At 38.4% G+C, this 144,179-nt stretch overlaps 1 protein-coding gene, 1 long non-coding RNA gene and 1 other non-coding gene across 15 annotated transcripts in view; 2 read left to right on the top strand and 1 right to left on the bottom strand.

Annotated features, from left to right (window-relative positions):
* The window catches only part of LOC116663886, an 11,395-nt gene extending 6,119 nt beyond the window's left edge, over positions 1–5,276 (top strand). Inside the window, exon 3 of the long non-coding RNA XR_004320247.1 lies at positions 5,267–5,276. This is a non-coding gene — a long non-coding RNA (uncharacterized LOC116663886). The remainder of the gene's footprint in view (positions 1–5,266) is intronic.
* A 66,892-nt stretch (positions 5,277–72,168) lies between these two features.
* On the bottom strand, positions 72,169–143,362 carry AGFG1 (ArfGAP with FG repeats 1). Of its 13 annotated transcripts, none has more exons than XM_032480402.1 (15): positions 142,035–142,524; positions 126,590–126,683; positions 103,064–103,179; positions 99,529–99,691; positions 98,364–98,517; positions 91,448–91,567; positions 90,718–90,789; positions 89,249–89,458; positions 87,983–88,163; positions 85,477–85,556; positions 85,175–85,267; positions 83,119–83,166; positions 81,121–81,279; positions 80,062–80,153; positions 72,169–79,492 (listed from the first exon to the last, which is right to left on the bottom strand). In XM_032480402.1, the coding sequence occupies exons 2-15, from the start codon at positions 126,641–126,643 to the stop codon at positions 79,433–79,435; spliced, it is 1,602 nt and encodes a 533-aa protein (XP_032336293.1). In that variant the 5' UTR covers positions 126,644–126,683; positions 142,035–142,524; the 3' UTR covers positions 72,169–79,432. The 13 variants fall into 13 exon arrangements, with proteins under 13 accessions (XP_032336293.1, XP_032336296.1, XP_032336285.1 ...); XM_032480394.1 differs by lacking the exon at positions 142,035–142,524 and adding an exon at positions 142,930–143,362 and having other exon boundaries at positions 72,172–79,492; positions 80,062–80,147; XM_032480392.1 differs by lacking the exon at positions 142,035–142,524 and adding an exon at positions 142,930–143,360 and having other exon boundaries at positions 72,172–79,492.
* On the top strand, positions 122,347–122,419 carry TRNAG-ACC. The gene has a single exon. It is a non-coding gene; the product is annotated as a tRNA-Gly (tRNA).
* Positions 143,363–144,179: the final 817 nt, after the last annotated feature.

Genomic DNA, 144,179 nt, shown 5'->3' with positions numbered 1-144,179 from the left:
TCAGTTTACAACGCTGTATCAGTTTCAGGTGCACAGCATAATGCTTCAATCGTACATGAACATACATGTATTCATTTTCAAGACAGGGGGAAGTTTTTAAGTGGCCGGTATTTGCCAAGGCAGTCGTCTATTTTTTTAAGAAAGCTGAACATTTACTGAAAATTTGGGTGCACATTGTCTTTTAGGACACCCATTAAGTCACAATAAGGTTCTTATCTTTGGCAATTTCTTTATTTTCTATTTTGTTCTTTTCTGCTTTGAATTATTTCCATCTGTACACTTTCCTTATGTTTATCCTGCTAGTTCTATTTTTTAATGTTCTTTTCTTTCCTTTTTATTGAGGTAACATTGGTTTATAACATTATATCTTAATTATAGTCAAACCCGGTGTAGACGTCTTTCTCAGAGAGGCCTTTGCACAAATATAAATACCCATTATTTTAATGATATTTAAATTCAAAATTCCTGAGGCCTGAAAGAGTATTCTCTACTATAACCAGAGTATATAAAAATAAAATACCATTAAACTTAATTACTGTAAATTGTCAGACATTGTACTTTTCACCTCAAAAATGCAAGCGGAAATTTTCCTATAAATTCAGAGTGTTCAGATTATCTGGATCCTGTTTAAACTATTTCATAAAGCACCCCAGTTTTTACCATTTTAACACATTTAACACATAATATATATAAAACCCCTACCGGTTCTCTTTCTTTGGAGAACCCTGACTGATTTAATAATCAATCTTCTGTTACATACTTGGATAGTATTAGTTAATTTATCCTACCTACTTAGTACTAGGAATAGAGCAGACACCAAGATGGATACAATCCCTTCTGGTAAACAACAAGGATTTACTGTGTAGCACAGGGAGCTATATTCAATATCTTGTAATTACTTATCACGGAAAAGAATCTGAAAAGAATACATATATTATATAAAACGGAATCACTTTTTTGTACACCTAAAACTAACACAATGTTGTAAATCAATTATAGTTTAATTTTAAAAAAATTTCCATTATGGCTCTTCTACTTTAGTGGGAAAAATTAAATTACAAAAACAATTGAGCATATTAATGTAGGGCCCCGCCTGAAGGCTCTAGAGAATAAGCCATGGGCTGAACTGATAAACAAGCTGTGAGGAATGCCACGTATCCAGGCTGGATAAGAGATGGCCTACTTAATGTATCCAGTATGGACGGCTGGCTAGCCAGTGACGGGTAAGATCCTCAGAGGAGGACAACCTAAGACAGGCTCAGCCGGCTGGGTGAGAGATGGCCTACTTAACGAAGTTTCGTGACGAACTTTCAAACAATCTGTCCTTGATGATGTAACATCCTGTGCTTACTGCAGGAGCCTGGGGACCTAAATAGCTTAAGATTATTAACATTGTCATAAGTTAGATGGTATGTGTGGGGCATCATGCATGTCCTATATAAAACCTTTTCTAAAAAAATCAATAAACAGAGAACTGCTTCGCTTCTCTCTGCACTGTGTTCGTGTGTACATGATGTCACGCCACCGACAATTAATATATATAACAGGTGGTGACAAAGCAAGATATTGATTAACATAAGAAAAGCCATACTGAACAGGGGGGTTCTGAGAAGTCCTCTCTGACGAGGGGCATCTGAGCACGCTCTGTACCAAGTGTTGGCGCACAGCCTATAGGCACCTGGAGGAAGAGTATTCCAGCAGGTGGAACAGGAAGACCCAAGGCCCCAGAGGGGCTGCATGGGACCGGCCTGGTACTGTCATTGCACACAGTCCTGTAGATGTTCTGATCCTGTGCAAAGTGCACTGGGCTGCAGTCAGGAAACAGGTCCTATCACTGCCCAGACATCATTTTATCCTCTGGTCTCTGACTCCTTATGGAAAAGCTGAAGCACTAGGACCAGATCGCTGTTTCCTGTGCAAAATACCCACCATCCTCCTGCCTCGTACATCCTCCTCCCAGCCCTTTCCAAGATACAAAGACAGCCTCTGAGGAACATTCCAGTGAAGACAGCCTCTGAGGAACATTCCAGTAAAGAAACCCATATAACTTTATTTAACCCAATGTTTCCAAACACACTTGGGCTCAAAACCACTAGCTTTAAAGAGCCAATTCATCTTTCAATTCTAAAGTTGTCTGAATAATGGGACATAAAGTCACACACGCTCCCAGAGCTCCAGCTCTCCAGCTAACAGGATCTATGACTTTAAAAAGAAGGGACTGGAGAGAAAGCGCAGCTTTTAAAGTTATTTTTAGCAGCAGAACCTTACTTACATATAAATTCCTGCGTGAAACATCACTAAGCAAAACAAATTAAATCAGAGATGCCTGGGCTGAAGCAAAGGTAGTTTACACTCTAGCTGGAAAACACTGGGCTCAGTTTAGTGTGTGTGCTACGGTTACACTGCCCTCTAGTGTCTAATTCTCAAAGAAAGTAAAAGTAAAACTACTACAGAAATTGCAAACTTTCAGGCTAAGAGGTGCCCAAGACCGCTATTTGCTACACAGCGACCCTCAAAGTGAGGTCTCCAACCAGCAGCAGACGCATCACCCGGGAACTTGTTAGAAATGAAAATTTTCAGTCTCAACCCGAATGCCCCTCCCCAAGACCTGCTGAATCAGTTCATGCGGGAGGGACTCAAAAGTGTTTAAACACACCTTCCAAATGAGGAGCAAAATCGCAAGCACATCACCCCCAGGTGGAGCAGCAATTTTTTGTACCAAGTTGCTTTCAATCAAGAAAAAATATATATATATGGACTTGGGAACAACCTGTTGAAAATCAAAAAGTTCACAAACAGAAGAGTTTCTGTCTTCTAGCATTTGTTAAGCAGTTTTCACTTTTTGCCATAACAGTTACATTCATTCCAACAAACCACTCGACCCAGTTTTTTTGTAGCATGACCATGAAGAACAAAAGAACAACAAAACAATGGACCTGATCGACTTTTTTCTGAAAGAAAATCTCTGTGGTGATTATACCCATTGTAAAAATCAGGGTTTACATTGTGAAATAGTGGTGAAACCCTAAAAAGCTGACTTGTATCAAGACGTTTACAGGATGGGATTTCCAGCATAAGTTTTTTTTTTCCTGGCCAGCCATTGTGAATTTATGTTCTGGTCATGACCAGCGAAACCAGATAAAGGTCCATGAATGGGTTAAAGCAATTTCATTGCAGCTACAAGAAAAAAATGGCTTTTTTCCTTCTTCCTTCCCCAGAGGCTGCCTGAGCACACAGGGTGGATGAGGGCTCTGTTGACTAAAAGCATGAACCCTACTGAGCTTGCCCTGGGACCACCAGCCTCCCAATAAAAGGTGTCTTCATTGTCTCCATGGCACACTTTTTTCCAAAACTTGGTAACTTGATAAAGAAGACTGAGCCAGTAAAAAAGGAGAGCAATGGTTATAAACATTAGTATCACCAGGGGAAAATCAGTATAAAATAAATTTACAAGTAGAGTAATGACTAAGCTATAAGGAAATTTATGAATTTTTTAATTTGAAAATTACAATTTGCTTAAAAAGACAGTTCACCTAAAAGGGTAAGGCAACCACTTATCATTTCTGTAATTCATACAACATTAAATTTAAAAAACTAATATTTCAGTCTTTTATGAGAACACTTAAGTTTTCAAACCACCACCATATGGGGTATAATCAATGTTCATTACCTAGCTAAAAATTATTTATGGGTAGCCGTGAAAACAAACTTGGAAATTTTACTCCATATGCAAATAAAGACTCATTTGTCCTACTTATGTTGAACAATAATGAAAATACGGATACATGGAAATCCAGGATAGAATATATTTAATGAAAATCTTTAAATGTGAAATGCATCATACACGTTGTCCAAATGATCAAAAGTGAAAATTAGGCATGTCAGAATCTATGTTGGTTTCCTAGGGCAGCTATCACAAACCTGTGTCACAAAACTGGTGGTTTAGAACATTTTATTGTCTCATAGTTCTGGAGACTATAAGCCCAAAACTGTGTCAGTAGGACCATTCTCTCTCTCTGAAACCTGTAGGGAAGATCTTTCCTTGCCTTTACCAGTTTCTGGTGTTTGCCGTCACTCCCTGGTGATCCCTGGTGATCCTCGGCTTGCAGATGCATTACTTCAATCTTGGCCACCTTCTCCCTCTGTGTCTTTGTGTTCTCCTTAAAAACATCTTAGTCTCATAATAGATTAAGGGACCACCCTACACTAGCATGACCTCATCTTAACTAATTCCACCTGCAACAACCCTATTTCCATATAAATCCCACTCTGAGGTACCAGGAGTTAAGACTCAACACATTTGGGGGGAGGGCACAGGTCACACCTTAACAGTTTACCCTCTGTCCCGCCTCCCAAAATTCATGTCCTTCCCACGTGCAAAACACATTCACCTCATTCCCAACATTTCCAACTGTCTTAACCATTCCAGCATCAACTCTAAGTCCCAAATCTCATGTAAATATCAATTCAAAGTCCCGGATTTCACTGTCTAAATCATCTAAATCTGTATGGGTGTGATTTATCCTGGAGTAAAATTCTTCTCCATCTGAGAACCTGTGAAACCACAGAACAAGTTATCTGCTTACTAAATACAATATTCAGGCATAGAATAGACACTCTCACTCCAAAGGGGAGAAATTGGGAGGGAAAAGGTGGTAATAGGTCCCAGGCAAGTCTTAAAAACTAACAGAGCAGGTTCCCTTGGATTTCAAGGTCCACGAATCATCCTCTATGGCTTGATGCTCCGCCCCTTGAGCCTGATGGGATGAGAGCCTCCTCTTCTTGATCTGAGGAGACTGCATCATTCCAAGCTTCTATATTATGGCTCTGCCCTTAGAGTCATTTTTCCTTCCTTAATGCTGTCTCAGTCCCTTTTAGCCCAGGCTGGTCATGTTTCTGCTGGTATAAAATTCTCAAAAACTTTGTCAGTCTCCCACGCAGTTCACAGAAGCCTAAGCCATCAGACAGGAGGGTCCCCCCTGCAGCTTGCTTGGGTAACCCCATCTCTATTCCTGGCTTCTCCTGAGATGGCTTATTAGATCCACTAGCTACACATCTAATCTCTAGCAAATGACTGTCCAGGCCGAGCCTCGGTCCTGTTTCCAAAGTACACTCTTTGGATAGGCTGAGAATCTTCCAAATCATCAAGTGCTGGTTTATTTTTGCTTTGCAGATCATTCCTCAATTTATCTTTCCTCTCACATTTTACTGTAAGCAGCAAAAAGAAGCCAAGCTCTGCCTTCCATACTGCTTGGAAATCTCCAAGCAAAATATCCAAGTTCATTGCTTACAAGTCCTACTTTCTTCCCAAAAAGAGAACATAATTCAAACACGCTCTCTACCATTTTATAATAAAGGCCACCTTTCCCCCAGGATCCATTAACATGTTCCTCCTTTCCATGTGAGACCTCCCCAGAAGCACCTTTACCATCCATATATCTAGCAAAATTCTGCTCATGATGATACATGTGTGCTGTGCTCTAAGACAACAGACACTTCCTCTATAGCTCCTCTCTCTTCTGAGCCTTCATCAGAAATGACTTTAAGGTCCATATTTCTACAAACAACCTCTTCAAGGCATTCTAAGGTTTTTCTATCAAGTATCTTAAAACTCTTCTAGCCTCTACCCTTTACCTAGTTCCAAAGCGACTTCTGCATTTGTAGGAATTTGTTGCTGCAGCACCCCGACTTCCCAGAACCAAAATTGGTATCAACAACTCATTAACCCTTGCGATATCCTGGGTGCAAGGGAAACATGCCATTGAAATGAGTCCCCAGTCCTAGCTCACAGCATCAAAACAGCAAGATGAGTTATGTGACCACTGAAAGTGAAGTAGGAAAAAAATCTGCCTAATCACCATTAAAAAATGACGAGGCTGCATCACCAGTGTGTATTAACCAACGCCGCTGGTTAAAAAGGGCAAGGCTGGGTCCAGATGGAGAAAGGTGGTGTGGAATGCTGATTTAAGTACTCTGGATAAAACTATTTTTAACACTGAGTCACAATGAGCTGGAATATAGAGGCCATTTCCTTTCAATTCTTTAAAAAGTACATACAGTAAATGTTCATCGATTTAGACTATTTAGAGAAAAATCTAAATGAATTAGTAAAACATCTGAATGGAGAAGTGTGTGTGTGGTAAACATGTATTTCGAGCAGAAACTGATTAAACTGACCAAGTGTTTCTTGTAGCAAAAGACCACAAAGATTTGATTAAAGGGCAATTAAGTATGATTTATGATTTTAAAGAGCAAATAAGTATGATTAAAGGGCAAATTAAGTGTGTAATTAAGTATTTATTAAGGGCTTTCAGACAAGATAATTCTTTCAAAAAATCGTTTTCCTCACAACCTTACTTAAACTGTTAATTTGCTTTTTTGGTATCTCCTTATTTTCTTAAAACAACCTTGAAATTAATTATACATTTTGAACTAATGATCAACAATTCAAGTTAGCTGGGTCTGATGTTATAAGCTTTTACTTGATTAGCTGTTCATTGGCCCTTGTGATTTCCTGGGTCACTGAGACTAGATCAGATCCTCTCGAAGAAAGGCAAGGGAAAGACACTGGGACTTACTGTGTCAGGCACTGCCCTGAGTCCTCTCCTGTTGACCTCAATTATTCCTCACAAACAGTAAAGTAGATAATTTTTATCTTCTTTTAATCAGTAGAACTCAGAAACACTAAGGAATTTGAGCACGCTCAGCCAACTATGATTACAACAGATACTCATGAATATGTATGACTGAGACATTATGCTGTACACCAGAAGTTAACACATTGAAACTCACTGTACTTCAATTTAAAAAAGATAAAAAGAATATTAGGGGCAAAAAGCAAAAAGTATGTATTTGATGGCCCACGTCACCTTATAGCTGGGACATTTATTTAGTGCCCATCCACTCATGGAGTGAGTCAGCTCTGCAAACAGCCAGGGCCCCGGGCTCCAGGACTCCAGAGCTGAAATGACAGTAGGATTCAGGACACTAGTGTCCAGAAACAGAAGCCCACTGCCTTCCATGCACCCACCTTCCCTGGGGAAGGCTAGAAGTTTGCACTTTAACATAATTAGGAGCAAATCAGGGCATTTGTTTGGGTACATTTTAACTGATTTCCAGTAACCTTTGAAGCAACGTGTTAAAAATTAACTAAAACTTATCTGCTTGAGATATTCAAAATTACACCACTAGGACAATCTAGGATTGTAAATTTGTTACTTGGCCTTTTTTAAAGTTATAACAAAGTTATTCAATTCAGAGGGGCTGCGAAGGCAGAAAAATTGACAGATAAAATGAAAAAACACCGTCTTTTTGCAATATATAAAGATAACAGCAGGGGGCAAATGTGGAGCCTGACCTAACTGGAGCAGTGGAATTCTCACATTCAAGAGGATGTGTTGTAGCTGTTTCCCTACGTGACCCCTTGTGATGTGAGTCTTTTCAGTGTGGTGGTGATGGATTCCATAATCTACTCAAACCAATCTACCCATATTAAGTTCAATACTCTGCTTTTACAGACTGGCTGCCAGCATTACGGGCAGAATCAAGTCATTTTCAACATATAAACCTGAAGACATGGTCTCTTCGAAACCAAAGTGCCTAGTGTCAGAAATGATATTTCATCCATGCCAACACCTGAGGTATGGATTCAGAAGGGGGATATGAGATTTCCTCAATTCAACTTCTATCAGAAACCTTCTGATTCCACTCTGCATTTTATTATTAGTATTCTGAGAATTCCTACTCTCTCAAAAACACTTTCACAAACTTTAATGGGTCTGACAGTGAGACATTATGAATTTGTATAAAGTATGCAATTATTTAATATGTCCCTCTCCAGGGAATTATTCCTTTTTCTTTCTTTTTTTTTTTTATTGAAGTACAGTCAGTTACAATGTGTCAATTTCTGGTGTACAGCACAGTGTCCCAGTCATGCATATACATACATATATTTGTTTTTATTCCAGCAGATTATTTCTGATGAAAAGAAATCTCCCCTGGCTGTTCCCCTTAACTACCAGGGGGACTGGTCTGTGTGAAAACAATCTCAGTTGCTAAACTCACTCACTAAAAGCCTAATTGTCCCAGGTTCTAGAACCTACCTGCAGATTAAGCTTTTCATACTCCAGCAGAAACCTGCCCAATGGTATCCAATCTTGCCACTGTTTATATAGATGGTATTTTCCTGATCCACAGCCACAGAAGCTGGATGTGAATTCTCCAGGTAGAGGCAGGCATCTAACTCTGCAGGAATGACAAGCATTATGCCAGGAAATTTCCCCACAACTACACTCATGTGATGGATATCACAACCCACTTGTGCAGGTGAAGAATGCTGAGACCCCGACACATGAAGAAACTTGTCCAGAATTACATGACTTGAAAGGTCAGATTAGAGATCTGAATTTGTTCAGCCACAAAGCCCATGTTCTTCCCACCAGGAAATCCTCTTCTCATTGTTCCAAATCTGCTCTAAGAGTAACCTACATCTTTAACAGTAAGCCTAAAAATCAAATAGCTTGTAGTTCCCACTCTAGAGAACATTACACAACTGAGCGCTTGGAAAACATCTTGTTCTTATTAGTTTGAGTTTGTCTGGTCAGTTAGAAAACCCCATCTGGCCAGTGGCTGTACCTTCAACAAGCATTTCCAGGAGACCTTCAATGTGTCAGACTCTGTGCTAGACTCTGGGTGACGCAGATGAATCCCTGCTCCCAAGGAGCTCCCAGGCCAAGGAGCAGCCATGCACATCCCCACATCAGTACCTTTCAAAGCCATCAGTACTACAGATTGCACAGCTCATGCTTACAGCATTATTCTAACATTACTGATGCTTGTAATCTTCGCAACATAAGGTAGGCATTATCATCCCCACTGTCCACATGAGAAATCTGCAGTACAAAGAGATCCAGTAACTTGCCGAAGGTCAAGTGACTGTATGCAGCAGAAGACTCCGACCTGATTGACTCCAGAGCCCTGCCCTTGACCACCATGCCATAAGGTCTTGCCAGGGCTGTAACTGAGATGAAGCACAGAGGAAGGAGGGAGAGAAGCTAGTGAGGGTCAGGAGGCTTCAGAGAGGAAATGGTCAAGGACTGAGGGAGTGAGATTTCTCCTGGAGCTGTCGATTGCCTTTTAAAGGATACCCTAGTCTTCCCTTTGGTCAGCCAACCTTAAGGCTTATCACCCCGCACCGAAGTTCCCACTTTTCAGTATTAGCAACATAAATGGGAAAAAATAGGAAAGGGATGCAGGCTAAATATCACCTTTGGAGGTAGGTGTAGTTTATCTTTGGGGGTAGGTATAGTTCTCTCTGGTTCTCGTGCATGTAATACTTTCATTCAGTTGTCATCAATAAGAACAAAGGACACAAATCACCCTGAACAAATAGTAATCCTTGATTTTGGTGAAAATGGCCGCAGAGGACAGAGAGCACTCTGGAAAGGGAAAGGCAAGGTGTGGCGGCGGGGGAGAGGCAGGCCCTCCAACAGGATGTGGAGGGTTTTACTGAGTATTTACGGCTTTCCTTCAGTTGGCTGGTACGTGCCTGCTTCATCCTTATTTACTCCGGACGGAGTTCTGGTGTTGCATCTTGTCCAACAGGACGAAGGCAGGGAGACTGAATGGCCTGGAGAAGCCCTGAGAAGGCCTTAGGGGAGGAGGGGTCACAGCCCCCGCTGCTGGAGTCGCCCTTCGACCCTCCTGGGCTTTCTGTTTTGGCAAAGCTTCCCTTCCAGCTGAGAAGCCACTGTCTTTGAGGTTTTTTTCAGGGACTTGTCCAAGTACTCTTCCTTTTTCCCCAGAACATACTTTGTGAAATTTGAAACACTTGTCCAGAAGGAGTAGCATGCACAGAGAGAGGGAAGGTGAGCTGATGTGAGCTCATACTCTGCGGCCAGAGTCCAGAGCCGTCTTTGAAGTGAGCCCAACAATGCACATGGATTGTCCGGACGTAACAAAGCCTCCACATCAAATAAGACTTTGAAGATTCTTATTTTTGAAGTTGGGGCGTTCCACACCCCACATATTTATTGAACATTTCACGGTCCATTGTTGAGCTAACATTCTTCTCATTTCCCTTTCTGGAAATTCTATTTTGACTCCTAGAAAACTGTTCTAGGATTTGGTCCCCCTTAACTTGTTTCCTCCTTAAGTACTTGGTCCTGGGGAGAAGCAGGCAAAAACCCTCTTCTCTTGATGCCATTGCCCTCACTCAGGGCGTGTGCAGAAAAGGTAAAATTTTCATTAAACGTAGTCTCTAGAAGCCCTTTAAACACAAATATTCTCTTGGCGAGAGGGAGGACCCTATTCAGTGTCAAGTTTTTAGGGAAAACCAGGAGAAGTAGGATTGGGTTACTGACCTAAGGCCTCACGTAAGTTAAACCATGTCTTTAAGAAAGAAAGCTGAGGGTAGTAAGACGTCTGAGAGTCGGCTACTTAGCTCACAGCACACCGTAGGAAGACGCTGGAAGTACGTCTATAAGATGCACGTTATACAACGGCTCTCCCTCTGGGACGTGTCCTGTGGCCGCATGTGCTCCCAAGCACTTGGTTAGTTAGGTTAGGGCTTGGGTCAGGGTTTCTTCTCCTCACATTGTTGACATTTTGGGAGGGGTAATTCTTTGCGGTGGAGTGGTGGGATGGGGGAGGGGAGGGGCAGTGGGGCGGGCAGGGTGCTGTCCAGTGCTTTGAGGATGCTCAGCCACATCTCCAGTCTCCAGCCCACTGGATCCCAGTAGCAACCACCTCCCCCAGTTATGACAACCAAAAATATCATCACATACTTGCCGTCTGTCCCCAGGAGGCAAAAACATCCCTGGTGAGAACCACTGGGTTAGAGTTAGGTTCGATTTGAGTTAAGGCCAGAACTTTTACAAGCTGTTTTACACTCTAGTAATACTACAAACTTCTGTGTCTAATTTCCCCAGTAGGCTGGACTGTTTTCAAGAGCAAGGAATTGTTTAGCACCGTCTACCACCATGTTTTCCCACAGAGAAGCTCATAAGCGCTTGGTGGTGAATAAGTGAATGTAGGAATGAGTGAACAACAGAAGAGGAGGGTGAATAAACACACAAATGGGGAAGAGTGCAGAGAGAGAATTCTGGAAGAGAAGTTTGGCATCTGTCAGGGATCTCAAGGAAATTTTTTGATGTTACAGAGAAGACAGAGGGAAACAGAGACAAGGGCAAAGAGAGAGGCCATCCTTGCTGGAGCATCGTGCCCAGTGTGGAGAAAATTGGATGGAAGAACTTGGCGCCTCACTCGGTCACCAAGTGTTCACAGCTGCCCATTTCTTACCCATTGCTTTGTCTTGACCAAACTTTAATCAGGCTCCTCTCTTTCCTACAGGCCTCTCCACTTTGCTCACCCCCAACTCTGAACAAGCACAAAAAAATGTGGACCATGCTCCCCCTACCCCACCCCGCCTTATCAGCTTCTCCTGGAAATTGGCTGAGCGCAGCGGGATGCTTTCCTGTCTGACTCTGCTGGTCATTTCCCCTAACTTGTCCAGCTTCCCCTCCAAAGATCCTGCTTACCTCTGCTTGCCCAATAGCAAAGGATTATTTTTTAAAAGAAAACCCCTTTTTTCTGTCTGATTTCAAGACACTTGCAGATTTGGGCAATTGCAGCATTCTCCCGACTCCAGTCGCCTTCCTTATAAACAAGCCTCTCCCTATTGAAGTCTGGATTTGCTTTGTTTGACACCAGGTTTTTGAGCCTGACTTTTATCTTCTGCAAAGGAAAGAGGAAAGAAACAAATGGCCTCTAGGGGTCCTTTCCAGCCTGTGATTTATGAAACCCCAAACTGAGTTGGTTCATTTCAAACTTTAAGAGAAAAAAGTTCATACATACAGTTTACAGAGCTGGCCCAAGTGATTATTCATTCAATTAAAGTTCACAATAAGTCAAACGTATTTACCGTAGCCTGGAAACGCCTCCATGTTTATATGATGCATATCTTAAGAAAACGGTGCGCTATTTTATCATGCCTAGAATGACAGTACGATTGTGGTTTCCTCTCTTTTCAGGGGCACATGGCAGTGGGGCATGTGAAAGTCAACTAGAATCTTCTGGGAGAGTTGGTTTTGAAAATCTCAGCAGCAGACGGAGGTTCTTCATTTCTCATGCGTCTCACAGCTAGCATTTGGGTGGGCTAGGTTGGTCTTTTGATATCCGAGTCAAGTTACATGTTTCTTTTCTAAGAATATAGGAGCAGAAGTATTTGTCATTTCTCTCTTTAACTATCTAAATCTGGAGCAGCCAAATATGTTGTTATATTTAAAGCTTCATATAAGAGGCAACAGAACTATATTCTTATTTTAACCAATTTTCACTTGAGACTTAAGATTATTAATCAGGCAAAAAAATTTAGAGTTCTTACAGTTGACAGTGATCTATCTTCAGGTTTTGATTTTTTTATCTTCAATATTCTATTTTTGTACTTAACAGAGTCATTTACTGAATTTTTTTTCTTTCATAGCCCTCTTTGTTGTTGTTAAGAACAGTTAACTTGAGATGTATTCTTTTAACAAAATTTTAAGTGTACGATACAGTTTGGCTATCTATAAGCACAATGTTGTACATCCGATCTCTAAAATTTATTTATGTTGCAAAACTGAAATATACATGTTTATGCACTTTGATCAGCAATTTCTGATTTTCCCCTCTTCTCAGTCCCTGGATCCACCGTTCTATTCTTTGCTTCTTTGAGTTTGATTATTTTTAGATACTTCATGTAAATAAAATCAGGCAGTATTTGTCCTTCAATCACTGGCTTATTTCATTTAGCGTAATGTCCTTAAGTTTCCTCCACGTTGTCCTGTAGTGCAGAGTTTCTTTCTTTTTAAAGACTAAATAATATCCCATTGTACATATATACCACATTTTCCCTATCCATTAATCCATCAGTGGACATTTAGGTTGCTCCCATATCTTGGCTATGTAGAACACTTGACCTCATAGATGTGTGAAGTTAGATGCTAAATAAAATTATCACTCACATATAAAATTCAGAATCCTGATAAAAGATCATTTCCTCTATAGGTGAATCCAATCTCTGTAACTTTATTCACATCTAACTACTACTATAACTTCCAGGCAGACTTTAAAACAAACTTAGCAAGTGTAGGATAAACATATCTCTAATGCAAAGGGCTAGTGTTTAGATTTGGAAGAAATTCTAAAATTATTGACCGTGGTTTAAACCATCATGTGATATAAGAAGTTTGCACAAAATAATTGTGATTCTTCTATAAGAATATGTTTACTTCCTTGCATGTCTTTTTTTATGATACAAGAAGTGATCAGTTTAATTAAATATCAGTCAAAGCAGTTACCTAGTACCAGTTAATTACTCCCCGATGGACTGCTATGAGGGTGGAGTCAGGCTGTTCATGATTACACACCTGCTGCTTACCGTGGTTCTTTTTCTATGGTAAGCACTTGGTTAGCATTTCTAAAGGAAGAAAAAAGAATGAATACACTATTTTTTAAAAACTTTGGGCTATTGAATTTTTTAAAAACTTAACCATTCTATTTTTTTTAATGGAAATACTGGGGACTGAACCCAGGACCTCGCACATGCTAAGTATGCACTCTACCACTGAGCTATACCCCACCCCCTAACTATTCTATTTTTACAGAGGCACAAATTAATGTCTTTTTAATGCTTTAGAATATGTTCTTTTTACTTTCCTCTGAGTTACAGAGTAAACTGGTAAATGCCAATCCCGTAATTCCATAACATATGGGACACAAATGATCAAATAAATCTCAAGATGGTTCTATTTTTAAATTATAGACTATCCCAAAAGCTCACCTGTATTTAGTGCTAAATGGTCAACAGAAAAACATGAACACAATTCTTTTTCCAAGAACTTACTAGACTGGGCCATGTAGTCTGTGTGGAAGATTTACGGCTCCACAGTCAACAAAAGGATGCCACTGAGAAATGATCCAGCAAGAATTTTGAAATAAGGTTTTAGATCGTATGATGACATGTAATTTCAGGTATCTGGGAAAGTAACTTCCGCATTTAGACTGAGAAATCTTAAAATTCAATGCCACTCTCAGCCTGCCTTCAGAATTATGTTTTCATCCAAATCCACCATGTGCGTAGGTCTTATCCAAAACCAAGTCATCACTGACAAGCTGTTTAAGCATCTGTACAAATTAAATCAAGATTCCAGCCTGGAATAATTTGCATACTAAAAGGGAATCTGCCATTTGATTTAATCTAGGTTTCAAAAGCACCAATCTAGTGCAGTGTTTATTCAAGGAAAAATTTTTAGTTTAAGAAGAAACACTTGAAATTATAAGACCCATTTGGACCACCTGTTCTGTTCACTTTGTTGGACCTACGATTATTTGTGGGTTTTGTTATATTTAGTTGGTAACTCTTTGCACTGAAGTTAACACATTTTCATTGAATCACATAATTTTTTAAATGCTTATTTTTATTTTTTCATGTAAGGATTTGGGGAGGGGATATAAAAATAGTTAAAACTTTTCATTTGGTTTTATGTTTTTAAATAGATTCAAGTTATAAATGTTTTAGCTAAATTACATAGAAGAATTCTGATGCGTATATGTCAGTCTTGCTTGACTAAATTTTAAAACCCCATGTAATTATTTAAAATACATTATTTTCCAGATTGAATCAACTGTGAAAGGAAATAGTTTGTGAGCTTCCTGGAGACAAATTCACCTATTAGACTCCGAAACTGCTAATTTAGACAATGATCCAGTGACCGATCTCCAAGTAAGTAAAATTTATCAAATTGACCTGTGTTTTCACTCTTTGACAAGACTCATTTAAAAAGTGACTGCTGAACATAAAAAAGAATGAAGTAATGCCATTTGCAGCAACATGGATGGACCTAGAGTTTATCAATATTAAGTGAAATCAGTCAGACAGAGAAAAACAAATGTCATATGATACCACTTATATGTGGAATCTAAAAAAAAAAAAAGTTAAAAATCTTATTTATAAACCAAAGGTAGACTCATGGACATAGAAAACAAGCTATGGGGGACAGGGCAGGGGAGAAATAAATTAAGAGTTTGGGATTAACAGATGCACATTACTATATATAAAATAGATAAACAACAAGGACCTACTGTACAGCACAGAGGACTATATTCAATTTTTTGTAATAACATATAATGGAAAAGAACCCAAAAATATATTTTTTTTACTTATTTATGTATATGTATAACTGAATTGCTTTGCTGTACACCTAAAAGTAACATTGTAAATCAACTACATTTCAATAAAAAACAAAATGTAAACAAATGTGGCTGCTGAGTCACAACCACACCAGATAATGGTCAATGTTCTCCAGCTGCAGAGCAGTTGGAATATTTGTCTTAATTTTAGAAACGGTTAACTAGTTTTAAATTCTTATCATGATCTATCACATCCCACGGAATGTTAAAATACAACATTTCACTGTTCCATCCACCGTTCTTTCCTTCTTCTCTGCAACATGACCTTTTCGCAAGAAACTATCAGCAAAAGCCTGGGCTTCCTGAGCAGGGCAACACGATTTATCACTCTGTATTTTAAAGCCCACATGTATGTTCTTTCAAGACTCTTTCCATTTGTACAATAGTAAATTTCGGATCACCATTAATTTCAGCATGGAACACTCCACCCTGATATGGGGAGTTAGTACTTCCACTGCCTTGGTGATCCAGACCATTGTGACTGTGGCCGTGGTTGACAACCAGGGACTGGAGCTTCCGTCAACATTCAGATAAGGGCATTGCTTCTGTGTCCGCATTGACACAGAGGCATATCTTTTTAAAATATATATATATATTTTTAGATCAGATTTATTGAGATATAATTGACATACAATAAATGTACACATAAATGAATGTATGTACAGTCCTATTAATTTGAGCAGAAATACAGCTGTGTAGCCACCACCACAATGAAAATCAAGAACAATTTCTTCCCCCTAGATGGTGCCCGATGCCCCTTTTAGTCAATCCCCTTTCTCCAACCCTACTGCCCAGCAACCACTGATCAGTTTTCTATCTCTGTAGCTTTATCATTTTAGAAAGTCATAGAAATGGAATCATAGGTATCTGTATCATGTGTAAAGCCTTTTGTTTCTGGCTTCTTTCATTTCTCATAGTGTCTTCAGAGGGAATAATTCTGTATTGAGAAACACAAATATGATGCAGTTAAGATGCATTCTATTTCTTAAGAAACGTTTTCATTAAAATAGGTAACCTTTTTATGAAACAGGTGAAAGAACAAAAGAACTACCTAAATAGAGCCGTCAAGTCATTCCAGGTTAAGTTGTCCTCATTACCTACAGCTAAGGCTCTTCCTTGCCTTGGCTAAAGTTTACTCTTGTTAAAGCTTAGTTCACAAAATTCCATAAACCTACTCAATCTCACGAACAAAATGGTCAATCTTACCTATCTCTATAAATATTCAATACAAAACATTTGTAACATTGAGCTATCTTCTTTTTAAAAAAAAAAGATCAAAAGAAATCATTTCACAAAATTAAATAACATTGAGATACTTTTTTAAAATCTATTTTAGTCTTCCACTTGTTCAATAGAAGGAAGGGGTATCTTTATTTATTAAATACTAAAACTGAGGTTCATGTAAATTCAATACTTTTTGAGATGATAAAACAAACAATTGTTACTTGCTAAAATAAAATTGAAACTTCTGATTTATTATCCAGTTTGTAATTTGCTCCCCTGTTTTTCAGAAATTTTTGTGTGTGATGGACAGAGAACAAATTTCAAATCAGAAAAACATAGATTTGAATCTTCAAGTTCATTAGTAAGTTTTTTAAAACTTCTCATTTTGGAAAATTTAAAATACATTTAAAAAAATAGAACAGTGTAATGAAACATCACCCATACTTTAAGATTCTCATTTTATGGCCAGTCTTGTTTCATCTGTATGAATTCCTCCCCACGCAATTCCTCACCTGTGCCCCAGAGATGTAACATTTTTTTAATGTCTCAGCTTTCTCATCAATACAATAGAAACTACACCACTTACTTCATGAGGTTTTACACGTATTAAATGCCAGCCTGTTAAACACATAATTCCTGGCCCATAGTGTAATTAATACATGGATGCATTTCTCTCTTTTTCTAATTGAATAAATAATGTCTATTCACATTAGTCACACCGTTTGGATGCACTTTGTCTTTCTAAGGACTTTTACATTAATCATCTCCAGATAGTTCCTTTAGTTTTCCATGAATCCATTAGGGCTTAATTTGAAATTAATGTACTCCTGTAACTGAAACAGGTACAACAGAACTTGATATGAAAATTACCCATCAAAGCATCTCTCCCCCTTCTGCCACTATTTTGTATAACCTGATTTTAATGCCTGCTTTGTCGGCAAATCAATACATTTTGACCTTTCTGGGGAGTTCACACAGACATCAAAGATGGGGAAATAATTAAATTTAGCCAAAAAAGTCAAGCTTCACTTTGTGTCCTCTGATAATTCAAGATTTTTAAACTTTTTAACTTCTCAGCCAAGGGAAATGTAGATTTAAGAAACTTTTCTAAAATCTCTTTGTATTCCTGTCATATTTTCTCTTCTGTCTTCTGCCAACACTCTTAATGCGAGAACAATTTTCATTGAGGTTCTTCCATGAAAAGTTATTTTAAAACTCAGCTCCCAAAGAAATGACTAGTTAACCCAGGTCCCAGAGCAGAGTAAGCAAAAACACACAACCCAAAGGCACAGCAGGAGACAAATTCTATTTCTATAAAACAGTTCCCTAGACAAAAATGTGTTATTGCAAATCCCTGGTTTTGAAAAGCAAACTTCTTAAACATTGATTTTTGGCTGGACTTCAATTAAATATGCTTGAATTAAACTTCTAAATGCCAAGAAGACAGAGACATATTGATGAGTAACTCCCAAATCTCCATCATAAATGCTCATTTATCATTGATTTTGCACTTAGGGGATCCCATGAGCTCTTTAATGGAATGCCATTTTAAAAGACTGGAATCTAAAAAAATTGAAAATACAGCCTGAGCCAGCATTTTTACACAACACAGAGATTCATCAGAGAGAAGACTGCACTGAGACTTCTTAAACTAATTCTTCTATTTTCTTAGCATTTCTCAAACTGTTATCACAACATAGGCTATTTACAAATATCCCAATTTAAAAAGGCCATGAAGAGCTTAAAAAGAGATTTCAAACACATCTTTCAAGATTACTGAATGGCTAAGGGGGGAAAAGGCCCATGAGAAAAGCTGAAAGAATCTTTTTACCTCGTCTAGAAAAAGCTAAGGAGTAATTTAGTAATAATCTTTAAATATATAGCTGGTTATGCAGGGAGTGGTAACCATAAAGTCTCTATCTTTCCTGAAAGTATACGAATATATTGTGGTATAAAGATGATACAATTTCCTGGGGGGAAATCTTGTTTTTAAAAAAAGTAGATGAAGAATAGACAGACAACAATGTCCTACTTTTATAGCACAGGGAACTACATTCAATACCTTGTAATAATCCATAATGGAAAAGAATCTGAAAAAGAATATATATGTATCTGTATAACTGAATCACTATGCTGTACATCAGAAACTAACACAACATTGTAAATCAACTAAATCAACCATACTTCAATTAACAAAAATAGATGAAATTCCTAAGTCTAAAATATGAGGGTGGGTGTTGAAAGGAGTGGGTGAATAACCACACACTCTCAGTAAAGGTTGATTTCTTGAAATAATCCTTTAGTTGTGTAAATGAGTAATAACGCCCCCTAGTTTCACACCAAACACCCAGCTATTGACAAACTGGTTTCCTATTACCATATTTCTCCATCCGTCACCCACCCCACCACACACACATATTTCCACTCTCCAATTTGTAACGATACTCTTTTGAATGGGGAACAGATTGGATGAACATTCGTTTCTTCTTGATTAAGGGAGCTGACAGCAAGAACCCCTCCCATTCATGAATCTCATTGCCTTCACCCTCCTCCTCTTTGGATGGCCTGAGGCTTAAGATGTGAAAAGCCACTCTGTAATTTTAGAAAAACATTTTTCCTCCTACCCTTTTTGGTTCTCAGCTGTCTCTGTAACAAAAGACCGATTAACAAGAGGAAAGCAGGCAAATTCATCTGACGTAAGTTTTATGTGACATGGGAGACTTCATAAGGAAATGAAGACCCAGAGAAATTGTTAAACCTGAGTGGTTTTACCCTAGATGTGATGAAGAGTGGAGAGTCACTATATTCAATTTCTTAAAATGAGCTGTAATGGAAAAGAAACTGAAAATATATATATATATATTTATGTATAATTGAATCACTTTGCTGTATACCTGAAACTAGCATTGTTAATCGACTACACTTCAATAAAAATATAAGAAATTTTTTAAAAATTAAAAAAAAAGAGTGGAGAGTCATGAAAAACTGTGATAGGCCAAAAGGATATGAGCTAAGAGTAGTAAACTGGGGGAAACTCAGCATGACCTATTCATTCAGATTATTCAGATTCATTCCTCTCGGTGTCCCTTATCTCTGGAGGTAAGGATGTTCCTTTCCTCTGGGTGGAGGGAGGGCACCTCTCACATGAGGGTCTTGTGACCTGCTTCAGGGGAAGATCAGAAAGTTCTTCCTGCACCCATGGTGTCTCAGATTCCTCCAGTTAAAAATACTTAGTATGCTAAGATGCCATATTTGAGGGTAGTGGGTCCTCAACCTCATCACCACCAAGTTTGGGAAGTATAGATGAAAAAGAAAAGAGAAAGGCCAGTGGCGCAAAGTGGCCCCTCGCTATCATGTAAACCACAGCTGCTTTCCCATCCTCGCTGGGAAATGCACAGAGATCCCCTCCAGCTCTCCTGGCAGGAAGCCATTGCCCTCAGCCACTCTAGGACCAGCCAGATGGACCCTGATTACACTCCATTAGGTTATCTAGCTGGGATAACTGGTGCTTTTGTCTACCCTAAATAAATAAAAATTAGAATCATGAAAAAATAGATTTCTAGTGGTAACTTCAAAGGGATGGGGCACTCTAAACAGAAAGTCAGGGATGGGGCACTCTAAACAGAAAGATTACCTAAACAGTGATGCTATTACTTTAAGTGCATGAAATGAGGATTTGTTCAAATTTGGGGCAGTCTCACATACATCAGAACTGAAAGATTTCAGATGTGTTTAAAACATGGAATATTTGCTAGCCCAGATAGCTCAGATGAGTGTTTTCACCTCACACTCACTAATTCAGATCTATGATGTGTGTGGTTTGTCAGCCTTAAGCTTCACTATTTTATAAACTATTTTGGAGTCTTGAAGAGTAACTGAAGTTGAAAGGTTTTCAACATCAAACAAAATGACACTTATATGGCTTTTCAATGAGTTTGGGTCCTGATCATTAAGATTTCTTCCTCTTTTTTTTTTTTTTTTTACTTTTCTATTTTCATGGAGATGGCCTCAAGACAGGCACCTTCAGGGGAACAGGACTGAGGGACCTAACTTGAAGAAGGAGAAGAGAGCAATGTTTGAAATGTAAACACATTTCAACACATGTTTTTAAAAATATTAAAATAAGAAGGGCTTATTTCTGTTAAAGCAACTGGCAGACTAGATATCAGAAAAATCTTTGCACTACACTACACCTAAAAGTCTTGGATATATAAATGTCTCAATTGGTAACAAGTAAGAAAAATCCTCAGAGGCCAAAGCAGGACAGGAAAGCAGATAGATAAGGAAGTACTGAGTCTGTCATGTGCTCAAGGCATCTGCTGATTCTCCCAGTGACCTGGAGTTTTGGACCTGGTGGCACTCCCAGCGGGCTACATCCTCAGTGAGCAGTGAAACAGAACAAAACAGCGGGGTGGGGGACAGAGGTGGAATCCCTAACAAAGAAGACTAATCGGGGTGGAGTTGGAGGAATTTACCCTAGGAATTTGTTTTCATAATCTAGCACTCACACAATTCTGGGGCCCAATTCCTACAAGCTATTTTTTTTTAAAGCTGAGAATTTAAAGTTGTCCTGATTGGTAATGGCCCCAGGCACATATGTGTATTGAAACCAAATGCTCTCTGAAAGACTGTCCCTCAATACAGGAATCAAAAAATTGCAAACAGATGAAATCACATCAAATATGAGTTTATGATAAAAAAAAATTCAAAATCACGTAAGGATATAAAATATTGTAAGCAAGTCAACTGAAGTAATAAACAGCAGAATCAGACCATCAAAGATCTGAGAGAGAGGAATTATCAGCATTGGAATATAAAATGAGATGTGTAGTATGTTTTTACACAGAAGAAAATAACATAAGAATGAAACAAGACTCAAAAAAGATCATGAAATTTGGGGGGAGGACATAGAACTAATCAGAACTGGAAACTTAATAAACATGTTAAGAGTGATTTAGACATATACAGAGGAAAATTATAGAACTGGAAAAAATCACCTAGAATGTGTCACTTTTCTATGAGAAATAGAAATGGGAAAATTGTTAACACACATGGAGATTAAAGTGAAAATGTTTAACAAAAAAATTTTGGAGTTCTTTGAGGAGATAATAGAGGTGATATAAGCAGATAAAAAAAATACTCACTGAGATTTTTTTCAGGAGTAATAAAAGGCATGTATTCTCAGAACTAGAAAGTCCCAAAAATTAAAAAAAAAAAAAAAGGTAAGTGAAGAGAAATTTATTTCTAAACACACTGGTGAAACTGCAGAAAACCAATAAAAAGAGAAACAAAAAGAACATCAGCTACAGAGAAATGGCAATTAGATTGACAACTGACTTCTCAGGAGCACACAATGGAAGCTAGAAAAACAATGGCTTCCAAGTGTTGCAGAAAAGAATTGCCAGCCTACAGTTACATACAAGGAGAAATTACGTTTCAGAAATAAGGGCAAAATGAAGATATATTCAAACAAAAAGAAATGGAGTGAGTGTGTTATCACCAACAGACCTTTTCTTGAAAGCAATTTCTAAAGGATATGCTTATGGAAGAAGAAAAATTATCCCAAAAAGGGATTCCCAAATGAAGGAATGTGAAAAAAGAGGTAAACATGTGAGTAAATCTAAACAAACGCTAACCATCTTTTTTGAAAGATGACTAAACACCAGACAACACTAGTACATAAGTCAGCAGAAGACTGTTCACAATGAGAGATTTTTTGTACGGTTCTGAAGGACAAAAATTACATTGATTAGGCTCTGCCAGGGCGGCATGCCAAGCAGGGTAGGGTAGCAGGCCATCTGCTGGGGAGGCGTCTGTTCCACCATCATTGTTTGGAATAGCTGGGGTATGGCAATAGTAAAACACGAGCAGACTTTTCATCAGTTTTATTATTGTTTTTAAACTCTCTATAGACAATTCTCCTCCTTATTGCCTTTACCCAGGGCAGACAACTCCCACCACCACCGCCACCATCGCCCTTATACACTCCTGCTTTGTTTATTTCAGAGTTAGTATGTCAAATGTAACTACTAGAAAATTAGAAATAGATTACACAATTTCTATGAAGAGGAGAAGAATAAAACATTGTATAAGGGAAAATGTTAACAGAAAAGAATTCAAGAAAGGCAGGGTGAAATTAAGGAGCATGAAAAAGAGGAAGAATATGATAGTAAGAAATAAATACAAATAATAAACAAGCTCCTAGATTGAGGAAGTAGGACTCATTAAATGACATCCAGGGATATCACACCAAAACACAGGAATCTGGAAAACTACAAGTTTTTTCAACAAGTAAAATTTGAACAGAAGAAGAAACAGGTTTATAGTATCTTAAGAGATAAATTAATAAATCAACTGCAATGTGTGAATCTTATTTGAATCCTGATTCACACCAAGAAATTAAAAATATGAGACAGGGAAATCTGAACACTGACAGATTAATTAGAATTAAGATTAGAAATAAGATTAATTAGAATTAGTATCTCTATTAGAATAATAATTAGAATAATAGAGGTATTAAAGAATTTTTAGTGTTTTTAGATGTGATAGTAGTTTGTGACTATGCTTTTGTGAGTCCTTATTTTTAAAAATACAAATTTAAATATTTATTAAGTTATATGATGCAGGATTTAAACTAATCTATGAAGGGAGAGGGTAAGTGGTTGAGGCATTGATGAAGCAAGATTGGCTATGAATTGGTAATTGATGATGGCAGGTGATGGATATATGAGCATTCGTATAATATTCTGCCTACTTTTGTGAATATTTTTAATCTTCAAAAAATAAAATTCAAACAATTCTAAGCTAAACTACCAGAAAAAAACAAAAATATTATAAAATATTGTCAGGCTGGATTTTAAAAGGATTGCAACCGTATTCCATTTATACAAAACACATCTAAAATACAAAGACAGCTAAAGCTTAGGGTGGGGGGGAAGGGAAAGTTTCCATGCAAATAAAAACTTTTTAAAGTTAATATAGTTAAATTTTTATAATGACAAAATATAATTAAGACCTCGATCTAGATGTATAGAGAGTCATTAGAATGATTAAGTGTTCAATTAATTCATTAGAAATATATATGAATTCTAAACTTTTATGCATCATTAATATAATTTTAATATTTCTAGACAGAAACATTGCAATTTTTTTCAAGTATATTACATTCTAGGAAAAAATAAACTCCCAATTTCATATACAAAATGTGATCTATAAAAGAAAAGCAGGAAGGAAGTTAGTATATGTGTACTATATATGTACTATATACTATAGTGCATACAGTATATAGCATGCAGTACATATAGTATATATACTATATAGCATATAGTGTACATAGTGTAGTAGCATATACTACTACACTACTGTATAGTTATACATATTATAACTACATATATTATGTATAATGATGTGGTTATGGCTTTAGAATGTATAAACATTTGGAGAGTTTCAAAAGCATACAAGTTAAAATTTACTCAATTCATAATATCTAGGCACTCTTCTATATGCCTTATATATAATAACTCATTTAATCCTCAAACATGTGTAAGTAGATGTTGTTATTATTCTAATTTTACAAGTGAGAAAACCAAGACAAAGAGAGAATCAGGTCTGCTAAAGATCTCTCAGCTAATAAGAAAGCATCATTATATATCCTCAGTGTCAGGTTTATGCAATTCACTAATGTCTTTTTCTTTTTCTTTTTCTTTTTCTTTTTTAGTTTTTAGTTTATGAAAGTTATTTTTCTGTCATTGCTGGAATGTTTCTAATGAGAAGCATTTAAATAATCTATTCAGCCAAATACAGAAGGGGAAAATATAGTTCTACTACTGGTCAGAATCTAAATGAATCAGAGGCTTCAACTTCTGGTGTGAGCACAGTAACAGTTTTAGTCTGGCCTCTCCTACTGTGGACTCAGAAGATGGGCTACCTGAAAATATATGGTGCTAAAATGTATGGTTTTTAATGTTTTGTCTTAGATTAAGATCCCATGAAAGACAGGCCCATCATAAACCTCATCAATACTACATTCAAAACTCAGCTATTGAGCAGTGGGTACAATTGAAAGATGGAGTTAACTAAACTGAAATAAGCCATTTATATGGCCTCAAATAATAACTGGGACCCCAAATACTATTTCAACACTTTCAAGTTCTCCCCCAAAACAATTGGAAACCAGACAACTGGGATCATCCAAGAGCAGAAACATGAAATATCCTGGAGCAAATTGTATACAATAGCTTTGTGTGACCTACCACATAAAAGCGTGAGTCTTTTGAATTGGATAATAGATAAAGAAATACACAGCACAGGTCTGATACCGATTAGCAATCAATGGGCAGTAACAATCATTATACTGGTACTGCAGGCTTGCCTTGGACATTGCAGGTTTAGTTCTACACCACCCCAGTAGAGTGAATATAATAATAAACCGAAACACACATTTTTTTGTTTCCCAGTTTACGTAAGTTATGTTTACACTATACTGTATTCTATTAAACGTGCAACAGCGATAGATCTTAAAAACAATGTACATACCTTAATTTTTTTATTGAAGTATAGTGAAGATACAATATTATATAGGTTACAGGCATATAGAGATTTACAATTTTTAAATGTTCTATTCCATATGTAGTTATTGTAAAATATTTGATATATTCCCCATATTGTACCATATATCTCCACACACCTTAATTAAAAAATATTTTATTGCTAAAAAATGCTAACCATCATCTGAGCCTTTAGTGAGTGGTAGTCTTTTGGCATTGAGGTTGATGGCTGCTAACTGACCAAGGTGGTGGCTGTTGAAGGCTGGGGTGGCTGTGGCAATTTCTTAAAATAAGACAACAATGATGTTTGCCATATCTATTAACTCTTCTTTTATGAACAATTTCTCTTAAACATGCGATGGTGTTTGATAGCATTTTACCCACCATAGAACATCTTTCAAAATTGGAGTTAATCTTAAACTCTACCACTACTTTATCAACTTAATTTATGGAATTTTCTAAATCTTTTGTTGTCATTTCAGCGATCTTCACAGCATCTTCACTGGGGGTAGATTCCATCTCAGGAAACCACATTCTTTGCTCATGCATAAGAAGCAACTCCTCATCCGTTAAAGTTTTATCATGAGATTGCAGCAATTCAGTCACATCTTTAGGCTCCACTTCTGATTCTAGTTCTCTTGCTGTTTCCACCACATCTGTCATTATCTCCTCCACTGACGTCTTGAACTCCTCCAAGTCATCCATGAGGGTTGGAGTCACTTTCTTTCAAATTTCTGTTAATGTTGCATGAATGTTCTTAATGGTATCTAATGATGAATCTTTTCTAGCATCTTTTTTTTTCTATTTATTTTGCCCAGATCTGTCAGAGAAATCACTATCTATGGCAGCTACAGCCTTATAAAATGTATTTCTTAGATAATAAGACTTGAAAGTCAAAATTGTTCCTTCATTTATGGGCTGCAGAATAGGTATTGTATTAGCAGGCATGAAAACAGCATTAATCTGATTGTACAGCTCCGTCAGAGCTCTTGGGTGGCCAGGTGCACTGTCGATAAACAGTCATATTTTGAAAGGAATCTTTCTTCCTGAGCAGTAGGTCTCAACAGTGGGTTTAAAATATTCAGTAAGCCATGGTGTAAACAGATGTCCTGTCACCCACACAGTGTTTTTTCATGGTAGAGCACAGGCAGAGTCAATTTAGCATAATTCTGGAGAGTCCTAGGGCTTTTGGCATGATAAAGGACCATTGGCTTCAACTTAAAGTCACCAGCTGCATTAGCCCCTAACAAGAGAGTCAGCCTGTCCTTTGTAGCTTTGAGGCCAGACATTGACTTCTTCTCTCTAGCTAGAAATGTCCCAGATGGCATCTTCTTCCAATAGAAGGCTGTTTTGTCTACATTGAAAATCTGTTGTTTAGTGTTTCCACCTTTACTCACTATCTTAGCTAGATCTTCTGGTCAGCTTTCTGCAGCCTCTACATTGGTACGCGCTGCTCACTTGTTCTTTTATATCATGAAGACAGCTTCTTTCCGTAAATCTCATGAACCAACCTCTGCTCTCTTCAAACTTGTCTTCTGTAGCTTCCTCACCTCTCTCAATCTTCAGAGAATTGAAGACAAGTTGGGACTTTGATCTGGATTAGGCTTGGCTTAAAGAGATGATGTGGCTGGATTGACCTTCTGTCCAGACCACTAAAACTGTCTCCACATCAACAGTAAGAAATGGATGCACAGGCTACTAAACTCTTACTTGATCTGTCTAAGCAGAGATGCTGTAGTTAATTGTAAGCAACTCAATATTAACTAACAGTTATAAGGGAAAACACTGATATCAATTGCTTTGTAATAATTTGGAGTCTGATGTTTACTTCTACTAAGAGTAAAAGCTTCTCCCAAATTAATCCACCCAAGGGTAAAAGATGCCTGAAACTTAATCCACCCAGGGTATCTCGAACTGAAGTCCAAGGTGAACAAATTTGAGGGTAATGGAAAGAAACGCTTGGCCACTGGAGGCAGCTCCATTGGGAATGTTTTCAAAACTTTTCTTCTCTGATTAGATAGTCTGTTGAGAAAAATGACTTCAGTCTCTCTCTGAGGCCTCTCTTCCTGAAGTCGGCTGAGTGAACACTTCATATCTATTTTACAATTCACAGATTTTCTCTTTGATGGTCCCCGCATTGTGAGGCAGCTGCTGAAGGGACGTGCAGTGTTGCATCAATAAATCAGGGAGGAGTCTACACACTGGGGTGTGAGGGAGGGAGGAGTCCCTGAGGCAAAGCCATGTTTCACTGAAGGAGAGGTTGCCCCCACCCCACCCCACCCCACCCCCTCAGACCTGGCAGAGCTTCTTACACGACCTTCCCTTGTGATGCTACCCCTGCGAGGGTTTTAAAAGGCTTTGTTCAGAGGTAAGTTCTCTCTTAAAGTTTCAGAACAGACAAACTAGGATTCTGTGTACTCAAACACAACAAAGACAGAAAGAATGTTTTCTTATGGGTATTTAGTTTTTGTTTTATTAGAAAATTTGGACAATATCATGTGACAACCAAGAACACAAAAGGAGAAAAAGGAAATCATGAATGCGGATGGGAGAAATGGCGCAAAGATGGAAGCAAACAGCAGCGAATTGGATGTACTGATATCCGTCAAACCAACCGTGAGGAATCATGATTTCGTCCAACCGAGTTTACTGATTTGCGCAATTCCCCGCGTCCTGGGCTACATACCTGTTTTTTCCATTAGATATTTCCTATTAGTCTGGAAACTTTCCAGATGGAAAGACTTGAGGTACCAAAGGAAGTCAGGAAGGGAGTCCAGGACCATAGAGGGGGGCCGAACCGGCAGAAAGGGAAGAAGGAAGTCTTACCAACAGAGCGGGAACCAGCAGCACCTGCGGACCGGCCCCCTAGTGGCAACACTGCTTCCTGCAGCAGCACTTCTGCTGACAGCAGCCCTTCCCGCAGCCGCAGCCGCAGCCGCAGTCACACGAGTGGCGGCGGCAGGTGCGGCGGTGGCAGCAGACCACGGGGGTGCTGCAGCAGCCCCCACAGCAGCCGGAGCAGCAGGGGCAGCAGCCGGAGCAGCAGCCCACCCGGTAGCACCTGTACGAGGTGCAGCTGCCACAGCCACCACAGCCACCGCCGCAGCCACCACTGCAGCCACCACCGCAGCCACCACTGCAGCCACCGCCGCAGCCACCGCCGCAGCCACCACAACCTCCACAACCACAGCAGCCCATGGTGTCAGTAGACAGGACTCAGGAAAGGTGAGGATGGAGACTCAGGAGGTGAGGGGGGTCTGATGCTGCCCTCTGCTGGGGGGGCCTTATATACCAACTTGGGGACAGGGAGAGGGAGTGACCCAGGACTCATGACCAGTAGTCACTTCCTCATTGCTGCCATAGCAGTTTCCACCTGGGGTCGTCTACGGTGATTCCTTGTTTACATCCTTATGGACTATATTTAACCCAATACACTTGCTAATTTTAGCTTCTCTCTTTAAAGCCATTTTAGAAACAAACCAAGAAATGCTAACATTTTGGAGGGAATCTTTATTTTTGCAGAAATGCGATGGAATCTGAGATTTTGAAATAAGAAGGCACTGGATTGCTACCAGCTCTGGTTCTGTTTCTCTTCAATGGTTTTTCTCTCCAAATACTCAGTTGAAGTCACTCTGCTTTAATGGAAACTTTGAGATGCAGATGAATAAATATGAATATCCAAATTGAACAAGTCACTCTTTTTCAAAATTTTCCCATCTGTTACTACTGTATACCCTCCTCCTCATTAAATTGGCCATTTTAGTTCTCGTGAAGTTACACGTTCACAGGTATATTTCCAAAATTATTTTTTACACTAAATGACCCTCTTTTTTTTTTAAACCTCCAAAGTTGTCTATTAAAAGCCTTGATCCAATGCTCCTCTCTCACTCCACACTATCTCTCTAAGCTCATGTCCACACCCCTGGTTTCAGTGTCTACATGTATATTCTTGGATTCATTCCTTGAATGCGCACCTCCAGCTTAGAATCTTCTTCATACTCCAAATCCACATTCAGCCAACTCACACTCCAGCTTCTCCCCGCAGGTATCTCAGGGGCCCCTCCAAGTCACTTGCCCCAGACTCAAGTCATAATCTTCCCTGCCCAGTCACCAGCTCTGCTAAAAAAAAGTAAATCTCCCCTCCACTCTTCCTCGCCTCTCAAGGTGGCAATCCATTAAAAAAAAGGCATCTCTGAATCCTTTCTGTAATTCCGCCCATAGCGAGGCATTCACCAAATTCTGTTGATTCTGCCTCTTTAGAAGCTCTCACCCCTATTCACACATCTCTGCTCCACTGCGCCCCTCACCCCGGTTCAAGCAGAAGTGTTCCCTGGTCCACATGCCACAGAAGCGGTTTGGGATCATTAATAACACCGTTAATCAGCCCTAGGGACATTACAGCATTTCCTCTCATTCAAATTCCTGGAGAACAATCTTACCAGATCAGTAAAACGGGCTCTGAGCCACAAGACTGTAACAATTGAAGCTTGGGGGAAAATCAGCCTCCAAATATCCCCACCAAAGTCTCTGAACTCTCAGTGATGGACAGAGACGCTCCCACATCACCTTGCGTGGTGAAGGAGTCCATTCGCACTATAATTTTTCCTGCCGTGTGTTTTTACAGCCTCCAAATTGGTCACCAACCCTCAAATCCCACCAGCATCCACAGCTACATGCGTCAGCTCATAGCCATGGTCTCCTTCTTCCCTACAACCCCTGCTTCCCTGGCCTCTGCACCTGCACTACTTGGGGTACCGCCCTGCTCTCAGAGTCCCCTGAGTCGGGCTTGGGGTGCTTCTCTCAGACATCAACTGATGTCATATAATCAAAGACTAAAATTAGTCCCTCATCCAAAGCTAAACACACCAAGAACTACATCTTTAAAATGCAGACACTTCAAAGGATTTATTTTAAAATAATCATTACATAGCGTATAATGAAAAAGAATGTGAAAAGGAATATACATATATTTGTATGTATAACTGAATCACTATGCTGTACACCAGAAATTAATACAACGTTGTAAACCGACCATACTTCAGTAAAAAAAAACAAAACAATAAGTCTTCCCATATGATCCAGCAATAGCACTCCTGGGTATGTATCCAGAGGAAGCTCTAATTGGAAAAGATTCATGCACCCCCAGTGTTCATAGCAGCACTATTCACAATAGCCAAGACATGGATACAACCTAAATGTCCATCAACAGAAGACTGGATAAAGAAGTTGTGATATATATATATACATATACACACATACACACACACACACACACACACACACACACACACACACACACACACACAATGGAATACTATTCAGCCATAAAAAAGAATAAAATAATGCCATTTGCAGCAACATAGATGGACCTGGAGATCATCATACTAAGTGAAGTAAGCCAGAAAGAGAAAGAAAAATACCATATGATATCACTTATAAGTGGAATCTTAAAAAAATGACATAAATGAACTTATTTACAAAGCAGAAATAGACTCACAGACAGAGAAAAACAAATGTATGATTACTGGGGGGAAAGGAAGTAGGGAGGGATAAATTGGAAGTTCAGGATTTGCAGATACTAACTGCTATATATAAAATAGATAAACAACAAGTTTATCTATTTTCTATGCTAGTTTCTATGATCTAGCACAAGGAACTATATTTAATGGCTTGTAGTAACTGGTAATGAAATAGAATAGGAAAAGGAATATGTGTATATACATGTATGACTAAAACATTGCATACACCAGAAATTGACACAATATTGTAAACTGACTATACTTTAATAAAAGATAATATAAAAAATTAAAGAAGTATAAAACAATGGGAATATAACTTTTAAATATATATGAATCTTAATTTTTAGGTAGGCCGATCTACGTATATTTTTCTCTGTAATTTCTTCCTCACTGTTGGGAAGCTTAGAAAGTTCTTCTTTATCCAGTAATTTAGTAAATATTCATTTTTATTCTCCAAAAATAAAATAAAATAAAATAATCATTACAACTCAGTGTGAGAAGACAAATCACAATGGTATGCTTAGAATGAAGAGGTAGGGAGTAAGTTTCCAGCCTCAGCAGTCCCCACTGGTTGAGATGCAAAAGGATGGCATCTGGCCTCGGCAGTGGCCTTTGAGTCTGTGGTTATTTTCACATCCTCAGCTCCCAAGGTCACTTGATTACAAACTCTTTGAGGTCAGGGATTGTACCTTAAACTTCACTTGTACCAACCCCCCTGGAAGCTCATGGATCACCCAGCCTAGGGGCTGCCCAGTGATGGGTCTGGTCTGCAAGCTCACACACATAGGAATGTTCCCTGGGCATCACGGGGAGACATCGGCCCCTTCCTGTTGACAGCCTGGTTCCCAGAATGTTTCCCTAGAAATTTTAGTCCTTTTCAGATTGCTTTGGAATATAGTTTTATGCAAAAATAAACAAAACTGAAATATCTTGAAAACAAAGAAGTCTAAAAGGGAAGTAAATAAGAGATGATGGATTCTTCCATGTAAATTAAGCCAAATAGCAACAGGGAAGTGGTCACGTGTCTGCCCCCCCGTCCCCAGAGTCAGTATATAAGGGCCCCCCCAATAGAAGGTGGCATTCAGACCCGCTTCACCTCCTAAAACTCTGTCCTCACCTCTCCTGAGTCCTCTCTACTGACACCATGGGCTGCTGTGGTTGTGGTGGCTGCGGCGGTGTCTGCGGCGGTGGCTGTGGCGACTGTGACAGCAGCACCGCGTGCAGGTGCTACCGGGTGGACTGCTCCGGCTGCTGTGGGGGCTGCTGCAGCACCCCCCATGGTCTGCTGCCACCGCCGCACCTGCCGCTGCCACTCGTGTGACTGCGGCTGCGGCTACGGGAAGGGCTGTTGTCAGCAGAAGCACTGTCAGCAGAAGTGCTGCTGCAGGAAGCAGTGCTGCCACTAGGGGGCCACCCGGCCTCTGGGCAGGTGCAGCCAGTGTGACAGGTAACCACACTTTAGGTCAGATTTCCCCCCTCCCTTTCTGTCTGCTCCACTTTGACTTCTAAGTCACAAGCATGATTGGATCCTTATTGCTAATCCATGGGAATCTCACATTTCTGGGATTCCTGTGATCCTGACTGCATTTAATAAACACGAACCAAAATAATAAATATTCTGTCTTCTTTGTCAATTACTGCTCAAATCATGTTCTCAAAAAAACTGAGTCAATAGCTGACGTTCCACATTCTCGAAATGCCTCGAAGTTTGTGTCTATTTGTGTCCTGTTTTACTATTGCCTGGGCATCTTTGTACACACAAAGCAACTATTATCTTAAAAAATTACATTAAGTCAGCCTCAAAGAGCCATCACTTTTCTCTTTCCAGTCTCTAAACTGTCTTTCTGGGGGGAGGGCATAGCTCAAGTGGTAGAGCACATGCTTAGCATGCATGAGGTCCTGGGTTCAATTCTCGGTACCTTCTCAAAGCTAGGTAAATTGTTTGTCATGGATGTAGGTAAACTAGTGAGTGATTAATCCCTTGTGAGTTTATCAAGAAGCAGGGGACTTAGGGGGCCATCCTCAGTCTTAGTATTTTAAGGTCATCCTTTCCCAAATCTCTCCTTTGATAGAGTCTGAGCAGCAGAAGTCTGAGTGTGTGAATATTCGTACAGACCCTGGGTGGCCATGTGGTCATGACCAAGGTCATAAGAGCATGGTCTCTTTTAGGCACATCATTTATGTTGGTCACTTTTTGTTTCCTCATTTTCCGTCTATTGCATGATGATCATGACTGTCCTGGCCCCATTGCTGAGAATTACCCAACAAGGCAATGTAAATGGAGGCCGTGGGTCCCATGCACTCCTCTGCCCACCAGCTCTATAGTTCACGTGTGCCTTCCACGCAGCCATGCCCCTCACTAGGCATCTGTGTCCTCCAGCCGAGCTCTCCCAGAGCCTGAGGATGAAGTTCAGCTCCAGCCATGACCAGCACCATGGAAGTCTGGTATCTGCTACTCCAGTGACAAATCAGCCTTCACTGATAACATGAGACTATGAGCATCAAAATCAAAAAAATCAAAATGGACAACTTCATAATCACCCCATTAGTGTTCTCCAAAGAAGTCCACAGACACGTTAAAATGTGTCCCCACACACGCCTGCGGTTAATTTCCTGTAGTTTCCCTGGCCCTTCTCTGTGGGCTCCAGTTTCTTGGTTGACTGTTGTTGGTTTAGCAGCAAGGCAAGGAGAGGAGGTGGGTGTTCCCAGCTGGGTCGGGCAGTGGAGCTGAGACTGAGGGACGCCAAGCCCCTTGGGACTGTCTCCCAGAAGAAGGACATTCTTGCACCAACCGCACAAGGCCCACTTGGGGTGCTATCTTGTCACTCTAAGCAGAGCTTGACATGATGCTTAAACAGGTTGAACTGATCAAATGGAATGAAATAACCAAAGGAGATGTGAGTTGAGTAACCATGTCCAATAAGACTCCCAAAAGGCCTCTTTCTTGCCCCCTACTTGGAATTCAGAAGATAGCTTTTGAGGAAGGGGTGTGAGATGAGTCTCCCCAAATTCTAAGTTGACAAGGTAGGTTTTGGCATCCATCTGTCCCTGTTTCAATTTCTTTTCCCACCTCCAAGAGCCCTGAGTCTCTAGTGCCCTCGGGCTACCTGGCACCCCTTAGTTACTCAGCATTGAGGATTAATCCTGGGGGCCCCACCTTCTGACTCATCCTTCCCCCCCAGACTCCACCCTTAAAATCATATTTTAGGTGCTGTTCTTGGCTGGGATGGAGTGATCAGGAGAGAAGTCCCGTTCATCTTTCTTACACAGCTTTTCCCCACAAAGTAAGGCTGACCAGCAGGATTCTGGACATGAGGCCCCTCCTAGCATGGAGGACAGAGCCCTTCCTAGGCTCTTGTTCCCCCGTCCCTCGCTCTAGGTATGTGTGCTTGTTTTCAGTCGCTGTAAGTAGAAGACCTGAGTCTGTCGAGATGAATGAGGTGTCCTACTCAGTGCTGACACCGATTGGCGAGGAAAGGATCCAGGTAGCGGGCGAATTAGTAACAGTAATTGAATGTTTATGTGTCAGGCATCATGCTAGGTCTTACAGGGGGACATTGAGACACAATGTCTTCAGTTAGATAGGTGACAATTTGATATAGAAAAGATTAGTGTAAATCCATAATGACCATTGAAAATAAAAGGCAAAGGGCATGTTATATTGAATATAGGTCATTAGTAAAAGCACATAAGTGTTACTCTTTTGTCATGGGCTGATTACTTCCCAGCAAATCCGTATGCTGAAGTCCTAACTCCCAGAACCCCGGAATGTGACTATATGTGGAGGCAGAATCGATCAAGAGGTGATTAAGTTAAAAGACGGTCATTAGGCGGGTCTTAAACAAATATAAGCGGTGTCCTTCTAAGAAGAGGAAATTAGGACACAGACAGACACAGAGGGAAGACCCTGTGAGGACGAGGCAAGAAGACAGCCACCAGCAAGCCAAGGAAATCGGCTGCAGAGGAAGCAGCCTGCTGGCTTCCTGACCTTGGGCTTCTAGTCGAGGAGCCTGGGCTTGATCTCGGACTTGTAGCCTCCAGAATTTTTTGTGAGAAAGTGAATCCCTGTTGCTTAAGCCACCCGGTCCGGGCTACTTGGTTATGGCAGCCTTCCCAAACAAACACACACTTAAGGCCATGAGTGATCAGTGTTGACCAAACACGTGTCTGCGTGAATGCTGAGCTGAGGGCCTAAGGAGACACTGTGACTTAGGTGCATCTGTGCCATGAATATTTGATGTTTCAGTGCAAGAAATATGCTGCTGTTTGTCCATGAGGTGGCCGGTGCGGTTCCTGGCTGTCCTCGACACATTCATCTCTCTCCCTCCTTCTGAGCACAGTCCACACTTCTCACCGCATGAAGCTACTGTGAAATTCACAAGGAAAGCAGACAGGCTCTGTGCATGGGGGGTTAGGATAGGGGCTGGAAGTACGGGGACAACACTCAGCGTGCTCACATTCTGCATCTCACCTTATATGGCGAGTGGTTGTACATTCCTCTCTGCAACCCAATTGTGAATTGGGGTCTTCACTAGTTATTTGAATAACTGGCATAAACGTGGTCTGCGTGCCTTACGGTGGGAAACGTACAGGCAAGACCTACAAGGGTTTGAGACCAAGTGAGAATAGTAGACTGACAGATGAAAATATTTGCTGAGCTCAACTGAATGACAGAAATATTTTCTTTAAATTGCGACCCATCTTTTTCTTTTCAGTACTTAGTCCCTCTGAGAAGCTCACGCCTGTGGCAAAGAGATGAGGAAACTTATTGCAAAAACAGTGATGCGATGTTTATTATGACCTTCCCATCCCAGTGACTACAGCCTCTGCCACCCTCTGGTGCAAAACAGACCAAGCGTGACAGAGAGAACTTACACTGAAAAGTCAGGGAACAGGAGCCGCAAGATTCAGTGCCGTGAAAGCATTCTGTGTATTTTCAAGACCTGTCTTCTCACCTCTGATGGAAACGCCCAGGGCAGGTATTACACTTGGCCTTGGATTATAGTTATTTGTGTACAATTCATCCCACCCGAACACTCCTAGGCAGGATCTGCTCTATCTCTGAACTGTCCTCAGCCCTTTAGACCTGTGTTTATAGCTAGGAGTTTCTCAGTGAACATTGTCAACAGAAGGCAAGCTCTTCTAAAATATTTAAATCCTTCTAAATACTGCTCATGGCCTGAATCATAAAATATCATTTGTATTTCAATTTGTATCTTCAAAGTGAATGACGGTTATCGAGGATTAACTGAGGACCAGTCTCCTCTAGGCACAAAAGGAACAGATCTGACCCACAGAATGGTTTTCCTATCAGGAAGGGACGCCCACAGATTGGATGGCTGCTGAAAGCTCCTCTAGGCTTATGATCTAAAAAATGGAAATAAGTAAACAAAAACATAAATCTCAGTCTAAGTTATTGAGTAAGATCTGAAATGAGTTCAAAAGAAACCTCAGTCTTAACAGTATGCCCCAATCGAGGTTAAATGAACAGAAACAGAAAAGCAAACAGCAATTTATTTGAAAAGAACCAGTGAGGACTAAGGCTGGTGCAAGAAAACTAAGACAAAGACGACATGCAACAACGCTGACTCATTTAGCACCGCCCAATGGCATTGCTCTGTGTAGTCAGGGGGAAGGAAAAGCTAAACCAACAATAGCAAAATTCTAAACGTGCCCTGCTGGCTGAGCATATGCAGGAAATACGAAAGGGCCTGGCTGCAGGGGTGGAAGCCTGCCCTCCCAGCGAAGAGTACATGGCCCCAGGAGCTGGAAATCTAAAGCAAATTTAATCATCTATATTTTGGTAGTAGATGTGTTTCTGAAATTTTGCTTGAATTGATTCTTTGTGAATAAAACAGGATTTTTAATGAATTAGGGAAATTGATCTATCTCTAAATGAAGCTGTCACCTCAAAGCAAAACTCAAATTGCAGATAAAGCCATGCATTCGAGTGCTCAGTTTGCATTGGTAACTGGAGTTCAGGGACAGTGACAGCAGGAAAGTTATTCTCATGGTCCTTCCTGGCCCCACTGTCACTGTCTCTCCACCAAGGGCCTTTTAAGAGACTGAGATCTTCCGGGAGGTGGAACATGGTCACACCACAATAAAGGCAAAGAGAAATTTTTACATGATAAATTTAATTATTTTATTAGGAAATTTAGAAAACAGCTGTTGATTAATAGGACTACGAGATAGAAAAGGGGCAGGGATCAAAGCACTTACATGGGAAGGAAAACAGTATACAGCACATCTAAAGAACACCAGGAGCCCAGGGACGGCAGCCCTTCGCCAGGAGCCGGGCTGTACTCGGGTTTCTGTTTCGGATGTTTGCTAATCGACTTCAAGGAAATACAGAGAGGAAAACTGAAAATACCCAAAGCAGAAATTACAGGAACCCAAATCCAGGAGCAAAGTTACAACCCAAGATGGTTACGTCTCAGAAAACCAGATGATGTCAGGTGGGGCAGGTGAACGAGGTAGAGAAAGGTCCAGGGACAGAGGCGGGAGCCGCCCCCTAGTGGCAGCACTGCCTCTTGCAGCACCTCTGCTGACAGCAGCACTTCGGCTGACAGCAGCCCTTCCCGCAGCCGCAGCCGCAGTCACACGAGTGGCGGCGGCACGTGCGGCGGTAGCAGCAGACCACGGGGGTGTTGCAGCAGCTCCCGCAGCAGCCACAGCAGGAGCCGCCCCGGTAGCACCTGTACGAGGTGCAGCTGTCACAGCCGCCACAGCCACCACCGCAGCCACCACAGCCACAGCCACCACCGCAGCCACCACCACCGCAGCCACCACCGCAGCCACCACAACCACAGCAGCCCATAGTGTCAGCAGAGAGGACTCAGGAGAGGGGAGGACGGAGACTCAGGAGGTGAGGGACGTCTGATGCCGCCTCCTGCTGGGGGGGGGGGGGGGCTTATATAGGAACTCTGGGCACAGGACTGACCTAAGGCTCAAGGCCACTTCCCCGTTGCTGATGCAAGTATCCACAGCAGAACCTCACATGGCCTTTGTGCACTTCCTTCATGGATCCTTCCCACTTAAAATATTTGCTAAATTTAGCTCTCACTTGTCTATTTAAAGCCCTCTTTAGAACAGAACAGGAAATGACTATTAACCCCCTTTTCTTTCTGGTGATTGTCGGCGTCTGAGCGGGTCAAAATTTCCCTTGCACTTTACATCTCTCAGCCGTCTCAGCCCAGGACAAGGATTTTTTCATTCCTACACCATTTATAACCTTTTACTAAGCTGTGAAACATCACTTTAGATAGAGGAGAGTATTCTGAAAGTCGAAGGGGAAAGTGTTATTTCGTCCTTGGGTAATTCCCCATCCTGTCACATCGGTCAGGGCTCTGACTCAGAGGAGAGAGGATACTGTGTTATCAGGGTTACTCTGGAGCATCCTCTGCGTTGAGCTGGATGATAGAAGCACATCCTGGACAGAACGTTCCCAAGCCACCTGCCAAATTCAAGGACACTTCTGCTGTCATCAGCCTCTTAAGAAAGGACAACCTAAAGACATATTTCCAACAGCCGTGTGTCTTTGGGGCGGTCAGGGACCAGTCCTCCGTGGAACGCTTACTTGAAATGGTTGCTCTTAATTGTCTGTCCCTGCACAGACCACCCTTTCCTGTTAGAGGTGAACAGTGAAGGCAGTCAGGTTCTCTTGACCTTTCTCAGAATATAAAAAAGCTCTTGGTAGGTCCCCTGAGCCTGCCCGAGCAGCACACAGCTGAGGAAAGCCAGGTGTCCGCCCAGGCCCCTGCAGGACCCTGAGTGGGAGGAGCTTGCAACTCCCCTGGAATAATCTTATGATCTGGCCTTTAGCCCTGGGCTCTCTTCAGGTAAGTTTTTAGTTACTGTTTAAAAAAAAAAAAAAAAAAAGTCTTGAAGATGACTTCCGTGTAATATTTATCAAACCAGAAAGTGAATAAAGTCGTTTAATGCTCTGGTTCCGCTGCACAGCTCTCTAAACCCCACCTGCACATACCTGGCATTAGCCATTACACGTCTAGGATAACCCCGGCGTAAAACAGCCAATTCATTTCTGTTGATACTTTTTGGCTGAAATTTTGGAATGTAATCATTTCCGTTGGTAGTTTTTCTGTCCTGTAACAGAGCACAGATAGACAGTAAATTTCCTTAAATGGCTGTTCTGGAGAATGCCATGGGCAAGATTTCTTTCATGCCTTCAGCCAGTATACGGTTCTTCCCAACACTCTCATCTTCAGGATTTGTCTGTTTTTATTAAAAGGGCACATGAACTTCTGCTTTCATGCACCTTAATACTTTCCCATCTTATAAACCGAGGAGGGGGGCAGTGTATTCAGCTTCATAAATAGTTCTTGAATTAGCCTTGTCTTATAAGGAAGTCACTCTGCAGGGCACTGTGAGAATAAAACAAGATGAATCCACAAGCTCTCAGTCTGATAAAAAATGCATGTTAAAACAAGTTCTAATACAATAGGACAAGAATCAGAATAACCCTATAAATTGACTTTCTTAGAGGTATGGGGGGAGAAAGGTTGATTTTGAGTTTAAGTGAGAGAAGGGGAATCGGGAAGACTAAGAGAAGGTCTTCTGTGTAAGAACTTCAGTAAAGACTGGAGACAGGAAAATGTGAGGTGTGGTCGGGCAGCACCTGCCATAGACCTATGGGGGGTACTACAGGATGGGACTTGGGGGAGGGCATGGGAGCCTAAGAACAGTCAGAGCAGAGCCTGGGAACACAGGTGGAATTAAAAGGTAGGAATCTTTGGGCACCACGTTGAAGATGCATTGGCAGTTTGGAAATCAGTGGGAATGCTACCAAAGCTGTTGCCCCAGAATCATACCTCCTGCCCCTGCCTTGAATGGAAAGTAACTGCTCTTATCTGGGTTTCAGGCTCAATTATGGAAGGAGGAAAATGCAAAGAGAAAAAACAAGAACTGGTCAGAACAGACCAAGATAGCGGAAGACCTGACCTCCAGTAGACCTTGAGCCTCGTTACACGCTTACTGTAACACTAACATACTAAATGACACACCCACCGGTGCCATGGCAGTTGACGGTTGCCTTGACAACAACCGGAAAAGCCCATACAAGAACTAAAAAATGCGTTGCCTCAGTTCCCAGTCAAAACCACACCCTATTCTCAGGTAAGTCATGATATTTCTCCCTCTTTTTACTCAGTTTCCTCCCTTTCACCTTTATCTTCCTACGTATGATGTCTCAGCCCAAATAATACTGAGAAGTTGATTTGTGGACTAAGTTCCCACTTCGTTCTTTGGCCGTGGACTGAAGCTTGTGCTGTTCCAGCCTCGGCATCGGCTTCATTTGTGCCTGTGCGAATCCAAGCAGAAAAGCCTCGCCAGCTGAGACAAGGAGTCTCAGCCCTGGCTAGGACCCTGGCACGGGTCCGGGTGACTGTGGATCTAGGTACCAAACTTGGTAACAGGAACTGGGATTCATGCTTCAGGAAGGTAAGTGACAGCAGAACCAGGACTTGGGAAGGTAAGACTGAAGATGAGGGCGAGTTACAAGGTGTCTGCAACAGTCTTGGCCAGATCGAGTACGGGTCCCAGTGGGCAAAGGCTGGGGAAGCAAGGGAGGGAAACAGTGATAAGCCAGGCATAGAGCATTCCCCAGGGAGCATCCCTGCAGGAGAGGAAACGGGGTCACATTAAGGTAGCAGTCTTTTACTAGATCTGTTATTTAGCCACTTAGTAAGGGGTCAGTAAGCAGTTGTTGATGTGCTGATCAGTTGGCTGAAATGAATCCACCATTATGTTCCATGTGGGTCCTCTCACCCTCTTCAAAGCCCTCCTGCCCCAACAACCATCACTCCACGAGGCTCCCGGGGGAACCGCGTGCTCAGGAACACAGAATGCTCAGCTGCCCTATGGAGTGACCCTTCCATTTGCTTCACTGTCTACCCCAGGCAGTCTTCCTGGCCAGTGGTGATGCAACTCCAAAGGTTTATAAGCAGGAAAAACCACGAAAGCACATGGTGGGTGCTACCACCTACAGGTACTGGTTAAAGGTCCTAAGCCAAAGCTGTACCACAGCGGAGCCCACCACTGTCACCAGCTACCATGCTACATTGTAGTTTCTGCCAGTGCCAACATCCTGGCCACATCTGTACGCATGTCACCCTACCCTGATGTCACTCTGCTGCAATGGAGAGAATGTCCTCCCCCCACCTTATGCCACATTCTGTTACACAGTCCCTAAATACTGCCCCGGACTCTCCATGACTCACAAGGCATTTTTCTCATTGCCTCTTCTCTGCATGACTCAGGCACGAGTCCATAGCAGGAAACAATTATTATAGGTCCGCGGCTTGGAATACTCAAAAGATGGCTAGTAACCGGGCATTGTCACAGAGCCAAACTTCATTGCCTGACCCATTTCCTTTAAAATGACTTTACTGGCTTTTGTTTTTGTTAGAATGCTCCTCAGTCTTCATCTCAAGGGACCCCTGGCAATCCCACTTCAGCATTTCTCTAAGCCTCACCAGACAAGTCAGCATCTCCTGATCGGCAGAATCAAAGTTCAAGTTGGGACAGTCACTGCCTAAGTGTAAATGACATCATGGGAGTAGAATTGATTAAAAGTTGTGGTTACCCAAATGGCTTTCCAATTACTTTTTCTGGCTTAATAAGCTATTCAACTTTATAACTTCTCCTCGCATACTTGTTACTACTCGCTGTTTTTGTACCAGTCCTCCATACCATTAGGTTAAAATGCAAATTCCTGTATGTATACATGTACTCAAAGGTTGTTTGTGGAAAGTCAAGTTGAAAAAAGTATGGAGAAATGCTTTATTATGTTCCCTCATCCTCGCAGCCACCTTCCACACCAGGTATTCAGAAAATGAAAGAGACATTAACACGCCTTCATTCAGAAGATCTGCTCTGAGTAGACCTGATATAGAATGCATTAGTGACAAATAAAGGTTTCTTTTTGTCTAAAAGGAAATTGAATTATTTCTCTTCATCTTGAACATTATAACTGAATTTTCCCCTGTATCTTGTGAGTGAAAAAAATGAGAGAACACTTACATGAAAAAAAAAGAGTAATCTGTCTCTCTTTCCTTCACACAGGAAAGGGCAAATAGGTTCTGTACACCGCCCTAGAAGAAACACCAGAAGTTGAGGGACGTGGTGAAAAAACAGGTGTCTGTTAGGGACATGTCACAGAGCCAAAGAGGTGATGGAAAGGATTGGTTACACTGTGAAAAGGCAGCTAGAGTTTAAAGAGATAAAGACACAGCAAACTGAGATCATCCATAGATTCTGAACCATCATATTTAATCCTGACAACACTTTCCATTGCAAAAGAATGAAGGAATCCCAGTAATTACCCAAAGACTACGCTAACCCCCAAACAGATACTGTCTAACGAGTTATTTGCTTTTCTTGAACTTTTTAACCAAAATTAGAAGGAAAAAAAAAGAACATTGGGCAATGATCAAAACTCATTCAAAGTTTATCTGTGTTCAGATTCATCCACCTACGGGGCCATCAGCTCAGCTCCACTCCATGGGCATGGACCATAATCCCAAACCCCCACCAGCCGACTTGTACAACGAAGGTCACTGGGACCCCCCACAGGGGGTTCACATGTGCAACCCATTAGACAGTAAATTCCTGCATAAAGCATGGCTCCGACACATAAGCATCCCAGTTAAAAATAACCAGGTGTTGCTGACCTAAATATAGGAGACTACATAGCACATCTATCAATTAACTTCCTGCTTCCAGTTCTGTTTCCAGAGGTAAACACTTGAGCAAAAGCAAAGCAATTCAACAAACATTTGTCGAGCCCATGTTACGTGCCAGGCAACATGGGTGATACAAAGAAATGTACTTCACTGTGTCCCAGAAATTAACACAGCATTGTAAATCGACTGTACTTCAATTTAAAAAAAAAAAAGAAATGTACTTCTAAGTAATTCCAAACTAATAAGGGAGATGAGCAAAAATAATTGGGCAAATTAGGAAGAAAAAAAGATTTAACTGATAGTCCAATAAAAGAAGAGTTGACTCGAAGTACAGGCTGATTAAGTTCCAAGTGAATATTAAGACTTAGAAAAGTTCCAAGAGTTACAAATGACTTCCACTTACATAGCGAAGAAAGAAAAGGCTTTGTGAAGAAGGCTGAGCTCGGGCTGGGACCTGAACGGAAAGCTGGACGTGAACAGGTGAGAGGACGCTGTCTGGAGTCATCCTACCTGAGATGCCTCCTGCCTCCACCTCCAGTGTGTGACTGATCCTGCTCTACTTCAGTTTCCTGATGAAAATAATAACACCCTGGCACCCAGAAACCCTAAATCATAAGGTTATGGTGAAACATAAACGTGGTAACACATATAAAACACTTAGAATAGGGCTTGGGACATAATAAATGTTCAATACATGTTAGCCATCGTTAGTATTTCGAGGTTGGCTACACATTGTAAGGAAAAATACAGGACTTATTCAGGAAAGAGTAGTGACAGGACCCAGTTTCCAGAGGGAGACGAGACCTGAGCTAAAACCCTGAACTCTATTCAATTTCTTGTAATAACATGTAATGGAAAAGAATCTGAAAAGAAAATATGCATATGTATGTGTATGTATATGTATAACTGAATTGCTTTGTTGTACACCTGAAACTAACATTGTAAATTAACTACACTTCAAAAAAACAAGAACAAACCCTGAGGAACTCCCTGAGGGAACTCAGGGTTCCTGCATGGTCTTGCCAAGATCAGCCCTCCCAGCACATTCAAGCACAAAGAATGTGCTTTTCCCAACCGCAAAGAAAGTCAAGTCTGTATTACAAGTACTTCCTTCATAATGCTTAACCCTTTTTTGGATCTCTGCACCAATATTTTTGAGCTCTCATAAAGCTCCAGGTATAATTCTAAATATTTCACATGTATCATTTGACTCAATTCTTGAGAAAAACCTTCCAAAGTATATACTGGTAATACTGCCATTGTACAGTTGAAGAAAATGATACTGGAACGTTAATTGTCTAAGATCCCAAAGAAGCTGGAGAATCAAGAAATAAGTCCAGCAACCTGACCTCGGAGGCGACCCTCCCAACCCCAGTGCGACACTACACTTTGTGTCTTCAAAGTTCAATGTCCAAATCAGGGGTCAGCAAACTAAGGCCCGCTTTCAGCCTGCCACCTGTTTTCATAAATAAGGTTTTACTGGAACAAAGCCACTCATACATTTAAGTGTGGTCTCTGGTCGTCTCTAGTTACAATGGCTGAGCTGAGTAGCTGCAATGGAGACCACATGGGATGCGAAGTCAAAAACATTTACCATCTGGTCCTTTACAGAAATATGGGCCAAACACTGGTCCGGATGGTGCAGAATGATTAGTCAGAAAGGGATTTTTGAGTGCAAGCACATTTCTTTTGACCTGATACAATGTGATGAGGTGTAACACAACGCAAGTTTGTCAGTTTCCTTCTCTGCCCACCTCTAACAAGCCACACGCTGCTCTGAGCGTTTGCCATTAGAATCTGTTTGTTCTTACAGCCAATGTTAGGGTGAATTTCCTATTTATTTACCAGTCTTTAGACCCATGCCTGGTCATGGTCTGAGCATAACCAATTTGAACTAGTCATTTTTTCCAACAAATGAATAATATTCCATGTATAGAATCTGTTTAAACCTGCAGAGAAATAACAATGGTGGGATGGGTGGGGAATATTTGGATCCATGTAATACTTCTTTCCAGAGCCAGGAATGGGGTGAGGTAAAGGAGGCACTTGCCTGGGGAGCAAAATTTAAGGTGGCACTAAAACCCTCAAGTCATCAAGGTAAATAATTGTAATGCAATTTTTTTAAAAAAAAATCAAAATCAGTGCAAAAACAATCTATGATGAACAAAGTATCAGAATTTTACAGAAAGGTAGAAGTGGACCCCGCACTTGCCTGATTCAGCCTCCCCTAGTCCCAGCCCTGCTTCTCACTTACAAGAATTTGACACAGTTTAGGACCGACTGGATATTTCAATAGTACCATGGTTTATTTCACTTAGCATAATGTCCTCCAAGTCCATCCACATTGCTGCGAGTGGCAAAATTTCATTCTTTTTTTATGCCTGAGCAGTATTCCATTGTATATTTATACCACATCTTCTTTATCCATTCATCTGTTGATGGACACTTCGGTTGCTTCCAGATAAGTCAGACAGAGGAAGATAAATATTGTATGATATCACTTACACGTGGAATCTAAAAAATACAACAAACTAGTGAATATAACAAAAAAGAAGCAGACTCACAGATACAGAGAACAAACTAGTGGCTACCACTGGAGACGGACCGGACAGGGGTAGGGGATTAAGAGGTACAAACTATCAGGTATAAAATAAGCTACAAGGATATATTATACAACATGGGGAATATAGTCAATATTTTACAATAACTATAAATAGAGGGATAACCTTTAAAAATTGGGAATCACTATGTTGTACACCTATAACAAATATAATATTGTATAGCAACTATGCTTCAATTAAAAATTAAAAATAAATAAGTGAATAAATAAATAAAACAAACCATGATTCTACAGATATAAGCATGGCCCTACCTCCACCCTGTTAAAGGCTATGGCAGGAGGGAAGATAAATGCAGTTAAACCAGAATCCAAAAAATTTAAGTCCCATTTCCCGCAGAGCAGACTTTCAACTACACTTCAATTATAACCAAGAAAAATTTTGGGGAGGCCTCCACCATGAATACTGAATACATGAATACTGTCACGTACTGAAAGGCCGCAGAGGCAAGTTTCCCTCCAGCCCCACCCGTCCTCTACAGCCTGCAAGTCTGGGAGTGAAGAAAGTGAGCTTTGGGGTCCAGCAGAGTGGATTTGAATCCTGGCGCCACCGTGTGATGCCCAAGAGTCTTCCTCTCACAGCCTTGATCTCCTAAATTAAACAGTGGGATGATGATATTAGCACCTCCTCCCAGACGGCTGAGGACCAAACAGGATGCTGCTCGCTGGCAACGTCAGCCGCTGCACTCATCATCAGCGTCTCGGTGGGTGACCCAGTGACCCATTCGCCCTGTTCCCCACGTGTCCAGGTAAGATCACCCATGGTCTAATATCCACCCACGGGTCAAAGCTGGTCGCGACATTCCTGAGTTCTGCTCGAGACCACTTGCTTCGTGATTAGTTCCCACTCTGCATTCAGACACTCCTCACATCTCTTCATTGCACCGTACTTCAAGCCCAGATCCCTACAGCAGCTTCTTGTCTGTTTTTCTGCCTCAAGACTCACCTCCCTCCAGTCCATTCTCCATGTGCTGCCAGACTGATATTTTCTACAAAGTATGGCAGCACCTTCCCCATCAAGTCCTTCAAAGAATCCATCATAGTGTGGAGTACAGCGTCCAAACACTGGAGCGAGGTCCTTCCCAGTCGGGACTTTGCTCACCTCTCCAGCCTCTTCTCACACAGGTTACACACACACTCAACTCTCCAGTCACTCTGAACCCCGCTGTTCCCCACTGGTCACACTGCCTCTCACCTCTGCTCTTTGCACACACAGTTGCCTCTGCCTGAAAGAGATCCCCTCGGCCAGGTCTCCTGACACACCTTTATCCCAGAGGTTCCCTTCATCCTTTGTGACTTGGTCCAAGTCTCACTATCTCCAGGAGATTTCTATGACCCTCTCTCCCCACCCAAAGCCTGAGTTAGGTACCTTCTTACATCTCCCTAAAACCCGGGCTGCTCTCAGCCATAACACTCTCACCTTGTATAGTACTGATCATTCACTTGTGTGCCTCGCCCATCAGACTGTGAGCACCACAGAGCCAGGAGCCATCACTTACCATCTTCCATCCTCAGTGCCCAGCACAGTACAGGGCTCAGTGAGATAAGATTCATTCTAGAGTCTGAACAGACAGGTACATCAGTGGACCAGAACAGGAGATCGATGTATCTATCTAACTATCTACCTATCTATCTATTAATAGATAGATTTATGTCTATATATAAAGATTTGTATATATATATATATACACATAACAATAGTAAAATGCAGGTATGTTATCTGATTCTAAAGAAACAGTTAAGAGCACAGAGAGAGAACGCCCTGGGGTAGAGGTGTGGGACATTAGTGGGGAGATGGGATTCAAGCTGAAACCATGCCACCTCTAAAAGCAGCCTAAGCAAATAGACTTTAAAAATAGCCGAATTCCACCAGCCCAAGACTCAGATCTCCTAGGTAGAGATGGTGCAGGGACACCTCCTCCACATGCAGTATGGAACCCAGAACGAAGACCACTTCTGGAGACAGTTAAGAGACTCATCTTCCTTCCAATGTCAAGCATCAGGAGACAACTGCATCCCATCAGTAAGGAGCTGATAAAGTAGCCATCACCAGGGTAGGTAACCAGAGAGCATGCCCTTGCCCAGCCCAGCAGTCTCCCTGAGGAAGGCTGAGGAGGAACCAGCTGCAGTGAGGCTCTCATCCAGGAAGCAGGCTTCAAGGACCACCTGGCCTTGTGAGGAACAACCAGATAACAGCCTTGTATGCATGAACTTAGGGAGATTATAAAAAGGGAAAAGAGGAAATGAATGAGGAAACGAGTCCAGACTTCCAGAATCAATATGGTGTTGGAAAAGGAATGTCAGGTTTGGTGTCAACCTGGGATTAAATCAGGATTTACCAGTTGGATTTCTTTGGGTGAGTTTCTTAACTGCCCTCTCCTCAGTCTCTTCACCTGTGAAATGGGTCTAATACAGCTCCCCTGGAAGAGCTGGCACCGAAGTAGCCATGTGTGGAAGGAGGGGTCCAGGCGAGCTCACCACTCACCCCTTCTTTTCTGAATGGACTGGGTAGTGGAGCAGTGGGCAAAGGAGAGGAGCCCCTGCTGCCTGCTGGGGGGGCTGGGCTGGAAACTAGGGCTTGGACCAGACATCACAGTGGAGCTCCCATTCCTGCCTGCCGAATTGAACAAAGCCCCCCATCAGCAGCCGGGCAGCATAGGTCTCCCCTCCCCAAGGGTCTGCTCAGTGGGTTTACTGAACAAAATTGACAGAAGCAGAGAGAAAATACACAGCCGTGGGAGGCAAGGCCAAGGACTCCAGCAAAAACGAGAGCCTCGTAGAATCATCCACAGCGCTCAGGCTCGCCGCCCTGGCCAGTGCTTCCCGGTCTCCTTGGAAACCACCAGGCACCACAGGGCAGGGGCTGCAGGCGTTCTGCTTTCCTGTAGGGCCCATTTTTCATTTCTTAGGTTTTACAAAAGAAACAAAGACCCACCACCATCACCAATCCCTCCCCCGGAAGATCCTTGGGAGAGTCTGAGTACGGAGACCCCCCAGGGCAGCAGCAAAGGGGGCTGTGCACCCCTCTGATAAAGGGCTCTGGAAGAGGGTCCCACCCCGGGGTCGGCTGCAGGAGGATGGGGGAGGCGAGGGCCAAAACTGGATTCGCAGTGCCGAGGTCACCCTGCTAACAAAGGAACTGACAAAACACGCAGCTAATGAAGAGATGTGACTGTGGATTAAGTCATTTCATTGAGCAATGGGAAGTAGCAAACGTAGACAGAGCAGTAGGAAGGACTGTGCGCAGGCAGAAAACTCCAAAACGACCAAAATCCAGGCCTGAATCTTTAAAAAAGAGTAAGCCAAACAGCATATAAACTAGGGTTAATTCATAAATTAGGGCTCTCGTGCGCGCTGGCTTTGCCCCGTGATCTTTTAGCATCAGTCTCTTGGTGCGTATTTGTTGCACACGGTGTTGCGTGGTTTGGGTGAATCTGCACTGAGGTTGGGCAAAGGAAGATCTCTGAAGGACAAAGCACAAGACCCAGGAGGCCCGAGAGGAAAAGCCTGTGACAAGAGGGTTAGGGGAAAGGAGCAGATGGAAGGGGGCAAAGCAGTCTTACCAGCAGAAGAGAGTGTGGCCTCCCGGCTCCTGGGCAGGACGGGGCCGGGCCAGCGACCTAGTGACAACACTGCCTCTTGCAGCACCTCTGCTGACAGCAGCCCTTCCCGCAGCCGCAGTCACACAAGTGGCGGCGGCAGGTGCGGTGGTAGCAGCAGACCACGGGGGTGTTGCAGCAGCTGCCACAGCAGCCCCCACAGCAGCCGCAGCAGCCGGAGCAGGAGCCACCCCGGTAGCACCTGTACAAGGTGCAGCTGTCACAGCCGCCACAGCCACCACCGCAGCCACCGCAGCCACCACAGCCACCACCGCAGCCGCCGCAGCCACCACAGCCACAGCCACCACCGCAGCCACCACAACCACAGCAGCCCATGGTGTCAGTAGAGAGGACCCAGGAGAGCGGAGGTCGGAGACTTAGGAGGTGGAGGGGGGGGGGGAGTCTGATGCCGCCCTCTGCTGGGGGTGCCCTTATATAGCAACTCTGGGGACAGGGGAGGGCAGACACATGACCACTTCCCTGTAATTGTTTGTTTCAGTGTCTCTAGGAAGTCCTTAGCCTCCTTCTACTCACTTGCCTGCTAGACACCTTCATCTCATTATGTCAGGACTTTCCGGTTGAGCTAAATTTACCTTTGTTTCACCCAACAGGATTATTTAGCAAAGGACCTATCCCTATTTTCAGATACAGCCAGTCTTGGAGTAGGTGAGCTGGGGACACCCACCTGGCCATTGGCATTTTCCTTGCTCAGTAATATTTCCCTTGACACCTCTCCAGGGAAATTCCCTGGGGTCCTCTCAGTGGGAGAAAGAGAACCTAGAACCTTAAATAAAGGAGGTAACTTTCAACATCACTGTATTGCCATCATTGATCTGAATGTCCCAGATCAAAGAAGCTATATATATACTGTCTGTTTCCTTCCCCTGGGATAGATGCCCTGATTGCAAACGGTGAACTCAGCAAATTATAAAAATTACCCTCACGGCAGGGGAAGTCCCCGTTTTCCAGATCCATCTTCAGGACCCCTTCACCCTCGAATTGCTGCCTTTTAGTTAATTCTTCTTTCATGAGTCATGTTTGTAGGTCGTGATTAAGACAGAGCAGGTGACAAGGCAACCGTGAAGTGAGGCTTCCAAAGCCCCAGGAAGCGCATCTGTCCGCCCCAAGGACTCCCGCCTCTGTCGGCTGACTTCCGCAGCACCGCACAGGGCACACATCAGATCGTTGGCTGCAGAAGTGATAGTCAACACTGGGCCTCCCCAAATGTGTTTGGTGAAACACTGGTTCCACAGGGTGTTAAAACCCACAACACAGAGCAATGCAAATACATTTGAAATTAATACATTTAAACAGAGCTAGGCAGGCGTTTTGACTACAGAGCCCCTCAGAGCTTTAAGCAGTCATGTGACTCTCAACGCAGAAAACCTGTTAGACCACTGAGCACACTTTCACAGAAAGCACTGCTTTCCCTCATCCCTCAGGTGGGAGAGCTCCCAGGACTGCCCTCAGTTCAGATTTTGGCGGTGGGTTTAGAAAAGCACATTGACCGCAGAGAATAGAAAGGGTGGAGCAGTGGTTCTCAAACTTCATAGTCTCGGGACCCCTTACACTCTTAAAATGCACTGAGGACCCAAGGGTTCTTGTTGCGCTCCTCGTATCGACTGCTGTTCATTGTGTTAGAGATTAACACTGAGACATCTTTTCAAACATTTGTTTATTAATTTATTTAAAAATAACAGTGCAATCCCATTACAGGATCACATATATAACACATTTGGGGGACAAATACATTTTCTAAAACAAACAAAAAACAGTGAGTGAGCATGGTGACATTGTTTTACATTTTTTGCAAATCTCTTTAGTGTCTGGCTTAAATGGTGGCTTAGAGATGGCTGGGAGCTCCCATCCACCCCTGCCCTGAATCCACCGTGCTTTGTTACTCTGGTTGAAGCAAATAAAAAAAACCCAGTCTCGTGCAGACAGGCAGTTGAAAAAGGAGAGTTATCCCACTAGGGTAATCCAGGCAGCCTTCGAGGACTGCTCTGGGCAGAGGTTCAGAGAATTTGGGTCCCTGAGGAAACAGACTACTTAAAAATGTTCCCAACTATCAACATTCACTTTATCAAGCATAAATCCCTACACCACTTTACAGAAATTAAATGCTTCGATATTAAAAGAGCTACCTGTGTCTTCAACTGACCCTACAGCCTAGTCCTCTGTCCCAGGCTCTAGCGGAGCGCAAGACGTTATGAGAAGGCAGAGCTGAGTAACGAGCACCACCTTCACTGTAATGGTGGTTAATCGTCATGGTGCGAGTACTAGGCACTGACCATGTCACTAGACACATAGACATGGAACTGAGCAGGATCCTAAGGGTCTTCCTGAGACGGACTCCCCACCCACTATGTCCTCTCCCTTCTTCTTGTTTGTAGAAAAGCTTTAGTGCCCTAGACCGCCACAAGTTTATGATTGGAAGACTATGAACATGTAGTAACACAAGATAGCAGTTGGGCCAGGAGAACTGGTGATAATTTAAACAATGGATCAGCCTTATAGTAGAGTCACAGAATCTTCAGTTCCTCCCTGAAGGACATAGATCTGATGCACATTCCTGAGTTGTTCTGCAGATACTAAAAGCGCCACCAGAGGGAAAAAGCTAACTGCATGATGACCAGACTGTAACCACGACATAAGCTGTCCATCCTGAGCAGTACTGAATCTGTGGCTTGCACGATTCTAAGAACTGGCCTCAAGGGAATGAAAATAGGCTGTCCCTGGAGTTAAAGATTAACTGCACTTAAAACAATCAGGATGACACTGACCAGACCACTGCATGACCAGTTTCAAGATGATCGCTCGAGGTGACTGTGCTGTTCTGCATGTAGCTCCCACCTGCACTCCCCTGAAGCCTCCCCATTTTCCCTTTTTCCTCTAAGTGGCAACTCGGAGATGGTTTTGAGGACACTAGTCTGGCATCTCCGTTGGTTGCTAGCTTCCTGAATAAAGCATCTTTCTTTTTCTACCAACACTTGTCTCTCAAACATTGCCTTTTGAGCAATGAGTGGCTGAGCCTGAGACCGGTTCAGGCTCCAGCCAGTAGCAGAAAGGAGCTGGAGACAAAAGCAGTGAAACGGGCAGGACTCAGGAAGGAGCAGGCAGGAGGGAACTGTGTCAACAGAGCAAGAGTGGCGAATGCAGAGCAGCACTAGGTCACGCCAGTAAAGCAGACCTTATTGATTTCATAGAGGAAACACACCAGCCACATGGCGACACCTTGAACTTTTATCCTCCCCAACCTCCCTTGTGGCTGTGCTTTTAGCTGAAAATGCCCTCTTCTAGCATCCAAATGCTACTCATTTTTAAAGGTGCCTTTGTCATCCCTTCTGTTTTGGCTGTATCTCTGTCACATTATAATAAAAGAAGGGAAGAGCCAGGGCAGGGGAAATAGGAGGGAATGGTGGTGTAGCAGGAGAATACAGGAGGAGCAGGAGCTGAGACCTGTCAGCACCACCACCACCACCACTGCGAATGGCTTTCAGCAACATGGCTGCACCCCCGATCACTCCGTTTCTCTCCTCTGCTGGCCCTCCTCCCTGCAATGACCACTTCCCAGCTTGCCCCCTTTCTTCAGATGTCGGATGCCTCCTCCAGCCCCTTCACTCTGAGAAGGCACTTTCGACCACCAAATCTATAAATCTGCCTGACTCTGCACCCTCCCCGTCTCTTTCTTGCCTCCGTTACCACCTAGGAGGAGGGCCACCCACCTCCTCTCATCAAAGGCCAGCGCCTCCAGCTGCGCTCTCCAAACTGCACCCCCCCTCAAATCTCCTTCCTCAAGCCTCTTCTTCCTCTCAGTCCTCCATTCCTCAGGTCTTTGTTGAGCACCTACTAAGTGTTTCCCTGTCGTAGGCACTGCAGACACAGTGGGGAATTCCTGCACCTTCTGGATCCTTCTCATCGGCATCATAACCGTTAGGGTGGCATTTCTCCCATCTTCGAACAAGAAAGCACCTCCCCGGGCCTGTCTGCCTCCCCCTGCTGCTACTGCCTCTTGTCTCTCCCCGCCTTGACAGAGACACTTGGAAAAAGTGTTGTCACAAACCCAGCTCCCTCTAGATAACGGGCATGAGAATGATGACGGTTCATAGTGGGTGCATCACCAGACCATCATGATGTACACTTAAATGTCTTACAATTTATTCATCAGTTGTACCTTAATAAAGCTGGAGGTGGGGGGGTAAAATAAAATAAAATAAAACAAACAAAATAAAAACAGGGATTGAGGAGGGGGATCATGAATTTTATTGCTTCTATTTTTGTTAATAAATCACTAATGAGGTTTTTGAGTGCACCCCCCCCTCCCCCATAGCCCTGTGGTTTTTAATCTCACAGTTTGGTAAAGGGCCATGATGTTTAAGAACACCTGTGTTGTGTGACGGCAGAACTGTCCATAGATTCAGAAAATAATCCCAGCAATGGGCACTCCGAGCACCTCGAGCTTGGATTCTAAATACCACTGCCCAGTAAAAGAACCAGATTCCCTGGAGAAAAGCCTGATTCCAGCCTGGGGCTGGGAAAGATTGAAATAAACATCTTGTGCCAGACTTCAAGTCAATGCTCAAAAAATGATGGAGGAATTTTTAAAAGCTACAGAAGTCAGCTTGAAGTTGTGGCCCCAGGTAAAATCTGGGACAACTTGGGCATCAAAATAATGATAGTAACAAGATTATAACTCATTCAATAGAATAGGATTATTCTCCCCATTAACCCACACTGATCTAAATGAGTAAATGGCAGAATGCACAGCTTCCACCTGACCAGATGCTGCTGAATTGCTCTGCAAAGTGATCATAATAATTTACACCCTCACCCAACAGTGCATGAAAATTCCATTCACACAGCACCCTCATCAGTATTTGATATCATTGGTCTTGAACATTTTGATAATCAGCTGGGTATAAAAATGTGCCACACTGTGGTTTTAGTTAGTAACTCTCTGATTACTAATGGGCTTGCATTTCTTATCATATGCCAAATTTTGCTCTCCATGACTCCTCAATTTACCTCCTCCTTATACTTTTCCTATCTATCTATCTATCTATCTATCTATCTATCTATCTATCTATCTACCTGTCTGTCTATCCATCTGTCTATCTACTGATTCCCCTGACATATCTATATATTTATCTATCTTTCTCTCTCTCTTTCTGTGTAGATGTATATGAAAATAGATCTTCTTTACTCAGTCTACTGATTCAAATGCAATTCTGTTCTGGAAATACCCTCACAAACACACCCAGAAATAATGTTTTACCAGATATCTGTGCATGCACGCCTTGGCCCAGGCAAGAGGTTTACAACATCTTTAGCTATTGCGACTTTCTACATATTTCTCCCTTTCTTCCTGTCTTTATTTCTTTTTTATGTCCCTTCACAAAATTTAATAATAGTCTCCATAAAGGTCTTGCAGACCATTAGATTTATTCATTGTTTTATTACAAATTTTGTTGCTCTTTTGAAGGTGTTCTTTTTAAAATTACATTTTCTACTTGATGAGTAAGAAATTTCTTTATTGCTGAGTACTGATGCTTTTAAGGGTTTTTTTCCCCTCCAGGATTTCTTATTACTTCTAGGATGTTAGTACCAATTTCCCAAATGGAGACATAATGTTCAGCATTTCCTAGGCTTATTTGACTATAAAATCCATTTTAATAAAGACTCTATAGATCTAATTTACTGTTTTTTTAAGGGTGATTAGATGAGGTAATGTACATAAAATGTATCTGAGTAGACTAAAATACAGATAAAATTAAAGTCAGATCTCCTTCCTCCAGGAGGCTACTACTGATCTGTGAGAGAGGAGGGGAAGCTGGTCTCCCTCGGCTTCGACCATCTCACACTGATCGAAAGAACTGCACTCAGGCAGACGTGCTGGGAAAACGCAGGGTTTTATTAAATATTTCCATCAGTTCTGATTCCATTTTTGCAACAGAAGTGAGTTTTGCTAAAACAGAAAAAAAATCAAGTTATGTGCATGAATAAGGGTGTTAATAAACAGGAAGGAAGCATCTGCCACGGAAACTGATCAAAACAGCAACAAGGAAGTGATGACACACCATGTGCCAAGCCCCTTAGTTGGGTATTTAAGGGCTCCCAGGGCAGAGGGCGGCATCAGACCCCCCTCACCTCCTAAGTCTCCATCCTCCCCTCTCCTGAGTCCTCTCTACTGACACCATGGGCTGCTGTGGTTGTGGAGGTTGTGGTGGCTACGGCGGTGGCTGCAGTGGTGGCTGTGGTGGCTGCGGTGGTGGCTGTGGTTGTGGTGGCGGCGGTGGCTGCGGTGGTGGCTGTGGTGGCTGCGGTGGCTGTGGCGGCTGTGACAGCTGCACCACGTGCAGGTGCTACCGGGTGGGCTGCTGCTCCGGCTGCTGCCCCTGCTGCTCCGGCTGCTGTGGGGGCTGCTGCAGCACCCCCGTGGTCTGCTGCCACCGCCGCACCTGCCGCCGCCACTCGTGTGACTGCGGCTGCGGGAAGGGCTGCTGTCAGCAGACGTGCTGTCAGCAGAAGTGCTGCTGCAGGAAGCAGTGCTGCCACTAGGGGGCCGGTCCAGCATCAGGTAGAGTTGGCCGGAATGGGTTTGTTGGTAAGACTTTCCTCCAACCCTCCTCATCCCTTTCCCTGACCTGGAAGTCACTGGTGTGGACTCAAGGTCTGCACCTGGATGTCATCCCCTCTTGCGTCATAAGTTGTTAATTTCAGGAGACCCTGCTACGGATGTGAGCAACGAGAACTGTGAAAAGACAGCCCAGCTGCTGGAGGCAATTCACACAATGAACAAACTGAAAATTGAATCACAGTTACTAACTCTTTTGCTTTCCTGAAATTCTTTCACACAACTTCAGTGCCTCCACTTCTTTTCACGGTGCCCCTAAATTACATGCCCTTTCTTCTGTAATCTTCTGCCCAGCAGTTCTGGACTGCTGAAAAGTAAATCATAAATAGAATAATGTACCATACATTGATGGCTAAAGATCTGGGTTTTTTAGTTTTATTTATTGTCTTACTATGAAAGGACTTTCTGTGTTCTGTAAATTCAGGCAAGCTAAATAAAGAAACCCTTGTTGGGAAGAATCGCCCTAGTTGTCAGATTCATTTCTCTCAAGACCACCTCACACTGAGATGCATTATGACACCATCACAAGCAGGTCTCAGAGCAGCCTCATTTACCCACGTTCCATTTCCTCGTCTCCCTGTTTGCGACACTCATTTATTTGAAGTCAATGGGAATGTTATTATTCTTTCCCAAAATGCCTACATCTCACCTTGGTTTGAAGGAACATGAACCCAGTTTGAGTTGCTGTCACTCCAGAGGAACAGCACGTGTTTTACCCCAAATCGGCCTCACAATATCCCTGAGAAGGATATTCTAAGACAAATGTAATGCATTTTCAAATCTGCCTTAAATCTTTCCTCTTCAAATCTCAGTTGGGAGTATGTGGCCTTTAAGACAAAATGCTTATCACAGAGAGTGACTTTTGGAAGAGGTCATGACCAGGTCAGGCAAGCAGGCACTTGGCTCTTCTGCAGAAGTGGCTCCATGCCAGGATGCGTGGAGATGGATTGGAAGCAGGTGTTCGTGCAGGTGCCGTCACGTTCCCTGGCCCCAGGTTAGGCCTGTGCCTGAAGACTGAGGTTCCAATCTCTTTGCTTTCAGTCTAGTATTGTTAGAGCGAGCAGATAGCTAGATACAAGCAGGGAAAGGGGTCATTGGCCAAAGGGCAGGAGACCATGTATCATGTGAACAAGACAGAGAAAAGCAGGAACCTCAGGACTGATAAGAAATCACACATTTTGGGGTGACAAGTGGCCTGGAGGCAGGCAAAGAAAGATGAGGAAAGGCAGGAATCTCTAGAGTCTGAATGTAACCTTTTGCTCATTATGGTCTCATTACAATAGAATTAGCCTTGCAGATTTGAAGTACGTATCATGCACTGACGCCATGATACTTCTGATTCAGATAAAATAAGGACAAAAATCCCTCCTCCCCTTGGGAAGGTGGAGTTGGGATGGAAATCAGGGAATATGACCTCAAACCCTTCCCTTCCCAATGAATATTCCACCCATTCATTTTTACACCCTGTGTAACCAACTTGCCAAAGAAACTCAGCACAGCTGCTCACCTGAGTCTGCCTGCTCTCCCCTTGAGAGTGGACTATCTCTCCCTTAACATATCCTCACTTTACTTTCTTAACCTCTGCGTCTTGTCTCTGAATTCGTTCTGCAGTGAGACAAGAACATAGACAGCAACAGCATCATTCTTAGAAATGGTGAAAATGTTTTAATTTTGTATTTGTCAGTTTCTGAGAGTGATTCTCCACTCATATGAGAAGAAAAAACAAAGTAAATGGGCAAAATGGATTTAAGATGTTGCTCTAGGACCTTCCCCATACTATTTATGCACATAAATGTGCAAGAAGTTGACGTTTGTGAGATCTCTGTGTGATACGGGAATCAGGACTGCAATGACTCTTAGCCAAGCCAGACTGAGAGCATGCCATGAGAACCTGATTGCCAACACCCAGGAAATCTCTCCTTATGTGTAACTAAGTGAATATGAGTCTAACATAGATCTATAAAACTATATAACATCTATAAAACTGAAGAATTCAATGAATACACTTAGTAGGTTTAAAAACTGGGAAGAACAAATCTACAGTGATTTGTGGCACTTTTAGAAAAGTCATCAGTTACCTTCAGACAGGAGACTTTCTAAATAATTCAGGGCAAAGATGTCCTTTCACCCATTTTCTTTAGAACAGCTCTGGGTATAGAAAATCCATGACTTCCATTGTTGGTCCATCTTATTGCTCCATTACCCTGATACTTAACATCTTCCAGATGTACAACTGAAATCTTCCCTGCTCTCATGTTTCTCTGGTCCACGGTAGACCTAAGAGGAACATCTAGGGGTCTGTTCATCAAAACTCTTAGTAGACGTGAGGACAGTCTTCAGTCTTTGTGTGTGTGTGTGTGTGTGTGTACAATATCCAACAACCTCAATTTTTCTAGCCTTCAGTGGAGATAGAATACATTAGTCAATCTCAAAGTGTAGCCCTTGGGGCCAGCAGCACTGGCAACACCTGGGAACCAGCTAGAAATACTAATTCTCAGAGAGTTGGGGGATGAGCCCAGTAATGTGTGTTCCAACAAGGTGACTCTGACGCATGCTCGAGTTTGGGACCTTTGGACTGTATCAGTCTAGGGGAAGAAACTTTTTCCATCTGGACTTGGAGTACCATCTCATTATAATAGGCATCTAGTTCACTATTGTTATCTCATTTTTCCAGTGAAGATTTCTTTAAATAGAGAAGATAATCTTTGGAACCTAAGGCTAGATGAAGCGTTCCTTAGACTTGACACCAAAAGCACAAACAATAAAATAAAAATTGACAAATTGAACCTCATCAAAATTAAAAATGTTTTGCTCTGTTAAAGAATTTGTTGAGAGGATGAGAAAACAAGCTATAGAGTTGGAGAAAATATTTATAAACCACATATCCAGCAAAGGACTTATATCTAGAATACATAAAGAACTCTCAAAACTCCACAGTCAGAAAACAACCAACCAGTTAGAAGATGGGTAAAAGACACGAACAGACAATTCACTGAAGAGGATATACAGACAGCAAGTAGGCATATGGAAAGGTGTTCAACATCATTAGCCATCAGAGAAATGCAAATTAAAACCTCAATGAGATATCACAGTATATCTACCAGAATGGCCAAAATAAAAAATAGTGAGAACCCCAAAGCTGGCAGGGATGCAGAGAAACTGAGTCACTCATACACTGTGAGCAAGAATGTAAAATGGTAGAGCCATTCTGGAAAAGTATATGGCAGTTTCTTACAAAGGCAAATATGTGTTCACAGTATAATTCAGCAATTGTACTCTCAGACATTTATCTGAAAGAAATGAAAATTTAATGGTCATTTTAAAAAAAAAACCTATACATAAATATTTATGGCAGCTTTGGTCATCATAGACTCAAATAGGAAACAGCTCAGAAGTCCTTCAACAGGTGAAGGTTTAAACAAGCTATGGTACCTCCATCCCTGGAGTACCACTCAGCCATGAAAAGGAATGAATTTTTTTTCTAGTATATATATTTTTATTGAAGTATATTCAGTTTACAATGTTGTGTCAATTTCTGGAGTACAACACAATGCTTCAGTCATACATGAACATACACATACTCATTTTCATGTTCTTTTTCACCATAAGTTACTACAAGACATTGAATATAGTTCCCTGTACTGCATAGCATGAACTTGTTGCTAGGAATGAACTACTGATATATGCAAAACTTGGATGATTTTAGTGGAATGATGCTTAGTGAAAAAACCTAGCTCAAAAGGAAACACATTGTGTAATTCCATTTATATCACATTCTCGAGATAAAAGTGCAGAGATGGAGAACAGATCAGTGGTTACTAGGGGTTAGAAAAGGAGAGACGGAAGGGGGTGAGTGTGACTGTAAAAGGGTGATAGGGTCCCGGTGATGGAACAGTAGTGTCTTCACCGCGGTGTCCACACGAATCTACACATGCCACAAAATTGCATGGAAGTAAGTACACACAGATGAGTGCCTGTAAGACTGGTGAAATCTGAACACCATCAGTGTACCGTCAGTTTCTCAGCTGTGATTTTGTACTATCGTTATGCAAGATGTTACTGCTGCAGGAAAATGGGTGAAGGGTGCGCAGGACCTCTCTGCCTTATTTCTTACAAGTGCATGTGATCTACAACTCTCTCTAAATAATATGTTTAAAGCAAAAATACAAAATAAAGCTGCAAGGAACACGTCTAGATTAACGTGGTGGCACCTGGGCTGAGTGAGACCCCCAAAGCCCTCCTTCCCAGCTCCTCTCTCATCCCAGACTATGAAGAACTGACAAGGACCCTCCCATTCTTATTTCTCTGTCTGATTGTTCTACCTTCACCTTGTAGACTTGGCGAATTCCTTTCCTCTTTCGAAAACATCCACTTCTTTCTCCAGGACCATCAGCCCCAGTACCAGCCGCCATCTCTTTTCTGAGCTGCTGGTGGAATCTCCCCACTACTGTCCGTACTTCACCCTTACTCCACTAAATTTCAATTCCCACACAGTGGTTGGGGTTTGGACCATATCACGCCCCAGCTGACAACCCCCCAGTGGTTTCCCTTCACACTCTGGGTTTGTTTTCATCGCTTAGCCCAACTCACAAGGCTCTACATGATCCAACCCTTGCCCTCTCTCCGTCAGCCTCACCCACCAGCCCTCCTGCCTTCTTTCCATTTCTCAGACACATAAGCTTGTGCCAGCTTGGATAGCCGTCTTCTCTGTCTGGGAAAATGGTTTCCTAATCTTTGCAGAATAGATTCCCGCTCAACTTTTGGGTCTAAAATTAAATCTCACCCCTGAAAGTGATCTTTTCTGATCATTCGATCTGAAGTAGCCCTTTAGGTTACATTGTTTGTAAACATTGGATTTTTACTTCTCCGTTGGTTCTTATTTATTGTTTTTCTCTCTCCCTCCAGGAGAGCTGAGTCCTAACTACCTACCTGCTCACCCTGCTGTGTGCCTGGTGCCTGCCACAGTGCCGGCAGGCGCTCAGCAAACACCCACTTAAAGAAAGCAAGGAGGCTCTGTGAGGCTTTCCCCGACCAGCTGTCCTCCCCATCATAGACGGAGTCAGTTACTCCCTTACCTGTGTTGAGCAGCTGCCTTTTATACGACCTTACTGGAACCTCAACACATGCCTGTTTACCTGGAGGTTCTAGAGGGCAGGAACCATATATTTTGGTTTTGAATTCCCAGGTCCTTTCAAAGTATAAGGCATCAATTAATATTTGATGAATGAATGACTTCACCCTCTTTCCAGGGGATGACACCAGATGGCCACGTCACCCAGAATCCGCTTACGGCCATTGACAAGGCCAGCGATGATGGGTATCGAACGGTGTCTCACGTGAGGCATGGGGAGCAGACACAGAAGACCTCACACTTCCCTTCTCATTAAAGTCTGCAAAGCAGCCGTGTCCTTAAGACATTCTTCACAGAAAACCCACAAAGTGGAGGAGCAAAGATGAAAAGCAAAAGCACAACTGTGTCTTCTAGAGAGACTTTAAATGGGAACACTTTTTAAAAAGACACATTATCTAAAACAGCAGGGAAAGGAAAGCCCCATAATAAGAACAAATTTCATTCAAAATTAAATCAGTGATTTTCATAAGGGATGCCCAAGTGACTGTGCCTCTGGGAGGTCACTAGAGCGGATGATGGAAACTCGGAATGAAGTCACCTGGAAAGCAAGAATTCCCTTTTTTAATCCATGCTAATATAAGATCATGCTGACGCTGTTTTAAAAAGACATTAAAATAATCTCCCTAGTCATCTAGAGTGTTTGTTGTTATTGTGGTTTTTATTGCTTATTACCAAAAAAATTATAGTAATCAGATACAAGCAGAATTGGGCTACCAAAAAACCCCACAGGCCCAATAGTTGGACAATAAGAAGAAAACCTTTGGATTAAGGAACCTAAAATGTCTAATCTGTGTGGTTAATTCTAACACCCTTCATCTGAGAGTCTCAACAGGTTCTCAACAGGCCAGAAACTCAGCTTCCAGACAGAAGACCTGCCCCCAGCTGGTGCCCCCCACTAGCCCCACACCTGCAAATGGTGCTGCTCCCAGCCCCGCTATCCCCTGGGAACAGGGTCTTTGCTCAGTTGAGTCACCAGCATCTTGATCCTGGAGTAAAAAAGATTTGCCAGCAGAACCAAGGTACGAACAAAGAGATAAACCTAATTCTCCGGGAACTAAGAGCTTCAAAGTGGCTTTTGAATATTTTTCAAGGAGGGTGTTAGTGGATATTCTTTTCCCTTTGAACTATTGTGACCCAGAACAGAATAAAAAATTAGAAATTAAGAGCCACTAAAGGGAACATAAAAGAGGTGTCTGGGACACATTGCTAACCCACCAGGAGCCAGCAGGTAGGGCCAAAATCTTCATCAAACACTTCTCAGTGAGAACCATAGGATATGGGGCCAAGTATTTTTACCCAGAAATAACCAGCTCTGTAATTGTTCCTAAGACTCTGGGAATACAGCGTGGGAGGCTGTAATTACCACTGGCAGCTCTAGGAAGACCTCTGAACTTGAGGTCAGAAAAGAGCCTGAGTGTTGTAAGGTTGCTGGGCTAGGATGGGTCAGGAGGATGTGAGAAGATGTACACTGGAGAGTTCAGATAATTGAAGGGGTAACAAAAGGTAAGCCCTTAAGGGCAACTGATCAGTATCATCATTTGTCTTTTTCTTATCAAAGGAATTGATGCTGTGGAACAATGCTGGAAACGGGGGTCAGTGGGACCTGGTTTTGTCCATATCACTGTGCAGCTGTCTGTCTGTCGATAAGTCACTAACCCTCTCTAAACAGCCACTTCTTCCCTCATAAACATTGGGCTCAGACGCTCCTAAAAGTCCTTCCAGCTCTTAAATTTTCCAGTGAGTTCAGTGATAATACAGAATGATCCATTTTAACTACAAAGTAGCCTCTAGATATATGGTCATTAAAGGAATTACTGGTTTATCTAAAGAGGGCAGGAGTTACTTTTATTTGATCTGGATTGAAGATTTCATTTTTATTAACTTGATGTATATAATTAATGTGCAAAGTGATTTCAAATTTATTTTTAGGAGAGGTCAAGCAGATAATGCTAGACTTACTCACATTAATGAAAGTATATAGACCCAAATTTTATTCTTAAAAATCAGGCCAGATCTAAAAGAAATTTTGACCCTGAGCAAGATAAAACTTAGGCATAAAACCCATGATGACAATAAGGAAGATACAGTTAACAGTCACCACTTACGGACGGCATGTATACAGCAAGCTAACTCAGGTGATAATCCTGGATAGTCAGTATCAAAATCTGCACTGTACAAAGGAAAAAATTAAGTTCAGGGAAATTAAATGCTGCCAAAGGATCAAGGCTTTCTGAGGTGTGGAGCTGGGATGTGAATCCATATATGTTCTTAGTTACTGCGCTGCAAACACCAGCAGGGTCACGGGAACTGGGCTGTTGGGTAAACGAGGGCAAATGGTGGGGTGGGGATGACTCGATGCCTTCGTGTATTTTAGCAGGAACCACTAGCCCCGTTGCTTCTCTCTGGATAAGGACAATCAATTTGTGAGGAAATATCTGAAGGACAATGAAATTCTTCCTTGATTTGAGCAGTGTCATTGCTCAATCACTTTTGAAGCAGCAGAAAAACATAGATACCAGGGTCTCCCTAAGCTCCCATTTGTACCTGCGCTCGTCCACCCCTTGCTTTGCTCACTGCCACTCCTATCTTCTCTTTCGCCTCCAGGCCACATCAGCCCGTATGTGATGCCCAGCTGGTTTCTTCATCCACGTTATCTTGGCATCTTATATGACATTTTAGGATACTCGTCAATAAAGGGCTGGAACAAAACCAGTTATTACTCTTCTGCTCATCACACATGACCTGAGCAAGTGGATAATATTTGGTGAGTGGCTGGAGGCAAAAGCCACTCCGGGAAGGGAAGCGGTTGGAACCGCCAGCAAGGAGGGCAACCACATCGTCATCAGGAAATGAGTCACAGGGACCCACTTCATCACTCCTGGGAAATGAGTCAAAGGAATTCAGTTTAGGATGACATGTGTACTTAGTTCACTTGTTTAATTGCTCCAAAAAGAAAAAAGTGCCTCCTACTTGCTAGCACTGGTTTGGTTCCAGGGATCAGATAAAGTCCCCATAGTCCAGTTAGGTGACATTAAATATTTGAATGACTTACCCATGTACATTGTTCTTCTTCTGTTTGTTCATTTTTAATTGAGATGTAATTCACATACCATAAATATTTCCTTTTTAAAGTGTAAAATTCAATGGGTTTTCATAGATTCACAAAATTCATTATTTAATTTTGGAACATTTTTATCAGCCCCAAAAGAAACCCTGTACCCATTAGCAGTCATTCCCTATTCCATACTCCCCGCAAGTCCTGGAAACGACTAGTTTACTTTCTGTCTTAAGGGGTTTGCCTGTTTTGAACACCCCAAATAAATGGAATCAGAAATATGTGGGCTTTGTATCTAGCTTCTTTCCCTTAGCATGTTGTCAAGGTTCATTCATGTTACAGCATGAATTAGTACTTCATTCCTTTGTACAGCTGAAAATTATTCCATTGTGTGGTCATACGACATTTTATTTCCATATACCAGTTGATGGACATTTGGGTTGTTTCCACTTTTTGTCTATGATGAACAACGCTGCAATGAATATTCATGTACAAGATTTTGTGCAGACGTATGTTTTTACTTCTCTTGGGTCTATACCTAGCAGTGGAATTGCTGGGTCATATGGTAACTCTATGCTGAACTTTTTGAGGAACTGCCAAACTGTTTTCCAAATCTGTTTTCCAAACGAAGAGCTTGTCAAGTGACTAAATATCACTTAATTAGCCTAAAAAGTAGAGAAATTGTTTATTTTCTTATAATAAAATCTTAATGTATTTGGCCCTTTTTTGTTACTGTCTATTTAAGAGTTGGTAGAGCTTTTAGCACTTCTTATATTTTCCCTTTTTATTATAACCATGGATAGAACTTAATTTTCTAAATATTCATAAAACTATTTAAATTGCAAGACAAAATATTATGCCTATATATGAGTTTTCAATATGTATTTCAAACCCGGGGTAAGTGTAATACATTCCATTTTGTACTGTTAACAGTTTGGAGCAACTCTTAACTAAAACAATAAAAAGGCAAATGACCCAACTAAAAAATGTGCAAAGGATCTAAATAGAAATTTTTCCAAAGAAGATATACAAATGGCCAATAAGCACATGAAAAAATGTTCAGCATCATTAGTCACTGGGGACATACAAATCAAAACCAGAGTGAGATATCACATCACACCTACTTGGATGGCTGTAATAAAAAAGGCTGTGTAATAAAAAAATTACAAGTGTTAGCAAGGATGCAGAGAAATTGAAATCCTCATACATTGCTGGTGCAGCAATGGACATGTGCCATCCTGTGACGTCATGTGGTTGGAAAGAGATGAGCGAGCTCTCTGGGGTCCCTTTTAAAAGGGCACTAATCCCTTTCATGAGGGCTCCACCCTCATGACCTAATTACCTTCCAAAAGCCCAACTCCAAATACCTTGAGGGCTAGGATTTCATACATGCATTTGCAGGTGATGCAAACATTCAGTCCACTGCATAACTACACAAAACCATTTTACGTTTGGGGTGTAAAAACAACAAATCCATATACAAATTACATACAATTTGTAATAAGATCCAATCATATTACAAACTGTGATCTTTGGAAGGTGAAATTGTGGACAATTTAAAATTTTTATATCTCCTGCATTTACCAAATTATCTAGAGCAGAGGTTGGCAAAATTTTTCTGTAAATAAGATTTTAGGTTTCAGGGGCCATAGGTTTCTGTCACAACTACACAACTCCCATTGTTATAGGGAAAGAGCAACGTAGACAACCACATAGACAATATATAAACAAATAACACCTCCTTACAGAAACAGGTGCCTCGCCAGCTGCAGCAGTCTGCTGACCTCTGACCTAGCACGAATGTGTATTTCTATAGTAAAACATGTAATTATTCCTTTTAATGATTCTAGAAGACTAAGGGAAAATGGGAAAAAATGGAATTTTTTATTCTTGATTATCTTTTCATGTTTCTGTGTTCTCTTTTTAAGTGAATTGTAATCTCTTTCATGCATCCCTTTAATCCTTACACTCTTTATGAGCTGGCTATTCTCAAGAAGTATTTGCTGCTTTTAAAAAATAAATGCTGATTATTTTCCACTTTCATTCTGAAGAACCTACCATGAATCTAGAGTCATGCTCCTGTAGCGAAGATGACTTTACCTATGGGGTGCACACGATTCCTTGAGGATTTTCTAAAGCAGCTAAGTGGGCAACCTTGCCCTGCTCTTCCTAATGTAAACGTCCCACTACATTGTCAACCTTTCCCAGCGAATCACCATTTTAACCCCTGAAGTTCCCTTACATTAATGGCTAAATGCCTCCAAGATTATCGATAACAAAGTGCTTTTCTAGGCTTTGGTGGACAGCATAAGCATTTTAGAACACTGGCACTTTTGGTGTCTTGTCTGCCCACAAAGATAACACATTCTCTTAATACAATGAAGAAAACTGGCTACTCTCAGCCTATTCCTTCTCCCCTATACTCAGTCTTCTATCTTCCACTCATCCTACTACCTCTCTGACCTGCCCTTCATTTTAAGAGCTCCCCCATCCCTTTCAAGATATATCCATTTAATTTCCTTCCAGTGTGCTTCACTTCTCTTCTGTACTTGAAAACTTCAAAACTGAACTCATGCTGCAGGAGATCACAGCTTTACAGTTGTTTGGGCTTTTGATATAAACTTCAGATCCTTGACCTCTAAATCCACGAGAACTGTATGACACTATCTGATCAACACAGAACTTTCTAGTATCACTCCTAATTACCTTCACCCAAAGTTCAAAAATGTTATCAACCTTGGATATCTACACATAAAAACTAAATCACAGAAACCCTATGCGAATATGCAGGTGATTATTTATACAACATTGGTTTGGTAAGGATTTGAGCATGAATTCAAAATTAGAAATTACAGAAAAGATAGACAGATTTGACTTCATAAAAACATAAAACTTAGGAGAAATATTTGCAAAAATACCTAAGTGATTTTACTCAATATCAATATACAAAAAGGTCTAACAAAACAATCTTTTAAAAGATGCACTCACTAGAAAAGAGAGGGAAACTTCATGAAACAGTAATTCACAAAGCATGAAAAGATATCAACCTCACCAGTAATCCAAGAAAAAAATGAAATATTGATAACATCTTTGGCTTACCAAATTGACAGATCTGAAAAAAATAACCAGTGTTATCAATATTCCAGAGGAATAAACACTCAAAAACTTGTGGGAACCCAAAGTTGGAGAACTCTAACAGGACGAGTTAAAGTTTTGCAAACCCTTTGGCCCAGAAATATCCATGCCAAGGGTTAACTGATGGAACTACAATTGTGCAAAGATGCTGACAGTGTGGTTCATGATCACGCAGCAGAGAAGGCAGGCAACCTCAAGGCTCAGTGAGAGCAGGTGGGCAAACTGCAGCCTGCAGGCCTGGCTTCATAAGTCCAGTTTCACTGGGACAGAACTTAGTCCACTCGTTCACGTATTGCTTAGGGCTGCTCTCGCCACACCAAGGCGGTGTCCAGCACTGGGGACAGAGACCTCACGGCCTGCAGTCTTAAATACATACTAACTGCCATTTAAAGAAACAGTTTGCAGACTCCTAATCTTAGGACTAGTGTAGAAATATATCGTCTGACCAAAAAGAGACAGACATCGATTACAGCCATTAGAAATGACTTCATACATCCTTTGAAAGATACTCGTCAATTGTGAAAAATTAAAAGCAGACGATAGACTAGTTGCATAAATTATATACATGAACAGTTATAGTTAGGAAGAATTCTACACCGAAAGTTTGATATTGGCCATCTAATTTTTCCCGAGGGTGGGGGACTCTTGAAAAGTTTTCCTTGACGGAAAAATTTTTTTTTCCTTCAGTAAATATATCTTTACTTTTTTAAAAATGCGAGACAATAAGCTGTGAAGTACCTGCTTTTAAAGAAAAACAATTCTAAACACCATTTCTTTAAAATCAATATAGGAACCACCGACCCGCTTCAGCCAGTTTCCAGTGCTTGGGCCAGACCTGGGCCAGCAGGGGATGTGATACACATGTATCTTCGTCTCCTGAGCCACCAGTCTTCTGAGCCAGCTACTCCACTGTGGACTGCCATGGTTCCACTACCGCCACCAAGGGACACTGGGGTGTCCTCAGGTGCTTCTGCTCTGTTTGCAGAGCCTCCTTCCCGTTCCCAGGGACTGGCTTCATGGTGATAGTGAAACCCGTGCTTTTCAAATTCACCTCTTCACACAGAACCTCATCTTAACAGCATCACCTTGATGCATTAACGGGCTCCATACTGGCATATTTCTATACTAATTCTTTTTAATAAATAAAATAGCCAGCGCAGTGACTCCTAGTAACATTTAAAACTGAACATTCTTAAGAGGGAACTTAATTAAAATGTGCTTTTATATAATTTCTTTTGAAGAGTTTTTCTTAATCTAACTTTTAAGATTCTCTAGAACAATTTTTGCATAACAAACTGACTTTCATAAAAATTTTAAAAGCTAAACACAAAAATGATTTATCTAACATAAATAGCACCTAAATCGGTGCTTCTTGATCTTGAATATGCATACAAGTCACCTAAGATTTATTAAAATGCAGATTCTGATCACTATCCCGGGATGAGAATTTGTGGGGCTAACAAGCTCCCAGGCCACGTCCGGGCTGTAGGTCCTCAGACCAGTGTGAGCAGCAAGTGACCAGAATCATCTTTAATGTAACAGGTGCAATGTACATGCTTCAGAGAATTCCAAACTAAAACTGTTTTACACTAACTTCAGGTACAATTACTATTACTGACTCTTACACTGCTTTCCGTGTTCTTCGTGCCCGAGGAACTTGGAAGTATTTGCCACAAGTACTCCCCTTCAACACACACCCCATCCTTCAACCAGATGCTGTGGGTGCTTCAAATAGCTGCTTCTCCATCAATATGGAGAACCCGCAAGGTACAAACGCCTCTCCCTCCTGCTTCCTTTGACTTCTGCTCACCCTCAGCCCTCAGTCTTTAAATTCTGCTATTCCTTCAAGGCTGCTCCTCCTTTAGGCATGCCTGAGATCTCTCCTACCTCCGGAACCCTCTCTCCCTGCCCTTGATTTGCACTTGTGTACCCATCAGCCTTCCCCCGTCTAGACACTCAGCTCCTCCAGGGCACTGTGGTAGAGCGGTTCTGAACACCCGCTTCAAGAGCTGGGTTCAGAGCTCGGTTCTGCCACTTATTACTTGAACAAGAAAATCACCATCTTAGCCTGTTTCGCCCGGTAAAACAGAAGTCATTCCTACATAGAAGGCTGTGAGGAATCTAGGAAGTAATGTTTAAAAAAGACTAAGCAAAGTGGCACCAAATTAACACCAACTACATGGAAGCTACCGTGACAACGACATCAGCATTTAGTGTAATTTCCTTCTCGCGGGCAATTCTCAAATATTCCTGGAAAAGTCAAAATTGTTCTACATTTTAAAAAATATTTTAAATAGGAGAAGCTCAAAATATTGGAAGTCTGAATGGCCCACTAGGATTTGCAAGTTCCTGTAATCTAAAATTCCCACAGCTAAGGATGTTGGACATTTGATCTGAAAGGCCTGAGTAATTCCTCTCCTCTCTCTTGAAGGAGTGACCCAGAAATACTTAATAACTGAAAAGAACAATGAGGCTTGAAGGAAATGTACTATTCCAAAATCGTAGTGTATTTTACAAATTTACAATACTCTTCTGTGGTAACTTTATGGAAATGTATTCTGAATTGTTATTTATAATCATAAACATTTCAATGTTTAAAATTCTATGATTCCATGACATTTTATTTAGCTCCTTCATCAAAACTTTTCTCTCTTAAAAACCTTAAATTTTACTGCAGAAGGGAAGACTGCAGAGATAACAGACGAGAAACTTGCAGAACTGGTAAAAGAGAGCAATCCAGAGTCCAGAAGCCCATCAAATTCCAAGCACAACATAAAAATAAACACCCACATCCAGACACATTGTAGTGAAATTAATACCCTACCCCGCTCCCCATTAGCCATTTCTACGTGTAGCAAATCCAGGGTAGGGAGAAAAGATAAGCCTGTGAGCCTGAATAATGATCAGTTCAGCTGGAGGATCTGAATACGTAGTCCTTCTCTAACTGATTTAAAGAAAAAAATAATTACAGAACCAAAAGGAAAATTGTAGTCCCACTACTAATGAGGTTATTGAGCCTTAAAGTTAAATGCCATCATTAGCAACAGAAAAGTCTCCCACAAATGAACTCATCTACAAAACAGAAGCTGAGTCACAGCCACAGAGAACAAACTTGTAACGGGGCAGTTAGGGGATATAAATAGGGAATTTGAAATTTGCATCTCTTGGGGAGTGACGGAAACGTTAGCTAACTTGATTGTGGTGTTGGTTTCACTGGTGTATACACCTGTTTATGTACATCTGAAATATATGTAGTTTACTGTACAGGAATCATACCATAATAAAGTATTAAAAGAAAAAAAAACAGCAAAGCCGACAAAAAAAATTTGGAAAGTCCTCCATTGTGCCTCTGTAATTCCAAAACAAAATAGAATGTAATAAATAAAAATACAAATTTAGGTGACTGAATTAATATTTGTAAGTTAACTTTTTAAACAACTCATAAATGAGAAAATCTAACTAGTAAGTCATAGGGAAATTAGCCCCGCCAATAAAAAAAGATGAGGTCTTATTTCATATGCCTTAAACTAGCAAGCGTTAAAAAGAACTCCCTCTGACAGCTGGAGGTTGGCCCACATCTCTTTTTGGTATTTGTGAAAAATAAAATAATCCCTTTAAATAGTAATTTAGTTGAAAGAATAAAATGTTAAGCGTTACAAGCCATTAGTGTGATTTTAGAATTTATTCCAAGAATTGGTAGAAGAGGATATTTTCTGGATGGTACAAACCACCACACATTTAATAAAGGGAATTTCTATGAAAAAAAAAATAATTTACTCCAAGAAATAATACAAATGAAGGTTATACACAGCAAGATATTCAGTTAACATTGGACTATGAAAAATGATAACCATGAAGACTACATAGCAATCAATATAAAAGATGTTTGAGATGTACCAGGTTCTTAAGATGTACATTCTTCACTCAGCAATTCCATTTCTAAGAAACGTGATGCCAAATCCCAAGTGTGCAGAAGTACAGGTAAAGCTTCTGATGCTGAAAAATTGGAAACAATCTCAATGTTTATCGTAAGGATGAACTTCATTGGAAGAGAATGAGGATCTATATTTAAAATTGAAAGGAATCCATGATATATTGAGGGAAATGTTACAAAATAGTTAAGCATAGCATGACTCCATTCTGAAAGAGGTCTTTGTATTTACTTACACATGGAACAAAATCCAGAAGTACTTGCTTTCACAATCAGGAAAAACAGTATGTAGTTCCAGTGTGGATGAAAATTATGTGGGAGAAGTACAGTATTAAAAATTAACTGGTTATAATCACAATGCAAAATTTTATATGGGTAAGTAAAGAAAAAAATATTGGATCATTGGGGGATAAGTTTTGAGTTTTAATTCCGTTCATGTTTGTGAAAGTGTTTTGTTTTGCTTTGTTTTAAACTCACACTCTTCTTATTAAAACTGCTGGAACCAAGAGCTTCAAGGTAGAAATCTAACAGGAGAGGATAAATCTTAAAGTCAGGCAGAATTCTACTCCTGCCACTTACTAAATAGCTGTGTAATCTTGGCCAAGTAAATACCTAAAAGCCAATTTTCTTGTGACAAATTCTGCCTGGAAGCAGCTGTGGCCATTAACTGCTATTATATGTGTAGCTCACAAAGTTGGTAATTAACAAATAGTGGCCATACTATTAAACTGTATGTTGCTGATACTTGATATTTTCAACTTACGAATACACCAGTTCAACCTAACAGTTGTTACCCTAAAATGGTTAATTCCAATTTCCAAAGCTAATTATTCTCTAAACATGTATTCTAAATGGCTGATGGGAATCATGTCTGACCCTCTGGAAGAGATCTCACTTTACAGCTGAGTAACTGGAAGCATCTAAATTACTTGCTTGAATGCCAGCTAATGGCAGAATTACAAGACCAAAACACAGGAAACTCAACTCTGGGTTAGTACTTTTCTGAGCCCTAATCCTTAAGTTCAGTAAAAATTATCAGCATACTGTTTAAGGAAAAAAAAAAAAAAGAGCTTGAATATTTCCTCATTAAATAAGTGAGACTAAAATAAAACTCGTTTTCCCCCAGGGGGAGGGGAGGGGACAGTTGTGGTGGTGATGGTGGAAATACTGATTCTAAGGAAAGTACATTTCCTTCCAGGTTCTGGTGATTAATGAAAATAATTTAAACAACAAAAATGTAAAGAATAATTGGGATAGATACACAAAAAATAATAGGGACTACTACCAGGAAATAAGATGAGGGGTGTGAAGGACTAAAGATAGTTCCCTGTTTGTCTTTTAAATTTCAGTAGGTAGTAGAGTAACTAAAATCCAATTACAAAAAAAAAAAAAGACGTAAAACCAAGCTAGACCAACACGTACTTCAAGAAAAAAGTCATCCTCTGTGGGAGAAAAAAAACTTAATATTGAAAGTTCAGTAATGAACATGTGCTTTAAAATTTTTTTTTGTTGGGGGGGGGAGGTAATTAGGATTGATTGGTTTTAATGGAGGTGCTGGGGATTGAACCCAGGACCTCTTGCATGCGTAAGCACACACTCTACTACTGAGCTATGCCCTCCTCCCAGTAAATACGTGCATTTAACAAATGGACGTTTTGTAACTTAAAATGCAAAAAAGTAACAAAAGCTGTTATCAATGTGTAACTATGGAACGGAAAAAGTCAGAAGCAGGTGCATGAGCTGCCTGGCAGCAATAGCAATGATGTGCATTACAAAAGTAAAGGTTATTCTTCCAATTTTCCAGATGTCATCGTATTCTGTGACAAAGGAAAGAGGCTACTTTCAAATGGTACACAAATTCAGGAGTCTTTATTTTGAAAAATTTCTTCCAACGGTATTTCACAATGAACAAGAACTTAACCAAATTTATCTACCATAAACTTGAAACGAAAATTGCAATCAACCTGTTTTTGTCCAATACCCAAGGCCACCTCCTTCATTTAAGACCGGTCTTCATAAATCTTGGCATATTAACACATCTTCCAAGACATGCCCTGCTGATTAAAAAGGGCCTCATTCTTTCTTTCAGATTTCTCAGTAAGTTCTCTCTATTCCTAGCCTTAAGTGCTAAGATACTTTATCAGTTATCAGGGCTGATGTTATTTCTCATAAATTATTTTAGAAAGCAAGTCCTATCCTTGACGAATGGTAAATACATGTTAAATTCTATGGACTCTAACCTTGTGAGGAATGAGAATCTGAACTTTCAGTTATTACCCAAATCTTTTCTAAGGCAAAGGGAGCTAATTTTGAAGGAATAATGAGTAAAACATGTGGTTGTGCCCAAATGCAGATTTTGCCAAGCTAAATTTTATGTTCTCACCTCAAAAATAAAGCATATCCTAAACTAATGGAGACAAGGAAAGGCACGATACCAAGTAGTAATAGAAAACAGTCCCAAAATGCACTTTTAGAAGCTCCAACGGTCATGAAAAATTAAGGTGCAAAATAGATGGGAACTTGTGCAATCTTTCAATGAACTAACTGAATGCCTTCACAGTTCAGTTAAAAAGCACAGGATTTTTCAAATATCTTATTTTAAGACAGTCAATCTGAGGGATATTTTTCCTTCCTTAAATGGAAGAATTTCCTAATGGGAGCATAAGATCATACTGAATCAGCAGGTGAGAGTCAAAATTCAATGATGTCTATTTTATTGAGTTTACAGTCAAGCAGAATCAAGACTAACCTTCATATATGCAAAAGGATATTCTCATTTTAACAATGTTTTTAGTAGAAAAAATCTATAAACATATTCTTTAAAAGGGAGATCCATATAATGAAATCTTGGAGCCATTAAGATAATGAGTTAGAGCTGGATGTGGTAATATGGAAAGATAAACCACGTTAAACAAAGAGAACCAAGTTACAAAACCATACATTTAAAATAAGGGAGGACAGCGAGAGGCGTACATATATATATAGAGAGAGGTATATAAAATAAATGCTAACATTTCTGAAAGATGATACAAGAATACAAGAAACTACATTTCCCTGGGATGTGGGAATCAAGTCACAGGAAAGAGACATACTTTTTCACTTTATACCCTTTGTATATTGCATGATTTTAAAAATCATAAACATGTTATTATCTTATGGTAACATATAAAAAAACCTTTAAAGTCTTTAAAAAACCTGATTGTACCCACAGCATTCGATGAAACACTGTATAACATCAATTCACAACCCTTTGCTACCTTCTACTTCATGGTCATTTAGTCAAAATTAGAAGGCTCCTGGGGTGTCTGCTGCTTCTGTCCCTCCAACTCAAGAATGAGGGGAAATGTTGAGAATTCAGTTTAAAATTAACTCTCATTGTTTAAAACTAACTTGGATAACATCTATTCAAAATTCCAAAGAACCAATTAAGAAATTAATCAATGGGCATCTGAATCACCAATTAAAATAATTCATCCAAGATCACTTTTCCTTGTTACAGAAGCCTCAACCACTGCCCTCTGTTTTCAGTAAACTCCAGAGCTGTGTGAGTTGAACAAGCACAGATTTCAAAAATACAGCTAAACATATGAATTCTTATCCACTGGCATAAAATATGCAGACCGCACAGAGGCTATCAGGAAAGGAAATACATTTTTGGCAAAAGTCTTCACCAGAAAATATCATCATAAATTTAAGTCCTTACAGGACTCCAAAATCAGAACAGGTAAAAGTGGCGTAAGAGCCCTTCTGTGCCTACTCAGATTGGCCAAGGCCAATTCAAAGAACTTAGAACGCATCTGAACACTTGAGGCTCATACAATTGGGAATGGTAAGCTAGTGGCTACCTTGAGAGTATGGACACCCTTCAAACTACACAAAATTCAAGTTTTTAAAACACTGCAATGGTCAAACAAAACACAACTGCAGATAGAATTCAGAGTATATGCCATGAATGTGCAACCTCTACATTAGCACAAGCAATAACTGGACTTTTTAAAACCAGGGTTCACAATATTTGGGTCTTTCCAAATTAAATACCTCGGTGCCCAGAACACTTCTAGAAATAAACTAGTGTCCCAATTCTGGCTGAGTTAACAGCAAAAACCAAAAGGTTCTTCAAATACTGGATACAATCACCAAATAACCAATAAATTCAATGAACTGGGTTGTGGAATTACATCATCAGTGCTGTGCTGGAGTTAGCCTGCAAAGAGACCGGTGACTCGCTCTTTCTAACTTCAAGTTTAATAACATCAGACTGGTAGGTGAAATCAGCCATGGTGAGAGTATTTATACTACAAATGTCCGTAAACACTACAAAACAGGGCACTTTTTCATGAGAGAAAAACATTCACCAGCACAACACTGGATTACATCTCGGTCATATATTCATTTGTTCAAATACATAACAAGAACTTTACTAAATGACATACTATGTGTTAAAATAGACAAAGAAAAACTAATGAGGATAAATTCAATACAACAGGCTAATTTAAAAGTTGGACCGTTTCACAAAACAGAAGTCACTGTGATACGTCAGCTGTCTCTTTAGTTTAAAACCTGATTCACTAATTACCCCACTGATTTACTAGTAAAGCTTAAATCCTAGAGAATACTTACTGATTCCATCAAATTATGAATGGAACCCAAATTAAAAATGGTTACATTATGGAATATAAGATATAGAAGAAAGCAACTTTCTTGGAATTTCTTAAGATTTTAAAATTATCTTGCACATAAATGGCACATTTTAATCCAACAATAAAATATGTGCTCCCCAGAGCAAAAGCTCTGTCGTTGGCCTACACCTTGCTTCTTTCATCCTTAAAGTCTGAGTCCACTTGAAGGGCTATATAACACATGGAAAGCACGTAGCAAGCTTCTGACATACTGAAAGAGTTAAATAAACCCACATCCCATAATACCACCATGTTACTGTGAAGTCATTACTTTTAAAAAAAACCCCTTCATAAGGTCCCCTAGAGGGTAATTTCTGATACAAGTCTGACACTGCAAGAGGAGGCCAAAGACAAGGTAAGCGCCGCTGAACACAAGTTAGGGACAGGAGCGCAAACGTATGGACAAACAGGCCCAAGCAGCAAGGCCCACGCCTAACTGGGGATGGCACCGTTTCAGTGTGCCAAAGTAACAGTGACAAAGCCACAGCTTGTGGTGCCTACTTACTGTAAACTACTTTTCAAATACTCACTATGTCTTCAAGAGAATTTTAAAACATTTTGTTTAAAAGAGAAGCAACAAGAAGTGCTCCCCTAAAAATGGACAAGGCATTAAAAGCCATGTGGGGAGAGAGGGGAGGCTTGCAAACCTCTTTCTTAAGTAAACACAGTCCTATAATTATAGCTGACTTCCTGGAGGATAGTGATTTTTGTTAGAGAAATCCAACTTTTATTTTTAAAAATGTATGTGTGTGTGTGTGGGTATACATACACAAACAGAGCTAAAATTCTTTAACTATAAACATGGGAGAAATAAACAATTCTTCATTTCAAACTTTTCTTCAGCAAGGTGGTTTTTTAAAAATAGCTATTTGATAGTTCCCACAAAACAATTACACCATTTCTAAGTGGTCAGAATAGTAAATGATTCCAAAATAAACACCAAGTCAGAACTCGCAATATCCTTTTTTAAAAAAAAGGAGATATTCACCAATTTCATCATTATTGAAAAGCTTTCAAATAAAAATAGAAGGAGGAAAACCCAGAAAACAATGTTGAAATTAAGTTTGCAATTTCAACTGGAATTTTCCCCACTAAGCCAACAAAAACACTTAGAAGTTTAGGGAGTAGGATGTTTGCCCTACAACTAAACATTGTTGTTCCAGAAACACAGAAATTTAAAGTGTAATGCAGTGGTTCTCAGTGTGTGGTCTGAAGACCCTTAAGGGTCCCCCGAACCCAAGGTCAAAACTATTTTCATACTACTACTGAAATGTTGTATGTCTGCTTCACTCATGGTTTCACAAGTGCACAGTGGGCTTTTCCAGTGCCCACAGGCCATATGATACAAAAAGAACTGCAATGTGAAAACAGTATGAGAATCCCACTGCTTCTATTAAGCCAGGCACTAAAGAGATGTGCAAAATGTACAATAACGGCATTCTAAGTAACTGTTTTTGGAAAACAGTTGTCATCCAAAATGGTATTTATGTTAACATATAATGAGTTTATTACTGTTATATTTAAATGAATAAGCATGTTTTATAAATATGTCTTATTAATTTCCAACATAGCAAGTTCTGATAAATATAAGTTACATAAACAAAAGCTCCTTAGGGATCCTCAATAATTTAAGAGTTGATGGTCCTGAGACCAGAATGTTTCAGAACCCCGGGTACTGTGACAGGGTGAAAGCAGCCACTATCTCTCCATTTTTCCAACGGACAGGCACTGCGCCAGCCAGGGGAGGAGGGGCACCTCACAAGTAAAGGGAGCACTGAGACGCTTTTTCAAATTTACAGAAAGAATTATTTTATGGAAGAAAATGATTACCTAATCTCTATTTTCACAAAAACGAGAGTAAAACATGCCTTTAAACTATATCAGTAAAGTCTGCCACCCTAAAAGAAAAGACAATTTTCTTTCCTGAGCAAACACAGGAGAGAAGATCAGATTCAGCCAGTACGTCAGGAACTTGAGTCTTCATTCTTGTCACCTTTGAGTATTTTCTCCTCTTCAGCACTCAACACAATTCTGATGGTCTATATAAGACCAGAAGCAAATCTGATACAAAAGTCTAACAGAAGATTTAAATCCACATTAAAGCTGAATCACTTTTTACGCTAAACATTTTGATTTTATAAGCACTCATTTAAAGTCAATAAGAGTTCCCACTTAATTACAAACTTCAAGATTTACCCAGAAAAAAATAGTCTTTAAAATTATTTTAATAATAACCATTTAATTTACTTATTTCTTAGATGGAAAGCCTGGTAGGTTGATTGGGTAACAGCCTACAACTGTATAGCATAACTTTGTACATGAGTTAATTGGGACCCAATACAATCTAAAACATAAAAATTCAAAGACATTTCTTAAGTATTCCCTCTATGAGAAGGGGTCTGAAAGGAGACCCCAAAATGCAGAGACAATTCAAGTATACATCAACACACACCCAAACCTTTGCAGCATTCATTTAATTCTAACAGAAGAGACATACTGCTCAGAAAAGGGGCAGAAATTTCCCAGTCTTCTTGCTTATCAGAACAGTTCAGACAACCATACATTCAGCCAGATATGCAATGAACAATGTTTTAACAAGTCTAAAACTCGACACAGATTTTAATATAGTATGAAAATAACTCATGTAGTCACCACTGGAAAAGGTACTCAACATGAATGCATGATGTTTGAGGAAACTCATGTTCACCTCTTTTAATACCGAAGCTTTAAACACAGTTTTCGTCATTCTAACAAAACTTTCCAAACATGTATCACATATTTATATATGTGATTTCACCTTTTCTTGATGACACAGAGTTACAGTAATAGACAACTATCAGAAGATGATGTAATAGTGATGTCCTCTAGGCTGGGCGGGCTGTGCCTACACTAACTGGTCTTCAACAGTGTATGCTCTTCACAGATTTTTCTAACTCCCTCCTTTCAAGCCATCATTTCTGAACTGCTAATCAGCTATGGGCTGGGAAACCTATTCATCAGAATTTCACATAAGAACAAATGCATGAGCTCTAACATACAAACTTTGTGACTTAATGTGGGCTGCTCAAAGGCATTTTTTTAAAGACTATTACAAGTTTCTCAGTTGTGTTCTGTTTTGATAAGATTGCTAGATTATCACTGGATGAATGAGGCATCATATAAATATTTAAACAAATTCATTTGAATATTAACATAAAGATATAACTAAACATTAGTATCACTGCCTTTTCAAAGTATACTATAAGATAACACTGGGTTCCAGTTTCTTTCCCCCCAGAAATGAACATAAACAAATGTCCTATTAACATCAGCTTGTCCAAAGGAAAAAAAATTGAGGTGCAATCATGTCACAGTTAACGCATGTCTGCTTCCAATACATTCAAAGACAATATTTAAAAAAAAAAAAATCAAGTTAAAATAAGCCTTTTGCAGTCTGAGAATTCAAGATACTTAAAAAAAATTTGTAAATACACATACATGCAAATTCTTCATATATACAAATTTTCACAAAATTAAGAAGTTGCAAAGAAATTAGAAGGATTATGGTGAATCTAACAAGCTACATTTAAATGCTTTACCACTGACATATTCCTGAATATAGCAGTCATAGTAGTTTTAATAAATTTTCTACATGGCCTTTTTATAAAATTTTCTCTTTTAGACATAAAAGTTAGTCACTAGAAGTCTTCTGAAATTCTAATTTAAGAATTCAAGATGTTCTCAATTCACTACTCATATTTAAGGCCACTTTGGTAAAGGCATTGCAGCAAGAACACAAAAACAATAGCATATTTTCTAATATTTATTTTTTTCACCTGCAAACTGTAGCAAAACATGATCAGCTTCATTATGCAGACAGGTATCCCTCTACATTTTTAAAGAATTTAGGCATGTATAAATAGAAGAGCTCTTTAGAAAGGAAAAATTCAAGAATGAATAAAACCTTCCAATTTTGACTTTGTAACTTTCCAGTAGCAATGGTTAAAGTGATTTTAGGTCATTCATTCCAAGATATATGACAGCACCTTAAAAGTGGCTGATCTATTTCCCCAGTAACATTTCTCACATAACAATGTGTTAAAGTTACAAATACTGATATGCACAAATAGCTAATTTCTAAGAAAAATATGTACAGTACTGCAGCATAATGAATGTGGTATCTGCAATAACTTAATATTAGCCAATTTGTAATATACATGATACCGCTACTTTCTTCTTCTTCTTTTTTTTTTTGCCAATTCACAGGTTAAAAGTTGTTACTGGAGCCCTCTGTTCTGCACATATTACCTGGTGTTTAATGCACAATGCAGGCTTTTTAAAGACTTCTCTTGTGTTTAAAGCTAAGATCAGTGAAACAAGACAACAGTGCAAGAGGCGGAGAGATGTAATGTGACCACGTAAAAGTTCGTCCCATTTAAGTGTCTGTATAAGGCTATAAGAAAGGATTGGTTGATGAGCTTCCTGTTGGAAATTGTCCTGTTGGTGCACCAGTCTAAAGGAAAACATAAGACAAAATAAACAAACAGACAAATAAGAGCAGTGTGGGGGGGAAATATGATATTAAATGTCATTTAATTAAATTTTATTTAATACTTAAAGATTCTATGATTATTGACAATGATATTTATTCATTATTGTCATTAGCAACATACTGTAATAAAGCTATAGGTATCAGGCACTGTGCTGTGCCTTTTAGAGCCATTATTTTACATGCTCCTAATAGATTCTAAGAATGGACTTGGCCCTAAAAAATGCATTTATGATTCAAACCAAACCTGACTTAACATCCCTTTTTCACATTGTTCACTAAATCTACAGCCTTTCATAAAGCATTATTTCAACAAGAAAGCAGATACATTTCATGTATAAAATAGCTTATTTACTATCAATGCTTTGATCTGCAACTGATTAACGTGTGTTTCCGTAAGTCAAAAAGGGACCATGCACAATGGCTACCTCAGTTTGTACGATCCATCACTCGACTACCAAAGAGCATCTAGGAGGAATCATATCCTGCTCCTCCCAATCTGAAAACGATGCAACAGCTTACACCTCACTTACCATAAAAGGATTACTAGACACTCCAGCAGCTGCAACTTGACCAAAAGGGGTTACCACTGGCTTGCTTTGTCCAAATGCTGCAAAACCTGCACCTTATTAAAACAGAACCACCAATTATAACCCATACCTTTAAGAGACGATCTGCTGCTTATAAAGCTTCATAATGAGTTTCAGAGAAATTCCTACCAGGGTAACAATAATAAAACATCACTCTTAGCTTGTTGGGTCTCATGCCCTTTCAAATAGCAACCTTCCAGTGGCACGTCTTAAAAGAGCTTACAGTAACTCTCCAGAAATGATTCATTCCAGTTTGTCTCAGCTACGTAAACTGCTGACAAAGGATTTAACTAAGAGATGAGCTTGTGACTGAGAGGGGCTGTGAAGACAACACAATGGTTTCTATACGAACATCACAGTACTCCTTAGGAAATGTTTTGTCATTATGGCTCTGTCGTGGACCATATTTCCAAACATTTTTAAATCACTTTTAAAAAGAAAATGTGTTAACTGTAATTCAAGAATAATGTTCAAATCCAGGGACTTCAAACTTTGGCAAATGAGCAAAATGGGCAAAAACAAACAAAATAACAAAAACTGGTCTCTAGTGAATCTTCCTAAAAACAAGTAATAAACTAACCACAACAGTTACCTATTCAGAAAATTAGTCTGTCACTTAAAAAAAAAAACTTTTACAAAATAGCAGAAACAATAGATTCTCTGATGTAAAACACACACTCTATAAAGTTTCCTTTTAACATCAAGAGGCATATTACAACACAGAAGATAAATTAGTAAGAAAGACACTGGAGATTCTGAGAAAGAAGGTGCTATTTAGTCTCTGATTTCGCCTAAATCTGTAATCTAGTCACAAAAGCTTACTATATCACTCAATTTTCTGAGGCCCAAATAATCAAAAGCTTCTGTGTGTGTGTGGTAATAAACATTCAACACGTAATGCTACAGCATTCTTTAGATAAGCCTTTCAGCCCAAACAGGTAACTTAATGATACATAAAGGATACCTAAAGTTCACTTACAGATAGCCAATGTTAGGTCTTACCATTGGGCTGTTGAGAAAAAGCTGTCTGCTGAGGGAAAGCCGCCTGGGCTGGGAAGGCAGGCTGCTGGAAGCTGCCGCTAAAGCTGGTGGGAAGACTATAGGGAGCGGGAGTACCGAACCCTGCCGGCATGCTCATTGACGCAGTGCCAAAGGTCGCTGCTGACAGGAGAAAAGAAAGGCTGGTCACTTACATACAGAAGGGTAGGTTTTATTGCTCATACTCAACATTATACAATAGGTATCATCTACCTTGAAAAACAGTTGAGATGTATTTTATATTCCAAAACTCCAACAAACTTTGTAGTAAGTTTTAGCACCATACATTTAAACATAATTTATAAAATTTGTTCTCCTTAAACCCAATGATCAGAATGAAACTATTTGAAATCACAAGGAAATTTCTCTAAGTAATTAAAGTTTGTGTCAAAGCAGCAGTCTACTCTTCAAGCCCATCATCAGGCAATTCACATGTATACTAGCGTATGCATTTTTACGTTTTGTTCTACTGCCCACAGTAAATAGTCAAATATTTCATTGTATCTAGTGAACTGTCTGCTATAATGTAATATATGTGTTCCTGGAAAAAAATGTAAAACCTCTGCAAAACAGTTCACTAAAAATAACAATACTTATAGGAGAAATAGGGTTAGAGGCAGGCCACAGAAAACCTATGCAGCTTTGTAACCAAATTAAAAAAAGGGGTAAGGATCCTAAGGAAAACAGTAGTACAATTTATAATATATGAACTACTATTACTTTTTTGGAAAGTAAATGAAGACTGCTTTGGATTAGGGGTAAAAAGAAGGTTAGGACTGATGAGTTACAGAAATTGGGGCAAGCTACTCAAAGATTGTAAAGGAAGTGAAATAAGCATTCTTAGAAAAGACAAAGAATGCAGGGTAAACGACACTGTGTCCAATGTAGTACTGCTCCATGGCTCACTATGTCCAGCCACTACTGATGGAATAAAGCATTGACTCACAAGTTGGGGAAATTCATGTGTGAACTAGAGCTACATATACAGTATGCTGCTGTCACTCCCCCATTTACGAATTACTTTATGAACTAATTCACATTATATAAAACATAAAGTAGAACAACGTATTACTTATTGCTAGTAAAGATACAAAACAGAACCTTCCAACGGTATGTTCCAGGAAAGGCCTCAGTGAACTAAGAGCCAATAATGTTGCTTTTAATACAGAGTACTAGTAATTACAAAGTGAGACATTTTCAGCATGATGCTATCAAAAAACATAATTCACTGAATTTCCTGATTTAAAAAAATTTACCAATTTGATCACTGATTAAAGGCACAGAAATTAATACTAAAAAAGCTACAAAGAATTATCTTTTATTAAAAAAAATCATGTTATAGATGTTGCCCAAAGTAATCTTCATAATCTTAATTTTTAAAACAGTGCAATTTTCCTCAAAGGACCTAGTTAAACTGTCAAGTTTTAAATACTACTTTTTATTATTGATAAGAGAAAAGGGGAAATAAGCCACTGGGAAGCAAGTGAATTAGACTAATAAGCACACTGCAAAGGAACAGGAGGGCTTCGTAACAGACAACAGGCACTGACATGGCTGACAAACAGCTTTTTAAGAAAGCACTAAAAAGCAAAAGTTGGATACAGTTAAGCAAAACCAAACTCCATGGAATAATGTGGTCAAATGGTTTGGTACATTGAAAAGGTGTCACTCAAAGTACTATGAATTCAAACTTAAGAAAAATAATCGAAAAAGCTATTAACATTCTAATGTGACCATGTGTAAGCAATACAATAGCTTTTCAGCATTAAAACATAAATCACCACAAGATTTTCATGTAACTTTAATACAATGTATTCCCAATGCCACATATCCATGCCCACTCCATTTTAAAACATGGAAAAACTTAATTCCACATGCAGGGATCCAGAACACTAGCAGAAGCTTCCACAAGCAGGTAGACAAATCGCCACACAAATCTAGGGATCAGCTGTGGCCACCTACCAAAATGAGCGTGAGGAAACACTTGAGAATGCATTGCTCCAGAAAGGCCTTACGGAAAGCCACAGAGAGACCAATGTCAATTAACTTATGAATAACCATTGTCAAAATAAAAGTAGATTTGTTTCATTGAAAAGTTCTAAAATTAAAATGTACTATTACAAAGTGGGTAGCATAAAAATATGTAATAAAAACACATCCACAGTCTTTTTATTTCGACTATATTCATGACACTAATATTTACACTGTTTGAAATAAACGGGAGATTAGAGTAATACCAGAAAAACAAGCATCAAATGAAGAAACATTTATGAAGTCTACCTGTTAAATAAATGTCACCTTTTTTTCATGTGAAGATACAACTGTATCAATAAAAAGACTTTTCTAGGTCTCACGAGTTACATTCAAAAATTCAGAGGATCATCTAAAATGATCTAGTATCTACCTTGAACGTCTAAAAAGCCAAATCCTGGAGGAAGTACCTAAACAGTGTTTGTTTTATTTACAACTCCATACATTAACCAGAAATGCGTAACGATAACTCAAGTGAACTAATTACGTATCACGAAGGGGAGATTATTCAGTGTAGCTCACCAGAAACGTGAGCAGCACTGTCAGTTTAAAACATTACGGCTGAGAAGAGAGAGAGAAGAAAAATACATCTTGTGCAGATCTTACCTGGCATGCCTGGGGTCAGACAGGTTACATATAAATGAATGTAATTAATAGAAAGCAAACTTAGGTTGTTAAGTACTAGAACTGTCTTATGTCTGTTTTAGCGATCTGCAGTGCGACTGTTTCTAAATTATGCCTATGCATTTTAAATTAGCAAAATTAACCAACTGAATTTGTAGAAATAAAGCAATTGAGACACTAGAGCAGTTGAGTCTTAGTTCTGTCATTTTCTAATTACAGGATATTATTTAACTCTGTAATAAGCCTGTTTCCTCATTCACAAACAGGGAGTGAAGGGACAGGGATAATAAACACCTACTTGGCAAAGCTGCTATGATTAAACATGCTACAGAGTAAATATCCAATGAATATATTTTTTTCTTGCTAACTTAGAAAGATTTTTTCAATAGCATGTTCTAAATTCAATAAAAGGTTATTAATTGAGGGGAAAGGGTTCTGTGATAAACAAGTCTGGTCACTGTGTTTATCGCCTTTCTTAGAGAGCAGTAAAGGCTCAGAAATTCTGCATTAACGATACCAGTTTTGTCTAACCCAGCATTTACCATGTATTTGGGTACAGAACCCCTTCCATGGAGTACTGATAACAGCATCTCAGGACACATATTCTACAAAACACACTGGCAAAAACTGACTTTTAGTCAACAGTGATTGTTAACCCAATATAATTACTGCACCTCAATCTGCAACAGTGATGCCCTGGCTAAGGTCCAGTTCTAGGCTGCTGTAACAATATTTTAGACTTGCTTAAACAAGCTTTTTTGAGATATAATTCGCATATCATACAGTTTGTCCACTTAAAATAGAATTCAGTGTTTTTCAACATATTCACTTGGTGTACAACCACCATCACAATCTAACTTTAGAACATCCTCCCCACCCCCAACTAAAAGAAACTCCAAACCTACATTCCCCTCCCGATTTCTGTCTATAGATTGGCCCCTCCTGGACAGAGCATATGAATGGAACCATACACTAAGTGGTATTCTGCCACTAACTTCCCTTACTGAGCCTAATGTCTTCAAGGTTCATCCATGTTGTGCCATGGATCAGTACATCGTTACTTTTTATTATCAAATTCCACTCTCATCTCCATGCTTGGGCTTCCTCACCTGAAAAAAAATGAAAGCTCTGACTGGGAAGTGGCCGGCACTAGATAACTTCTAGGGTCCCTTTTCAAATACTAAAATTCAAGGATTTTGTAAACTTTCAGCTAGTATATGTCTTTATGGACAAACTATTTCATCTACTTTATATTCACTTCAGTAATAAAGAAACCTTATTTTCTGATGTTCTTCACATGGTGTCTTTATAATATATACCTTTTCCAAAGCTTATTGTTCTGTAATTTATATTTATTTCTTACCTGTCGCTCCTCTGGCATTGGTCTGAAATGGATTTGTAGAAGATGCCACAGAAGGACCAGCAGCAGCAACAAATGGATTTGTGGAAGGTGTAGCTTTAAAAAATTATAAAATACACTATAAAATCCTAATACATTTGTGTTCAATTATTGAAAGTATTTGTTTACATATTTATGAAGACAGAAAACTAGAGCTTTCTGATAATAAATTGTTGCTTTAATTGTCTTCCGTTATCCCTAAGAAAGACCTATACTACATATATTTGGACTCTGTAAAAACCGGTGTATGGACCAGAAACACATACCTCCAAACGGAGCAGGCACACTTGAAGAAGCAGGCTGGGTCTGTGCAGAAGCACCCACTGGCACTGTTCCAAAAACATTACTGAAAATAAATATTGAAAGAGTTCATATTTTAAGGAAAAATAAATACAGCAAGGGTAATCTAAAGGTTGTCACAGAATGTGGAAACAAGTAATATTCAACATACTATGTATCACACATCAGTTCCTAAGTCTCAGGACTCATTTACGTTCTGAAAAATCACTGAGAACCCCAAAGAACCTTAAGTTGCTATATTTACCAATATATATAATACATCAATTAAAATATAAATTAAAAGATTTTATTCATTTAAAAATAACAATAAAGCCGTTATATGCTAACGTAAGTAGCACTTTTATAAGTAACTATATTTTCTAAAACAAAAGGAACTTAATGAGACTGATACTGTTGCAAATCTCTTTAATGGCTGGCTTCACATAAGATCAATCTGCTGTGATACATTGTTTACATAAAGAAAAACTGGCCTCACATAGTTTCATAGTTGAATAAAACGGAAGAATTTTAATAGCTTTTTCAGATAACTATGGATATTTTCCTTGATACCATACCAAAAATGACAGTGACAGTTTCCTAAAGGATAGTTGCATTATGGAATTTTAAACTATATTCATGAAATTTTATGTACCCTCTCAAAGGACTATCCACTAGTCTACCTTGCACTTTAAATGAATCTTTTATTAATATTATATCATTTGGAAAAAACCTGACACCAATCTTCAAAATGTCAAAACATTTCCTTATGCAAAATAAAAAAAAATTATAATCACTAATAGTATCACCCATCTCATCAGAAAAGTAATGGGAAGCTTTTAAACTCATGATGGCCAATTAATTTTCTCAAAATTCTAGTATTTGCTTGAGAGTGTGTATTTCATCAGTTATTTTCCTTAAAATGACAAAACTTAAAATTTCATTTCTGAGAAACTGTGTACCAAATATCCGTATCTGAATAACCATGGTTGTCTATAGTCACACTTTCAAGGAGAAAGTGTTCCATAAGACAAGTGGCTGGTTCATTCCACAACTCAAACAACCACACAAACTGATTTTCCTCAAGACAGTTTCATACTTCAATATGCAGCAAAGCTACTTGATGAGTATCTTACTTCAACACACAGAAAATTAAGAAGATATATTTAAGGGTCAAGATTTAATAAACTAATTCCTTCACTGCTTCATTAAGTATATTTATAATAAAAACTACATCCAAAGAACTCCTAGGTAAAACTGAATGTGTGACGGTGAGGAATGCAACGACTACTAGATGTCTACTTGTACAGCTTGGTGCTACAGCCATAATTCATGCTAAGGCACCACCAAGTTTTACCTGCCATTGTTTTTGCACCATCATACCAATGTCAATTATTGAAAACACAAATAACCTCTCAGAATTATTATGAATTTAGTTTTAACCTCAAAGACCCCTTGAATGGGTCTCAGGTACTTCAAACATTCCAAGGATCACACTCTGTGGACCACTTACGTAGTATACTGTGGTCCCAAATAAACCATTCTGTTATGTATACCTGTCTATGTTTCCAGATTTTATCGCCACCGCGCTACAGTTCACTATTACACATGCCTAGTGCAGACAACATTAATAAGGCAAAAAATACATAAATACTCTAAATTTTATTCTTTGGGTTCAACTATTCCCATCTGCCACACAGAAAATTTATTACTGGAGGGTGGGCTCAAGTAGTTACTGTTAGAATCCTATTATTTCTCTCTGGAAAAGGTGCTAAAGGGAAATAAAAAGCTACTCGGATAACAAAAAAAAAAAAGGAGACAATATGAAGGAATGGAAAACTCAGAGATGGTTAACATTGGATAAGTCACCTGTACCTCTGGGCCTGCTTCCTCAACTCAAAAACGAAGAACTCAAAACTAGAAGTTTTTAAAGATCTAATGTTGTTAAAATGTGACAGACTTCCTGCTGCTAAGAATTCCTTACACCAGATACATATGAACACAGTAACAAATAAGTCTATTTATAAATACCAGTATGACAAAAGAGATATAGAATTAGTCTTGGGTTCTGGTGCAAACACTTCTAAAAACCCAGGCTACAAGACATTACCTTCAGTGTTTAGTCTTCATGACTGAAAACTATACCTTAAAAGTAAGTAATTTTATAAATGGATTCTTTGCTGAGTTATATACAGTTAAATATGTATATAACTGTCCATTTCGAGATGTGTACATACTCTTAATTACATTTTAGTGTTCAAGGAAGAAACGTAACAAAACCTTCAATTAACTAAAAAGATAAAATTATGGCAACTACTCAAGGATTATATTCTAATTAAAAAATTTAAACTCAGTTTCCTCAAACTTACAAAAATATTTAAGTATCTTTAAATTAGGCCCCAAATAGTCTAGTCATTATTTAACATTATTATTCAGAGTTGAAAAAAAGCTCAAAAGATAACACACAAAGCAGGAACACAGACTAAGACAAGGTACCTGCTAGCATTACTTGTCGAAGTGTATGCGTTACTGGAGGTGGCTGCAGAGCTGAAAACACTGTCCAGTTCTGCCAGGGCTGCGTACTTGTCTGAAGATGCACTTGACTGACTGGGAACTGAAACCACAGAACCAACAGGAGCTTTGCCTGTGGTCCCAAAGCCACTACCCTGATCACCACCTGCAAACAAACAAAAACAAATTACATCAAAAATTTTAACTTATGCTTTCAACTTAGCAAATACATCTGCAGTGAAACACGTGTAAATTTAAAACTGATTTGGAGCTAAGCAAATAAATGGACATGATTTTAAGAGTCTTACCTAATAAATAATCTAGAAAATACTGGACAAGATTTGTTGCTATACATACCGCTCTGATAAAGACAAAATACTGTTTCTGAAACAAAAACTAATACCCAGTACCAATAACATGTCTAGATTACACATGAAGAAGAAATTCTCTGGAGTGCTACGTTAACATCTGCAAGATGGGACATCTCATTCAAGTGAACATATATATGTATCATAAAGTGCTGGACCTATGTGAACAACCTATTAATGACCTCATTTTCCCAGAGTTGTTAATGAAAGAATTAGAGATAGTAGTAAGAGGAAATATTTACAGAACACTTACTATGTGCCAGCCACTGTTCTAAATGCCTTAAGTGCAATAACACATATAATACAACTCTGTAAGTTCAACGCTGTTTCTATCACCCTCATATTGGAGGGTAAATGAGAAAGCAAGCTCTGAAATCAGGAAGCAAAATCTAGTCTGAAAGTAGACCCTTGCTGTTCCCCACTGCACTATGCACTATGCAAAATACCAGTCTTACACCAAAACTGAGTATCAAAATACACTGTAAATGTCATGTTTTGTTTTGTCTTTTAATAAATACCAAAATAGTAACAGAAAATAGTTGTAAATTAATATATCATAGAAATCACCAAATAATCCTCCAATCAGCTCTATTAATAAGATTTCTTGGCCCTTTATGACCTTAGAACAATAAAGCTTTCTAAGACAAAAATTAAATTTTTGTCAATTATCTTCTTTTAAAACTAGGAAGTTTACAAATTAGTTTCTAGGCCTTCCATTGGGTATTCAGATCCAAAATGTGCCAAATAGCCATGAATATTTAGTGCAGACAAAATTTCTACACAACTAAGAAAAGTGTAAGATCCTCAGATTTAACTAAATACAATCAAATTTAGAGAACTATTTAATATGTATATTCAAATTCATTTGTTTAAAGCTCGATACCTTGCCCAGCACTGAAGATATTGTCTAAATTAGCGAGTGCAGCGTATTTGTCTGTAGTCTGTAGACCAGCTTTGCTTGCTGGAACTTTACTAACAGCTGATGCTGTTTGATGACTCTGGGAAGTACTGAAGGTTCCAAAATCAGCACTGGAGGATTTGGGGAAGTTATCAAAATGAGCAAAATTAGCATTTACTGATCCAGCACTTCCACCTGTAACAGAATAAACAGAAAACTTGAAATTGCTAGACTTTTTCCAATATCCTTTGATAGAGTATATGATATTTTTTTCCTAATTTAAGTGTTCTATAAGCAATTCTATGTTCTTAAAATTAAAATCTGGCAAATGGCATTCAACTATAATCATCTACACATGACTTTTTAGAATTTGCAAAACCAGATTTTCAAAGGCCCTGGCAGCACGCAGGGCAACAAGTCTCCAGTGTGTGACTCACAGGGGAGCGTCTTCCCACAACCTCGCTGGGAGCTGTTACTCTACAGGACATTAGCTATATACCACAACCTTTTATTAGTTTTCCCTAAAAAAAAAAAAACTAGGTAAGATGTAAAATATTTTACACTACAAAAGCTTTTTTAGCTCCAATGAAGACCTGGTTGAAACAAATCTCAGGGCAGAGATTTAAAATATGTAAGAAGCACTATTTTGATCCAAAATTTCTTAAAAGGTGGTCTTTGAGCTTTAGACTTATTTCACTTGAAGAGCTATTATTTAATTGCACACAGTAATTTAATGTAAACATAATACCACAATCTTCAGTAAAATTATGCCCTGCTATATAGTTCAAGGAAAAAATTACAGCACACAATACATAATTTAATTACTACATCAACTTTATCCTGCGAAGATTTTAAAGACTGTTCTGTATTTTAGAGTCTTCCCTAACGTATCACCAAAATACTAAAATTAGTACATATTCAGTCTACGCTTTTGATCCTATACTTCTGATGTTGGTTCTTTATGCCTAAACATTAGTTTCAGTAATCAAGATAGTATATACATATAGTTATATATTAAAGTGACAGTAAAGCACATTTCAAGGTTATTTCAGAAACAGAAAGATTACATCCTATTTAAAACAAAAATATACTGATAAAATTTCTTTCAGGAATTAAACTTCAGTTGCTTTCAAGTAAAACCAAGTAATGTTTGTATTTAAAAGACTGATCTGTTACAAGGAGCTGATGAACAAAGTATATACTAAGCTTTCAAAATCTAAATGAAATTTACTTCAAAGTATTAAAAATTGAATTATTAGATCAACTAACTTAACTCTCTTATCGCACACTACTGTGTTCTCCTAAGTTTAGCGATAGTGGAGAGAAAGTAAAAGTGAGAACGTATGAAGGATCATCATTAAAAGATGATTAACATCCTATAATTGAAAAGCCTGAGAAATATAGCATAAAGCACACAAATTAGTAAAAGATGCCTACTAGACAACAGAACTTACTGTTGGTAGCCTGGAGAGGAAAAGCTGAAGTAAATTCACCAAAACTGCAGCTAGATGAAAGCATTCTAAATGCTGGACAGCCAGAAATTATGCATATGATGAAATTTAAAGAAAAAAAAAAGAAAACTGAAAGAAAAGGCTTTAAGACAATACACAGAGTTAAAAGTTGAACAAAAAGTAATCAGCCAAAGATTCTAAACAAGGGTTCAATGAGTTTCTGAAAACAATAGTTTATGGGAGAGTATTCAATGCTTTAAGAACAATTCCTGCACAGAAAAGTATGTTCAAGTTTATTACAGTGATCTTTAAACAATCTACTAACCTAATATCACTTATTTTCTAAAGCTTGTTGCCCTGAAAATTACTTACATTTTTAGTTCTCTGGAAGCAATCAATTAGCTTCCTTTATTCAGAAGCTAAATCATAATGTGTTTTGTGAACCTAAGAAACTTTAGTACTGTAATGCCTCTGTGCATCGGAAATTTAAGGAAGATTCACGTGCAGGAAAAGGAGAACAGATGTGACTTAGACAAAAATAACCAGTATTCAGAAAAACAAACAAACAAACAAAAATAGAAAGATATCAGGTTTCCCCAGAGCTTTGTAAGATAGAACCATTTTAAAACCAGATAATCATAGAATTTAAGTTTAGAGTAATTTTCCAAAACTGTATCTAGCAAGTTTTATTTTATAAAGTAAACATTTAAGCATAATGCTGGAGAAGCTCTACCTGTAGTTTGGGGCTGAAAAGAAGAGTGACTTGCTGTGGGGAAACCTCCAAAATTACTCGAACCACTAGACTGTCCAAATGCATCAAAGTTTGCAAAATCTGCATTTGCAGAATTCTGAGCTGTAAATGGCAAGGAACAACACATGTTAATGAATATGAAAATTATAAATGAAAAATATGATAGATGAATTTAAGAATTTTATGAAAGTTTCTATGTCTCACAACTTACTCCAAAGAGAATTCATTTAGAAATCAGATTTTAAATTTTACCAGTGTTTATTTCACCCAATTTCAAGCAATTTACTAAAGGATATTCAGAAATTTCCCAAAACAATTCACGCAATAAATTTGTACACAATACTCTTTTAAGTGACCTCAGAAATAGTACTATAAAGTGACTCTATTAGAGGAAAATCTGAATTAAGAGCACTAAACATATGAGTTATAATAAATCAGACAGAGATGCAGGATACAGGATACACTTAGAAAATTCAGATTTAAAATGGTGATGAGTGATTTATCAGCTATGTGAATCTAAAATAATGATACAAAGATAGTTTAATTACATTAATATTCTTCTTGGTATTTTTTTAAAGTTTACAACTATGTCACACCACAGCATGTTAAAAAAAAACTTGAAATGTGTAACAAGAAAGACATGATCACCAAATAAACTGCAGATACTCGTATTTTATTAGAAGCCTCTCATTTTAAAACACATATTAAAATTTGAGAAACAATGAAAGCTAGTAAAAATTACAGCATAAATGCACCTCTTATCTAGCAAAAAAGACCAACTGGCATTTCCCAACTGGTTACCAACCTAAATATCTAAGTAAGATAAAATGATTGAAAAGATTTTTTTAAGGCCAAAACAGATGCTGGACAGGATTTTTATAGAGGATAAGATAAGAGTAAGTAAGAAGTGGTTAGTATACAGGTAAGGGAATGCTAAGTGGTAAGAATGAAAAGCATGTCCAGAAGATGGGAGAAAGATTAAATGTCATCAACAAAGTGAGTTAGCCACTTCAAATCCTTTGCAGGCAATTCTACTTCTGGGTAGTTTTTGTACAGACAATTTTGCAAATGAGCATGGCTGAATCTAACAGCTAAACAATTTTTTTTAATAGTGCTGAAAAAATCAGAATGGTTACCAATAAGGGATCACTTAAATATATTACAGAACATCATAAGATGGAATACAATGCAGCCATTTTAAAAACTTGTATAAAAGAATATTTAGTCCTATACAAAAATGCTTATAGCAAAGTTAGTCAGATAAATTGGTTAATAAATTCCAGATACATTTTCATCTCCCAATTTCATTAAACATAGTACTACGTGCATAGAAAAAAAAAAAGGCCCATTAACAAGGTAAAACATTATTCTAGGAAGAAAATCAAGAGAACTTAACAGCATTGTATGTACTTGCTGTTCTGGATATATCTGAATGGGTAGGACAGTAGGGGAGGAAATGTACCTAAAGTAGACCCTGCCTTTTACTCCCCATCTGTGCCACTTCCCTTCTTGTGTCTTCACACCGACCACTTCTGACGTGTGGAGTGCTATCCCACATGTCACTGCTCACACTCTTCTTGAAAACCTTTTTAAAACACTTTTGTCCTAGCTCTCAAGCACTACACAGAAGTACCTAAATTAAAAGGCTGCTTATTGCTTAACATAGAAATTCTGTATTTTCTGGACTCCTTGCAATATTTTAGCTGTTTTTACTTAATATGGTAAAATTCAAAATTCAATTTCTTTACAGGCTGAAATTTTACTGTCCCCAAAATAAATAAAACGGAAGAAATACTAGTACATAATAAAAATTTAATTTTTAAAAAAATATTTTGGAAGAAGTATCTATACCAGTTAAAATAATGAAGTTTAAACACAGTTACCATATAGCATTGCTGAGAACACCAGTAAGCAAGGACAGTTTGGTGAAAAGGGAATCTAAGATAAGAATCAGAGGAATCCATCCTAGCATAAGTAACTGCAAACCCTTAGAGGAGTCCCTCAATTGTTCTGGCTCTACCAGTTTTCTCACTAACAAAACGCGAAGGTTCACTAGATGGTCTCTACTTTCAAATCCAACACCCTGACTACTATGATTCTGTAACTTATGAAACACTAGGAAAAAATTCTTTAAGAGTTTTGAAATACTAAGTGACAGAGAAGAAAATTCTACTAAGAGACAAAATAAGTTTATAAGGCCAAATTTAGAGTGCGTTATACTCCAAAAGGCAAGTTTCCAAGTTTTTTAACACTTCAGGTGTACATCTGAGAACAACAAATGAAATACATCTGTCCCCTGTAGAAACAGGAATTGGGTCCCTAAGCTAGTTTATGGCTTATAGCCTTGAACATATATGACTATGTAGTCTATAATAATAATAGTGATGATAATAACATTCTACATTTATATTTAGAACATCATCTGAGGAAAAAATTACACTTAACATGTTTTAAACATCATCAAGAAAAAACAACAGTTAACATAATCCATTTTGTTGTCAAGTCTATTTTATCACATTCATATTTTCCCAATGTTTTCCAACCAAAGCACAAAGTACATTAATCAAATTCCTATTCGTTATAGCAAGGCAGGGTTTTGTAATATTCCTATCACTTTTTATTCGTAAACACTGAATCTACTCACTGTCTTCAACAACTGGATATAGTAACTTTAAAAATTTAAGTGTTGTGGAATGAAACTTTGATAAACACAACTTTGGAAATTAAACACTAATAAATTCAATAAATAAAACTTATTATCTGGAACCTCAAGCAATCTCTATGCAAAAAAAATCCAAACTAAAAAGAATGTGACAAAAACAATAAAGATGCTTCTTAAATAATCTTATTTCAAAAAGCACAAAGGAGTCAACTCAGTTTAGAATTTAAGGTACCAAGTTAACAAGCCTGAATCTTGCCCAGAGTTGTCCTTTCTCTTCAATGAGAAACAGATACTTATGAGAAAAGGGTGAAAAGAAATGTCTGGAGACCAGAGGATGGAAACTGGCTGCCCACATCAAATTCAACTAACAAATATACTTTCTTAACCCACACAATATTTTAGATTATTTTCATCAATTCCTAACACTTAAAAAGAGTACTTCACATTATACAATAATATTTCTTGCTTCTCTTAAAAGAAAATCAATATATTTAATAATTCTGAGCCTGTATTTCCATGTGGCAACAGGGAATTATGGAACATTCCTCCTTTGAAAGGGTCACCATGGTTCCTTCCACAGTTCATTATAATACTCATTTGTGTTAACTGGATGGCAAGGCAACTGAGTTTGACATTCCCTATATAAGGTGTGGCAAAAATCAATTACAGTTTACAGTTTATAGGTTCTGTGATATGTTTATTACCAGGCAAAATAACTATTACATCCTGTAGTTAATTATGTGTCTAACTGCATGCATGTTTCTGTAGAAGATGACTTTTCCTGAACACAACAATGACCCCACCACTGACACACATCCACACACACCATCTCAGCCAGAATGTTCAAATAAAGAAGGGTAAAGACTTTTGGCTTTTGAGTCATTAAACTATCTGCAAAAGAACAGGTTTTCCTATAAAACAATGCTAACGAGATCGACATATCTGAATAATTATCATTTGCTACTAAAGATTCCATTTGTCACATCAATCTGCTCAAGAGAAAATTTTCACCTAATATATTTTTTTTAAAATGAGAACTTCAGGGTGAGAACTCACCTATCAATGACTTTACATCTGTGAACCATTTATGGAAAAATAAAAATTCAGAGTGCTTGCAAAGGCTCTGGAAAAAGTCATTTCAGACTGAACCATGATACTGATTTACACTTAAAAACTACTTAAGGTAAAATGTAACTCTACTAGATGGGGAAAAAAATGAGTAGTTTTATTAGCTTGTTCTTGCAATATCCATATATATTTTATTCTCCTGGCATCAAATGAAGTAAGAAAAGAGTGATCTGAGTGGTGATTCATAAGTAAGAAAGAACGTTAGGCTAAAAAACTACTGCTCTCAGACAACCTGACCTAATCTGCATGGTTATTAAACCATTTCCTCGCAGACTCATCTGTCCTACCATTTCTGCTGTATGGGGAAAGCAGACAAATGGTTAACATCTACAACCATCTATCAATCTGATAAAAAAAAAAATCTATAATTTTAACATTTTCTACAATTAAATAATGGCAATTATTTTCAAAAAGCATTTTAAGGAAGTTATTAAAAATATGAGTATAATCATGGTTCAAATTAGTCTGTGGAGTTGCAGTGAGTTGTCCATTTTTGGCTAATACAGCTACAAAGAAAAGTATAACATTAATACCCTGATCTGCAAATATTCACAAAGTGCCTTAAAAAAAAAAATCCACAAGAGAAACATGAACTAAGCTGAAATTTTACAAAAAAAAGTTTGGCAGTTACTTACCCATCATTTCAAATTGTATTTCAATAAATCTAAAATTGAGATAAACGCAGACTACATTACACAAGGTTTACTCTCTATCTGCTGATTCTTCCACCAACTCTCTTGGCCACCATTCGAAAAGCAAGAGGTGGGAACAGAGAGCTGGGGCTCTCGTCTGGTCAGAGGGAACTGACTTCCCAGCTGGAGTGGAAGGAAAGAGAGTCTCCTCTGTCTCTTTCTGGACTTTTGCTGCTTAGTTAACGTAGGCAGAGGGAAAAAACCTACCACAGTCCCAACTTAAGGTTCCTGATTTTCTACCCTTCTCAGTATAATCTCTCCTGAAAGAAATCTTTATCCTAGGATCCCTTTTTAAAGCAAGCACACATACAAACATACATAAATTACACCATAATTTCCTTCTGTAGCATCTTATCCTTAGGAAATGCTTTTAGTAGTTAAAATAAAAAGTTCCATGTTTGATAGAAAGAAATGTGGATGAAAAGTAGCTTCTCTACAATTTTCCAAACTATCTCAGTGCATTTTTGGGTACATATATACATGATACACTTTGTACCATTATCATCTAGGACATCAAATTGAAAGGAAAGGAAAAAAGGGATAGCATCACAATTTCACAGGTGAGTAAAAGTAAAATAAATCCTTAAATTCAAGTAGGAAATCAATTCTGTAAGCACTGGTTTTTGTTATGCTTATAAAATAGTGAAATATATACATGCAAAAGTATATGGCAAAGTTTCAAATTATCAAATAAAACTGCTTCAAAATGACCAGATCAGTTCTTAAATTAGTGCTCTTCATTTTATTTGATGCTCATTCAATCACTCACACATGTAGATGAGTCAACCTTCTACAACATACACATCAAAACTTACTGGCATTCAAAATAGATTTCATGCATATCTCTCTTATAAACACAGTGTATGCTTCTAGATTGTTTACATCAGACCTTCTAAAACAGACAGTAAGGGACAAAGTCAGCATTTGAACTCAGGTCACTCTGACTTCAAAGCTCATTTCTTTGCACTACATTATGCGGCTTCACTGTCTCATAGACCGTTACTATTATCACTAGAGAGGCACAAATGACTACATCTAAACTACTTCACTAATCAACTGTTAAATATTACCTAGGTAACGCTATAAAGTTTGTATATTCTTAACAAAAGAATCCTGTAATTTCTAATTTCTGGTGAAGTGCATTAAACTCTTTGTAACAAACATGTTAAATCTGGGAATAAAGAAGGAGTTGTATCTTCAGACGCCAACCTGAAGATATTCCTACTCCAAAGGCAGGCTAATCCGAGCATTAATAAAGGTAACAATGACAACAAACTTAAGATGCACCAAATGTTTAAACCTAGGAATTCATAATGAAACTAAAGAAAAATCAGATCACCATTAAAAAATGCTAGGGAATCAATTCAGTCTAAAATCTTTATTGGAATCAATCATACACTGACTTTCCTATATTAAGTATACCACTAGTTAACCAAAATTTTTTAAAGAAGTATTTCAGCTGATAAATGAAGGGATGATAAATTTAGAGTATCATCATTTTGCATGATAGATCTAGGCAGAGTATCAATAGCTAACATTACAAAAACGATCAGTATTCTGCACTTCTTAAACTCTGAGTTGCAGGCCTGCCCCTCCACCATCGCTGCCTATTCAATAAAAAGAGCCTGTAACTAACCAAATCTCTAAATCCAACTGGCAATTTATAGACAATACAGGGAAGAGAGGAACCTGTTAAAGGATCCCACAGTGGTGCAATCGATAAATTTAGATTGCCGAAAATTCTAAAGGACAAATAACCTGGTTTCATCAGTATATAAATTGCAGAGGAGAAAGAGGGATGGAGAAAGAAACTAGACTGAGAAATATCTCACAATCGCAAAGTGTAGACCTTATTTAAAACCCAATTTGAATAAACTGTGTGTGTCTGAACTGAAATGAAAAGTTGAAATCTGACTACTTATTACTACTATTAATTAGGGAGCAGTAAAATACTACTGTGGTTATGTTTAACAACGTACTTCTGTTCTACATATATAAAAAATTTAAGGATAAACTAGTATGTCTAAAATTTGCTACAAAATAATATGAGAGGAGGAAATGAGTAGAATACTACATGAAACCATATAAGCCATGAATGATTGGTACATGAAGTTTATATTATCTGGTCACTTTTGAATATTTGCAATGTTCCATAATAAAAGGATAAAAAAATATTTAAGTCTTTCCCCATTTTTCTTTGGAAAGGGGTCATACCAGTATCTAACATTAAGTACAATCTCTTCTGTGATTAAAAAGCATCAGAATTACATGATTACATATCACACATCAACAGCTATGGGTAATCAAATGTTCTCAAAAGAACTAGCTTACTGATACTTAAGTTTAAAAACGAATGGATGTCTCTTGGTACTACATATGTATCTCTGGCAAAAGCTGTTTGGAAAAAAACACTTACCTGCATGACTGTTGAAATGTGCAAAGTTAGCAAAATTGGCTGTAGCTGTTGACTGAGGTGCTGGAGCAGCAAAGATGTCTGAGCCAAGATCACTTAAAAGGTCAAACTGCTTCTTTTCCTGCTGCTGCCCTTGAGAGCGACCTACGACAGGGGACTATAAACCACATATTAACTATGAAGAGCTTCCAGTCAGATCTAAATTTTTATAAAACTAGTTCCAATTCATCAAGCTTAAAACACAATTTAAATATTACATAATCTCTTATTTGTAGTTTTGAGTTCTTTGCTGTTTTTTGAAAGCACAAATTTTCAACATCTATTCCCAAATTATCTTTCAATTGTAAGTATAGAGTCAAAAATCAATGAAATATAATTATTAACAATTGGTACATCTCATGATGCAAGAGAGACTTACTGCTAAGACAGCATGACAAGGCTTTTACAGAACACATCTTTTATCCATGGGAAAAGTTACAGTATACTGACTTTACCCTTCTCTCCATTGTTTACTCAAACCTTTGGTGAAAACAGCAATTTATCAGATGCCCTTGTATATACATTATTAAAAAGAGTGGAATTTAATTCAAATAGCGCCATGTCTCTGAACCATTCATGTGCAGGACAAATGTTTTAATGCCAGGGCCACACAGTAACAGATCTGTCACAGCTCAGTCAACTGTCATGAAGTACACAAGCATAAACTCTAGACATCAACTTCTGAAAAGACTTCAGGTCTATTCAGTTTTTTAGAATAAGGTATGTAATGCAAAGCCACCTGCATTTCAGTGACAAACATGCTTCACAATCAGGATGGGAAAAAATTCTACTGCTTGAGAAATCCTTTCCTGTAAAAATGTACCAGAGGCTACACTGTTCTAACTTTGATGGTCATGACAGATTTATGTTTTACCATTATATGTTATATGACAGATAGCTATAACAATGGTCCTGTGAATCTTTATGAAGAAGAAACTCGTATTTGCAATAGCAAAAACAAAAAAACACATTCCAACCACTTAACCAAAAATCTTTAATGTATTAAAAACCATTAAGACACAATGCTACTGGTATACAAGGTTATGCTACTGTCTTAAAAAATTCCCAAATTCATGGCACTCAATTCTCCTTAGGTAGAAGCCTCTACAAAGCCTTAAAGACTACTCACCTGACTAGGTGTGCCCTTATTTAGGTGCAGTGCTGGTGCTGAATCTCCTAAAAGAGATTTCAGTGGTTTGACCTCAGGTGTGCTGCTTGTGCTACTGGCAGAGGACCCTGAAATAGATGCATGAACTGATGCCACCACTTTGGCTTGTTCTGGTGGGACATACCTAAAATACATGAAAAGTTGAACAGGCAGTTAACTAAGAAAGATGTAGGAAAGCTCAAATATGATAAGCTTAATTCTAATTCTATACAATACTAATTCTAATTCTAATTCTATAGAATATTTTGATATTAATCATATTTCAAAAGCCTCTTAGAATTGATAGCTTAAGACTAAACTTAATTGAAATACTCAGAGAAAGGGTAATGAAGACTAACCACAAAACTTGTTTCAATTATTTACTTACAGTTTTTCTAAGAAAATAAATAAAATCTATTAAATAGTTGTTCTTTTTAAAAACAGAGGACCTGCAGTTAATCACGATGATAGTTAATAATTCTAATTTTTAAAAACTAAAGTAAGATCACAAGTAATAGTAAGATTACAAATAATATTTGAAAACAGAGCAAAAGGAAAAACATTTATTATATTATAGTTAATAGCCTAATATAAAGGCTTATTATCAATCTATAAGAATAAGATTAACAACCCAATTTTTAAATGGACAGAAGCAATTCACAAAGGGAGACAAAAATCAAAATACTTATAACCTAATAAAAATACAAATTAAAATACCATTCACATTTGATCTGAGTATAAACTTTATAAATTCTGCTACTATCTATTAAAATACATAAATAGGTACACTCTGTGCCCCAGAAGTACCACTTCCAGAAACTTATCCTTAGGAAATAACTGGGTAAGTGCACACAGATACATGTGTTATGTATATTACCACAGCATTCTTCAAAATTTCAAAAAACTGGACAACAAACCAAAATCCACCAGGAGAAAAAACACTTAAAGGGATTATGCTAACACCTATATAATATAACACTATATAACAACTCTGTCTTGATGTGGAAAAACGTCCACAAGACTTTACAGGTCTTCCAGGTTTGATCCCAGTCATGTAAGGATTCACAGGATAAAAGGAGGAAGGAAGGAAGGGAGGTAGCAAGAACATAATGCCCAAATATTGGTAATGCTGACTTCCAGGACTGGACCACGTGAGAGCTTTGCTCTCTGTATTTCTGGGGTTTGTTCTACCTACCCTTCCTGCACCCCCCATATCACGCAAGTGGGAGAAGTAGAAAAACTCTGCTTTTCTATGCTATTCCAGAGTCAGAGTTCAAATCCCAGCTCTATCACTCAATAGCTATGAAATCTAGGGCAAACTACTTCAACTTCCGTGAAGTCCAAATTTTCATCTATAAAGCTGAAATATGGTTGCTGTGAGTTATAAACAAGTTAACATTTATAAAGTACTTACAACAGTTTTCTGATACGGGTGTTAGCTATGTATGTGTAAGCTATTATCAAATTATGTAATAATCACAAACAATGAAACTGCTTTGTTTTTTTCCACTAAATAGGAGAGATGACGGATATGATAAAGAAAACAGGAAGTCACACTTTCCCATAATTTGATCTATCAATGATGATGCCAATTTTTGAGTACAGCCAAGTCTTACTAAAGGATAAAACCAGATAGTAGTCTTTGGCTCAAACACTTGCTTAATCAAAAGTGAAAAAGCTAAGCCTGTATAGCACAGGAAGTGAGTTTGAAAACTGGTCATAAGAACAATTTCAAAATCCCTTTAGATGACAGCAACAACCTCAGTGCTTTAAGTGTAGTTGCCTATGGTGAGGATTTTTAGGGGGACTGCATTTGGACAGTGCTTATGCCATGTTAAAAACCCACCGCACCACTCTCTAGTTACATGTCACAGGTATGCAGGAGTGTGAGTTTCAAATGCACAGGCCTGGCCTACCTTAATATTGGTCACTCCCTCTCCCCCACCCACCAATTAAAGTTTGTATTTGTATTACTCTTGTTATTACTATCTTGTTTTTCACGACAGAAAAGATAACAAGAAACATAACTATTTGAAGTTTACAATTATTTGAAGTTTATAATTATTTGGTTATGGTTTGAATGAATAATTTTTATTACTGCTGATTATTACTACTATTAATGGCAGGGTTGCCGGTTTTAATTGTATCAACTCTTACACACACTTTTCTTTTGCTAGTTGAAGCTAAACTATCTGAAATCCCAGTTAAGTCCTACTCAACTTTGAGTTGGTAAAACTGTTGGGAAAATCAAAAATTAGACCAGGGCTACGTAAGGAGAAAGATCTTAACTACGAGATAAAAGGTCTAGTAAATTAAGAACTAAAGTGATAAAAAGATAATTATATACTTCCTTTTAAGAGAATCATTTATGGCACCATGTTTTTACTATCACCCTACCTTCTAAGTTTTTTTCTTTTTTCCTGAACTAAAATCTTACTAGTATGTTTTCTTCTACACTCACACCTAATGTTTCTAGTAATGCTGAATACAGCCCTGGCAAAAAGAGTCTCCTCCAGAGAGCAGTAAGAATACAAAGTTCACAGAACTTACAAATCAGGGCCACTTCTTTCTAATATGCTCACGGTGGATGAAAGTAGAGGTATCTCACTCACAGCAGTACTCCCTCAACCAAAACAGGCTTTTGAAGGTATTATTCTCTGCGTTAAAATACAGCTCCTCAGGGAAACAAGAGGCTATTTATTTCTCATTATTTGTTCCCTCTATTTGTAACTCTCTCTCTGATCTTCTTAACCCAAGAAGGAAATACACATTATTGAATATTGATAAACAACCAAGAATTCATCATTAATGAGTCTTAGTAAACTGACTTAAATTGTGCTCACAGCTAAAAACGAAGAGCTCAAAGTAGCTGAGCACTACTAGTTCTACGAATACATTCCCTGCTCTGCTTTAAAAGGCTTACGAGCCATTATGTCCAGCCTCTTTTAACTTAAAAAAAATTTAACATCTGACAGATTTAGTTAGAGAAGTATACACACTTCCTTCTTAATCAAGTGGTAAAATGATTTCCTGGGGGGGCAGTGAGGGGTATTTTGAGCAAAGAATCATCGCAACACGCAATTAAGGGAAAAGACTACTACACGACTGCTCTAGCACAGTGTCTACTATACAAAAGATACTAAACAAACACTTGTTAAATGAAGGAAGATTTTAAGAAAGGAGGCTTTATAAGACTAAGATGTCTAGAGAAGCTAACAGGGCTAGATAAGGTTTAGAAGGAAGAATTTTTAACTTCCGAAAAAAGGGTAGGAAGCCTGCTGACAAGGAACAGGCTACTGCTAGGCACTGATGAGTTAACATAAAGCAGAAGTAAAGGTTTTTGGAAACCAAATCCAATAAAAGGCTGAAGTACAATGAGTATCCACCTATTTCCTTATTTCCTACCTACCTACCTACCTACCTACCTATTTCCTTCCTTCCTTCCTGTCATACTATTCTTACCCACAATTCATGTGATTTGTGGAATCTTTGCTCTAAATACAAACTATTGACTCACCATCTTTTCTTTTCATATTTTTCTTGTAGGAACTCTTTCACTTTTTGTGGATCCCTGAAGTCTGGAATTGCTGAAGATCTATCATCAAACAATCCTAGCCAAATCTGTTTACAGACCTTTGGAAAGAATTAAAAAAAAAGTGTTAAATTCAACATCTTAATGAAATTCTAAGGGAAAATTAAGATTCTTTCAGAAAACTAACCTACTTAATTTTAATAACATTGCTTTCAATGGATACTTATCACACTGAGCAATGAAGAAAAAAACGAAGAAACTAAATTTACTTGAATATGTTACAGTATGCAATAAAATCTTGTCAACAGCATCACAAAGAACTGCACCTCACAGGGAAACAAATAGTGAAATGGGATTTAGGAGGACCTGGGATTGTTTAGTCTTGGAATAATCATAAACTGTAAACCATTAGCAAAGTCACGTAACCTTTATGAACCCCAGTCCCCTCACCCCCTAAAACTGAGCAATCAGACCAGTATCAATTTCCTTGATAGGTTTAAAAATCAACCAAAAAGAACAAATAAAAAGTACTAAAATCATAAATAATTTGCTATTAAACTGTAACAATAACAAATATACAAGGCAAAGACAACTCTAGCTTTATAGCTACCTCCTATGCTTTTTTCCTAATGGCTAAAAAATGAGAATCTGAGATATTTAACTTTTTAGTAAAATCAAAGAAATGAAGTGATGTGGAACTCATATAGGACACAAAGACTAAAGAGAACTATAAAGAAAAAAACTGATAAAGTGGGCTTTATCAAAATTAAAAACTGTTGCTCTTCAAAAGACATAAAAGAAAAAACGAAAAGGCAAGGCACCAACTGATAAAAAGTAGTTGCAAAGTGTATAAGACCTTGAATTCTTTAAACTCAACAATGAAAAAAAGACCAAAAAACCAATGTATTCTTTTAAACAGTGAGCAGAAAATCTGAACAGACACTTCACTAAAGATACACAGATGGCAAACAAGCAGCCCAGCATCATTAGTCATGGAGAAAATGCAAATTAAAACAACACTGAGACCCCCTGCATAGACACCCATATAAGACCACCAGAATGGCCAAAATTAAAAAGACGGAACATACCATGTGTTGGTGAGAGAATGTGGAACAACCGGAACTCTCAAGAATGTAAAATGGTACAACCAGTTTGGAAGACAACTGGCAGTTTCTTAGAAGTTAAACATATACCTACCATATGACCTGGCCACGCCCTTTTGAATAAACACTTCTAAGTATTTACTCAAGCACATGTCTATACTCAGATTTGTACACAAATGTTCACAGCAGCTTTACTGATAACTCCAAGCTGGAAACAACCCAAATATCCATCAACAAGTGAATGGATTAATTCTGGAATATGCAAATAGGATACTATTCAGCAATAAAAAGGAACAAGTTACTGACAGAAGCAACTACGCAAATAAACCTCAAGATAATTATGCTGATTGAGAGACGTCAGAACCACCCCCCAACAAAGCACATACTGCGTAATTCATTTAAAATTTTAATATAAAATAAACAAGTTCATACTGTATAGCACAAGGAACTATATTCATTATCTTGTAGTAACTTACGGTGAAAAAAGATATGAAAGCAAACATATGTATGTATATGTATGACTGAAGCATTATGCTGTACACCAGAAATTGACACAACATTCAAACTGACTATACTTTAATAAAATATATATAGAAAGGTAAAAATAAATTAAATTTTATAAAATGTAAATTTATCTATAGTGATGGAAAGCAGATCAGGAGGTCCATTACAAAGGGGTACAAAAAAACTCCTGGAAATGATGAAAATGCATGTTAGCTTGTTACTGTAATGATGGTTTCACATATGCCAAAAACTCATCAGACTGTACACCTTAAACATATGCAAGTTTTTATAATTAATTATTCCTCAGTAAAGCTACAAAAAACAAGTCCACAAAGTTCCAAATTTATATTATTTTAAAGAATAACCAATTGTAACACTGTGAAAAGAATACAATATCTAACTTCAAAAGCCTGACAAAGATTTGAGAAAGCAGAGAAGGAAAAGCAGCATCCTTCTCAAGCTTACCTGCTCAATACTCTTTTCCTCTCCTAGCATGTACCCAAAGTATGTTTCAAAGGAACACTGCTTGCAGTTCTCTCCTACTCTGGGCTCAGTACAGACACTATAAAATCATTAAGGCAGTACAGCTGACGCAAGTGAGGCCCAGGCGAAGGCACAATCTCATTATGAAAAAGCCCAAGTGCAGACACCCAGGAATGGTAATGCAGCTCTGCCAGAAATACTATATAAACCCTGTAGACGGCCAGCTTCTCCAATAAATATTAACTATTAAAACACACACACACACACACACACACACACACACACACACACACACACACACGGCAGAAACCTGACTAATGATTCTCCTAAAATGTAATTTTGAAGGATTCTGTGGCTTTACAATTACACTCATAAAGAGAGAACTGTAAGTTTCCAATTTTTCTATTTTAAAAATTCCCAAGAGAGAAAACAAGAGGCATGCTCAAAGAAACATTAACTGTATTAATGGGGAGATGGGCTGAAAGACAGATCGTAAGTTACTGTTTTGGCACTCATCATAATGCAAAGCAAAGACGAAGTGTTTGATGGTAAATTTCACAGATATTTCACATTAGCAGCTTGTAAGTCCCTTAAAATTCTGTACTAACTGCTGCTAAAATTCTACTCCTCTCTGACAGGCCAAACTGCTAGGGAAAATTACTTAAACTGGCGGTTGGAGTCCACTACAAATTCGTGCTACCTCACTATCCAAGTTCCATGATACTAGCTCTATTTCTGACTATGTTACCCCACAATAACTATTTTCTATACTGCTCAAAATCCTAACTCTACCCATCACTCTTGGCAGTTGAATATTTAGTCAAGTGAAGTGGCTCCCAAAATGTGATTTCCCAATTTCCTGAACTGGAAGCATCAGCGTCACCTAAAAACTTGTCGTAAATGCAAATTTTCAGGGGCCACCCAAATCTGTGAAATGAGCAGCTCTGGAGGTGGTACCTAGCAATCTGTATTTTAGCAAGCCCTTCAAGTGATTGTGAAATAGGCCAAAGTTTGAAAACCAACGCCTTAGCAAAATCTAGGCCAGCAGATGGAAACTTCCTTTCCATATATATACTATATATAGTTTTTAGCATTTCAAATTTACTTAGCCACTAAACCTGTTATAGGGCAAGATTCATTTAACAAAGATAGTGTTCCAGGAATACATCTGGGAAAATGTTATGGTCTCTATCTCCTTGTGATCCATTCACATTTTAGTCCCTGGAAACTTGGCTCTTGCTCCCATCATTCTACTGAAATTACTCTTTCACGTTTGTAGATCTTCTGATAGGAAAGCATAAAGTTCTCTTTTCTCCATGTTTGTTTTATTTTTTAAGTAAAATAATAAACACCATCAACTAAAAAGGGAAGGTTTTTCAGAGACGAAGGAAAATGAGAGAGTGAATCAACTAAAACTGCAGGCAGCACCACCATTCTGGGATCATGAGTATTTAAAGTGAAACTAGTCAAACAGTTGAGTTTTCCTCCAGACTCATCCGGCTGTTTAAGTACAAAGTAGGTAGAGTGTTGGTTTTAATCAGGCAAAATACAACAGGAGTTAAAAGGGAGCGGTTTTAACAACAGACTATGGAATCAAAGCTAGGTTAAGAAAACATGATAAGGCTGTTGCACAACAAAGAAATTCAGCATCAGTGGACTGGAGGCCTTAAATGGTTGTCCCCAAATTGTTGGAGTTAGAAATTAGAAGGAATGAGCTGAAAGAAGGAAGCAGTGGTGGTCAGAGAACAGGGTGCTTGAACTTGAAATCTGAGAAGTAATATAGTTACCAATAAATAAAAAGGTTAAACTACAACAAAGGATTATTGGAAATAAGAAGTCAAGGAATTCAGGAGGACAGATTATCTATGTGGACACTGAGATTGGCAGAAATTATTAACAATGGTGAAAAAAGGACACTTATTATGTAAGGTTTTAAAATCTACAACAAATGAGGGGGGCTGACTAGTATGACTATAACACGATGAGACAGCAGGTGCTAAAATCTATTGACAAGAGGACCATGGGGCCGCTGTCTACAACCACCACTGAGGAACCAGAAGGATATCCCAAAGCCATCAGTTTGAAAGGGCTGCACTCGTGAGCAAATTAGTTTGGATGGTCTCTTTGGGGCAGGGGGCGGGGGGGAGATGGATAATCAGGTTTAATTATAGAATAACATGGCAGTTATGGTAGTTATTAGCCTGGACTAGAGAATCAGACTGCCTTCACTTGACTTCCAACTCAGTTTAGTAACAGAACCTGTATCATTGCAATGTTTAAAGGGTTAAATGAGTTTTCCACTCAGAATAGGGATATACAGTCAATTTTAAATAGTACTAGTTATTATTACTTTGGAGCCTGGTCTCTTACGTGGTTTGCAGTGGTGGGTTAGAGAGTGATAAAGTAAGCAAGGACTGGGAAGTAGAGGCCTCACCAGAAACACAGGAAACTGCGGGTTTCTCTTCATTCCTGCTGCAGACAGAATCAAAATTGTCCTAATGGAATAATCTCCCTCTCTGAACTTCTATATCACTCTGTACCTCTCACGTGAAACTCATAACAAACTGACTTTCATTAGAATTATGAGCATGTGTCTCATCTACTTTTGAACTCTCCACAATGCTTAAAACAATGGGTTGTCCCATATTAAGTGTTCAGCAAACACACTTTTCTGAAAATACTTAAAACCAGATCTTATGGAAGAATTAAAAATAAAATCACATATCAACCAATGGAATAAATTAGTGAAACTGTCAGAATAACTTTTCCCTTATTCTAGTGCTAATCTACTTTAGACTTGCAATCACAATAACCACTGACAGAATCTAAAATATTTTAAAGTGTATTTATCAATCAGCGTTGCCTCAGGAAACAGATGGCACACTCAATTTGGGCAATTTGAGAAATTTAAGAGAGACTGTTTAACGCGTAGGTAGGCTGTAAGGAAATCACAGTGAGAGTATCGTGTCCCAGGGTTAGCAACAGTAACTCTCCAGAGAGCTTCTAATGTTACTTCCTGTTAATATTTATTTCTGTTAAACTTTTCTCTCTGCTCCCAAAAAGTAAATACTAGGTTACTTGTTCATGAATTTTTCAATTCTTTAAGTTTCCTATTATTTGTTCCTGTATTTTATGGGTGGTATTGTTAACTGCTGTAATTATGTCTCATATACAGAAGAAAGCAGTAATCCTTCGTCTCCATAGAGAAAAGATAAAAAAGAGGCTGAACCCTAGTTGATGGCTAATTGGAAACATTTCTCTAATTCCAGAGCACCTTTTCCTTTCATTATTTTTATATCTTTGGACCTAGAGGTGGCAAGCAGAGTAGTGTTCCATTTATTCTTCGTATCTTTTTTTTTTTAATAAGGGGTTGTCTAAATGAAAGTAAAAGTCCATTCTAGCAAGTTTCCACTCTATTTTTTGTCCCTGAGAGGATTACAAAACTGTAACATCTTACCTCTACCCATATGTATTTGCCTGATGCAACACTGTTTGCTTACTCTTCCTTTAATATGTGAGTAACTGAGAATTAGTAAGGATGTTCCCTACTTTCGGTGTTTATAGCCGAGTTTGTTAAACTGCTTGCACTGCGCGTATTTATTATCACTTTCAGGTGCAGTGCTGGGGAGCTGTCATCTGCCCTTCCAGCTCTAGTTCTTACCCTACTCTCTCTCCAGGCACCTGACTTGTCTGGATACACAACTGGACTTTCTTGCCTCCTAGCTTCTGGTGGAGTTCAGCTGATCCAGCTGATCAGAAACTTTGTCAGCACGTCAAAGAAAAGAAGGTGGGAAAGGTTAGGATATTTATTTTCTTAATGTCTTCAATGTGGCATTTATGTAGCCTGGCTGCGTCTTTTCACTGAAAGTGAAAACTCCCATCCAGTAGCCTTCTTTAAGGTTGCTAACCACTTCCTCTCCTCCCACCTCCACTGCCAGCGGGTGGTGGTAGGCCCTACAGGATCTAACCCCTGACTGACTCTCCAACCTCATCTTACATCATCACTCCAGCCACACAGGCCCCCTTAGAGAGTCTTCCCTGATCATCTAATTCAAAGGGGCAGCATTCCCCACACCAAAACTCAGATACACATTATCACGATGTATTATTTATTTTCATGCCCTTTATCTCACAACTTCTAGATGTAAATTTTATGTGCCGGCAGTCTCCCCATAAGTAAATTTTATGTGCCGGGACCCTTCTCTCTGATTCACCACTATCCATATTCTAGTGCCTGCCTGACACTAAATAAATATCTGGTGTATGAGTGAAAGTAACTTCCTAACAGCCCTGAAATACATGAACTGTAGAAATTATCTTTTTTTCCCTTTGTTCCATCTAAAATATACATGCTGACCTAGAACATTTAACTTACCAACTTACTCATGCAAAAGTAAAAAAAATTCACTGATCCAAATTCTTACACCATATTTAGGCCAGAGGTTAGCAAATTATACCGACCAGACTAAATGTGGCCTACAGCTTGTGTTTGCAGCTGAAGTTTCACTGGAACACAGCCATGTCCGCTTGTTTATCCATTGTCTACGTCTGCTTTGCTGGGTAGTCGCAACAGACACTGATCCAAAAGCCTAATATTTACTATCTGACCCTTTAGAGAAAAAGTCTATCAACCCCTGACTTAGCTGCAACATGGACTTACTATGATACGATCCTAGCATTCAAGAATAACAATGATTTAAGTAGGATAATAAATAAAAGCCTGTTTAGAGGTATGTGCTATAATGTGCATGGAGAGTAACAGAGATGAACATAAAATGAAAGCTTTTCCCTAGAGGAAGAACTTTTTAAGAGTGAGGACTATCTAAGGGCCAGTTTATTGTACATACCCATTCACTTGAGAATAAAGGAGAAAAGTACCAGATTTTAAGTATCAGGGAAAGATTAAAAAGTATTTAACACTTGTTTTCAAAATAACTGGTAATTACAAAGAAATAGAAAAGATAAAAGCAGGAAATATTTAGGACACTAGAAATTAAATAAAGTGGAAATAGTAATAAAACTTACTTGCAAGTGTCTGAGTTGTGATGGAGACCAGTAGCTCTTAATTCAGACACCTACGGTGGAGACTTAGTAAAAGTCAGTATGCACAACTCACAGCACACTCCCATGCCTTATTTCATTTAATGTCTCTAACATCAGACAGAACTGCATTCCAGGTAGGTTGCAAAGAACCAAAACCCAGCCACACTAGATCAAACAAATTTACACCAAGTGTACGGTAACACTTAAAACAAAACGAAAACTTTATGGGAACCTGGGCTGCAAACGGACCCATCTGGGACCCAGGCAACCTGACTACCTGTTTCCTAGGCACTTCTCCACACCCCTGTCCCCGCAAACACAGTTTATCACTTTTGCTTTTCATACTATGTCTAATCCCTGGTCTTGCTTATCTGAGTAAAAATTTTCTTTTTGTGTTCACTTGTTAAGACTACACATGGTCCAACTACATACTGCCTTTTCAGTTCAAGTGATTTATCTTTTCAGTCCAACCTCTGTGCGCCTTAATTCAATTTCTTAAAAGAGGAGGGATCTGATCAGTCACTGGCCCCTAGGGTTAGGCATCCATTCCTGTTCAGTCAGCTGTGTGTTTTGTTTTGTGGTTCTCCCAGGAGAGGGAGCCTTCCCCCTTTCTTCCTTCAGTAAAGAGCGTGAGCTTGGTAAGCAACCCCCACTTCCTAAACACACGTTTATTCATGAATATGCTTTATAAATTACAAAGAACTTCAAAATATAAGATTTATTACATTAGCGAAGTGGCAGTAGTTTGGAGAAAGATTATTATTTTATCAAACTAAAATGACATTCGTAAATTACCCTGTACCCTGTATGTGTAACAAAACAATTGCTCTGTCTTTTAATTTTGTATGCTATGTCTTTAACAAGTTTCCATGTTTTTGCTAGTTTATTAATTTTTACCTTTGTGATTTCTTCCATTGCTTTTAGTCCATAAAGTCCTCGCACATTTAAATGTTAAATATGTAGTCAGCTATTATTTGCTATTAATTTTTATAGTAATCACTTCTTTGTGCTCTTTTGAACATTGACTCCCAAGTGTATACATCCTTAAACACTACCATTTAGTTTTGCCTATTTTTCAGTTGTGAAATGATCTGTTTTACAGAAAAGTTGCAACTGCAGTGGAAAGAAGTCCCATATTCTATTTACCAAGAATCTCTAAGGTTAACATTTGCTTTATCATTCTCTCTCCAAAAACATTTTTGGAACCCATTTAGAGACATGACCTTTTACCCCTAAATGTGTATCTCCTAAAAATAAGGACATTCTTTTATATAACCATAACACAATTATCAAAATCAGGAAATCATACTGTTTTTATCCAATCCAGAGACTAACCAATTAGCTTAACAATATTCCTTATAGCAAAAGGAAAAGGTTCTCCTGATACGGATTCCATCACTGTCTTATCTCCTTAGTCTTCTTTAATTGGGAACAATTTCTTAGTCTGTTTTTGTTTTCAATGACCTTCACATCTTTGGAAAGTACAGCCCAGTTATTTTATAGTATGTCCCTTAATTTAGGTTCCCTCATAATTAAATTTATGCATTTGGGGGAGGAATACCACGTAAGTGATGTTGTATCCTCCTCAGTGTATCACATCAGGAGGCACATGTCAATTTGTCCCATTCCTGGTGATGTTCATTTTAATCACTTGGTTAAAATGATATAGGTCAGATTTCTCCATAGTAAAGTCACCATTTTTCCCTTTAAGATGAATATGTATCTTGTAGAAAATACTCTGATGCTATTTTCTATATTTTATGGCTTCCTTTATGGCTTTTAAATTATAACTCTAAAATTTTTCTGAAATTTATTTTGGTATATCTTATCAGTACATTCTAATTGAACCTCCATTTATTGAATAACCAATTCTTTCCACACTGGACTGCCAAACTTCATTTATTTTATAGTAACTCCATACATATATATAATACATATAAAGATTATAGTATATCCCGGGATACAGTCTACAGATCTTGGCCTATTATTGCACTAGTTTCAGATTGTTGTAATTAATTACTTCAAGTTTATTTTGCAAATTACTGCCTATAAACAGATATTTGGTGTCCACCAGAGCCAATCCTATTTACTCTTTGCTTTACAAATTCTTCCCAGCTAGTTTTACTTCTTTGATCTTTTGGATGAGCTTTGGACCATTTTCTATACAAAGAAAAAAAAATTCCCACCAATGTTTTGGTTACATTTGTTCTAAACTTAATTTGTGAAGTCTCTTAAAGCAAAGTATTCTCATTCCCTGAGACAGTAAGAATCTAACAAGGAAACTCGCCAAGAAGGGAAAATTACCAAAGGTTTGTGTTTGTTTCTCTACAGAGCAAGTTTTACATTTTTTACATTTTCCGGAATGTAGCTAGTAAAAATGAGGAGGTAAGCAAGTGAGTAGAATGGGCAAGTTGGCCTGATATTTCCTTCAGAACTAAAAATTAAAAACAGTTTTATTCACTTGTCTTGATATGAAGTAAGAACTGTTTGTGAATTATCAATGGTTTAGGGGAATCGTCAATACCAGAATGCCACCTCTAACATGAGCACTACTCACCCATTGTTTAGCTCCATCTAAGGCTCAATGATAGTGATTGATTTGGACTGACACTCTATTGTCTGGTTGTCCTGGTGACCGAAGGCATGCATTTGCCAGGCAGCTGACTAAGGTTGGGAATGTAGCCCTTGGCAAAGGAACAGAGACTAACAGGCCCAAATGCAAAACAAGTCTCTGAAGTAAACTTGGTATGTGCCATATTCTACATAAATCAATCATGAGAAGAAGAAACATTTAGTTTTCTTTGAATATTTGCAAAATACAGATGGCTTACATGTTAATATTAGAGGGAAAAAAAAGGAATATTTAGGCAAAGCTCTTCTAAGTAAAAAGGAGATCTGCAGAATAGGTAAGTTTTATGTAGGTTTCCAAAACAGATTATTCCTTTGTCCAGTGAGGACAGCTGAACATCAATAAGAAACTGCTACTGATATATATATATATATATATATATATATATATATATATATATATATATATATATATATATATAATCATATGTAATTATACATATACACTCACACCCACACCCTAACTGGTCATTGTTGGAAGATGCTATGGAACTAACTCATTTTGAAAACAGTTAAGTATTTAGGACCACAAATGGCTTTGTTTATGTACATGATATTTATGAGAAATAGTTTTAATACACTTTTTAAAAATAGTTTATTTATTTATTATTGTACTACTTAATTATTTTATTTTGATGGGCAAGGAGAGGTAATTAGGTTTATTTACTTTTAGAGGAGGTACTGGAGACTGAACCCAGGACTCATGCATGCTAAGCATGCACTCTACCACTTAAGCTATACCCTCCCCCAGTTTTAATATACTCTTAACGATGAAACTATTGCACGGTAATGTAAATGACTTTAAACTGTAAAAATAGCTATATTTTCTAAAACAAAAAATTAGTGAAAAAGTGCTTCACATTTTGCAAATTTCATTAATACCTGTTCAAACAGAAGACAGCTGATTTCTCATCAGCTTCTGTATTTTTATGTTATGCAGCTTCTAGAAAGTTCTGCTATATACTCATGAGAATGATGAGAATGGGAGTAAATACACCAAACTGAGTTTAAGAATTATTATTAAAAATTGTTTGTCTTTATAGAACCACTGTAAAGGTCTCAAGGATCCCCTCACAGGTCCCCAGACCTGGAAAATCACAAAGTTATCATTATTTCACAATTTCTACTAACTGATGTAGGCATACAGTATTAGGACCCCACCCCCAACATACACAAACACACAAAAATGTGTCTCTCTCCACAAAAGAACATACCACCCAACCTATGAAACACTGAGTCCTCCCCCTTGCCTAAATTAAATGTGAACCTTAGGAAGCTACTAGATCCAACTACCTATTTGCAGGTAACTGAGATGACAGAGGAGCACTGACAGTACCTGGATGTAATCAGCAAAATCCCGGCAGTAGGAAAACTACTGAACAAGTGACTGAACTGGGAGAGGGGAGAAGGGAGCAGGAGAGAGAATAGGAGTAAACAACTGAAGGGGACACTTATAGAATAAAAAAGACTTAAAAGGCATACAGGGCAGGTTCCACTTACAGTAATGTCAGAGTAGCTCATATTAAAACCCAAATACAACTATAACAACTACACACTCAGTGGACGTTATAAAAACTATAGGAGGACACCAGAGAGCAACCACAAGTAAACAGAAACTGCAGTGGAGTCACCACTTGTAAGAAAGAAACAGCTCTAGATATTTGCTCTCTTTTTAAGGATCATCATTTCAAAGCAGGCCTGTGCCAAGCAGAGCTGCTAAGACTCAAAAAGAAATACACAAATGCTAAAGACAGAGTTCACAACCACAGTAACTAGAAAGCGAGAGATACATCCAAAAAAGGAAAGCTGCAAAATTTGCACAACAACTTTGCCCAAATCTCTGGCTCATCCATGACCTAGGCACGTGCAGGGCTGACTCAAAGCAGTTAAAGACTAAAAGAACTGAGCAGAGGTTTCAACTGGCACCCACCAAAAGAAGCAGAGTCTGCTAAAGTAAAAAGTGAACAAACAAAACCAGTATTTTTTGAATAAACAAAACAGAATCCAGAAGCTCTACAACCTACCATTCCCATGTTCCAGATGCAATCCAAAGCCACTAGATACACAAAGAAACAGGAAAGCGTCATCCATAATCAAAAGAAAAGGCAATCAGGGAGACATATCTGAAACAGTAAGACTTTGGAATTAGCTGACAACAATTTAAAGCAGCTAGTATCCCTATATTCAAGGGCATAAAGGAAAAAAATGCTTACAATGAATAAAACAGTATGAAACCTCAGAAGAGAAATGAAACTATAAAAAGGAACCAAATGTAATTCTAAATCTGGAAAAGATAATACCAAATTAACTCCAAATAAAAAACTGGAGGTTGGAGATAACAGAAGAGTCAGGTGGGGATAAACAGAAATTATTTAATCTGATGACTAGAGATTACAGATGAAAAAAAATAGTAAGCCTGAATATAAATTAATAGAACTAATCAAAACAGCGTGGTATTGGCACAAAAACAAACATATGGATCAATGGAACAGAATACAGCACCCAGAAATAAACCCACACACTTACAGTCAATTAAATTAATCTTCGACAAGGGAGGCAAGAATATACAATGGAGAAAAGACAGTCTCTTCAACAAGTGGTGTGGGGAAAACTGGACAATCACATGTCAATCAATGAAGTCAGAACACTCCCTCATACCACACACAAAAATAAACTCAAAATAGCTTAAAGACTTAAATATAAAACAAGATACTATAAACCTCCTAGAAGAAAACATAGGTAAAACATTCTCTGACATAAATCTTAGCAATGTTCTCCTGGGGCAGTTTATCAAGGCAAGAGAAATAAAAGCAAAAATAAACATATGGGACCTAATTAAACATATAAGCTTTTGCACAGCAAAGGAAACCACAAGCAAAACAAAATGACAACGTATGGAATGGGAGAAGATATTTGCAAATAATGCAACTGACAAAGGTTTAATTTCCAGAATATACAGACAGCTCATACAACTTAATAACAACAACAACAAAAAATCCAATCCCAAAATGGGCAGAAGACCTAAACAATTAATTCTCCAAAGAAGACATACAAATGGCCAATAGGCACATGAAAAAATGCTCAATATCAGTAATTATCAGAGAAATGCAAATCAAAACTGCAATGAGGTATCATCTCACATCAGTCAGAATGGCCATCAGTAAAATGTCCACAAACGATGAATGCTGGACAGGGTGTGGAGAAATGGAAATTCTCCTATACTGCTGACGGGAATGTAATTTGGTGCAGCCATTTTGGAAAACAGTATGGAGATTCCTCAAAACACTAAAAATTGGCTTACCATATGATCCAGCAATCCCACTCCTGGGCACATATCCAGAGGGAACTCTAATGCAAAAAGATACATGCACCCCAATGTTCATAGTAGCACTAAATACAATAGCCAAGACATGGAAATGACCTAAATATCCATGGACAGATGACTGAATAAAGAAGTTGTGGTATATTTATACAATGGAATACTACCCTGCCATAAAAAAGAATAAAATAATGCCATTTGCAGCACCATGGATAGACCTGGAGATTGTTGTTCTAAGTGAAGTAAACCAGAAAGAAACAAAAACACCACATGATATCACTCATATGTGGAATCTAAAATAAGAAAAAAGATACTAATGAACTCATCTACAAAACAGAAACAGACTCACAGACATAGTAAACAATCTTACAGTTACCAGGGGAAAGGAGGTGGGAAGGGATAAATTGGGAGTTCAAGATTTGCAAATATTAACTACTATATAAAAAAATCAATTTAAAAAAACAAATTTATTCTGTATAGCACAGGGAACTATATTCACTATCTTGTAGCAACCTATAATGAAAAAGAATATGAAAAAGGGTGTATGTATATATATGACTGAAACATGCCGTACACCAGAAATTGACACATTGTAACTGAGTACACTTCAATTAAAAAAAAAAAAAAAAACCTATACATTGGCATTTATAGAACACTATACCCAACAACTTCAGAAAACACAGTCTTTACAAGTACATACAGCAATGTTCACCAAGACACACTATGTGTTAAAACCATACAACAAAAACTAAAACACTAAAAGGTCTCAAAAACTAAACAAGGGTTTAAAGTATACAAAGAATGTTCACTAAAAATAACAGGTAAATTAGAAATTGACTACAGTAAGTGACCTGGAAAATCCCAATGTGGAAATCAATCACTTTTGTATAATCCATCGATCAAAGAAGACATCACAAGAGACACTAGAAAATACTTTGAACTGAATGACAGAATACAACATAACAAAATTTGCACAAAGCAGTTAAAGCAGATCTTAGAGATTTCTTTAAAATATTATTAGACTAAAAATAATAATAAAATATAAGGAAAAAAAGCTTTAAAATCAGTAACCTTAGGTTTCACTTTAACAAGCTAAGAAAAAACAAATAATCCAGAGTAAATAGAAGAAAAAAAAAACAAAAAGCAAATTATAGAATGTATACACATTAAAAAAGAGACTATTATGAGTAACAATGTCAATAAACATGACAACTTAGATACAGTGGACAAATTCCCTGAAAACTGCAATTCATCAAAACTGATGTAAGAAACAAACGATAATCTAAATAGCCACCACGGTCACTTTCATTCTCTGTCCCAGTGACATTTCAGATCCCAATGCTCCTTTCCATCCTCCTAGAGTCTAGTCATCTCAATTTGAGCTGCTAGCCAAAGATGAGTCATCAACTTCCAAATAAGATTCCATCACCTGGTACTCACTGCCAATAGTGGAAGCATGGGGACGGGGTGGGGGTGCTGGACACAGGGGCAGAGGGGGACAAACAGGCTTGGTCTCCATGTCACTCCAGTAAATCACTCAAATAGGCCGTGTAAAAACACGCAACTGATCAGATTTGACTAGGGGGCCAGAGTTTGCCAACACCTGACCTGCAATATGTAAAGCAATCTTTAAAAAAAAAAAAAGGGAAATTAAAATGACTTGCACTACCTGACTTCAAGATTTACCTCAATAAGCCAGAAAAAGAAAAATACCATGTATCACTTTTATGTGGAATCTAAAAAAATGAGACAAATGAACTTACTTACAGAAGAGAATGAAAACAAAACTTGTGGTTACCATGGAAGGAAGAGGGGGAGTGAGGCGATAAACTGAGAGTTCAGGATTTGAAGATACACACTATATATAAAACAGATAAACAGCTAGGTCCTACTGTTTAGCACAGGGAAATATATTCAATACCTTGTAATAGCCTATAATGGAAAAGAATATGAAAAGGAATATATACATATATGTATAACTGAATCACTATGCTGTACACCAGAAATTAACACAATATTGTAAACTGACTATCCTTCAATTAAAAAAAAAAAAGACTTACTTCAAGACAGTATGGTACAAGCATAACGCCAACAAATACATAAATGAAATCAAAAAGAAGGCACAGAAACATACCCATAATTCAGTGGTCATTTCATTTTTGACAAAGGCTCCAAAGCAATCCACTGAACAAAATGTTTTCAACAAATGGAGCTGGAACAACTGTATATATTCATGGAAAAATATAAACCTCAACCTCTATCACAGCATACACTAAAATTAATTTGAGATGCATCAAAGATGTAAAAGTTAAAGTTTTCAAAACTTCCAAAATGCTATTATTCTCATAATTTGGGAGTAGGCAAAGATTCCTTAAAGAGAGGAAAAAGCAAGTAACTATAAAACTAAAAATTCACACATTTCATCAAAAAGATAAACTTGTTTGTCAAGATACCAATAAGAAAATAAATGAGAAAGATACAGACTGGGAGAAAATATTCACTAAACATGTATCTGACACAGAAGAATGAACAAATTCTGATATATTCATATAATAAAAAAGGAAAGCTACATGCATCCCCATACATAACTCTCAAAAGTAGTTTTACACAAAAGGACATTCTTAATCATTTTATTTATGTAAGTATGAATAAAAATCAAAACAGTGGTAGCCTCTGGAAGGGGGAAGGACTGAATAGGAAGAGATGTCAAGAAACTTTATACCTTTATAAGGCTTGGTGTTACCAGACTGGATGCATTTATCAAAATTCTTCCAAAGGTACTCTTAAGATTTTTACATTTACCGTATGTAAATTATACTTCAGAAAGTTTTTAACAAATATTGAATTCTAATTAATGATATACAAAAGATTTTAGGGGTAATATAAGCTAATGTTTGCAACTTACTTTGAAATACAAGAAAAGTAAGATGTATGGACAAATGGAGAGATCCACAGATACCCGCTAGCACATATATAGCAAAACGTTTAAAGTACCCTGCAGTTTTAAATTTTTAAACTTGTATGTGTATTTGCACTCCTCATAATAAAATGTTGGGAGGTGGAAGGTAGAAGACAGGCAGATATGGCCACTGTGCTGTGGCTTTGAGAAGCCTCTGCCAGGGACAAGATCTAGCTATGGCCATCCATGAGAGAGGGTTCTAAGACAACGCAGCAGGTAGCCCAACCAGGACCCCCTCAAACAGAGCAGCTGCTGCACTCACACTACCAGGAGTCCCTGCTCACCCGCAGTAAGACTCATGGCACCATGCTGCAGTTAGATGGCACAAAGCAGGACAAGTTCTGGTGCCAGAAGATGACTGGCTCCATCCTTGCAAAGATTCTAGCATCATAGGCCAGTATAAGATCATCCCTGGGGAACTGGTGGAGTTCATGACCCCGTAGAAGAATGACAAAGATACCACCTAAATCTCCAAGAAGTTCCTGCCGGGCACGACCTTTGGCTACTCCTACCCAAAGCTGATCCTGCCTGTGCAGGATGGCTTGACTTTCATGAAACAGAACCAAGAAACCTTCAATGTCATCACCAATTCCTCAAGAATCTATGATCTTAGAGCTTGTTTCAAGTTTCTTCTTACCAGGTCAAAAAAGCACCCAACATCCAGATGGCATCCTCTGTTGACAAGGTAAATGCCAGCTGCTGTGCTAGCAACCAACTAGCATTCTTGCTCTGTAGCAAGAACTCAACAATTTTCAGGTGCCTGGTAGCAGCTGATGCTGGAGGAGTGGAAGAGAGGCATGTGAAAGACTGCAACTCAGATGTGTACCAGGGGGAACTTGTACTGACAGTCTGATTACCAGGCCTAGAATTCACCTGAACTGCTGTGTTTCCCAGAGACTTGAGCTGGCAGGGCCCCCACGATACAGGGTACCTAGTCCTGGAGTAATCACCTGGTCTGAGGCCCCCACTGTCCCGGGACAAATCTAGTTCTATCCCACAGACCAAGTGTTACAGGACCCAGGAAGTTGCCTGGTCCCAGCCAGGCCTGTGCAGGCGGGACTCTGACCCATTTAGCCTCCAATCCTTTGTCAGAGTTTCAAACCCATTTAACCACTTGTAATATGTGAGCCTTACTTGCATCTCGATTCGAACTCTTAAGGGAACAGAAAAAAGGAAATTTTGGAATGAATGGAAACTTGAACACTGGCTAGGTAACTAGATTACTATTAATTTTTATGGATGTAAAAATGGTATGGGTTATATATATATTTTTAAAGTCCTTTTCTAGAGATAACAGCTAGTTCATGAATTTACAGAGGAAATTGTATACTCACATTTGCTTCATGTAATAAAAAAGGGATAAGAGTTTGTTATATTATTCTGTCTACCTGTGTAGATATAGATATATGAACACTTCCACAACAAAAAGTATAAGAAATAAATAATGTGACATGGGATATCAATGCAACAAAAAGTTAAATAAATGCTCAGAATAGTTACAAACCATCATCCAGCTCCTTCTACAATACTCTGGGTTTTCAGTCATCTTTCAAAAAGATCCACATGTTACAATATGTACAAAACAAAGATAACATTTTCTACATTCTTTTTGTTAATTAGTATTGTAAGATACTTCTCTGAAAGCCAAGAACTAATATCAAAGAATGCACTCTGAACATTTTAAAGATTACTATGTTACCACCGATTAGATTCAGCAGAATTAAAAAAGAACACCTCATCTTTCAAAATAGAAGCCAGACTTAAAGTGTTTCTTCATAAATATGCAGAAATTTAATAAATATCCTCTTAAATAATATAAATATCCTCTTAAATAATGTCTATGTTTTGAGATTAATAAGACCAATACAGAAAAACTATGAGGGCAATTAAAAAGAAACTAAAAAAAAAAAAAATTCATGATAAATGGTTTGAGCAAAATGGCAAGAAAACTGGGATACAGACAGCACATACAGAAAACAAACGAGAGAGCACTATAGTTTAAACATTTCTGCTGGGAATGAAGCAAGAAAAAGATTAACTAGGAAAAAAAACTAAGGTTATAAAAGGATTTATACTGAGCACTGAAAACTTTGGAATTCCGCAGACCAGGAGTCTTCAATCACCTGCAGATCAAACTGGGCCACAGGCCTGTTTTTGTACTTCCCCTGATCATTTGGTTTATACATGTTTAAAGGGTTTTTTTTTTTAAGTTTTTTTCCAAACAAGGATATGCAACAAAGACTTTTATGCAAGTGGCTTACAAAAACTACAATATTTACTATCTGGCCCTTTACAAGAACAGTTTCCCCAACCTCTGCTACAAACAACAAGGTAATTATAGACCCTGGAATAATGAGACTTGGCCACTCAAGAATAACATTTAATATGCTGTTACTAAAATAACTGCCAAATTTTACTAGTATTATTAAAGCTCAGCATGTAGTTAAAATGCTCCAAGAGTTTAAATATATAACCTGAATATTAATGTCAATGACACTACTGCATTCTATAAAGACTGAAAAATCCCTAATGAAACCACTCTAAGCAAGAAGTTTAAAAAAATATATTGATCCTTCTCCTACAACTATCTTAGATTCTGATTTAACAAATATTTGAGTATCTCTATCATTCGACAAGAAATACGCTGGGAACGTTCACAGGTTGCCTGAGCTCAAAGCATTCTAGCCTTTCTATATTAAGATAGTGTTACTATTTTATAGCAGTAGAATTAAGGCTCAGAGGCATCCTTGTCCAATATTCTCAATTCATCAAGTCCAAATCTGAACCTTTCTTCACAAGACCACTGCACTTCAAGTAATATTTTACAAGCCTGGTGCTAATTTTATCAATTTCCCTACAGAGCTGCAGTTTAAGTTAGACTGTTTCATTTTTAATTGAACTTAAAAGGAATTAATACAACACACTTTGAAACTACATGATAGTTCCATGCAGTGACTCGAGATTCATTCAAAAGCTCATTGTCTTTGCTCTGAGAATAGCTTAGATTCTTTCTATACTGGCCTTCCACTTTATAGAGATTCTGTACTGAGAACGACCATCACTTATTACAGTTTATAATACAGGATGATTTAGGAAATAACTAGCGTCTTGTTTAACCTCATAATAGACTGAGTATATAACATATAAAATGGTGGCTAAATATTTCAGCAAAACTGTCACAGCATGTGAAGTTGGTATTTTAAATTTAGATATAAAAATAATTTTGGGGGGAGGATATAGCTCAGTGGTAGAGTACATGCTTACCATGCATGAGGTCCTGGGTTCAATCCCCAGTACCTCCACTAAAAATAAATCTAATCACAATTAACTAAGTAATTAAATGCTACTATAATTAAATGCAGCTTTTTAAAAATTATTTTAAAAAATAATAATTTTCTTTGTGGCAGTGCTTGTTTCTGATTATAAAATGGTTCCAATCTTTCTGAAAGATGCAATTCAACTGCCCAAAATGCCTGAAGAGTTATCTCATAAGATAAGGCCTATTTAAACCATAAAGCACAACTTCTTGAAAAATACTGTCTCCATAATCCCATGTATCTACAATTCCAAACTGAAGCTCCTTCTCACACTTACACCAAAATGGAACTGAAAAAAATAATTCCTATTGTCTCTCTCCCCCTCAGGCTACAAGCTGCACACAAGGGCAGGAATCACGGGCAGTGTCCCCACCACCCAAGGACAATCCCTGGCACACGGTAGGTGGTTAACAAATCTTTGCTTTAAGAAGGAAGAACGAGTCAGTCATGAACGTCAACAGAGGAAGAGCACATCTGAGGATCTGCTGTTTAAGAAGGATTTTTTTAAAGCTATAGTTTCTGGTTTGGGGGTTATTCTAGTCTAGCATAAAGATGATCAAATACTGTCAGTCAATGCATGGTTTTATTTCTACATGTACACTGTATGTCTGTGGAGCATCAGGAGTAACCCTTTTACTCTCAGTTTGCTTCTACATTTTCCTTTTATTGACTTTAATCTACAGCACTATTTGCCAGTCTTCCTTCCATTAAGTTTGATAATCACAAGTTAACCCAATAGTGAAAGTCCTTTAACTATAGGACCATGATTTACCCACACTATCACAAAAGAGGATATATGCAAGAAAACACTAAAGATTTTTTTCCCTAAAGTAACATGATACAAAAAAAGCATTACAAGGCAATTATGCAGAAATTTTTTGCGAAATATTTTACTTTTGGAAAAAACATCAAAACCATCTCAGTAAATAATAAATAAATACAAAGTACTTTTGCTGTAAAATACTAACATCCGGCATATATGTTTTATAATCTAATAATGTATATGTCTGCTCCATATTAGTCTGAGAATACTAAAGTAGTACTCAAGTTACTTGTAAACCGTATCTGTACACCAAATGTGCTAAGTCATTGCACTGACAGTCTCAATTAATGGCCTCCCTGTATCCTTGCCCTTTGCCCTGTAAATTGGTAGTACTCTCCCACACTGGATTCTGGACATGGCAGCATGACTTTCTCTGGCAGTAAGTAGCTCACAACTGTAATGAAAGCACGTGAAACAGATTTAAGCTATACATGCAGATGATGGTAAGCAGGTTTCCCCACATACAAACATCTGTAGGAATATTCGGAGCATGTGGAATGTAGGTTAATTCTGTTCAACATATTGTGAGTCATCCAGCAATCATGGTGCTTGACTGCTTAAGCAGCAACACTCCCCAGTGACAACCAAATGTGCCCCTCAGAACATTAAAACTCCCTTGTGTGGGTAGAAGATCCAAGACTTCTGCCAGTCAGTATATACTGTCCAATCTTTTAACTTCGGCATGCACTCATTCATGCCAAGACGTATGATAGTGCCTTTTTTATCCAAAATTGACATGACTGAGTGTGGTCCTTTGCAAACTACTTAAGTATAACACATAGTGCAAATATGGCAACATAATTTGAAATGAAAAATAAAGATCTAGATACTTTTCTCTACGCATGTTACACTTAAGATTTAAATGTTTAAGATACACTGAAAATAAAGCACTTGAGATCTGTAACTTTTTTTTATCAAGTTGTGCCAATCGTCCTGCATTTCATAGTATCAATCCTCACCTTCCACACATCTCTTAAATTTTTAAGAACACAGATTCTGTTAATATTATAAAGAATCAAATATACCTAGTCCAATATTTTGATTCTAATATGTCCTTAGGGACACAAGAAAGTATATTTGTCCTCCTTAACAAGTAATTAAGTGGTTGGTATACTTTCCAGCAGTCAGAACCACTGTAAATTTCTCTTTTTCTTTGTGTACTTTTGTTTGCTCTGCCTTCAATATCTTTTCCTGCCGGGCTAAGTTCTAGTCATCCTTAAAAGCCAACAAATGTTTTTACTCTTCTGTGAGATCTTCCCAATCCTCTCTTTTTCACCAGCAGATTGAGTTCCTCTTCCTTATTACTTCTGAAACTTCTTATTCTTATCATTCATTATCTAACAGTGTTATAACTGCTTGTTACTTATCTGCTTCCGTAACTAGACGATGCGTTCTACGTCAGCTAAGCCTGTGTGACACTTTTGTAAACTTCACCCAAGTATCTAGGGCAGTGACTGTCATGGTAAGGGCTTTAAATGGCCTATCAATTTTCTTGACTCTTTTTAGGACTTAAAATTCATAAATCCATTGAAGTCATCTCTATTGTCCGTATTTTGTTTCTACTTTTTGATATAATGAGTTGCCTAAAATCAAGTATTTTCTTTTATATATTCTAAATTTATTTTGACGTTAGTCTTAAAAACTGTTCCTTCAGAATTCCTGTCATATACAACAACATGGATGAACTCTGAGAACATTATACTAAGTGATGTAGGCAAGTCACAGAAGAATAAACACTAAATGATTCCACTGACATGAGGTATCTAAGAGTCACACTCATGGCAACAGAAAGTAGAATGGTGGTTACTATGCAATGGACATAAAGTCCAATTACACAAGATGAGTAAGTTATAGAGCTCTATTTATAACGCTTTGCCGATAGTTAACAATACTACATGTATACTTAAAAAGTTTTTGAGAGTAAATCTCATGTTAAGAATTTACTATTAAAAAAAGTTCCTTTAATCATAGTATGTTTGGGGCAGTCTCCACCTAACTTTTATCTACTGATAGGTTTGAATGTTTTTTACTTAATTCTCCAATGGACTGTTTGTTATCTTTCCAGTTCTATTAACTTTGACTTTAACTACGATTACTGGATTTTTAATCTAAGAATAGGGTAATATTCTTTCATTTCAGACTCCATTCTGATGTCCAAAATTTTGCCTACAGGCCAAAATTCTAAAAAGTAATTTAAAGTTTGCACTTTCAGGCTAATCCCAAACTTTAGACAAACAGTTCAAATTGTCTTTTAATCTGAAAATATATTTCTACTCTTATTATCATTACACACCTTCTGCCCTTTCATTTTGTTTTAGCTTTTCCTATAAGGCACCTACATCAGTCTGAAACTTGATTACTCAAAATAATTCTTATGGGCAAAATTTGGAAACTTCAAAGTGTACGCTCACTTCCCTAAATCATTTGTTTAAAAATATTTCATATCTTGAATTTACACTTCTTTACTATTTTAGAACCAAACACACACATGCATCACAAGTAGGCAAGCAACTTTAAGATATCATCACTATCAAAGTATTAGGAAGAAAGAGAGGTAGAGTACAAAATGCCTGCATACATCTTCTGATGGCAAAAAGACTGAATCTAATACAATCTTAAGACTTAACTTCTTTTCTGTCTCCTATCAAACACATGCAACCACAATAGTACAATAAAGTAATATTTCCTTTCTAGGAAGTGATAAAACTTTCCTATTAAAAAATAGGGGCTATTGTTAATCAATTGGGTCAACTGGTTCATCCTTGACCCAAGATTATAAAATAAGCCTGCTTTCTTTGTTAATCTTTTTTTTTTTTTTTTTTTAATACCAGACCACCACTTTTACTAAAGGCAAAACATGGAACTAAAGTAAGAAAGCAAAAACCAGAATGGAATTCCTGGAAGCCCATGAAAGCAGAGTACAAAGAAGTTATAACAAAAAGGAAGGAGGGGACCTCAAGTGAAAGCTGATCAAACACCCTAACGAAAGTGTACCACAGTACCACAAAGTTTATTCTCTTTTTCCCTCTCTTTTGTCTTTTAAAGCATAGACTAACAATTACTTCAATACTAGACATCCTCCAAAAGTGCCTTTTATATTCAATACTGACAAATTTTAAATACAGCTTTCACCTCAGGTTTAAGGTAAAGTATTTATGTAGTAGACATTAATTCTAAATGTTATTAAATGAGTACATTCTAAAATACCTAAATACTGAATACAAAAGTAACTTTTTTAGACAGTGAAAATGCACCATTTTAAACAACTTATTCTTTATTAAAATGACTGCCAACAAAAGTTGAAAACTGTTAAAAAAAAAAAAAAAACTTACTTCATTTCCATGTTTTTGAAGGAATTCAATTTCCTGTTGTGTGAATGTTGTCATGGAGATGGATTTCACCCTGTGTGGTGGATTTAACCCTCGCCTAAAAGATAAAATATTTTACAGATTTACTATTACATACTGTAGTATTTAAAAAATTACATATCAATGTAAAACATTTTTAATTAGTATATTTAAACTTGGAACAGTGCTTCCAATCCATAAACTAAAAGTATTTAAAAATTATTTTAAACTAGTAATCCTCACAATAAATATGGCAAGGTAAATTTGGTTAGACCCACACTAAATATTGAAAGATAAACTCAAGTAACCACCTAGTTAGAAACACACAGTACCTGTAACACATGAGCTTCTAGGCAACAGAAACACTGTTTTAGATTACGTCTGACAGAAGCAGAATATGTATCTATGACCAGCTCAATGGTAAAGAATTCAAAAAGTTTCCTAAGAAAGTGTCTATGACGTGTCAAGTTTGGAGCTATACAAATATTTTAATCAAACAGTCACTACCTTTAAATTTGAGGCTGATTTTAAAAAACTGAAAATTAACCCAAAGAACCTTGAAGTTATTAACCAATAAAAAAAAAAGTTCCATCTCTCCACTGATTCAAATAAGGGTTCATAATAAAGAACATTTTCAATCACCTCAGGAGCTCTTAAGTGTTTAAAAGGAAATTGTAGGGGACACGAAGGGATTAAAGAAATACCTAGACACATGACTAAATGACTTTTAAGGCCCTTTACAACCTTGAAACCTTTTCTGTATAAATGGCCTTAAGAAGATAGTATCTCTAAGTTTCTTGATGTTTTATCATGCATATGAAGAACTAAATAGAAATGTGCTCAGAGAGTAAGAACTATTTACATTTTGTCTGTCACTAAGTGGCCTACTCTACCCACAAGAATAAGGGTTAAAAAAAAAATCTATGCATAGTAAGAAGGGATCTATGCAAAGTTTCATAAAATCAATTTGGAGTCATATCCTCCATTAAAGACCTCATTTGGAATGCAGGTTCTAGAGCAGATTATTAATATTTTTACAGAATTTGTCATAGTCATTTTGCAATCATCCATGATAATGAGAGTTAACATTGATATGTAATAATAAATAAACCAAAATTCTTCCAAAAATAATCTAGAAACATTTTTGAATAATTAAATAAGTAATAATCTAGAAATTAAAAATATTTTAACTCAAAACAGTATTTCAGAATTAACAGAAGCTCCTCAGTTTTTATATCCTGCTGACTCTCCTCCCTTCTGTCAGAGGTAGGCACACCTTTCAGATCATGCTTTAAATTACAAGTTGCACCTTATCCGTTTTACATTTCAAAGCAGAGAAACATTGGGTTTTGTCGTTCTGCTGTAAGTTTTAAACTGATAAATTACTTTCCTTCCAGCTCCTGGTAAGTCACAAAATACAGAAACACAAGACTGCACAGTACAAGAAAATGAACACAGTAATTTCATCCCAGTAAAACTTTCAAGCTTAACTATAAAGAAAAAAAGTACAGTATGAATTACTTTCAAGTACCTTTACAACTAGCAATCACAAATTAAGACTTTAAAGGTATCTTCTAAACTTCCAAAAGTGAAAACTTGGGAAAGTCATTATTCCTTTAAAGCATGACATTTTGTTTTCCAATTCATCCGTATCATGGGAATAAGATTAAATTCATCATTTTCAGGGAAGCTTATTAATTTATGATATTTATTTATTTATGTCCTATCTTACAATTTAAGAAGGAATTAACTTATTAGCGTTCTCTCATTCCTCTGCTCCCTCCCTATCAATTAGCAACTTTGTCTTTCCTTATTCCCTGATACCAACTCCTTGTTCCAGCCAACTCTCTACTCTTCCACCTCCCTTAGAGTATCCTTTTAAAAAATGGAAAAGGCAAAGGAATAACTTTCTAATCAGGAAGTGTCAAGCACTGCTACAAGGATGTTTGTTTTGGGTAAGAAATTCTGGAACAACTGAGTTGTATCCCTTTACTTCTCAAATCATTACATGAGGGAACTCCTGGACTCTTGTCAAGTTGTACTCTACAGATGTAATCTCATGAAAGCACAGCAGTGTAGAGCTCATTCCCTCTTACATCTCAAGGCCCATCCATGTCACAAGGTCCATTTCTGCATAAAGAATGTATTCATATTACTTAAATAAGTGAACAAAATTTTGCAGTTATGAAACAAACACAACCGGAACATATTCATAACCAAAATATGAAAGGATATTTTTCCAAAGTAACAAGAACACTTATTACAGTTTCTTTAAATGAGCTCTTTCAGTGCACTCAAAACAGGAATCAATTTACAAAACTGGTAGATGATTTTGCAAGGCCACATACTTACATAAATTGAGTAACTCCAAACTTTTACATTTGTTCATGTTGCTTTCTCTAATTGCTCTTTTATATTCCATTAATTCTGGTAGATTAATTGTATTTTCAGGGCAAGAATTGTTCCTTTTTTAGCCTCCAAAAGCTTTGTACATGGATACTACATGTTTATAAAAGTTTAGTTAAAATAAAAAAAATCAAAGGCCATCTCTATATCAATCTCTTAAGAATGCAGAATGAGTCTGCAGTGAAAATGAATAGCCTCATACACTATTATGACAGTAGGAAAAATTCACCAACCTGTATCAAAAACCTCATTCATGCCTTATGATCAAGTAACAGCCTTTTACGAATCTATTCTTTAGAATCTTAAGCTTAACTATGTACAAGATGTTCATCAAACATTATCCATGATAGAAAAATAATAAACATTTCATTATCAAAGGGGAAATGGTTAAATAAGTGACAGCAAAACTGAGTAACTATGCATACTTATGCTTATGCTTTAATTTTTTAAAGATGAGAATTATAGTTTTCTCAAAACTATATTAAAATAACTGCAAAGAAATCAAACATCCCAAAATGTTAAGTCTTTGCCTATAGATGATGGGACTGAATGACTTTTTTTCTACTTATAATTTTCTATTCTCTCCAAGTTTTCCACAATGAATTTACATTATTCTGTAACAGAAAAAAAAGCAAAAAAAAAAAAAAATGGACAATTCAATTAACTATTTGTAGTCAAAAAATATGGACTTTTAGCACTGGATATGAATGTCTCTTGAAGAATTAAAGAAAGAAAATGAAAGAGAATTTTTTCCTTTCCAAGGCTTTCTCTCAGTTTTTTTAAAAAAACCTTAGAAAACTTTCCTCCCAAATATACCTACCAGCATCAACAATTTATATTCACTTCATTTCTCTAAAATCAGGCACTACTGACATTTTGGGCCAGAGAATTCTTTATCATGAGGGGGCTGTCCTGGGCACTGTAGGATGCAGGGCAGCACCCCAGCCTCTACCCACTAAATGCTGGTGGCATTCCCATGCCAGCGAGATAATGAAAAATTCACCCCAATTCCAACAAAAATTTTACATTTTCCCATAACTTTATTATTTCCAGAATAACAGAAAATAGAAATGAATACTTCTTTCTATAAAAGTATAAATAACAAAGTACACAATTTAAAGTTTACATTGTATATGTTAAAATTTAAACTAGAAAAGACTAAGGAAAGTGTCCACAAAAAATAACCAAGAATAAACTATATAATATCAAAGACACTTAACACAAATTGGTAGCCAAAATATAAGTTAATAAGGCAGAAGGACATTAATATTTATAAAATACCTAGACTGGTACTTTCGGCAGACTAAATATTTTGAAAAGGTTCCTCTGCTAAAATGATACTTCATAAATAATTAAAAAAGAAAAGAAAATCATAATTGTTAACATTTCTAGAAAGTAAGGGAAATCTCTAAGGACCCCCTCTTAGTAAAAGAAAAAAAGACAAAAAAATAAAAAACTGAGCTGAAAACGGAAGAGTGGCCCATGTTATACAAAAATTTTAATGTTGCTCAGATGGCAATTAACAACAATAGCTAAGACAAGATGAGAGAGGTAAACCTGAGAAATCCCTGTTAAACCTAAGACCCTGGATGGAGAATTAAGTAGCTTCAGGTTGGTAGTATCCCTAGCTTCCAGCAAAAGAAAATGAAAATTCACTCAAAAGAAATGCATTTCTAATTTCTAATTTCTGCTATCAGGCTCTGGAAATACTAAATTCAATAAAAGATGAGATTAACAATAAAAATCATCACAAAACAACAAATCACTAAGCTTACATCAGTAGAAATAATCGATTTATATCACCTCTCCCTAAGGCTTTAGTAATCAAATACAAAATATAAACACAGCATATAGGAAATGTTAAAATAAACAAAAGATGGAACAAAAATATGTGATTATCAGAATAAACAGGCAAATTTAAAAGTCAGAACTTTTAGAAATGAAAAATTATTAATGTGGAAATTAAAAATTCAACACATCAGTTAAAGAGCAGATTAGACACACAAAAAGAGAGAACTGGTGAATTAGAAGACAGAAAGAGGAAATAATCCAAAAAGCTGCAAAGGCACATAAGGAGACAGAAGAGACAAGGGTTTTTAGAAAAAAAAAAAAAAAAAAAAAAACAGGGGGGAGGGGTGGCTATTACAAGGTCTAATAAATAATTTTGCTTTTGAGAGACAGAACTGAAATAATGAAGGAGAGGCAATATTTGAAGAGACAACTGGCTGAGATTTTTCAGAGCAAATGAAAGTCATGCATCTATAGATGCAGGAAGAACAGCTTATCAAAATCAGGACAAATAAAATTCATACTTAGAAACATTTTGTTGAAACTTCAAAGATAAAGAGAACACCTTAAAAGCAATCAGAAAGAAAAGACAAAGGAAACAAGATCTGACTGAAAGTGGACTTCTCAACAGAAACAAGAGAACAGTGGAAAATTATCTTTAAGTGGTAAGAAAAAAATGACAGTTGTGAGCCCAGCAAAAATACCTTTGAAGTGTAGGATAAAAATGTTATTTTCAGATAAACAGAAACTGAAGTGTGCCCCCAGGAGATCTTCACTAAGGAAACATACAGTTGGCCCTCGGTATCCAGGGATTCAACTAACTGTAGATCAAAATATTGTAGAAAAAAACTCCAGAAAGTTCCAAAAAGCAAATTTTGATTTTTCCATGTGCCTGGCAACTATTTACAAAGAATTCACTTTACATTTACAACTATTTACTTAGTATTCACAGTGTGCTAGGAACTATAATTAGAAATGATTTAAAGTATACAGAACAAAGTGTGTAAATTATATGCACCTTACATAAGGCACTTGAGTATCCTTGAATTTGGACGTCTGTGGGGCATCCTAGAATCAATCCCCCACACGTACCGAGGGATAACTGTATACTGTATACATTTTAAGAAGAAAAATGACAAGAAGGCCCTGAGATGCAAAGAAGTGAGCAAAGAAACGAGCAAAGAAACTGGGAATGTGTTGGCAAACCTAAACAAAAATCACCTGATTTCAAAACATCCTATTTATGGTGGCAGAGAGGGAGTAAATTTAACATTCTGACCACAATAGTATATAAGGGAGACTACCTTGTATTTTTAAAGCACTTGTATTATTAGGGGAAGGTTAAAATACTGATTAACTATAGAATGTTATTATGGAGAAAAAAAATTTCAATGCTGATCATAAAATAACACGGAATTTATATCTTTCAAACCAGTATAAAGGGGACATCAAATCAAACAATAACACTTTCATTTTTAAAATAAAATTAAACTTACCATATGACCTAATAATTCTACCCCTAATATTTACCCAGGTGAAACAAAAACGTGTTCACCCAGAAATCTGTATATAAATAGCTGTATGAAACAACTGAGTTGTTTTATTATGTACATCAAAAACTACAGATAGCCCAAATGTCCCTCAAATGAAAAATGAGTAAACACACAATGAAATATTACTCAGCAATAAGGAGAAATGAACTACTAGAATATATAACAACTAACCTGAATTAATCTTAAAGGTACTATGCTAAGTAAAGAAGGCAGTCTAAAAAGGCTATATATACTGTATGATTCCATTTACATGAAACTTCCAGAAAGAAAAACTATATTGTTAGAAAACAGACCAGTAGTGGCCAGGGGTTAAGAAAAGACAAGGGTTAAGAAGAGTCTTGAGGAGTGACTGAACAGTTCTGTTCCACGTTCTGACTGTGGTGGTAGTTACATGAATCTATACAGGTGTTAAGACTCAGAACTGTGCAACAAAAGTCAGTGTTAACGTATGTCAACTTAAGATTCAATGTTACTATCTACAGTAACCACATTTTTTACACAAATTACAATAAATTTTTCTCATTAGCAGATCATATTCTCCATCTACCAAGTTTGATCACTTGAATGAAATCCTCAATCAAAATTGAATTATTTATCTAGTTATTTGTAAGGTGTATTCCTGGAAGTTGGTGCCACTTCCTCTTTTTTTGCTAAGCCTAGTCTAGCTGTCATGTGAATTCAGTGTTTATAAAACACTCTACTGTAATGACATTAGTCATAACTATTGGATTAAAGTGTTAGGCAAGTAAACCACATCATTTTTACAGTGCCAATACTGAAGTACCACCCATTCTGTATCCTAAAACACACATTCTAAGTCTCCAGTTTTGTGAAAAAAATAAATTAATGACTCATTTAATAACAGCAGTATTGATATTTTGAAAGCATGTTTCCCAGTTAATTGGTTTCAAGAAATTCCAAAGTCACCTACTGGTGGAGCCCAATATGTTTTTGCAGTATAATTAAGTCATATGCAGATCCCCACGAGTTTTAGTTTTAACGACCACCACCCAGGTACGACTGCAACCAGATGGTGTGACTCATTCCATATGTACACCAGTATGCTACTCTTAACTATGTCTCAAACACTCTTGCAAATAGCCATTTGTTCAACTCAAATAACAATGCATGCTGGATGAATAAGAAAGCTTATTTATTTAGCTAGTTTTATTAACTGTTTTTCTCCTGCCGGGGGAAAAGCCAGTTAAATTTTTTATTAAGCTGTGGAAATTTATGTGACTGTTAATGTTGGCATAAAGTAATAAAGCTAATTTGACATTTAGATCTATCCCAATCCTAGTTACTTAGTAAAAATATTACATACGATGTTTCACATTATAAAAATAATACATTTAAAATCTACAACAGATAGAAGATGCCTTTAACAGGTTATCAAAAATCTACAGACTTTTGATGACAAGATACTGCATGTGTTAGATAGTCCAAAATATTAATCTTCCAGACCCCAAAGTTAAAACACTGAAAATACACACACATAATCTATGTGCAAGCCATAATTGTTATTCTGGGGTTTTATTTTTGAAAGTCAGAAATACTACACTGTAAGGTCCTTGTAACATTTAGGGCAAGCACCTAAAAAAATAATACCCAAGTAACAATTTAAATCTAATTAAGGTATTCCAGATAAAAGCCAAAAATGTCTCCACTACCTCGCTAAACTCCACTGAGCTGATAGTAAAGAAATAAAACAGCAGTAACCCACAAAGAGTGACAGAGAACAAGGGAGCAACCCAAAGGCACACTACAGTTCTCTCATAACAAAACCTAGAAAATACAGCAGCAGTAACTGAATTTGCAAAGAAGAGAAAGCCAAAGCATAAGCCCTTGCAGAGGTGGGAGAAGCCAACTAAAAGGTAACTCCCACCACAGAGCCCCTGAAAGATTCACAAAAGGAATCAAGCCACAGGCTGGGGGGATTTACATAGGGTCAAAAGTAGATTCCCAGCTCCCCAACATCCAAAAGACTCCTCCAAGCACCAGGCAGAAGTCTGAGGGAAAACTTAATCTGAAGAGACTATACCAAGTAGACTCTGGACTCAAGCACAGCTGCGGACTGCTGCTGGGCGCTACGCTGAAAACGGGGGCTTATCTGAGACCCTGCGCACTGAATGACAGATTCTATGCCCCCAGTTGCCTCCCTCATCTTGGTTCCTAGAAAAATGGCAGCCAGGCTTTTTAATAAAACACAAGAAGTTGGAGAAAACATCTCTGAACTAAAAAAAATGTGTGAGTTTCCAAGCGAACAAGTACAAAAAAATGTCTAAGTCATTGAACAAAAAGACTTAAACCAAAATAATTCAATGTAAGTTTCAGAATAGCAGGGACAAAAAGATCACATATACTCCCAAAGAAGGAGTGGAAAATGGGGCACAAAAGATGAGTAATAAGAACGGCATCAAATTTCTCAATAGCAATACTGAAGGTTTAAAGACAATGAAGCGATGCCATAAAAATTCCAAGGGTAAAATATTTTCACCTTTGTGAATGCAGACAAACTGGTAATTTAAAAATGAAGGCAGAATAAGACATTTTCAGCCATCCAGCTCTCAAAAATGATCTCCCATTAACCTTTAATCAGGAGGCTAATGGAAATGTGGGGGTCCTGGAAAGAGAGGGTTCAACACAGGTTAGGCATAAAGGGAATTTCCAGAAAGAAGGCAGAAGAAAAGTCTCAGGATGACAGCTGCAGAGCAGGCCCAGAGAGCAGCACTTCCAGACCAGAGGATGACAGAAGTACCCAGGACACAGGAAAACCAAACACCTGACGCATCTGATCATACTGAAAAAGTTTTCTACCTCAGCCAGGGATAACTTACCTGAGGATACATTAATGATATGTGCATGGAAAACAGAGCAAATGAAGAAAACTACACAATTATAAACTTCAGGGGGAAAGGGTTGTACAAGAAAGAAAACATATCAGTAATATACTACATAACTTAGCTGAGAACAGTATGCACATAATGCAATAAAAACTAAGTATTTAATCAAAAATTGTGATAGTATATTGAAGGAACAGATGCAGAGTATAGCTGGAGAGGGTGAGAAGAATGTTAAGAGGGCCAAAGCCTTATCTTTCCCCTTGTACAGTACAGAAGTCAACAGATAAAAGCCAAAATTAAATAAATAAATAAATAAATAAATAAATAAATAAATAAATAAATAAATAGCTGTAAGCATGTTAGAAATACTAAGGTAAATATAGAAGGGAACAGACAAGAGTTCAAAGTCACTGTCTATGGTTATCAGAAATGGAGGAAGAAAACAGGTGAATGCTGTTGATCATTGTAAGCCTTTGATTTTTAAAGGCACTTGCTTTATGTGCATGTATTCTTCTGATTAAAACTAAAAAACTGAATTAAAAAGTAAACATAAAAAAGAATAAAAAATAAAGTTCTTTCTTTTCAAAATCAAATTTAACTGACATATATATGGGGGGGAGGCTGTTTTCTTAAAACATGAGAAATTTTTTAAATTTCAAAAATATCTAGACTTTACTGACACTAGTAATGTTTTTTATAGAAGTACCTAATTGAAAACAACTGTTCCAAGTTAGAGCCAAGATTCATAAAGAAAAATTTGAAGAAAAAAAGAGGAAGTTTTCACATCTTCCCACATTATTAGTTCTGCTGATTTTCATACTTCCCCCATCAAAGATCTTGCAAAATTAACCAAAAAAATGGGGGAAGAACAAGAATTTTTAGAATCTGACACAAGGAAAAGTCCTCTTCCTTTTCTAAACATCTATGTTTCTCTATAACTTCCACATCTGGTCTTATATCTCCCCCTGCAGAACAAACCTATTACCTCTTCCACATAAAGGCCTTAAACTACCCAAAGATAGTGACCATATGTACCGCTCCCCATCCCCACCCCATAGTCTTTTCTTTTTTAAGCTAACAATACTCTGGTCCCTGCAAATATTCCTGTTACACAGAATTTCAACTCTCCTCATCATCCTAATCAAATTCCTTACACAATGATCTAGTTTGTTAATTCACTCATAAAATAAGCAACTAGAATACAAGCAAAGTGTAATTATTATGACTTCCCTCCCTCTAAAAAACAGCCATGGTACCAATCAAAAAGAGACTGTCTTACTCAAGAGTCTTTGGAAAAATACAACGTTCTAACTTAAAAAACAAACAAAAACTCATTCATCGTATTTCAAACAAATCAAATAAGGTTCCCATCCCTATTCTAAGTTAAAGAATTTGATTCTAATCACTGTCCAACCAGGTGTCTCTATGGCAACAGCTCTCATGTGTGAGGCTGTTAAGGTTGTCACCAGGAACCTGCTATTAACAAAGTACCTGAGATTATGAATTTTTTATACACACTAGAGGAATCCAAAATGTATATTCCTGGACAATCATGATCTGACTACAGGGACTGGGAAATGCATTACTGAGTGGGAGAAAACATGGGAAGGGTAACGGCACCTCGTCCCGATTATTTGCACAGAAGCTTCTCAAGACTGTGAGCATTATTGAGAGTTACAAACAAGGCAACCATGGCCATCATTAATCCACCAAACGTCATCAATAAATAAAGGTACGGATTACATTAAAAAAAAATGTGAGCATTATGCACGTTGCACAGAAAAGACTAAAAATGATCAGCCTGGGGTTTTGCTTGTCTTCCAGTGTACTGAAATAGACACAGAGGTCTAAAGAGGCAATAAGTTTTAAATTGAGGTCCAGAGGTTGGCAGGTTCCTTAAAAGAATGTTTCAATTCTTTTTACTTCTAATCCAACATGCTAATAATATTTAAACTTTTAACACAAATTTAATCCAGATAAGTTGTACAACCACTACTTTAAAACTGACTAAAGGTCAGTGTTTACAATCACACTGAGCCACAATCATAGACAAATGAGAGAAGAAAAGAGATGAACTTGAGAGGAAATGCCTTGGTAACAAGCTAAGATCAAACGATGTCACCAACCCATTTGTCAAAGTCTTCCAAGGACAGAAGGTGTTCACAAGTACCTCAGAAGAGTCTCTCTTAATCAGTTTGCTGGATGAATCCATGTTTGTCCTTCCTGCTGAAAAACCTCCAGCAAACACCTACTGCACAATAAACATTCATGCTAGAAGGCCCTCTCTCCTGTTCCTTCCGACTGAGTTTTATGCCTATCAAGGGCAGTCTGGTATAATACTTGGTAATACAGTTCGTATAGTATTTGGTAAACACATAAATTAATTAAATATTATGTAAAACAATGACACATGAGTGAGAATTGTTTCCATGAAAACTAAGTGAAGTCTTTTAAAAACTGAGTCACTATGAAAAACTGATATTTAACTGATATTAACAAAAACTATAAAAGATCTACACTGAAAAAAAAAGATCAAGAACAATTCTACACTCAGAAAATGGCTTTAAAAGTAACTTAACATTCTAAAAATCTTATGTAACACAAAGTAAATCTAAGTTATATTGTGGGGACAGAGCATCTAATCAGCAGAACCATATTCAAAGAAATGCCCTAAGTGTTACATAAGAGCTCTGCAAAATTGACAATTATATGTTAAAATCTAAAAATCTAAGTTTGATGTGTGTGTGTATGTTATCTTTCTTATGACTGCTTGCCTTCGTTGCCTTTTTTGATAAATCTAACCACTATCAACCCTGAATGCATAGGATAAGGGGTTTTAATTACAGTTCAACACAGAAAATAGCAAAATAATTCATGGCAGTACAGATGTGCCAAATTAAAAAAAATCAGTAACAGAACTGGTCAGCACCATATCTCATTCCACTCCCAATACATAACAGTAGCTTCTGAATAAAATTCAAAGTAAATAATATACATTTGAAGCTAATCAAAGCTACAATTTTAAAAAAGCATGACATAACCATAAAACAAAAATGCATGATACACCCATAAACTACCTGTCCTGCATTTGAAAACCCAATGAAGTAAAATCTACCATTTAAATCCCTCAAGTACAGAATTCACAACAATTTACAATAAATATTGTAAATAAGAATATAAGCTAATTTTATAATTTAAAGTTTTGGTAGGTAACAGTACATTCCTAATAGGATTTTTTTTTTAGTATCTTAATTTGGGGGGGGGGGTTAGGTTGGTTTATTTCTTTGTTTGTTGGCTTATTTATTTTAATGGAGGTACTGGGGATTGAATCCAGGACTTTGTGCATGCTAAGCACACACTCTACTACTGAACTACACCCTCCCCTTTTCTCATATGTTTCTTACTAGAATAATGTCTGACACATAGCAAACATTCAGTAACTGTAACCAGTAATTATTACCTTATTTTTCATTTCAATAAATATTTTATTGTATCCCCAACACATGTACTAGTGCCTGGACTTAAATGAGTAACTGTTTTAAAAAAAAAAAAAAAAAAAAAAAAACCTCTATCCTGCACAATTCAAACAGTATCAAAAAGTTTTCCCACTTACACTAAATTGAAATTGTACTATGCTGTCAAAATCTCTCACTGAATATAGTCACGTTATGAGTACTAAAAAAAAAAAAAGGAATTAAGAATATAAATCACTGCCCACTGTGACCTCATGTGGTACTGAATATTGCAATCCACTCTAACATTCGTAATGGCATAAAAACAAATTAAATGCCTCTTTCCATCTCTCCAACTTTAATTTTTAAGTTTAAATTCTTATAATAAAGACTCACTATAGAGTCAAAATGCACACAAAACTAATAGAGTGTAAGTTACTATCTGGTTACTTTTATCCACCTGTGAAATTCCAAGTTTGAATGCACTCACTGTCCACATAAAATAGCTGGTATTAAGGAGGAAAATGTGTTTCTCAAATGTTATTTAAATTCTCTCTGAAAAGTTTATGAATCATTCTTTAAGGATAAGACAATTATCTTATTATTTACGAATTACACTAATGTTAACAATCTCCACAAAACAAATAATTTGGCCTAAACCTAGTACTTAAATTAACTAAAAGTTCTTTTACATGAAGGCAGTATTTTATTGTTGGCTGTAATGGAGTGCCATTCATAATTCTAAGTACTTCTGTAGACAGAAAAAGAGTGATAAGTCAATGTTAGAACACCCTCATTCTACCTCAGTGACAGTTTAACTGCATCTAAATCTAAGGTCTATTTTAAAGTTTCACAATATGAATTCAGTTACATATTCAGAATGAACATCATACAAGCATGGAGTACAGTCATCTGAAAAAAAAAAAGATTAGCGGAGTCTAGTAATATAAACAAGATGCTTGTTCAATTTATTTAAACAATGGTACTACTAAATAAATGATAAAAGGCATGTGACCATCCTAAAATTCTTAACAGTAGATATGACTATCCTAAAATCTAAAATTCTTAATAGTAGATACCATTTACTGTGTATCAGCATTTTCCTGGCACATTAAGGTTTCTGAGTGGCAGCTCGCATACCTTATTTCATATTTGTGTATACACTGCTTAGCCCCATCCTCAAAATAATACATGTTCAATATTCAATGAATTGTACCACTTAATCCTCAGAACAACCTTAAGCTATTTATTGTCATCTTATCACAAATAAAGTGAGGTTGAGAGAATGGATCCAAGTCAACCTACAGACAGCAGCCCTGTTTAATACTTTGCCCAAAGTCACAAAGCTAGTGGTGTCAAAATCTGACTTCAAAATTCATATTCTTTCAATTATACCATGTCATCTAAATAACAAAAGCATAATTATTCTTAAATTCAATAGTTGTATTATTCTTCAATTATTTTCCTGCATTATTGCTTTTCAAAGAAAAAATCTTCAGGATGTATCATCCCTTCAGTATTTCTACAGTAGACATTTGATCTGGCATCCAATCTTTCCTTCACTAGGATCCCAGATTTCTGATTTGGGAACTCTGATAGGGGATCCCTATTGTTCCAATGATATCATCACAGAACATGAGTTCACTGAGGGCACTGGTTCAAGGCAGCCATATGAGGGAAATCTAGGCAACATCACAAAGCCACTGGATAAACTCTTTAAAAACAAACAATAGTGGGGATGGGAGAGCTCAGTGGTAGAGCATGTGCTTAGCATGCACCAGGTCATGGGTTCAATCCCCAGTACTTCCATTAAAATAAACAAACCAACCTAACTAATCTACATCCAAAATGTGTAAGGTAAACCTTATCCTCATCTTTTCATGAGAAAATTCAAAATGAAAGAGACTGAGCAACATTCTCAATACTACTCAGCTAGTAAGTGGGGTCGGGATTCAAAACCAGGTTTATCTTGCTCCTAAAAACTTGTTCTTTCAACTACATGAAACTGCCTGCCATGTGGATCTTGTCTTTAAAGGTCTTTGCTCAGGCATCAAATCTCTGAAGCTTTCCCTAACTATTTATGTATTTCAGGGATAGCTCATTCAAAGAAATGAAATTCTACAATGTATCATGACTATGTTTACATACTTAGAATCAAGCTCCTTAAGGATAGCCGGATCCAAATAGAACTAACGCCTCCCACAGTATGGTGACACAGGCCAAGTGAGCAAAGATACTTGTTGACCCACCAGTCAACAGAGATATGGAGTCCCATCTATTAGAGATGAAATTCCATTAAAATGAACAATTGTCATTATACTGAGATATCCTTTTGCATATGTTTCTGAAATGTAGAATCTAGGAAGCAATTTGTAAATATTTCTTGATATTACATATTTGCTGTAAAAAACTAAATTTATCATTATAAAGGGCTACAAAGAAATGTCAGAAATCCCAGATCAATGGATATATATATTTTTTCAAAGCAAATACTTTAAATGTATCAAAGGACCTTGTGTTTAGTAAAAACAGGGCATACTTATTACTCTCATAATAAAAGTCAAGTGTACTTTAAACAAATTGGACTACTGGCTTCATTTTAGAAATAAAGTTGCCCAACAACACCTTTATTTGTAAATGAAGAGCATGAACCGGACTATCTCCTAGATACCACCTCGCCCTGTAATTCTGCTGTAATTCAGTAACATCAGTGATTATCAGCTTCTCTGAGTGCTTTCATGACTCTACAATCTATAAGTAACCTCTTAGACAAGGTCTCTCCTATCATACTATTTTAGTGCATACTTACCCGTGACATTTTTCTCATTTATTCATTGTGTCACCATCTCCCCCACTAGAATGTAAGCACCAAGAGAATGATTTTGCTGTATTCATCCCAAGGCTTCACAAAGAACCTAGTAGGTACCCAATAAATGTTCACTGAGAAAAAATAACAGGGTTTAAAACTAATAACTTGCCCAACTTAAGAAAAAAGCAAATCGTACTACTGGGCATGCCTCGCATTTTCCAAGTATGAGTTTTATATATTATATACTTTGTCTCAGTATTAACCTTATAAAGTTTTTTTTGGGGGGAGGGTACCATTATTTGAAGAAATGGTACAAATGAAAGAAGTTAAGTAGATGTTTGGCACAACAAAGATTTTAATTTAGAAGCCTGAATTTTATTAATTTAGCAACTACCACTTCGTCAATAACTTACTTTGATTACAAGATAATTAGTACATAAAAACAACATATAAGGTTCGAAAATCATCTGTAAACTCTCCAAAAAAAAAAAAAAAACTTCAATCACAGCAAAAAAAAAAAAAAAAAAAAAAGTCTTATCAAAATAAAGCTTAATGAAGCAAAGAAGAACAAATACAAACCGTTCCAGTACTTCAAGACGGTAGTCTTAAAATAATGTTGTCTTTTCATCTCTCCCCATTCCTGTACACGGCCAGGACACTTGGGCATTGATGGAGAAATCTCACAGATATCCCCACCATATTAACAATGACACAGCTCCCACTTATTTCCATTAAAACTTTCCCCAAACTCCTCAAGACTCTCTTTAGACCACAAAGCTAAAGCCCCCACAACCTAACCTCTGCTTTCTCTGCCTCCCTCTCCTGCAATTAAGCCTAACTTTTCCCTTGGGATTCACATCTCTGCCATCAAAACATTTTAACCCTCTACTATTTCTAAGCGCCGGCGTTCTCACTCGCGACCCGAAGGAAAAAACCCAGGCTAAGCGTCCCTGCTCTCTCACCCCAACTTCTCCCCCGACCCCCACTACCGGCGCCCGGCAGGTGCCTCGCTCGGGACCGCCGCGCCCCTGCGCCGAGAGGCGGGGCACACAAAGGACCCGCACAGCCCTCCCCAGCCTCCTCCCGTCTCTCCCCTGCAGCCCCGCCGAGTCAGCGCCAGGGAGAGCCGAGGCCCGAGGCCCGAGGGAGGCGGCGAGGGCTCCGCGGGGACCTTAGAGACTGACCCGGGGCGCCCCCGCCTGACCCCACTCCACCCCCACGCCCCACCCACAAAGGCTGCCGGGCCTGGACCCTCGCCCGGAGAAATCGAAAGCGCATCCCCGGCCCGGCGGCCCGGGCCCAACGCATCCCGCCCCCCGGCCCCGGCCCCGGCCCCGGCCGCCCCTGCCTCCGCGAGCCCGCGCCCCAACCGCCGCCCCGGCCCGACCCCCGCAGGGCCGCCGCCCCGCCGCCCGCCGCCCGCGCCCCACGCCCGGGGAAGGGCCCCCCGCCCTCCCGGCGGCCCCGCACTCACAGGCTGCCGGAGCAGGAGGTACACACGAAGGAGCCGACCGTCATGTTCACGTAGGTGGGGCCGCGCTGGTCGCAGTCAAAGCACTTTCGGTTGTGCGGGAGGCCGGTCATGTCCCGCAGCATCTTCAGGTGCTTCTCCTCCTGCTTCCGCTTCGCGCTGGCCGCCATGGCCGCGGCGCCGAGGGAGGAGGCCGGCAGGGCCGGGAGCCGGGCGGCGCTGCGCCGGGGACCCGCGGTCCCACCGGCCGCCCTGGCCGCGGCCGCCGCCCTCCGTCAGCGCGCGCCGCCCGCGCGGTACCGGCCGCCGCGGCTCGACTCGACTGCGCTGGGCGCGGCGCGGGGCGAAGCGGCGCGAGCGCTGCGGAGCGCGGGCTGACGGGCCACACCAACCGGCCCGGCCGGGACAGCCACCGCCACCGCCGCCACCTTCCCGACTTCTCCTGAGGGGAACAGACGAGGAAGGGGGACGGCAAGAGGAGGCCCGCCCCGGGCGGCCGGAGGCCAAGCATCGGATGGCGCCCCCTGCTGGCCAGGAGGAGTTACTGCTGCGACGCTGACAGTGCCAAGCACATTACTTGGGACTCAGTACCCTTGCCCTTCCTGTTCCCTCTACAGCAGGGTTTCTCAACCGTACCCCTACCGACATTTTGGAGTAGATAATTTTGGGGAGTGGGGGCTATCCTATGCATTGTCGGATACTGAACAGCATCCCGGGCCTTTAACCACAAGATGCCAGAACGACCTCCCCACCCTACCCCCAACCAAAAATCCTCAGACGATGCTAAATATGGAGAGATGGTAGAGGGAGGTCAAATCAACTAGGCTGAGAACTACTGCTCCGAGTGGAAGGCCCGTCAGCCGTGCATCCGTGCATGGCAGGCACCTAACCCTCAACCCAATCAGCCCATGTCCCTGGACGGTCACTCTCCATGAAATGGCTGTGTCCTGCGTTCTTCATAGTTCTGGATTTTTGAAATCCTGCTCCGTATTTAGTGTTTACTGTGTTTTTTCTGGGATCTCCCTTTAGTCTCCAAACAGCCTAGGTCCCAGTGTTTACTTCAGTACTCTACCCTCTGCCCCTCCCAGAGCTGGAGGCTAGGTGCTCAGTATTTATGGAATGGATGTATCTCATTTAATCTTCACGAAATCCCTTTGAGGTAAGCATTGTTATTCTTTCCATTTCACAAATCTGGAAGCTGAAACTCTGGGGGATTAAGTAAATTTACTCTAGGATACACAAGGGTTGGCTCA

Source organism: Camelus ferus, chromosome 5 (assembly GCF_009834535.1).
Source record: "Camelus ferus isolate YT-003-E chromosome 5, BCGSAC_Cfer_1.0, whole genome shotgun sequence".
In the NCBI taxonomy this organism is placed as follows: Eukaryota; Metazoa; Chordata; class Mammalia; order Artiodactyla; family Camelidae; genus Camelus; species Camelus ferus.
The sequence above is the reverse complement of the archived record's forward strand: the minus strand, read 5'-3'. Positions and strand labels throughout refer to the sequence as shown.

Coding starts and splice junctions, on each gene's coding strand:
- AGFG1 (XM_032480392.1), bottom strand. CDS start 143,096: ATGGCGGCCAGCGCGAAGCGGAAGCAGGAGGAGAAGCACCTGAAGATG. Junction 85,557..87,982: donor TCGACAAGTAATGCTAGCAG/GTACCTTGTCTT, acceptor ATTTATTTTCAG/TAATGTTTTTGGAACAGTGC. Junction 83,167..85,174: donor CAATGCCAGAGGAGCGACAG/GTAAGAAATAAA, acceptor GCTTTCCGTAAG/GCCTTTCTGGAGCAATGCAT.